We start from the raw sequence: 144,179 nt of genomic DNA on the forward strand, positions 1-144,179 counted from the left end.
TTAATGTTTCCTCACTTGTAATCTGACTGTAGCCTGGTGAAAGGGCAATAAGCAGCCTTGAAATCTTGCATATGTACTTTTTCTGGTTAGCCAATAAAGTTATCATCTCTATAAAGCCTTTGTCTCTTTTATACATAAATATCTACTATTACTCAGACTGTACAGACTTTAGAGCTAAACACATACAGCACAGCAGCGACTGCTCCCATCAGCTCTGTGAGGACTGAGAATCAGATGTACACCCTGTAGAAGGAAAATGTTCAGGAAGGATAGAAGTCATATAATGGCAAGAGATAGGGTTATTCCTCATGTTCATGCACGGCAGCTTCTTCTGAAAAGTTAGGTATGCTTCACCTGCTATCTCAGACGGATCTGCTGTGGGTACTGTGAAAACGTGATTTTCATACGAAATCCTTTTATCTTTTAGTCCAATTGGCCACAAAAATCTGCATCCTATTTATTATTCATGTGTTGTTTTTTTGGTTTCCAAACAAACAGATGAGGTTAGAAGGAAATCGAAGGGGCTTTTATTAAACGTAACCCTTCCTGTCTTAAAGGGGTTGTCCAGGACTGAACAACTGATGATCTATGCTCAGGCTAGGCCATCAATAGTTGATGATGGGGGTCCATTACTTGGGACCCTTGGCTATCAGCTGTGAACTGGACATGTGCCAAACAACTGAGGATAGGTTATCAATAGCTCAGTCCTGGACAATCCTTTTAATGTATAGGGGCCTAGAGCCCAGAAGTATTTTCTTCTGCTTTTATGGCATAAAATAAAATTTTAAAGGAATTTGCACGTATCTTGAATTGCGCGCAGGATATATTTAATTTGCCCTTGCTGCATCACTATCTGACTCAGTAAACTATTTAAATCTTCGTGGGAGATTAGGGGAAATTATTATGCCTGTTTCTAGGCCGAAGCATACTAATCCTAAATCCGCAGTCTTAATCATACAAGCTCCATCCTGCTAGCTTGATGTGTCTCATATTGCTCAGATAATACTTTAGGGCTTCTCTTTTAAGTTTATTTCATTTGTATGGGACCATAAGGATTAAAATATGTCAGCTAGGTATTTTATTTGAGGTCCCAAATCTCTAGTGATCATTGTGCCATGATGGGTAAAACTGAGCAACAGTTGAGAACTGTTGTGTATCGCGTCTACTTCATAAACAATAAGACGGGACAAACCCCTTTAAACAAACTTAAACCTTCTATAAGTAGCAATTAGCCCTGCACACTCTACCTTGTAGAGGTAGCAGTCTCACCAGGCCCTAGTGCTGGAGGGGGCCAAAGACCTACTTCTACATGAGAAACCACCAGTATAATAAATGTCACATGGTAGATGGGGAGGCAGTACAGAATTTGCATTGGGTTTCATGAGCTTAAAGGGGTTTTCCAGGACGCTTTATATTTTCTCTATTCGTGTGCTTGGTCATCAGTAGGTGATCAATGTGAAACCGCCACTTGGATCCCCACCAATCAGTTGATCCCCAGGGCCACTGTCACGGCAGGCAGCAGAACGTGCAAACCATAGATTGCTTTTGCAGGCCCTGCTCCTGTTGAATTTAATGGGAGTTGTGCTGTACTACCAACGTGGACCACTGCGCCATGGTCAGCGCTTTCTGCTTCCTGTGCTGACTGCACTGACAATGGCCCCGGGGAATCAGCAGGTCCCCGCTGATTTTCTATTGATGACCTGTCAGTCATCAATAAAAAAAATTTAAAGACCCTGAAATACCCCTTTAAACTTATGCCTCAGTGTGTCTGTGTTATGGACCAGTAGGCATAAAATACCACTTTATGGTGCTCTATATTCTCCGGTAACAGCAGTACATCCACAGAATACAGTGGTACTTGGAACTATTTTTTTCCTGTTGCATTCTGTATATTAAGACAGAGAGATACACTGCTACAATACGGCCTAATAGCAGGACATGGATGTTTAGTAACTTTCTCATTAAAAAGCATCTAATACCAACAATACAAACTGCTATTATAAACTGTGATATTCTGGTGCAATGCAAGCATACACTGAATTCTCTGTTGCTGGATTGCTCGCATAATATTGCAGCCTGCATTCTGTTGATGAGTCTGCAGGACAATTAGGAAAGGTTTATTAGAATGTATTATGGAATTTTTGTGATATTTTCATGATGGCTTCCCTACAGAACTGCATGTAGTTTGCATTTGTGGGTTATATGTCACCATGTTTTTAATACAATAACACTTTTACAAGAAATGTACGGTAAGTTTTGGAAAAATAAAAATAGATTTTTAAAAATAAATTGTTTTTTTATGTATATGTATTGGTGAAACTCTTGTGACATTAACTTAAAAAGTGGTGAAAACCCACAAGTACAAACTTATCCTTTATGGAAACAAGCCATTTTTGATGACTTGCACCTTTTTGCTCACTTTTATGTTTTGTTTGTTTTTAACACTGAATCCTTATGGTGGTAAAATAGTCCCCGTATCCTCAGCCAAGGCTTCATACTGTTAGATCTGTCACCATGAGGAATTGTTACGTTACTAACCCACTATTGTAGTTGTTTTCTTCTCTGTTTGGATGATGTTATAGCGTTGTTTGGGTTGCTATTAGGATCAATGGGTCCAACAAACATTGTTTGTAGACTGGTACAACTGTCAGCACATGCGTTGCTAGAAAGGTTATCCACTAACCAGCTAAAATACAATAGGAGCTGATCTGCTGTAAATAGACGGCACTTCTATTTCTGCTTTTTTTTCCATATGAACAGGAAGGATCTTCGCAGAAGAAGAATGAATACATTTGCTTTCAGGATGTCTGTGAATGCACCATTAAATAGTTATTACACCATGAAAGGATTATACTATTAGAAGTGTGAAGACTATCCGCTGACACCAGCGCGCCCCTCCTCCCCTTGTGTCACTGGATTATATGGTTGGGGGGTTGGGTGGCGGTTAAGCTGCTTTCAAGAAACCCCTCTTGAAGTAGTGCAGTGCAGATACGAGTGCTGCTATTCTATTTGGCCTGGCTCCAAAAAGAATCCTGTAGGTTATGAGAAAAAGGTGTTTTCACACGGAACAATTAGCATTCAAAAAGTCGTTTGAATTTGAATGATCGCTCAGTGTAAACACGGCCAAAGACTGAAAGATAATTTGTTTGCTTAACGCTCTTCACTCATTGTATGCAAGCATAAAGATTGGAGATAAGCGAGCATGCTCGGATAAGTCAGTTACTCAAGCGAGCCTCGCTCTTCTTGAGTAACTGCATTCTTGTCCGAGCATGCTCCGGGGGGGGGGGGGGGGGGGGGGGCGGGGAATGTGGAGGGGGGTAGCAAGGGAGAGAGTGAAAGAGATCTCTCTCTCACCCCCCCCATCCCTGCTCACCCCGCCCTCCCCCCCCGAGCACGCTCGGACAAGAATGCAGTTACTCAAGAAGAGCTAGGCTCGCTCCAGTAACTGACTCATCCGAGCGTGCTCGCTCATCTCTAATAAAGATCATTGTTACTAATAGTTCGGTTTAAATACCGATCGTTCAGTTCTTATCATTCTCTGCTGCACTTAATGATCCGTTTAAAAAAAATAAATGAAACTGAACAAGTAAACTGTGTCATCGTTTGCTCATTAGCTTGGGCGAATGATTTTCACTAAGTGTAAAAGTACCCAAAGACATGACTCATGCAGGTTGCTGTTATCTTCTCATACATGCACAACACTGCAAGGAACCAGAGAAGAGTAGTTGTAATGACTAATGCCTCGGCCGGCTGCTCCCTAAACACACCAACCAGTTCTTCCACTAATTTTTAAGTGCAGGTCTCTGTTCTGTCCATGTTTTGCCCTATATTACATATATACATCTGTTAAAGTATCCAGATGTAGCCTGTGCAGTATATGCAGTAGCCAAAGGCTTCTGTACCACATATTTGCATAAATACATATATATATATATATATATATATACTAGCTGATATACCCAGCTTCGCCTGAGTTAATTTGATGCAGATGTTGACCTGTTGTTCGCACGGAAAATTTTAAGAAGTCATGGTTACTTTAGAGGAACCGAGGAATAAAATATGTATACACATAGAGGAGCGTTAGATTCTCCTCAGACTGCATGTACTGATGTCCCTCTGCAAAATGCAAAATGTGCCACCCCTCCCACTCTCCTCACTTGGGACCTAAAGAATACTTAAAGGGGTTGTCCCGCGCCGAAACGGGTTTTTTTTTTTTTCAACCCCCCCCCCCCCCCGTTCGGCGCGAGACAACCCCGATGCAGGGACCTAAAGAAAGCTTACCGGAGCGCTTACCTTAATCCCCGCGCTCCGGTGACTTCAATACTTACCGGTGAAGATGGCCGCCGGGATCCTCTGTCTCCGTGGACCGCAGCTCTTCTGTGCGGTCCATTGCCGATTCCAGCCTCCTGATTGGCTGGAATCGGCACGTGACGGGGCGGAGCTACACGGAGCCCCATAGAGAACAGGAGAAGACCTGGACTGCGCAAGCGCGGCTAATTTGGCCATCGGAGGGCGAAAATTAGTCGGCTCCATGGGAATGAGGACGCTAGCAACGGAGCAGGTAAGTAAAAAACTTTTTATAACTTCTGTATGGCTCATAATTAATGCACAATGTATATTACAAAGTGCATTATTATGGCCATACAGAAGTGTATAGACCCACTTGCTGCCGCGGGACAACCCCTTTAAGCCAAATTTCACGCTTGTACGACACTGGGAAGTTACATTACATAGGGCTGTACTTACTTTTCAATTAGCATTGAATAGTCGAGTTGTGACCTCTTTACGTTTCCTGTTTAGGGTCTAAAGAAAGGTTGTGGCAAATTTCATGTTTGTATGACACGGAAGTTAGAGAATGACATTAGGTACATTACATAGGGGTGCCAATATTTTTACAATTAGCATTGAATAATCGAGATGTGACCCCATTATTTTTCCAATTTAGGCCTAAAGAATGGTCATGGAAAATTTCATGTTTGTACGACAGCAGGAAGTTAGAGAATTAGTGGCGAGTCAGTCAGTGAGGGTTTTCAGCTTATATATATACAGTATATATATATATATATAGATGCAGGAAGCCAGCTACTTTTAGATTTCCACTTGTGAGTTTTAGTACCATGGGAGTAATACAAACTGACCAGGACAGTGAAGGTGTTACTTTTCGGTTGATGCTATATGTTCATATAAAATATGCAGTATTTACTCCATAGGTGTATATCTGTATTGTCGAATTTTAGGTTTACCTTTTTACACACTTAGACTACATTCACACAAGTGCGAATCTCAGGCCAGCTCTGTGCGTTGTGAGACACACAAAACTCACAGAAATATGAACTCCATTTTTTAATGGAGTCATATACATAAGCAATGCTGCAAGGTAAAAAAATTGCTGCATGTCCTGTTTTCCTGTTTCCCTTGGAACGCATCACCCATTGTTTTCAATAGGCCAGTCAAACACATTGCATGCCGTGTGCTGTAAATGCGAGTGCAATGTTTCCCATTTAAATCACTGAGAAACACTTGCCAATCCTCTGACGTGCTTGAAACAAGCGCCAGAAGATCGCAATTTCACAGAAGTGATGTAAGGCATTTTTGCATGAAGAACTGCATGAATATGCAAATTTAAATAATTTACTGACCTTGAATATCGTGCACACTAGCCATTAATGTGAGTTACTGTCGACTCACATCGGACAGTACACAGGCACTAGTGGGTGTGCTCTCCGATTTACACGGACACAGCACATTGACATCCAATAGTATATGCCGTATTTCTCATCCATGATACGGACAGGAATAGGATATGCAAAGAGTTTTTTCACAACATCAAATGCTGCCCCAAATAGTGCGGATTTCGACTTTTTCGGATGAAGAAATGCTGCGGAATTTGCTGCAGAAATTTCCACTGTGGACACTGTGCAGCATTTCCGCCACATGTTAATATACCCTAGGCCTGTAGTAGTGTCCCCACAGTGGCCCAACAGTAAGTGTCCCCCACAGTGGCCCCAGTAGTAATAGTGACCCCTATAATAGCTCCAGTAGTAATAGTCTCCCCTATATTAGCCCCAGTAGTAATAGTGACCCCTATATTAGCCTCAGTAGTAATACTATTACTACTGGGGTGATGTAGGGGTTATTATTACTAATAGTGTCCCATATATCAACCCCAGTAGTAGCAGTGAAACCCACAATAGCCCCAGTAGTAATCGAGCCCCAGACCGATATACTTACCTCCTGCTTGTCTTCACAGTGCCGCTGCTCCTTCGCTCAGTGCTGCTGCAGGATGCACACACTGATGGACATATATGCGCCTAGATACCTCCTCCCCTCTCATCTCCTCCTGCGAAACCAACGAGGAGAGTTTACGGGAGCATGATCCCGGGTGCACACACTACCGTCAGTGTATGCATCTGGCCGCAGCAGCAGCGGTGAGTGACTACCAGCCGGGAAGCTGCAGCACCCTAGCTGGTAATCACCTTCATGGTGACCCCGTGTCCCGAAAGCAGAACAAATGGCTGTCTCGCTTGGGACCCTGGGGAAAGCGGGACACAGGGTCCCAAAGCAGGACTGTCCCACTTAAATCGGGACGTCTGGTCACCTTAATAATGGTGAAAGGCATAACCCCTACCCAAGCAAAATATCTAGTTCTGTTCTCCAAAACTCAAAAATACAGCTCACCCTGAAGGCTGTAATGTGAAGAATGTATATCATTAGCATCTGGGGCTTTTAATTGATTATCCTGATGTCTGTATACTATGAAGGCTGAGTGTTCTGTCTGAAACACCGAACAAGTTTTACTGTTCACAAAGTGACTTTTTGATCACTTGTGAGATTGATAAAATTGTAAATAAATATGAGTTACGACAACATTGAATCATATTTAACTACCATTTAGCGCTGCTACATGTATGCTCTGGTATCTAAGTTGCTTTTGCAGCCCTTTTGATACAAGATTTGCCTGGGAAAATGCGGACCTCCTGGTTTAAAAAATATTTGGTGTAGGGTTTAGAGATAAACGTAGGAGCAGAGTCTAAGGCAGAGATCCCCAACCTTCTGTACCTTGCAGGTCACATTTAAATTTTATTGATGGTTGAGTGCCATGAAAAAATGTAAGACAGATTAAAGGGGTTTTCCACATCTAAACTAATGATCTATTCAGAATGGGTCATTAGAAGTTGATCGGCGAGGGCCTGAGAGAACGAACTGTGATTCCGTTTAACATATCAGCTTAATACACTGACAAAGTGGCCCAGCGAATAGCTGATAAGTTGGGGTCCTGGGTGGTGGACCCAATTAACTATTGATGACGTTTCACCAATAATTGAGATGTCGAAAACCCTTTACATGTGGAGAAAGATTTATGAGCAGACAGACTAAGGAACTATCTGTCACATTATGCTGTGATCAGAGGCATAACTTGAAGCTGCTGGGCCCCAATGCAAAACCTGTAACGGGGCCCCCAACTATAATGCTTTATTCATAGTACTGGGCTCCCTATATGGAGAAGAGGGACCTTATGGGCCCCCTAAGGCTCCTGGGCCCAGGTGCAACCGCATCCCCTGCATCTTCTATAGTTACGCCCCTGGCTGTGATGGCTGATTCCTTGTACAAGTTCAAGAGAGGCCTAGACGTCTTTTTTGGAAAACATATTACAAACTATGGATACTAGGTGTCTAGAAATGGGAAGTTGATCAAGGGATTTATCCCGATTTGCCAGATTTGGAATTGAGAAAAAAAGAATTCTTCTCCTAATTCGAGGCAATTGGCATCCTCATAGTGGTTTTTGCCTTTCTGTGAATCAAATGATAGGATTACTGATTGACTTGATGGACCTGTCTCCTCTATCAACCTTATCAACTATGTAACATAAGGGCACAGTTACGCAGTCTAATGATCGGGCAAGATTAGTCCTAGGAATTTTCTTTTGCCGATCATCATTTCACATGAAGGTGCCACCAATTACCTAATGAATGCTCGTTTGACAGGTGATCACATCTTTTATGTGGCACAAAAAAATTATCAACGGCGTCACATCTTCCCATTGCAAACAGCCGGAAGGGAGGAGAGAGGAGGTGAGCCGGGGAGGGAGAGGGAAGGGGGAGACAGCGTAGCATCACATGGTAGCGTATATCTGCCAGCCGTGAAAACGCCAGCCGATATACCCTTGTGTGAGTAAGGGCTCCTGCACACTTGCATTTTTCTTGCACGTTTTTTTCACGCGATATGGCTGTGCTTTTTTCACGCGATTGTCAATGGGACTTTCTAATGTTAAAAACGCATCGCACAAAAATTGCAAAGCCCAAACTTGTGATGTGTTTTTAACTTTAGAAAGTCCCATTGACTATCGTGTGAAAAAATGCAGCGATATCGCGTGGAACAAACACACAAGAAAAATGCATGTGTGCAGGAGCCCTAAGCCCTTAGTCCTAAAGTAAGGGGTCTAACAGATTCCCTTATACAGGGAACTGCAGGGAATCCCCAGGCCGCTACAATCAGAGTAGTCTCCATCACCAACAGCTAACGTAAGGTAGATTCCAATGCACAATACCAGAGCAGCAAACAGGAATGTAGTCAGGCAGGCCGAGGTCAGAACAGACGGAATTCACTCACAGTAGTTACTGTAGTGCTCTAAGGCTGGAACAAAGTAAAAAGCGTAATGAAGATATATGCCTTAAGGGACTCAATGTACTGTAAATAACATTTAGCTGCAGTGTTTTTGACCAAAAATTACATTATCAAAAGTACAGGTTGTACCAAGATTGCAAGTTATGTCCCCATCCTACTCACTGCGGGGTTATTGCACCCTCCTCAGTGAAGAGGAGACTGAATGGAGCGCTGCTCACGCAAGCACATCAACGCTCCATTCACTTTCAATGGGGCTGCAGAGTACCCGTGTGCCCCCCGCTCAGGTATTTCCGTCAGCCCCACTAAAATGAATGGAGCGTTGACCGCGCATGCTCAGCCAATAGGCCCTTCAGGCTGACGTCACTGCAGGGCAGAAGCATTCCCCGCAGTGACAGGCTGAAGGGACACTCTAGTCCTGTTCTGGAGATTAGTGGGGGTCTCAGCAGTGAGATTCCCACAAATAAGCAAGTTATCCCTTATCCCATGGATAGGGAATAACTTGCAATCTTGGTACAACGCCTTTAACTATTTATCACCTGTCATTGGGAAAGATGATAAAGTCTTATCAGTGAGAGCCTTAGGGTCCATTTACACGGGACGAATGTTGGGCAAACTATGCCCGACACTCGTCTCTGTGTGTCTGCGCTCCCGTGCTGTCACACGGGTGCTACTGGTGCTGGCTCACTCACGGAGCGGCCAACGGGGTGCGGGGCAGTGCAGGAGATTTCTCTCCTCTCGCTCCGCCGCCCCTCTCCATTCACATAACACAGCGGCCGTTCACTACTAAAGAAGGAGCATGGGAGCGAGGAAACACAGGGACGAGTGTTGGGCATCAGAGTTCTTTTGAGTGATAATCGTTGTGTGCATTTACAGCCCAAGGTGATCGCTCAAACGGCAGTTTGATTGACAGTTTTGAGCAATTACTTTGCACTCTGAGCGGGGTATACAGAAGACAGCTGGAGCGCTGTCTTCTGTATACTCCTGCTATGTTCACGGAGTGCACAGCTATTATTCAGCTGAGAGCTCCAAGAGGGGAATGAAGAAGACAAGTGGGGCCGCTTGTCTTGTGCATCCAGCTGTTCTCTGCTTGGAGCACTCAGCTGGTATACAGCTGAGCACTCCGAGTGGTGTATACAGAAGACAAGCGGGGTCGCTTTTCTTCTGCATCCAGCTGTTCTCTGCTCGGAGCTCTCAGCTGCTATAAAGCTGAGCGCATCGAGCAGGGTATGCAGAAGACAAGCGGAGCTGCTTGCCTTCTGCATCTAGCTGCTCTCTGCTCAGAGCACTCAGCTGCTATACAGCTGAGCGCTCTGAGCGGGGTATGCTGAAGACAAACAGGGCCGCTTGTCTTCTGCATCCAGCTGGATCGCTGTGTTCTTCATACCCCAGCTATGTTCACAGAGCGGGATACAGCTAAAACAATAGTATCAGCTGTATCCCGCTGTGAATTCCTGATAACTGATGGCTGATCTTTCAGTATGCTGAAAGACAACGATGAGCGACTGTCGCTTAACGAAAACTGGACGATATTAGTGCAGTTACCCACAACGATTCTCGCTCAAAAGATGGCTTTGAGCGTGAATCTTTGTGTTTAAACCAGCCCTAAGTGTGAAAATACCCGAAGACTGGATTCACACGAACGTATATCGGCTTGGTTTTCCTCATCTGCAAGGGCGGAGGATGGAAGAGCCAGGAGCAGGAACTGAGCTCCTGCCCCCTCTCTGCCTCCTCTCCGCCCCTCTGCACTATTTGCAATGGGGAGAGGTAGGACGGGGGCACGGCTAATTCTCGCCACTTAGCCCCGCCCCCGTTCCAGCTCCTTTCATTGCAAATAGTGCAGAGGGGTGGAGAGGAGGCAGAAAGGGGGCGGGAGCTCAGTTCCTGCTCCTGGCTCTTCCATCCCCCCCCCTGCAGATGAGGACGACGTATATCGGCTCGGCGTGAAAACCGAGCCGATCTACGTTCGTGTGAATCCAGCCTTAGGCTGCTGTCTCACCGGGGCGAGTGCAATAAGGGCCTGATATCACACTTGTCAGCATGCATTTTACCTGCAGATTCAAGGCGTTCTTCATGCAAAAACACCTCGCATCACTTCAGTGAAATTCCAATTTCTTCACGTGCCTCGAGGATCTGCACGTCTTTCCAATTGATTTCAATGGGAGACAACACGTTGCAGCGGCATGCACATCGCAGGCATACAATCTGTCTGACTGCCCCACTGAAAACAATGGGCGGTGCGTTCCGAGGGCCGTGAAAGAATAGGACATGCCTCGATTCTTTTTTTTTTTTTACCTCGTAGCATTGCTCAAGTCTAGGACTTCATTCAGAAGAATGGCGTTCATGTTCACACGAGTTTTGTGGGTCTCACAACGTATAAAACTCACACGTGATTCACGCTTGTGTGAACGCAGCCTTAAACTAGTAAATGGCTGCAGCCTGCGGTTTTGTCGTAAGTCTTTGGCAGTAAAGCAAGAGCAGCGTCTAAGCCACAGAGCCAAAAAACTCCTTTCATGTCTGTGCGCTGCTACCACCATTTCTGCTCAGCCCTGCTGAAGTGCCCGGATAAGAATTGCACTGTTTATGGGGGGGAATTGGGACTTTTTAGACATTTTTTAGCCCAAACCCCTTGTTATGAATAGGATAAACTGTTGTGTTGCGACACTGAATGTGAGGTACTAGAGCTGAGGCCCGCGGACTGTACAGCGTGCGGCTGCACTGAGTGATTCATGAGGGCTGTGGGCACCAACAAGAGCCGCGCCCACCCCGCAGGAATCTCCTCACAGCGTCAGCCGCCCTCAGCTGTAGCTAGAACAAGCCGCGCCTCTGTGTGCTCTCCGCGTGATCTCGGAGGCTCACCGGCAGCTAGCCAATCACAGAGCAGCGATGCTCAGGGCGCCGGCCTTGCCAGCCAATCACAGACAAGTGTCCACGCGCTCAGCGCCTGATAGCTTGTGAGCGTCGTTCGCCATCTGGAGCGTCTTTCCCGCCTGACGTCACCGGCCTCTCATAATAGTCGCTGCTGACGGCCGGGCTGGAGGAAGGAGCGGGAAGGATTTGTTTCCGCTGTCAGAGCCTCCTTGTGTGCCTCGTGTTCTCTGCTCTTGTTCACACCGTGGGAAGCATTCCAATGTGGAATCTCATTTCTGCCTGTTTCCACATCAAGCAGCGGCATTTAGTTTCTTGATACGGAAACGCGTGGAAACAAGATGTTCTGCGCTGATATTCCGCCTGCAGATGTCGCCCACTGGCAGGTCACATTCCGCACGCAGATCCACATGTCTCCAAGGTGAATTCGGCCAACTTTTAATTGGCGCTTACACGGGCGGACGCGTCCTGCGTTTTGTTCAGGCACATAAAATACGCACTGCTCAGCACGCAGGCATTGTCAAGCGTATTTGCTGCGTACGTTAAATGCCCATTGCCTCTATTGGTACGTATGACACGCCAAAATAGGACATGCAGTGTTTTTAGTTGGGCGCATGATAAAAACGCAGGTGTGAGTGGCTCAATAGAAACAAATGGGCTCAATGCACTGTGTATTATGGGCGTGAGAACTGCGCACATAATACGCGGGTGATACGCCCGTGTGAGTGAGCCCTTGACATGTTACAAAATAGGGGAAGGGAAGTTACATGCAGAAGTGAATGGGCTTAGAAACAGGATTTAAATTGTATCTGGGAAAGTAAACAAAAAGGTGACAAAATAGCGCGGTTTTAACTATTTAAATCCGTTCGTGCTAAAAACCCAAGGCTTTTGCGCCCTGCAGAAACTCTGTGTCAATATGTACGATGGTGCAAAAGTTGTTCACATGACTGCAGTGTCCTTTCACTGTAGCATGCATGTCATCTGATGCAACGCAGGGCTTATTTGTATGTTATTGGGTTTTTAGTCACGTATAACTGCACATTTATGGCACATTTTACGCACGCTATCCTGCATCGGCTTCATGGTCTCTTTTTTTTTCAATTTCCTTGTCTCCTAGCAACAGGCATAATGTGTGTCAAATGCAACAATAGGTGCTTATGGTGGGTGCTCAATTAGCTGATCGCCTGGGGTTCCGAACGGCGGACCACAGCCAATCCAATGTTGATGACCTATTCCGAGGATAGGTCATCATCAGTATTTTGCCTCAAAAACCCTTTTAAGTTCCGTGGCAGCGGGTCTGAGATCCGCAGCACCTGATTCTCTACGCTCTGAAGCACTACTGCAAGTATGCATTGGCGCAAATGGCATCATAATCTTTACTGGAAAATGTTGGCTCCCCAATAAGAAACTCAAATCCAAACAATCAGGAAAATTCCTGCTAATTTTGTTTTTACTTAAGGGCTCATGTCCACGGGCAAAATAAGAATTAAAATCCGCAGCGGATTTTAACTCTTCTTCTGCCCGCGGATCCGCATCCCATAGGGATGCATTGACCACCCGCGGGGTAGATAAATACCCGCGGATCGTCAATAAAAGAGATTTTAAAAAAAATGGAGCATGAAAAAATCCGGACCATGCTCCATTTTCATGCGGGTCTCCCGCGGGGACGGCTCCCGCGGGCTTCTATTGAAGCCTATGGAAGCTGTCCGGATCTGCGGGAGACCAAAAATAGGAATTTAAAAGAATTACTCACCCGGAGTGGGCGCTGAAGGTCTTCTCTTCCTCACGGCCGCATCTCCCTTGCTTCGGCTCGGCGGATGTGCCCGGCGCATGCGCGCGGCACGTCGGCGACGTGCCGGCGACGTGCCGCCGGCGTCAGGAATTCATCCGCCGGCCGAAAATGAAGATCCGGCCGTGAGGAACAGCTGATCTTCTCCGCCCGCTACGGATAGGTAAATTCTTTTAAATTCTTATTTTCGGCGCTCATGTCCGCGGGGCAGGAGGGACCCGCTGCAGATTCTCCATGTAGAATCTGCAGCGGATCTGATTTTCCCCGTGGACATGAGGCCTAAGGCCTCTTTCACACGGGCAACAGCGGTATCGCATCGGTCTTCTATGTGGTATCACTGCGTTTTCTCGTGGTGATATCGCAATTTTGTGCCAATAAAAAGTCGCGCAGCTTTGTGGCGCTCTTTTGCTGGTCTTTTTTTAGGGGTTGTGGGGGGGTAGGAGGGCTTGAAATATAGGCCATACCCCTAAAATAAACCCTAGCTGCATGAAAAAAAAACCACGTCTCCTCTGTATCTCTGACACTTGTTTGAAGTCCTCTGGTAGAGCTTGCTGGTCAGGAGTTTAACAAACCCAGACTCCAGGAAGCATTGCCTCTGATTGTTTCTTGTGCGCCATGGCTTAGCCAATCATAGCCAGCGCTCGATAAATCAATCACAGCCATTCAAATGTTACTTTTTTAGTTTCTTTAAAACCCCCATCTCCAAGATTTTCCCAGAGCTGCACCAGTGCTCTGGAATGCGCTACCCCAGACAATCAGATTAATTCCTAATGCCCACAGTTTTAGGCGTGCACTAAAACACATCTTCTTAGGGAAGTATATCAAATTTCTGATTATAACAGTTCTCCAATTACTTTAAAAAATAGTAAAAACGATAAAAATAATAACTTCAAAAACAAAGTGATCAAAAAACGTTCCGGCTCTTGGAATGCGACGACACAAAAGCAAATCTTTTTGAAGAAGTGTTTTTTGTGTACAAAAATAGAAAAGCATAAAAAAACTGCATAAACTCGGTGGCTCTGGAATCGTGCCGACCCTGACAATAATATTATCACATGATTTATTTTGCACACTGAACAGCGCAAAGATGAAATCCAAAAAATATGGCAGAATTTGAGTTTTTTCCATTTCCCCTAAAAAAAAAAATTGTAAAAGTTCTACAATACATTATATGAGCCCAAAATGATTCCATTAGAAAATACAACTTGTGCTACAAAAGTTCTGGCTCCTGGAATGTGACATTGAAAAAAACTGAAAAATTAGTGGGTCATTAACCCCTTAATGACGCGGGCATTTTTCTTTTTCCATTTTCGTTTTTTCCTCCCCCCTTTAAAAAAATCATAACTCCTTTATTTATCCATCCACGTCGCTGTATGAGGGCTTGTTTTTTGCGGGACGAGTTGTATTTTTCAATGGTGCTATTTAAAGTACCATATAATGTACTGAAAAACTTTTAAAAAATTCTAAGTGGAGTAAAATGAAAAAAAAAACGACATTTTGCCATCTTTTAGTGCGTCTTGCTTCTACGGCGCACAAATGGCAACAAAAACGACATGATAACTTTATTCTATGGGTCGGTACGATTACTACGATGCCAAACTTGTATAGGTTTTTTTTTACTATACTCCTCTTTTTTTTTTTTAAAGACATAAAAATTTTTTCAATTATTTTCTGCGGTCATTTTGTGCGCGCAATAACTTTTTTATTTTTCCGTCGACGTAGTTGAGCAAGCTTTCATTTTTTGCGGGATGTCCTGTAGTTTCTGATAATACCGTTTTGGAATACATACGACTTTTTGATCGCTTTTTATTGCGTTTTTTCTGGGAGACAGGGTAACTAAAAAAATGCATTTCTGGCGTTCTTCATTTCTTTTTTCGAACGATGTTCACCGTGCGGGAAAAATTATGTGGTACTTTGATAGTTCGGACTTTTACGGACGCGGTGATACCAAATACATATTTTTAATTTATTATTTAGATTTTTTAATAATAGATATGGCAAAAGGGGGGTGATTTAAACTTTTACAACTTTTTTTTTTTTTCAATTAAAAAAAAACTTTATTGATTTTTTTTTTTACTTTACTTTGAGGTCCCCCTGGGGGACTTTAAGATGCGATGCTTTGATCGCTCCTGCAGTATGAGGTAATGCTATAGCATTACGTCATATTGCTTTTTGACAGGCAGCCTATGAAGCCACCCCACGGGGACGGCTTGATAGGCAGTCTGCTAAGGCAGCCCTGGGGCCTTTCATTAGGCCCCCGGCTGCCATGACACATGCACGGCTCTCCCGATCTCACCGCGGGGGGGCCGTGCGGGACCCCCGAACATCGTTCGGGGGATTTAAATGCCGCTGTCAGAATTGACAGCGGCATTTAAATGGTTAATAGCCGCGATCGGCCGCTCGCGGCTATTGCCCGCGGATGTCAGCTGTTATAAACAGCTGATGCCCGCACTGTATGAAGAGAGGTTGCATCGCAACCTCTCTTCATACATACCCCGACGCTCCATGACGTACCAGGTACGTCATTGGTCGTTAAGGGGTTAAAGGGGTTGTCCCGCGAAACAAAGTTGGGGTATACACTTCTGTATGGCCATATTAATGCACTTTGTAATGTACATTGTGCATTAATTATGAGCCATACAGAAGTTATTCACTTACCTGCTCCGTTGCTAGCGTCCTCGTCTCCATGGTGCCGTCTAATTTTCAGCGTCTAATCGCCCGATTAGACGCGCTTGCGCAGTCCGGTCTTCTCCGTTTTGAATGGGGCTGCTCGTGCTGGAGAGCTGCCCTCGTAGCTCCGCCCCGTCACGTGTGCCGATTCCAGCCAATCAGGAGGCTGGAATCGGCAATGGACCGCACAGAAGACCTGCGGTCCACCGAGGGTGAAGATCCCGGCGGCCATCTTCACAAGGTAAGTAAGAAGTCACCGGAGCGCGGGGATTCGGGTAAGTACTGTGCGGTTTTTTTTTTAAGCCCCTGCATCGGGTTTGTCTCGCGCCGAACGGGGGGGCTATTGAAAAAAAAACAAACCCCGTTTCGGCGCGGGACAACCCCTTTAACTCCTTCCCTCTCCATGACGTATAGGTATGTCATGGAGCAGCAGGATATGTATGCAGAGAGGTTGCGGGGCAACCTCTCTTCATACAGTGCGGGCGTCAGCTGTTTGTTACAGCTGACACCCGCGGGCAATAGCAGCTATCGGCCGATCGCGGCTATTAACCATTTAAATGCCGCTGTCAATTCTGACAGCGTCATTTAAATCCCCAGGGGTCCTGCACAGCCCCCTTGTGGTGAGATCGTGGGAGCCGTGCAGGTGTCAAAATAAAAATATGTATTTGGTATCGCTGAGTCCGTAAAAGTCCGATCTATCAAAGTAGCGCATTATTTTTCCCTCACAGTGAACGTCGTCTGAAAAAAAAATAAAGAACACCAAAAATGCATTTTTTTTAGTTACCCTGTCTCCCAGAAAAAACACAATAAAAAGTGATCAAAAAGTCGTATGTATTCCAGATTGGTACTATCAGAAACTACGGGACATCCCGCAAAAAATGAGCCCTCGCTCAACTACGTCAACGGAAAAATAAAAAAGTTATTGCGCACACAAAATGACCGCAGAAAATAATTGAAAAAAATTAAATGTCTTTGAAAAAAAAAATAGTGCAGTAAAAAAAACTATACAAGTTTGGTATCGTAGTAATCGTACTGACCCATAGAATAAAGTTATCATGTTGATTTGTAGCTGTTTTTGCGCCGTAGAAACAAGACGCACTGAAAAATGGCGAAATGTCGTTTTGGTTTTTTTTCATTTTACTCCACTTAGAATTTTTTTTTAAGTTTTTCATTACATTACATGGTACTTGAAATAGCACCATTGAAAACTACAACTCATCCCGCAAAAAACAAGCCCTGATACAGCGACGTCGATTGATAAATAAAGGAGTTACGATTTTTTTGAAGGGGGGGAGGAAAAGACGAAAATGGAAAAAGAAAAAGGGGCCGCGTCATTAAGGGGTTAACCCCTTGAGCACATGGCCTATTTTGGGCTTATTCCCACAAGCGTATATCGGCCTGCGGTTTTTTGGCCGGCCAATATACGCTTCCATCTGAGCAGTCCCCCACCTACTCTCTGCCTCTCTCCTCCGGCTGCTTTCAATGGAAGTGGGTGGGACGGGGCGGAGCTATGCTTCTACCCTTCCCCGGCCCTTGTCTGCAGCGAGCAATGGGAGTGGGCTCTGCCCCCTATAATTGCAAACATCAGAGTGGAGAAGAGGGAGGCAGAGAGCCGGCGAGGGGGAGGGAAGGTGGGACTGCTAAGATGGAAGCGTATATTGGCCAGCCGTGAAAACACCGGACGATATACGCTCGTGTGAATAAGCCCTAAGAATGTGGAGTTTGTTGGGGACTTTCATTTCCACTTTTCAAGAACCATAACTTTTTTATGTTCCCGTCGACACGGCCGTATAAGGCCTTGTTTTTTGCGTGGCGAACTTATTGGTACCATTTTTGCGGTCAATCAAAGAGCATAAATGACACAATGCATTTTTTCTGCGGGTTGGTACGATTATGATACCAAAAACATAATTTTTTTAGGTTTTTCTATCTTTTGTTTTGGAAATTATAATAATTTTTGCATTGTTGCATTTAAAGCCGCATAACTTTATTTTTCCACGAGTGGAGCTCTGTGAGAGCATGTTTTTTGTGTCATGAGCTGTCGTTTTTATTTTTACTATTTTTGGGTGCATATGGCTTTTTTGATGGTTTTTATTGCGCTTTTTTGGAGGTAAAATGAATAAAATAAACATTTTTAGTCTGTTTTTTTTTCGGTTTCTGCTGCGCAAGAAAATTAGTGTGTTTAAATTATAGTACAGGTCGTTACGGACACGATGATACCACACATGGGGTTTTTCTTACATTGGTTTCATATAAATAGGGGAATGCCGAGCATGGACACTACATAAGGGCGCCTTCACACTGGCCAGAAAATCATGTAAGATATGTGTGTTGCCTGATGCACAAACCTTGCACATATATGAACCTCATTCCGTTGAATGGGTTCATTCACACTTGCAGTCTCCCTGCATGGCACTGGGTTGTGATGCGATGCAGGAAACACATCGCAGCGTGTCAATTCTTTATGCGATATCGCCCAGTGTTTTCAATGGCGTCCGTGGCAGCAGAAATCAATGGGATACATGGCAATCTCCTGCCGCTGCTGTGGCGAGGATTAAGGGAGCCCCGCCGTGATGCGAGACAGTTTCCATGTGAAAACACCTTGCATCCAGGGGTTTTCAGGACTGCCAGGGTGACATCGGGGCGTGAATGACGGAGCCCTAAGGCCTCATGTCCACGGGGAAAATCAGGCCCGCTATGGATTCTCCATGGAGGATCCGTAGCGGGTCCCTCCTGCCCCGCGGACATGAGGCATTAAAATAAGAATTACTCACCTGCTCCGCACGCTCCGGATCTTCCCTTCTTCGCGGGCTGATCTTCTTTCTTCGGCCCGGCGGATGTGCTCAGCACGCCGGCTGCGTGCAGCGCGCATGCGCCGGGCACATCCGCCGGGCCGAAGAAAGAAGATCCGGCCGCAAAGAAGGGAAGACCTGTACCGTCCGGAGCAGGTGAGTTAAATTCTGGTACAGGTCTCCCACGGATCCGGACAGCTTCCATAGAAGCCTGCGGGAGCCGTCCCCGCGGGAGACCTAAATGGAGCATGTCCAGATTTTTTCCTGCACGCGGGACCCGTGCCTGCAGGGAAAAAATGACATCCGCAGGTATTTAACTACCTGCGGGTGTCTAATGCATCCCTATGGGGTGCAGATCCGCGTGCGGGAAAAACGCTCCGGATTTTAATTCATAATGTGCCCGTGGACATGAGGCCTAAGGGCCCTCACCCCTGTTCTTGGTTTACTGTCTTATTTCATCCATGTCCCCTCTGATGTGTGAAGCGCTGCGGCATATGTTGGTGCTCTGTACATATTCTTCTCCTTACACTGCAGATACAAGCTGGCAGCAGTGCTCTGCATGTGATCACAGTGCTTCTGAGTACATCGCCCCTCTATCTCCCACTGACGTCGGTTTCCGGTTCCTCACTTACTGTAAATGAAGCCTCCTCGCAGACCACGCCCACTCGCTTCAGGAATGCACTGCGGAGGAATACTGCGCGATACAACAATCGAGCGGAGTGATATGACATTTAGCACTGCGCCTGTATATAGACAGAGAAGGCGGCTCGCGCCACGTCAGTGTGCAGGTGTAATGAGAGAGACAACGTAGTGCAGCCCGGACCGGTTCTTCATTCTACGTCTCATTTGCCCGACTAGGTGTAGTGTGTGAAGAGCCCGAGACTGTTATACTGTGCCGGCAGAACAACGCGAGCAGCCATGGCTGTATAGCGCAGCAGCGGCCAGTGGCACCCCCTCCCCAGGCCAGTGCAAGGCGGCAGCACCCAGCGGCGCTGGCAGCACCAGGCAGCAGCACCAACATGGCGTAAGTACAACGGGGCTGGGTGAGGGCGGCTCGGGTTATGTGTGGTGCTGTGGATGGCGCTAATGAACCCCTCCCGTTGGGGTGCCGCTTCAACCCCGGGCTGGAGGGACCAGTTCGCCGGGTCTCTGGACGTACGTTGTGGTTCTCGGGAGTCTCCCGTTACGGCGGGCAGATGGCGGCTCGTCAGTAAGAGTCCCGCCGGCTGTTAGTCCCTGCTTTGGGGCCGACCCTGACAGACGGGTAGTGTAGAACATGTCTGGGACGGCGGGGAGACGAACGGCGGCGGGAGCTGCTCTGTGACGGAGGCTAAAATGGCTGCGGGGCCAGATGGCAGAGCCGTGAAATGGCGGCTGCTGCGCGGGAGTGGCGGGAAGGCACCATATATGGGCAGGAGGAAGTCACAGACGTCAGCGGAGTACCGGGGAGGGGGGTCTACACTGGACGGAGCGAAGCATAAAGGGGGGGTCTATACTGGACGGAACGAAGCACTATGGGGGGGGGGTCTACACTGGACGGAGCGAAGCATAAAGAAGGGGGGGGTCTACACTGGACGGAACGAAGCACTATGGGGGGGGGTCTACACTGGACGGAGCGAAGCATAAAGAAGGGGGGGGGTCTACACTGGACGGAACGAAGCACTATGGGGGGGTCTATACTGGACGGAACGAAGCACTATGGGGGGGGGTCTATACTGGACGTAACGAAGCACTATGGGGGGGGTCTATACTGGACGGAACGAAGCACTATGGGGGGGGGGTCTATACTGGACGGAACGAAGCACTATGGGGGGGGGTCTATACTGGACGGAACGAAGCACTATGGGGGGGGGGGGTCTATACTGGACGGAACGAAGCACTATGGGGGGGGGGTCTATACTGGACGGAACGAAGCACTATGGGGGGGGGGTCTATACTGGACGGAACGAAGCACTATGGGGGGGGGGTCTATACTGGACGGAACGAAGCACTATGGGGGGGGGTCTATACTGGACGGAACAAAGCACTATGGGGGGGGGTCTATACTGGACGGAACGAAGCACTATGGGGGGGGGGGTCTATACTGGACGGAACGAAGCACTATGGGGGGGGGGTCTATACTGGACGGAACGAAGCACTATGGGGGGGGGTCTATACTGGACGGAACAAAGCACTATGGGGGGGGGGGTCTATACCGGACGGAACGAAGCACTATGGGGGGGGGGTCTATACCGGACGGAACGAAGCACTATGGGGGGGGGGGGGGGTCTATACCGGACGGAACGAAGCACTATGGGGGGGGGGGGTCTATACCGGACGGAACGAAGCACTATGGGGGGGGGTCTATACCGGACGGAACGAAGCACTATGGGGGGGGGGGGGGTCTATACCGGACGGAACGAAGCACTATGGGGGGGGGGGGGGTCTATACTGGACGGAACGAAGCACTATGGGGGGGGGGTCTATACCGGACGGAACGAAGCACTATGGGGGGGGGGGGTCTATACCGGACGGAACGAAGCACTATGGGGGGGGGGGGGTCTATACCGGACGGAACGAAGCACTATGGGGGGGGGGGTCTATACCGGACGGAACGAAGCACTATGGGGGGGGGTCTATACCGGACGGAACGAAGCACTATCACGGGGGGGGGGGGGGGGCTGCGTTGGACGGAGCGGCGCACTATCACGGGGGGGGGGGGGGGCTGCGTTGGACGGAGCGGTGCACTATTGGGGGGGCTGCGTTGGATGGAGCAGAGTACTGGGGAGCAGGAAGAGGACTGAGCAAAGTACTGGGAGGGGGGTGATGCATCTGTAGAAGACAGACTTGAGTCCTGGGGGGGCTGGAGAGGACAGGGGGTCTCTAGAGGACAGCTAAGTATGGGTGGGGGTGTGCTGTAGAGGACGGAGCAAAGTATGTGAGGGCTGCGAGGGGTTTGTAGAGGATGAAGGCATGATGGGCTGCTCAAGATGGCGGTGTTATGTGGATGTTTCTTCTCCGCAGGCTCCCCAAGGCATCACACAGCAGCCTTGCTGTATACCAGACAAAAAGCTCTCTATCCACTTTCTACCTGAAAGCTCTAATACCTGAGGAAGATGAGCCTGTTGAGCGAAGAGAAGCTGTTGGGGGGCTTTTTGTCCCCCTTCAACCAGTCGTTTTTGGCGGCTGAGGAGAGTTTGGGTCTCTTGGATGACTGCATTGAGGTGTCCGGGTACCTCCCATCGCATGGGTTGTTCAGTGAGAAGGCTAAGAATGGTGTCTCCGATCTGCCGTTGGAGGAATCTCTTGGCAGTATCCATGGTAAGGACAAAAGCAACACATTTCATCGTTGTGGGGGGGACTAAGGCCTCACACTTCATTGTTGTATGGGGGCATGGAGGCCTCACACACTTCATTGTGGAGGTTGGGGGGGCGGAGGCCTCACACACTTCATTTTGGGGGGGCGGAGGCCTCACACACTTCATTTTGGGGGGGCGGAGGCCTCACACACTTCATTTTGGGGGGGGCGGAGGCCTCACTTCATTTTTGTAGGGGTTGGACGGAGGCCTCACACAATCACTCTTACACTTCATTGTTGTAGGGGGGAGGCACACACTTCATAGTTGAAGTAGGCTGGTAAGGTCACGCAGGAACACATGAATGGGAGTTCTCTCTGATCATGTAGGGGGTCTCTGCTGCCCATGAGCAGATCACATGTCTGATCTTGAATTAGCGTAAATTCTCTGAAGGTCCTTTTCCTGTCCTCTTGCACCTCTGTAGATGTTTAATCTGATAATGTTTACACGGTGGCGCTCATTCCCACGAAGGTTATTTCACTGCATAACACACGGTGAATGGAGAAAGCACCTTGATTTTTTTTTTATTGATCCATTCATATTAGTGTATATACATGGCGTGTAATATGTACATAAAAAGGATGGTAACCTGTTCTACCTCACTGTCGTATGCACCTACAACCCTATTCTCTATGGGTTGTGTATTCAACACTGTCCATAAACAATACATGGAACACAGCGGGGGTGATATTAGGACTGCGTTTAAAATGCCGCTTGTAGTTGGTGAGGCTTCCTATTGTAAAGGTTTCATACTCTTCTGCTTCTTTCAAACATGACTTTCCAACAGGGCTTTTATGGGAAGCTTAACTTTCAGGATGACCATTGAAACTGTTATCTGTAGACTGAGAATGTCTTCTGTTTCCAGGGGATGCCTTCTCTGGCATGGATTGGATGGTGGAAAAAATGGACCTGAAGGAGTTTGATTTTGACTTACTGCTTGGGATGGAAGATCTAGAAGCCACCGTCTCCCCAGATGAGCTCATGGCCACGTTGGATGACTCGTGTGATCTCCTAGAGGACCCACCTCTCCCCGTGGTGTTTGGTCAGTATGTGCCATCACCAGACAAAATCTCTCTTGCAAAACCTTCACTGGAGGCAGATCAGGTGGCCCCTACGAGTCCCGATTCAATACCTTCCCAAGTGTCCAGCCCAGACCATTCCTTCATCTTAGATGTAGGCAGTGAGGTAGATGTTGCTGAGGAGGATAAGAAGCCCTCGGTCACATACACCTTCGAAGCTGTGAAGTCTGAGAAGGAATATTCCTCAGATAACGACAGTGGCATCTATATGAGCCCATCCTATCTGGCATCTCCCCCACACAGTCCCACCACATCTACCGGTGAATACCCTAGTAGTGTTCAGTCCTCTCCTGCATCCCCCGCATCTCCCATTTCTGAGAGACCCAAACCCTATGATCTTCCCTCTAAGGAAAGAGAAGTCTTGGTAAAGGTAAAAGCTGTAGGTCAACCCAAAGTAGACAAGAAGAAGAAGAAAATGGAGCAGAACAAAACAGCAGCCACTCGCTACCGGCAGAAGAAGAGAGCAGAGCAGGATGCGATATCTGCAGAGTGCAGAGAACTGGAATCCAAAAACGATGCCCTAAATGAGAAAGCAGATTCTATAGCAAAAGAGATCCAGTATTTGAAAGACCTGATGGAAGAAGTCCGCAAGGCCAAAAGCAAACGAGCAAAGAGCTAATTAGAAGAAAGTTGGGAGCGTTGTGTATGTTGTACATATAGGTGATGTGGTCTAACATTGTGCATGAATGTCTACTTAATAAATTATTTTTTAGTTACCTGTAGTGATGTGTCGGCTGTACTTGTATCAACTTGGGAGCCCTCGACAAACACCTGTCTGCAATCTAAATCACTCCTAGAGCTATATTGCTATAAACCCCTCCCTGTCTCCCCCTGCCCAACAGCATTACGGCCTTGGAGTATATGCCCGGGCTAGGACCATCTGAACAGACGCGCAAACGTTAGATTTGGGCGCCTGTTCACGCGTTTTTACGTAAACCCCGACGCCCGTGTGGATCCAGCCTTACTTCAAATTCTTGTGGAAAACCCTTCCAGAATAGCGGTAGACTGTGTTTACCCCACATACTTTGGGCACATAGTGTAGTTGATAAAACGGACACCCAGATAATTAGCCAGTCCAATAAAGGCTGAAGCTGGACTAATAGTTGGTGTCTGTAACAAGATTACTCATCAGAGGTATCCAGTACCAAATTTCAGTTGTAATGAGTGTTTTTAAAGGCACGCAGATCCATTTGTGGGTTTCTTGTGGCTTTTTCAGGTTTTGTTCTCTGTTGATTTCTGATGAAAGAAAAACCATTGCATATAAAACCGCATGTATAAAGCAATATTGTGCCTGCATGCAGGATGAAATGCAGTTAATTCAACTTGGGGTGGCCCCAGCATCCACAGCTAATCTGCTGCATATGGGAAAATACCCGACGTGTATATTCATATGTAGCAGATTCGGTGTTTTTATAGATGGATCAGCAGAATTCATTCTTTTAATTCAAAGGAAGGTGCAGATTTTGACACAGGTTCTGGGCGTGGAAGCAGACCTAACCTCGCTATGTGCGAGTACCGAAGGGAATGTTCACACGGTGGATTCCGCTGGGGATTGTTCTATGAATCTGCCTGGAGAAATGCAGCTAGAAATAAACCACATACAGTAATCACTAATTATCATGGCCTGTATAATTACCTTCATACTGTCACTCAACGAAACCTACTATGCCAAGACCAACATTACCAATAGTAACACTATATAAGGGCCAAGTATTACCACCACATAGTGATTAATACCAACATACTATCACTGAGTAGACTCCCCACCCCCTCCTCCCTATACAGTGATCATATAGCAGTACATACTAAATCTCCGCAGGCACTTTGCAGACTGTATAATTGATTACCGTACCATTTATATTCAGTGATCGCAGGTGATGTCTTTTGAATAGAGTTCATTTTCCCTTTTTCTTCATCCAGACCATTATGATGACTTCTCCCAGTCATATCTTGTCTGCAGCATTTGACACACAAGCATCTTTAAAGGGGTTCTATCGTTGAAGGAAAAAAATAAATAACATCTATACTTACCCATGTCTCCCAATGCAGTCTACTTACCTCCTCTCCTTGCTGATCTGTCTCCAGGGTAAAGTGATCATATGATTGCTGAGGCCAGGTTCCAGCTGCAGCGATCACATAAGCATATCACGTGATCTACCAGGAACTCTGCAGGTGAGCACTACAGACTGCAGAGGCCAGGAGTGGGAGGAGCAGCACAGACAGTATAACTTTTTTTTTTTTACACATTTCACTAATGGCAGAGCGTCAATAGGGGTAAACTGAAGCCTCGGCCTGTGGTGGCCGCCCCTGTCATCACTATTCTAATCTGCCATTGCATGTGAGTAGACCCTAAGAGAATGGTTTTGAACATTTGGTGCAGATTAAGAGTCCTTTACATTGCTCACATTTAGCAATGTAATGAGTGCTATTTGATGAAATCTGTGCTCATTTAAGACTTACACAAAGCGATCTGTGCAAGGCTGACAAACGATCATGTTCGTTCTCAATACAATATTACACGGGAGATCATAAATCATAAAATTTTTAGCTACAAAAAAAAAAAAAATGCGATCAGTCAATCGGGGAGTACAACTTCACATGATCTAATCATGAGTCAAGCAAATTTTTCAATGAATGTTATTGCCCTATCAGGCCACGCTGGCCCTAAACTGGAGGTACTGATTTGTTTATCTGAAAGCTGTCTCTTTTGATCCCTCCATGCACATGCATGCACAATGTGATGAAGCGTGCAAGTGCTCTGAATAGGTAGCTGGGAGTAAGACTATGCTACACCTGCAGAGGCGGCTTGTGTCCCCTGAAAATAACAGGAACCGGCATGTTGAAGTCTAATATGGCAACCCTTGTTTCTAGCGGCAGAGGGACATCGGTGGGTTCAGCCAACAATTGTGTATGGCCAGCTCTAGAGCTTGTCATCTGCCTGAAGGAATCAATGTGTTCAGAAAATCCAATTATGTGTACTGAAAAAGCCAGATTAGTCTTAAAATGTCACCTACCTTGTGTGGATAGACGATTCAGAAGTGGAGCGCTCGTGCTTACGTCAGGCCCATTTCACAGATTTGCTGACAAACAAAGCCTCATGACATCTAAACCGATCATCGTTGTAGCAGGCGATTGTCTCCAAATCCTAAGACTGTTCAGTTAAATGCCCCTTTTTCATATAATCACTGGTTGTTAAATGTGATATATTAATGACCTGGTATATTATGCAGTAAAATGGCAATATTTACAGATGACACAAAACCATGTTAAGTAATTAACAAGAGGACAAAATGTGGTTACAAATGGCTCTGCATAGGGCGGGGGTTTGGGCAGAAAAATGGTAAATGAGGTTTAAAGGCTCATTCACACGGACATATTTGCGCACGCATAAACTGCACAATACACAGAATAGAACTCCTTCATATCAATAGGTTAATTCTCATTTTCTGTATTTTGTGTGCATAAAGAAACAATATGCTCTATGTTGGGCACAGGTAAGCAGCAAATGGCTCCATAGACTTCTATGGGGGTGGGGTGAGCAAATGTGCATGCAATATGTATTGGGATGTGCAAAATACAGCACAATTCCTTGAGAACAAGAACCTCTGGACCTCATGAGACTTAATAGCCTTTTAAAGAATGATTGTGAACATGGGAGCGCAAAGCATACAGTAAACTACATTGCACTTAGGCACGCACAATTGTGTGTGAAGGAGCCCTAACACTGATAAATGTAAGGCTCTGCACATGGGCAGAGGACATACAAGTCACCATTACACACTAAATGGGAAACTACTGAGTAACACTGACATGGAGAAGAAGGACTTGGGGGTTTTAGTTAGCTGTAAACTTAACTGGAGCAACCAGTGTCAGGCAGCTGCTGCCAAGGCAAATAAGATCATGGGGGACATCAGAAAATGTCTTGGGGCACATGACGAGAACATTGTTCTTCCTCTTTACAAATCACTGGTCAGACCACACATGGAATATCGTGTACAGTTTTGGGCATCAGTACTCAAAAAGGACATATCAGTGCTTCAGTGGGTACAAAGTCAGGTAGCTAAAGTAATAAATGGACTGGGCGGACTACAATACCCAGGAAGACTTTCAAAATTGAGGTGGTTTACTTTAGAAAAAAGATGGCTTAGGGGCACTCTAATAACTATGTATAGCTATATCAGGGGACAATACAGAGGTCTCTCCTATCATCTATTTATACCCAGGACTGTAACAAGGGGGTGCATCTGGGTGAAGAAGAGGTGAGCAAGCTATCTTTTTGATTTTTTTTGTATTGAGTTCACAATACCCCTCTGTACGCAGTGGCCGGGAGTGCAGAAACGAAAATCTAACATAGTACAGTGATCCCTCAAGTTACAATGGCCTCAGGATACAATATATTCAACATACAATGGTTGTTCCTGGGATATTATAACTTGAAATCAGATTCAACATATCTATAGCATGTGTGATTGGCTGGAAAATCCAGCCAATCATCATGACCATTTCACTGGCGGAACATCAGTATTACTAAAATACATGCACTGATTAGCTGTGTAGTAGCCCCTTTACAGTACAGTACAGTGTGGTACTACACATGCTATGCTGCTCTTTACCTGTGCCAGGTGAGCTGTGCCTACCAGGTGAGGGCAGCTCTATTTCCCCCAGTCGTCTCCACGACAGCACCAATTGAGATTGCCTCCTCCTGATAGGACAGGAACACACTGAGAGGTTAAAAGCTCCCCCCCCTTCCCCACTTTCCTCAGTGTCTTCCTGTCCTGCCAGGAGGCAAGATCTCTGAGAGGGGCTGGTGGAGAAGCCAGCCGGAAGCCTACTCACGGGCGGATCGGAGGGCAGTGGGTCAGCCTGTCCTCCCTTCCCAGCCAGACGACTCCCGGGACGCCACATGGGGTGGTAACCCCCGGGCCAGGTTCCTCCCGCGGCGGCCCATGGGGGGTACAAAGTGGGAGCCTCAGTCCCCCTCGTCCTCCCTGCAGAAGTTAGAGCGCGGTGCTCCAGGAAGCCCTTCGACGGCGGGGCGCCGCGTCACGTGTCCAGCGCGATGACGTCATTGCGTCTGCATCAGGAGGGGGCGGGGCTTAGCGCAGGAGCGCGAAAATTTAAAAAAATAGGAACCTGAGAGAAGCCAGAACAAACCACTACAGGTCGCAGGGTGGCTGCAGCACCGGTATAGTAATGAGTGCTCCAGCCCCAGAGACAGCTGAAACCTCAGCCTCAGCGGCCGTAAGTAGCCAGTGCGGCAAAAAATGCAAAATCCAATGTATTGTATATGGAAAAATTGCATATTTACCCGCAAAAAATACAATGCAAACATCCAGTGTATTGTGTATGGAAAAATTGCATATTTACGCGCAAAAATGCTTTATTTGTCAGGGGGTTAAAAAAAGACATCCCCCCCAGAACAAAACTCAGAAAATGCGTGGAATGCGGGATAAAACTGCCAGCTACGTACCAGAGGCCTCTATGCAAGGCATGCGTAGCTAGGCTAGTTAAAGAGGAATCGGGAGGACATTAGAAAGCTGGTGAAAGAAGAGGTAGATCAGCCCTAACGTCACAGCTGGCGCCACCAGCGAAACGCCATAAAAGGGCGTATGTTCCTGACGAGCCTTCCGACTCCGAGAGTTCTATCGGGTCGGAGCAAGAGGAACAGGCGGCCGAGGAGTCCTCAGATTAGGAGGACTACAAAAAATATTCCATCAGGACGATTTAATGGAATTGATCAAGTCGGTCAGGGCTACACTAAAAATGGAAGAGCCCAGAGAACCACGTACCCTACAAGATGAGATATTTGGGGGACTAGGGGAGAGGCGCAAGCATACCTTCCCGGTCCACAAGAATATCACCAAAATAATCCAGAAAGAGTGGAGGAAATCAGACGCAAGCTCCTCCACTAGAGGGGTAAAAAGAAGGTACCCATTTGAGGAGGAAGTTTGCGCAAGCTGGGAGGAGGTACCTAAGGTAGACGTCCCAGTGGCCAAAGTAGCCAGGAAAACGACCCTGCCCTTTGAGGACGCCGCACAGTTAAAAGATCCCATGGATCGCAAAGCTGAGGGCCTTCTAAAGAAATCAGGGCAGCGGCAAACATACTTAGGCCAGGGATCGCAGCCACTTGTGTGGCGCGAACCCTGGGGGTATGGCTAGAACAGCTACAGCTACACCTAACCAATAAGATGCCGAGGGAACAGATCCTAAATTCCCTTCCGACCCTGCGTATGGCAACAAATTTCCTAGCGGACGCCGCGGCCGAAACTGTCAAACTCTCAGCGACAGCTACAGCCCGGTCTAACTCAGCCAGAAGAGAGTTATGGCTGAAATTGTGGTCAGGCGACCTAGCCTCAAAAAATAAGCTATGCGCCCTCCTGTTCTACGGCCAGTTTTTGTTCGGACCGGACCTTGACAAGATTCTAGAGAAGGCGGCCGACAAAAAGAAGGGATTCCTGGAGTCCGCCTCCTCAACGATAAAGTTGATTCCCAAAGGAGCCTACATGGCATCCATCGATTTAAAGGATGCTTCTTTCCACGTACCGATCCACGAGGGGTCCCGGAAATACCTAAGGTTCGCAGTGGATATGGGCAAAGGAATAGAGCACCACCAATTCAGATGCCTGCCCTTCGGGATCTCCTCAGCACCCAGAATCTTCACCAAAATTATGGCAGAGGTAGCCGCCTACCTGAGGAAGAAGTCGGTCCTAATAATACCCTACCTGGACGATATTTTAATAATAGAGTCCAGAGAACTCCTAACGGAACACCTGGGGATAGTGCTAGAACTTCTCCAATCCTTAGGATGGATCATAAACTGGGAAAAATCCAGCCTAGATCCCGACAAACAGAAAACGTTTCGGAGTATAACGCTCGACTCAGAAAGAATCGCAATGCTCCTGCCTACCCGAGGAGAAAATACAAAAAATCCGACGGCTAGTCAAAACCTTTTTACGGAGACGATTATGCACAGTTTGGGAAGCCATGTCTCTCCTGGGAAGCTTGACGTCAGGCATTCCAGGAGTGGCATGGGCCCAGGCTCACACCAGAGCCCTGCAAGCCTCAGTCCTATCCACGTGGGACAAAAGGCAGTCCTCTCTAGGGACAAGAATGTACATCCCAAGCATGGTGAAAACATCCTTGCGTTGGTGGACATCCCCAGAGAATCTGCGGAGAGGGGTTCATTGGCTACCAAACCCAGCCACTCACATCACAACGGATGCAAGCGCCTGGGGATGGGGAGCGGATGTGGGGAACCAGTTCTTTCAGGGCCCATGGCCTCAAAGGACAAAAGAACAGTCCTCAAATTACAGGGAACTACAAGCCGTATGGCAGGTCCTACAGCAGTTAGGGAACTCGCTACGGGACCAGCATATAAAGATACTGTCAGACAATATCACCGCGGTCGCCCATATATGACACCAAGGGGGCACAAGATCTCCCGCTCTGCAAAACATCGCACAGAAAAGTTTCCACTGGGCAGAGGGCCGGATCCTCTCGATCACGGCAACCCATTTGAAGGGGACGCTAAACCAAAAAGCGGGCTTTCTCAGCAGGAGGCAAATAGACCCAGGAGAATGGTCTCTCTCCCTGAAAGCATTCAGAATCCTGATCAACCAGTGGGGGACCCCACAATTGCACCTGTTCGCAACCAGGGAAAATGCCAAAGTAAGCAACTTCTTTTCCCTCCGGCCAGGAGATCGTCCGACAGCAGTAGACGCCCTAGGCCAAGACTGGGGAGAGGGGCTGGTGTACGCCTTTCCTCCTATACCATTGATCTCCAGAGTCTTACAACATTTCAGAACCCAGGTATGCACACTAATCCTGGTGACCCCCTTCTGGCCCAAAAGAAGCTGGGTCGGTCTCGTAGCAACATTGAGCGTCCAGGACCCAGTCATCTTCCCTACCTGGACAGATCTTCTATCGCAGTGGCCACTGAGCCATCCGAGCCTAGACAAGCTCCACTTAACAGCATGGCTCTTGAGGAATCCTCACTAAAAGAGAAGGGATTCTCAGAGAGAGTAGTAGAAACGTTAATGTCCAGCAGAAAAAAGACTACCCACCTTATCTACCAGAAAGTTTGGAGAAAGGTTTCCCTCATGGAGACAGGGAAGGGATCGCGGGGATTCTATCCCGGACATCCCTCTAATCTTAGAGTTCTTGCAGGAGGGCCTAGAGATGGGCCTCTCTCCAAGCACCCTGAAGGTCCAGGTCGCAGCCCTTAGCACCATATGTGACACAAAGTTCGCAGACAACAGATGTGTCAACAGGTTCCTAGCAGCAGCAACTAGATTACGGCCTAGACCCATAAATCTTTTTCCAGACTGGAACCTTAATTGGGCCCTAAGGGCCATGATAGCGGTACCATTCGAGCCGATCGAAGCACTACCCATAAAAATGCTTACTATCAAGACTATTTTCTTAGTAGCCATCACCTCCGCAAGACGGGTTAGTGAGCTTCAGGCCTTGTCCATTCGCCACCCGTTCCTGAAAACCTCGGACACCAAATTAGTATTTAAAACGGACCCGGCCTTTATGCCAAAAGTAGTATCACATTTTCATAGGTCCCAAGACATAATAATCCCCTCATTTTTTTAGTAAACCTAAAAACGAGGAAGAAAAAACCCTAAGCTGCCTGGACGTTAGGAGAGCAGTCCTAGGCTACATAGAGGCGACAAGCCACTGGAGGCGGGACAACAACCTGTTCGTCCAGTTCAGTGGCCCAAATAAAGGGAGCAAAGCAGCAAAAAGCTCCATAGCCAGGTGGATCCGCCTAGCCATCATAGAATCCTATAAGGCCCTCGGGAAGGAAATCCCCTTAGCTCTTAAAGCCCATTCTACAAGGGCAGTAGCATCCTCATGGGCCGAACATAGCCCAGCTTCAGTCGAGCAGATATGCAAAGCCGCAGTCTGGAAGAAACCCCACACGTTTGTTAAACACTATAGGGTAAAAGTGCAGCAGGACGAGGACATGGCCTTCGGCCGCAAAGTCCTCTCGGCAGCAATCCCACCCTAGGGAAACTTTAGTTGGTACGTCTCAATTGGTGCTGTCGTGGAGACGACTGGGGGAAAAAATGGATTATACCTACCTGATAATCAGGTTTCAAGTAGTCTCCACGACAGCACCCGTACCTTCCCCCCCTAAATTGATAGAAAAGAAACTATAGAATATAATATTTAAAAAAAAACAAAAAAACAAAAACATATATATAATATAATTTTATTAAAAAAAAAAAAAAAACCCGGTTAAGGGAAAAAATTTAAGTTGAGTTCCTACCCCCGGCAATTCGTTAGAATCCACTGAGGAAAGTGGAGAAGGGGGGGGGAGCTTTTAACCTCTCAGTGTGTTCCTGTCCTATCAGGAGGAGGCAATCTCAATTGGTGCTGTCGTGGAGACTACTGGAAACCTGATTATCAGGTAGGTATAATCCATTTTTTTATTTCTCTGGTTTATTTTGCGTTGTACTAGACACTAAGGAAGCTTTTGTCCTTAGGAGGGCTTATTCAGACGACCGTATATCGTCTGGGTTTTCATGCCCGGCCGATATACGGTGTCCCTCTCTGCAGGGGGAGGAGGCTGGAAGAGCCAGGAGCAGTGCTCTGAGCTCCTGCCTCCTCTCCTCCCCCCTGCACTATTTTCAATGAGGAGAGGCAGTTCAGGGGCGGTGCTAATTCTCAAAACTTAGCTGCGCCCCATCCCACCTTTCATTGCAAATAGTGCAGAGGGGCGGAGAGGAGGCAGAGAGGTGGCGGGAGTTTAGAGCACTGCTCCTGGCTCTTCCAGCCTCCTCCCCCTGCAGAGAGAGACGCCGTATATCGGCCGGCGTGAATACCCAGCCCATATACGGTCGTCTGAATGCATGCTTAGAGAAAGTGATTTCCAGCAGCTCCTTCAGGCTGTTCTATATAAGGACTTGCTTTATCTGTATTAGGCCGCCTGCAGACGAGCGGGTCGGATCCGGCGGTGAGAATTCTCGCCGCGGGACCCGACCCGAGCGCCTGCAGAGATGAGCGCATACTCACCCGCGCCCGGCGGCCCCGGCTCTTTCATGTGCCGGCTGCCGGCGCATGCGCAGACCGGAGCCGGCGGCCGGGTGAGTGACGTTTCTGTGCGAGGCTCTGCGAGCCCCGCACAAAAATAGAACATGCCGCGGTTTGTTTGCCGCGCGAGATCTCGCGCGGCCAAACCGCGGCCGTCTGCATAGGAGTGCGTATTGTAATGCACTCCTATGCAGGCTTTCAGTGGCGGAAATCCCACCGCGGGATTTCCGCCCGTGTGCAGGCGGCCTTAGTTATCTGCTATATTTTCTTTAATCTTCATTTTGTATTACTTTTGGTTGACATGGTGGAGGGTTCTGAGCCACTTTCAACATAAAATATTTTCAATGTACTGTACAGTTGTTCCAGAACCAATCAATTTTGTATGTTGCAGGATCACTGAATATGTATTTTTTTAATCAAGGCTTTGCAGATTACTTTTAGTGGTTTGAAACTAGGAGGGAACACCTTGAATCAGTTGACTAGGTAGAGTAGTTCCCAATGTAGCCTGCAGCATCTTATAAACTATTCTGGCTTAAAATAGGATGTCATGAGACACATAATACGAGCAGTGAAGGAAATACTTCTGAATAAATAAAGTATCAATTTGGTAAAAGTGTACAATAATTAACCTCTATATAACATATATTGTGTTGCCAAAGGCTGCACAACAGTATGCCTGTCTACCTTAATACCTAAACGTGTAGAGCCAGCTAATATAGATGATATATTTCACATTGCAAACACAGACGCTATTATTTGGAGAGTTAATCATCTGAATGGTCCTTCTAAATGCATGTGTCAGGAGTTTACTTTGGAAGGATCGTTGGGATAGAATCCAACCAAGTACAAACCTTTAGCTTTTCTTTATTAGCCTTTTTTCTGATTGCAACACAAACACCCCTGGGTTTATTCCCAAACTATCCAGCTGAACTTGTTTTGTGACATGTCACGCTGTATTACTGATAATACTTCCAACACACTGCTGTAACTGGTTAATGTGGCAGAACCCATGACTCCAGAGACCTTATCAGCTGGGAGAACAGATGCTACTTTCATTTGCTTCATAAAAGGCTACTACAGATGTATTGTTTGCATATCTAGGTCATGCAGACCTGATTAGTCAAAGGGTAATCATTTTGTGATGCTACAGATAAAGTTGTCCACTTGAGAATATTGATGGCCTATCCTCAGGATAGGTCATCAGTAATAGATCGTCAGGAGTGCCTGGCCCTAGATGTAAGGGTGTAGTGTCCCAGAATATCATCCTGGTCCCCTCCATAAATGTTACACGTTTGTCTTATGTAGATGCACTGTGCAAAGCCGTTTACCAAAGTTACTTCAAGTAAAGTTTATACCGGGCCCTAACCGTTCCTGGGGACCTGAGGTACTGTACACCCGTGTCAGTGATTATTTTCCGCCATGTGATATATCGGTGTGTAGGGACGGTGGTGTCACCCGTGACAATTACTACCTCCATCATCCTGCTTATTGGCATTTCTTATCCTAGGGTGTCGACGGAGGCCCGCAATTCCACTCTGGCCTTGGCTACGTGTCATCCCCCTGGGAAAAGGAGCCTAGTAATTGCCGCCGTGACAAGCAGTCACTTAACTCTCACAAGTGTCAGGGGTGTCTGTATGGGACATTGCAAGGGTAGAATCCTAAACCCTAAGGCTGCATCCGTACAGGTTACAAAATCTCACTACAAAATCACCGCTAAAATGTGAAGCCCATGGTTTCCAATGGGTTCTTTCACACGAGTGATGTTTCGTAGTGTGATTTTGTAGCCCATGCAGATGCAGCCTAACTAAAGCCCTATTTACACGCAAAGATGATCGCTCAAAATTTGTTCAAAAGAATGACCGTTTTGGGCGATCATTTTGCATAAAGTACGAGTAGGTACTAATGCCCATTAATACTTTATCAGCTTCATTTGCGTGCAAATGAACGTCTGGGAGCTGTTGCTGAACTCAGCAGAAGGTCTGAGCTTTGCAATTAGCTCTTTTATTCAACACTGTAATCTCTACCGTGGAGATAACAGCCCGCGGTCTGTTTTCAGTCACGGGGTGCACAGAGAATACGTTATCTCCTGATTGACAAGAGTTTAGGGCTATGCTGAAAATGCAGCGTTAAACGCAGTAAAGAAATGCCTGTGTGAGAGTGGCCTTAGGGTTTACCTTGGCTGAGGTAGTGGAAACGAGAGGATTAAAGCCTGAATGACACCCATTTGCGGTCAATGGGGAACAGTGTTTCTCCCCAAACATCTGGCCTCCTTGGTGCAATACCACCAACTGCGCCAAAACAAATTGCAGGAGCTTCTCAGAAATGCTTCGGTCAAGACCCTTTCCTAAGCAGAACTACAACACTTCCACACGGTGCCTTGCAATTTCTGTCTCCTATTCTTCAGTCCCTCTCCAAGTTAAAGCGATAGTTTCATACAAATCATCAGCAAGTGTGAAACATGCAAATGACCCAACATATGTAGAAGGCAAGGGTGTACTCCATTACATGGGCACCTACCGAGAAGCTGTTCTTCGGGACTCTGCACTGATCTTATTTCTGCAGGAAGCAGACAGCTCCGCTCCCACTTCAATTGCTTAGCTTGTTATTGCAGGCCAAGTTCCCATTTATTTTAGTGGCAACTTGGCCTGCACGATCAAGCCGGGTCACTGCAGTGGAAATGAAGCTGTCTGCTTCCAGCAGAAATCAGTTCAGTGCACCAGTGTAGCAGCCCAAAGAACAGCTGATCAGCGGGTGTCCCAGGCGACGGACTCCGGACGATCTACTATTGATGACTAGTGTGAACTTGTGCAGAATTTTTTTGGGCGCCCCCTTCCCATCATAAGAAGAAAACAGCAAGATAGCAGCAAACTCACACTAAAACAGCTCAGTGAATAAATACAGCCCCAGAACCAAGCTCAATGCATAGATACAAATACCAGAAATAAGAGGTCGACAAATAATTTAACTCGACCCCCGTTCAGTCCCTAGGTAAATTTGTCAGTGACCAGAGGATTGCTTTAACTGCTTGTTATTATGGGGGTGCGGGCTGTACATATGGGGCTTACATTAAAAAAAGGAACATTATATGGTGCACAAAATAGGGCAGATTTACTAATACTGTCTAACAGTGCAAACTTAGACCCAACAGTCTTAAAATTCACAAGACTTATGACAGTGTCTCAAGCTAGATGATGAATTTGGCATATCTTTGTACTGTTTAACTTTATTCCACATATTAGTTGGCTCAGTTTACACCAAAAATTACAGCAAAACTAGCAGCATTTTTCATGCATAATATCACATTTAGTCTATGCACGCTTTTCAGGAAGCCACTTCACATAAAAAGCGTACAAAGGTGCCTAAAAACACATGATAAATGTGACACAAACCCTGTAAGACAGTTTTCTAGTGCAATTTGTGCCAGAAAATTGGTGAATTTTCAATAATAAATCTGCCCCAATATATTGCATATTAAGTTACATTAAAAAGTACGTAGAGCTAAGTCATATGGCCTGTGGCTTTTCTATAGGGGTCTCAGTTGCGACCTGGTCCCTGTATATAACAATATGCAGCATGCCTAAGGGGCTGCAAACACATTTTCATGTAGTCCAGGAAATGAGTCATGTTTGGAAAGCTTATGCCAAGGGGCTAGATCATGGATGCAAATTTGTTATAGTCACAGGATGGTATCACGTCTGCCTTGTGACATGGTGCTGTATTATGCTTGAGAAATCATTGTTCATCACCACATTGTTCTTGGGCGGTTGGGAGAAGGTTTAGATCCCATTCTTTATTCATAGCAGTGTCCTTAGGGTGTAAGTGAGCCCATTCCCTGAATGAAAAGCGACCCAACACATGAGTGGTCTCAGGATGCTTTACTGTTGGAATGCCACAGGACTCATAGTAGCGCTCACCTTATCTTTTATGGAAAACATAGGCGTAGCATCAGGGGTTGCTGGGGTCACCGTGGCGACCCGGCCCCTGTGCTCAGGGGGCCCCGAGGCCGCCCTTCGCCATACCCATATGCACATTCAGTGCATTAATGGCTGGCAGTTCTGTCTGCAGCAAGATTCCCATCACGCTGCAGGTGGACCGGCCAGCCTGAGTGGAAGCCCGGAAGAGCAGGGTGGAGGAGGAGGGAGGAAGTCACATGGGCCGGCAGGGCACTGTGATCATGTGATCAGGAAAACAAGCAAATGTATAGGCAGCAGCACTCACCGACAGATCCTACTCAGGAGGGTTTTTTTCCTTTTTTTACTCAATGCAGAAAGCACATAGGCGCAGGCTTCTCCAAAGGACTGGACCAACGTCCTTAATAAATCCAGAGATGCAGTATATAAGAGAGCAGCACCAGGCGATGTTATATTGTAAAAATCACGTGATAAATCCAGCAAAATCAATGTGTCTTCAGTAGAAAGAATCTTTATTCCCAAAACGACCAGATTACAGCAACGTTTCGACTCGCAAAGGTAGAGTCTTTCTCAAGCTGGTGCTGCTCTCTTATATACTGCATCTCTGTGATCATGTGCTGCCCCCCTGCTTACTGCTGAACGGAAGCTGGAGTATCTGCCTCTCCTGCTGCTGTGACATGGAGAAGTCGTCCAGCCCCGGGGTAGGTGTATATATGTGTATCTGTCTCCTCTAGCTCTTATCTATCTATGTCATAGCTATCTATCCATCTCTCTCCTATATCATAGCTAGCTATCTCCTATGTCATAGCTATCTCTCTCTCCTATGTCATAGCTATCTATCTCCTATGTCATAGCTATCTCTCTCTCTCTCCTATGTCATAGCTATCCATCTATCTCTCTCCTATGTCATAGCTATCTATCTATCTCTCTCCTATGTCATAGCTATCTCTCTATCTATCTTTGGTATAAGTTATACATCTCCCTGGATTTACTGTATATAATTTCACACTTTACACGCAATTAAAAAAACTAATCTAAACCACATGCAGTTTTTAATAGTGTCTGTAGCTCCTTAATAACGTACACGGTCTTTAAATACTGCATGCAGGTTTTTTATGTGTTTTACTTAAAGGGGTGGTCTCGCGAAACCAAGTGGGGTTATACACTTCCGTATGGCCATATTAATGCACTTTGTAATGTACATTGTGCATTAAATATGAGCCATACAGAAGTTATTCCACTTACCTGCTCCGTTGCTAGCGTCCTCGTCTCCATGGTTCCGTCTAAATTCGCTGGCAGCTTGCTTTTTTAGACGCGCTTGCGCAGTCCGGTCTTCTCCATTCAGCACGAGCCGCTTCAGTGTGCTCCCCGCTACAGCTCTTCTGCGCATGCGCAGACGAGCTGTCACTGCTCGGGAGCGCGCTGAAGCGGCCATTCTGCACCATCCTCTGTTAGAGGAAGGTGCAGAAACTGGAGCTGCCCAGCGGAGAAGACCAGCCCAGCCCAGCAGCCCCGAGAAGCCTCCCAGGTAAGTGATGGGTCGGGGGGGGGCTGCCGCTGCGCCGGGCTGCGCCGGGGGGGGGGCTGCCGCTGCGCCGGGCTGCGCCGGGGGGGGGGCTGCCGCTGCGCCGGGGGGGGGCTGCCGCTGCGCCGGGGGGGGGCTGCCGCTGCGCCGGGGGGGGGCTGCCGCTGCGCCGGGGGGGGGCTGCCGCTGCGCCGGGGGGGGGCTGCCGCTAGGCCGGGGGGGGGGGCTGCCGCTAGGCCGGGGGGGGGGCTGCCGCTAGGCCGGGGGGGGGCTGTCGCTAGGCCGGGGGGGCTGTCGCTAGGCCGGGGGGGCTGTCGCTGCGATGGGGGGGGGGGGCTGTCGCTAGGCCGGGGGAGCTAGCGCTAGGCCGGGGGGGCTGTCGCTGCGATGGGGGGGGCTGTCGCTAGGCCGGGGGAGCTAGCGCTAGGCCGGGGGGGCTGTCGCTGCGATGGGGGGGGCTGTCGCTGCGATGGGGGGGGCTGTCGCTAGGCCGGGGGGGCTGTCGCTAGGCCGGGGGGGCTAGCGCTAGGCCGGGGGGGCTGTCGCTGCGCCGGGGGAGCTAGCGCTAGGCCGGGGGGGCTGTCGCTGCGCCGGGGGAGCTAGCGCTAGGCCGGGGGGGCTGTCGCTGCGATGGGGGGGGCTGTCGCTAGGCCGGGGGGGCTGTCGCTGCGCCGGGGGAACTAGCGCTGGGGAGCCGGGGGCTAGCGCCGGTTACCTGCTGTCTGGTCGGCGGCTGCGGGGCGTCTGGTCGGCGGCTGCGATGCGTCCGGTTGCCATGGAGACACAGCTGGCGGCGTCTCGGGAGCGCGCACGTCGGGCTGCAGCGAGCGACTGGGAAAGAGCCGGCGGCCATCTTGAGGAAACTTTTATAACTTGCTGAAACGCTGGAACGGTAAGTACGAACCAGCTAGAAATGTCATTTACAGGGGGGCTTAGTAATGTGTGTTTAATGGGGGGGGACTGGGCAAAAAAAAAATTAACTGCTTCCTCGAGACATCTCCTTTAATAAAGTACAACAAAAGCATGACCCCCCGTAAGGCCGCTCTCACACACGTGTTCAGGAAACGCAGCTTGTAATCATGGCATTCTTACCAGAATTTCTAGCAGCGTTTTTGAACACAGGTTACAGCGTTTGACAGCACTTTTTAATGCACCCCATCATTGTGATGGGTTATGAGGTGTGTTAAAAACCACGAAAACGCAAAAATAAAACAGATAGCTCTCGAAAATCACAGCGTTAGGGAGACCGCTTTCCAGTGCAGGTTTGAGTAAGCTCGTTAAAATCAATGGGAGTGCTGTACCGCGGTTAGTACGGCGCTCGGGACACCACGCTAATAGCGGTAAAAAGCGGTGTGTGAGAGAGTGGCCTGCGGGGCTACAAACAAATCTTCATGTGCAAGAAATGTGTCATGCTTGGAAAGATCACGCCAAGGTGCTAGATCATATTTGCAGCACGATCTAGGTATGGGTACGGGGGACTGTGGGGTGGAGGCCCGGGATGAACTTTTGCACCCGGGCCCCTGAGCCCTTAGGTACGCCCCTGATGGAAGATCATTCTTGCAGTTGTCCTAAAAACCCTGAAGGGGACAACAACTTTACCCCTGTCCTCTGCAGTCCAATCCCTGTATAGTATTGGTGATGCCCCATTTTTGGGTACAAAGAAAACATAAAAATATCAGAAGTAGAAAAAAAAAAACATGTATATTTCTGTTTTCAACACCAAAAGTTCAAAGAGGCAATCAGGGATTTCACCACCTTGAACAGGAAGTAAGCTTGGAGTTAGGAAAGATCGGAAAACTACTGGGCTGGAAATATGTATGAAAATAGCACATGCAAAGTAGGTAACTTCTAGTCTCTGCCCGTCTGCGGTCGGTGTGGGTAGTGGAGGAGGGATGCTGAGAAGTTTACTGGAAATACCGCATGATTACAAACCACCCACAGCTGTGGCGTAACAGTGTACCAGGAACTAGCGTCTCCTTTATGTTATAGTCACAAGCAATTGCACATATTCCTCTTACTAGTATCCTGCTAATAGAGAGAATTTCACAACACAACATCAGGACAGGCCATTTATAAAACACCGAAATACGCAGCTTGTAATACTAAGGCTCAAGTCCACGGCCAAAATTGAATTGTGGAATTCACGCAGATAATCCTCAGTTCAATATGTCCAGAGACAGTTATTGGGCATCCGCAGGTGATTAAATACCCGCGGATGTCATTTTATCCCGGTATGTGGATTGCACACAAAATTTTTAAATCGCAGCATGCTCCATTTTCTGCACGGACAGCTTCCATTGACACTGTGGCTGGGCCACAGATCTGCGGGAAAGCAGGAAATAATAAACGTGTTGTGCATGCCGCCGGCGCACCTGGTCGCATCCGCCACACAGAAGAAAGACGATCAGGCCGTGACAGAGGAGACCCGCGACGTGTCTGGACAGGTGAGAAAATTTCTTTTTTGACCTCATGGCTGCTGGATTCTGCACTGGGAATCTATGCATGCCTATGGACATGAGGCCTAAGGAACCTTGGACATTAATGGGGACTAGTCTTTAACCCCTTAGTGATTTCACATCCTGGGTGCCTGGGGCTTTATTCTACAGAGCCATGAATACACATCGGTCCTGTACAATAGAGCTGCGGGGTCAGGGAGTGTGACAGTTCCCTGCTATCGGCTACAGGAGGAAGTTCACAGCTAGGAGTTGGCACTGGGGGCCGCGGTGTGGGATCCCCGATCACAAAACTGCCGTTATTTAACAGTGATAGCATGAAAGTCAAAAAATAATTTTTAAAGTTACATTTTCATCTGCCCTCACAGATCCATGAGGCGAGATGAAAGTACTTATCTAAGGCCTACGGCAATGTCCATTGACAATATCTTTATCCACGGACCTTTCCTTGGCTTCTGCGAATGCGCCGAATGGCAAAATATCGAGCGCATGTACAGATCCCAGGCAGGGTCCGGGAAATTTTAAACCTCCTTGCTTCCAGCTACCAAAAGGTAGCCGAAAGCCTGGAGCGATCACTGGATTCCCCGGTGAGCAGTTCCCGATCACGTGATTGCTACCTTTTTATACCATGTGATAACTGCAATCTACCTTATTCAGACCGCTACCTGTAATGCCTCCATGATTTACAAGAAGCCCCGGGTACGCTCACCTTCCTGCAGTTCCAGGAGCAGCTTGTTAGGCGCCTTCTGTGTGAGACCGCCGCACCTCAGCAAGCTTACAAGTCTGAGGCGGTGCGAAGCCTCCATGCCGCTAAGGTCAAGAAATACCACCTAAAAAAAAAAAAAGGGTCAGGTTTGCAGCAAGCATGGGAGGAGAAGGGATACCTGGATTTATTGCCCCCAGCAAGCATGGGAGAAGGGATACCTGGATTTATTGCCCCCAGCAAGCATGGGAGGAGAAGGGATACCTGGATTTATTGCCCCATGTACCCATCCCAACCAGGCCTCCATAATTACCCGTCTTCAGCCATACCACACAGTTTACATTATTACTTTTATCTAAGATTTAGGGAATGCTGAAAGGAGGATTCTTTTTAGGGAGTCAATTTTTTCCGCCCAAGTGAGAAAGGGGGCCTGCAATTTATTCAGTTTTACCCCGAAAGCCAATGGGTGTTCCCTCTATTATAGGCCTTGCCCTATATATAGTAAGTGGATTAGGGCCACAGCGGGTAGCTTTGTGAACACAGGACAAACGGGAATCCATTTTGGGGTGCAAATCCTCATTTTTCTATTAATGCAATTTAGAGAAAAATAAAAGTTAACTTCTGAAAAAAAAAAACTGTAGGGTCAAAATAGTGACTACATTAAGGGTGCAGTCAGACGAGCGATTTTTTAAGTGCATGTATAGGCACGGTAAGAAAGGTAAAAATAAAAAAAATAAAATTCACATACTGTGTAGATAAAATTGCGTGACCGAATGCATTTGCACTCATATGTCCTATCTTTTGCATGTGCAATTTTTTTTTTTTAGTGCATCTGAAAATTGGACGTGAGCGCTTTGGAAAGCGCATTGGAAAGCATTGGTTCTATTAGAGCAGATATTGTCTATACATGGGCTTTAAAGAAAATTTTGCACGCCTGACCTCACCGTGAAGGGTATATTTTTTTTTTAAATGGGGTCATTTGTGGGGCATCTATCATTTTGACACCCATGAGCCCTTGCAATCTTGGCTTGGTGTAGGAGAACAAAATGTACCTCAATTTAAATTAATGTTTCATTTAACGTCTCCTAAATGGCTAAAAAAAAATCTAAAGTGTTTAAAAAGTGTGCTTACAGAATAAAATAAACAGATGGAAATATATATCTAATCAAAAATTTGTACAGTATGTTTGCACATATTTGACATTTTGCAGTAGAAATTGTGAACATTTTGGAAGGAATTGTCAAACTTGACGCTTTTAATAAATATACACAAATTCTAATAGGTCTATTTTTACCACCTAAATGAAGTACAACATGTGGTGAAAAAACAACGTCAGAATCACTTGGATATGTAAAGCCTTTACGGAGTTATTCCATGTTAAAGTGGCACATGAGATTTTCAAAATTTAGCCTAGTCAGTAAGGCGCAAACAGGCTTGGTCACTAAGGAGTTAAAGAGCATCAGTCGTATAGCCAGACCGAGCTGCAGGATCCAGTACGATGGTTACACGTTACGTTGACTCACAGGGGAAGAATAGAAAGGGAAAAAAAAAAAGAAATTCTCTTCCTGGCCCCGTGGGCATTCGGGTAATTTCCCTGGATCACTTTAATAGTATTCTTCTTGTTATAGAAGGTATTCTCTGGGGTTCAAGGTCTTCCCTACAGGCCAAATTAATATAATAAAGTACAGGCAATGACACTGTTTAATCCACCAAAGGATTTTGGAAGCCTACAGGTATTGCATCTGTGGTAGACATTCACAGCCGTCCCTGGGTGGACAATTTTCTCCCTACATATTGGGAATTAATAAAATCAGTTAATTTCATCAGGAAGAGCTATTCCAAGAGGGAACAATTACACCAATATGAAACAGTTTTGGTAGAAGGTTAGATGTCCCTGGATTTGCACCAGATCTCATTTAGTATAGGGCACTAATGTCGTAATCTTCTACCGTAAAACCTCTAGTATCGTTGGTAATCCGTCTGAAAGCAATCGGCTAAACTTGAAACCAATGAAACTCGAGGTAATTATTTCCATAGGAATCAATGTAAATACAATTAATTTGTCCTAAACATTCCAAAAACACCAAACCACATTATTGTGCAGTGTTTAGTGTTGCTTTTTCATTGCAGTGCTAAACAATGTACAACGCTCCCATTCATTTTAATGGGGCTGTTCACACAAGCTGTTTTCGGCTCTGCGTTGCCCATTGAAATAAATGGGCAGCGGTTTCAACTTGGAACTGCGTTTTTGGCAGTGCTAAACACCCTAGCTACACTGCCTGAGAAAAAAATAAATAAAAAAAAATCTGACCTGTTTCCCCGAAAATAAGACGCGTCTTATATAAATTTTTGCTCCCAAATATGCGCTACGTCTTATTTTCAGGGGGTGTCTTATTTTTCAATGAAGAAGAATTCACATTTATTGTTTAACAAAAAAAATGAACATTTATTACCGTATATACTGCACAGTACCGTAGTTGTCACCACAAACCAATATAGCTAGACAAACTGTGAAAACAAAGCAAAAATTACTCAATGACAGTCATGTCATCATTTTCTGGCACATCATAATAAACATCTGAACCCGGAATCTCCTGCTGAATTTCTTGACACTCCATTTCTTGTAAAATCTTCGGGCCAAAGCAGGAAGGTTTTTGCCCCAAGAATCTTCCACGATTCATTTCTTGTACTCAGCGGAATAGCTCTTTCTTTTTGCGCTCATGTCTAGGGGGAAAAATATACGGTAGCAACATTTTTTATTTCTTGTACTTTAGACTCTTCAGCAAAAAAGCAGACACCCCCTATTGAATCAAAATGACACACAAAAAATAAGAGCTGTAAAGTACCTGGCTCCCACACACTGTCTGGAGACTGTAATGCTCACCCCTTAAGGCTGGAAATACACTCTGTGAGAACCCAGCCTTAAGAATCACACATATGGTTGCCTGACTCACACACACAGCCATAAAAAAAAAGTAACGTACCTGCAGACAGAAGTTCCTGTACCACTTGTAAGCAGGGATGGTATTGCAGCTTCCGGCCACAAGGGGGAGCTCATCACAGCAGACGTGTGCAGCAGCAAGAGAACGACAGTATGGGGTTTTGCAGCCAGCAAGGGGAGCTTACAACAGCACACTCGTACAGCACAGGAGGAGGTAGGAGACAACGGGGATGGCAGCAGGGGACAGGCCTCTTGACTTGCCTGCACACTTTAGTATGCCTTATTATCGGGGTGTGCCTTATATTAGCGATTTCTGCAAATTTCTTAATGTGTCTTATTTTCGGGGAAACACGGTATATACTCACCTTGCAAGTGCCGTCGGTGTCCTGGGGGCCGCTCTCTGGAATTTTGTGCAGGCTGCAGAGCATCTAGCTAGTGACAGGAGATTAAAAACCCCGCCTCCAGCAAGAGATTGCTCCGATTGGCTGAGCGGGCTGTCACTCAGTCAATCACAGCCATTCATACATGAATCACTGTGACGTCAGCAGCGAGGTCACGTGGGCCGGCAGCGAAAGGAGAGGTATGACTGTATATATAAAATTACTACTAATCTCGTTCGATACTAATATATGCTATCATTTAAAAGCAGGACATCGGTTGAGCTGTTAAACTCCTCCGTGAAAGCCTTTTACATAGGCAGATCGAAGCAGAATGTTCACCCAATCATCTGTCACATGAAGGTGCTTCCAATCGGCAAATGCACATTTGTTGGGTGATCGCGTCTTGTAGGCGGCAGCAAAAATCTTCCGATATCCGCAAAAACCGTATGTGCTCCAACAGTCACTCAGGTAGGTACATGGCGCCACAGAAATGGAACTGAATTGATTTGCAAAAATGTTGATTCCTGCCAAGTACTTTCACCCTGCAATACTGCACCTTCCCGCACAGATGTTAATACTAGTAATATTTTCAAACGTTAGCTGTTCAGCAATTGCCAAGAATCTCATACATATAAGAGCGCAATATAGTTTAGTTATAATAAAAGAAATGGAAGAAAAAAAAATGCTCTGGGGGCACCAGGTTGAAAATTTAATCCAGGGTTAACGCAGACCTACCATGGACTTTATGTTGTCAGAAAAGCTATCTTTTCTCCTTAGGGAGAGCACCTAGACTGAGTGAGGAGATTCAAATGGCCATGCACACTCCTCTGGGTACTATGCAAATAAGGGAGATGGAATAATACCTCCACAGTGTCACCTATTAGACGGCAGCATTCCTTCAAGTCAAAGCTAGACTCTTTATACAAGCCGTGTAACAATGACTAGGAATTAAAAGCAAAGCCAGACTCCATGCACAGACTTTATGTTGTTGGCACAGTATAGTGACAGATGCCAATTTCAGTGCTCTGCCACTTATAGGGTAATGGGCAGGGTTTTTAAGAACTTACAGCTAGTTTCTGCAGCTCCCAGCAAGAGGGGCGGACAGTTTATTTATAAGGCTGTAGTAGCCAATACACCCTGACAGACTTCTTACTATTACACTGCATACTGAGAAAACTGCCATTAAGGACGCATGAGCAAGGCTACTAGCATGGACAGCACCCAGCCATATTATAGCATATGAGGCTACACCCAGAGCATGTGGTAAAAAAAAAAAAAACTCAAGGCACCTCCCATTCCATAGCTAAAAACCAGGACATGCCAAGGCATGTGAACGAGCGGGATCAGTGTATATCAGACAGTATATGGACTAGTGTCTGGGTGCTGCCTGATGTGAGGTTGTCCCGAGTCCACAAGCTCCAGTTATGGCCACGTACACCAAGCCTTAGGCTAACTTCACATGAGTGAGCGCGATATGGGGCCATGAATCACAGCCCGATATCCCGCATGTCATCATGTGACTTCCCCATGGAAGCGAGGCGGTTATATATCAAAATACCCTCGCATCACTTCACGGATGTAGCGATCCCCAGCAACGGCTGTCAGCCGCAATGGAGGAGCACAGACTTTCTCCCATTGTTTTTACTGGTAGACCTCACATCGCGTGCACCTAACACGCGGCACAATGCTGCCGCCGGGCCAACTGGAAACAGGTCTGCGATATGTGAGCACCCCCAAGATAAAACATGCCATGATTTGTTTTCAACATTGTGGTGCCATGTAGGAAAACATCACTAGTATCTGACCCCATTCAAAAGAATAGGGGGTCATATTTGTGCATCTCACCCCACAAAAATCTCTTGTGATTTTCCCGTCCATGTGAAGGCAGCCTTAGACTAAACCAAGACTCGCTTGTGGAAACAACTCAATTTGATGTAGGTAGGCGTAGACGTAATGCTATTAGGCCATTGGTATATGTGGCTTTCACTGTATCCTTTTGCTTGGTTGCTTGAGATATTGGGTGGAAGGGGGAAGGTTTTGCTCCATACATCTTGTTAATGGAAAAAATGACAAAAAAAAATTTCTAATGAAAAACCTACTTGATTAAAAAGCAAGAAGACTAAAGAAACTAACACTCATATTTTCTAAAAATGGTGTGTGAAAACTCACAAATAGCTGCAGCTGGGCAAGAGCTGAAAGATAATCCAGCTCTGTGTACCGCCAGTAGCAGATGTCAACCAGGCAGTACACGGGGTGTTGAGCAACTCCTGCATGCAAAAAATGCACTTAAACCACACGTCAAATGTGGTTTTGGATGCAGCTTCAGTGCAAAACACACCTGCCCATGGAAATGTCAATTTAGAACACCCCGTTGTTGTATATGTAACATTTAGCTGGTTCTCCCTTACTTGTATAGAGCTCCGCTCCACACCAGTGGTAACAAACAGCAACGCATATTGTGCAGAGTGGAAGCATGAAGTGTGCGGTATGAAAAAAAACAAAACACTTAAAGAAATATTTCTTTAGTACAAGGCAATCCAATTCCAATCTTCCTGCACATTATAACATGCATCAGGCAGCCGCCATCGTGGGGGGCTACATTTAACTGTATGATTTATAGTTTTTAACATTGTTTCCATAGTAATATACATTTTCACCAGTTTATACTATTAAATATATAGTTCTATAAACTTACAGAGAAATGCAGTCCATTGTGTGAAGACAGAGTCCACAACAGAGCTTTCTGAGCAGAGTCCATTTAGCAACATAAATCTAAAACAGCAGACTTGAAACCAAGGAATGTATCTCTGTCCAGTGCGCCCGATGCCATCGCTGTTAGCTCGTTCCAAAATACTCCTTCTGAAACTTTTTGAAGTCCTGATCTGTAAATAAAGATACTTCTTGCACCTTCTTTTCCTTCTTCACACGCTGGTCTCTTGCTTTCCGTCCACAGTGCTGACTCAGAATCTGGAAGAAGTAGAATACATGTTGAGTGCTGCAGAACGTTACATGGAGGCCTCGTGTCAGAGGTAGAGATGGTAAAAAAGCATTATTACATTTTATATTGTAAGGAGAGTCCGGTAAAGTTTAAATGCCTTTTCCAAGATGTAACACTGAGGGGTTCATAAAATGGGATAGAGTGGGAGGGGTCCTCAGTACAACCCTTCAATGGAGCTGAGCTGCAGTACCAGAAACCACTGCACGAATAAATATGGTAATATGTCTCAAAATGCAGCTCCCAATAGATGACTAAATGTTATATAACCTATATATTCAATTTGACAGACCATATATGTAACATGTGTTACAATTGAATATTCTGATTACTAAAGGTTATATTTATATATTCAGTACAGGACTATAATTATACTTTTCTTCTTGCCCCTTTCTCTTTTGCACACAAACACACACGTGTTTGAACTCTATAGATTTATGCTTGATAAAGCAGCAATATCAGCTCCGAAACACGTTGCACTTTTACCTGTCACTGCCGCTTTAGCTTTTCAGTCAATAAAACATTTGATTAAAATACGGAGGATTGTGGACTTTCCTTATCATCACCCCTTATTTAAAAGCGCTCATTGATTCCACAAGGATTTTTTCTGCAAATGTATTTCTTTTTAATCACTTACTACTTGGTGTTCCTGGCACCTGAGCGCAGGAGATTTTTCTTGTATTAGGCTGCTTGTCCACGGGCGTAGTGATATTCCATGGCAGATCTCCGCCACGGGAGCAGGTGAGAGCTGAGCACTCTCCACGCTGAGCCTATCTGACAGATAGGCTCACCGCGGTGAATCACAGCTCGCTATGATTCTCTGCTCATGGACAGGGGGGGCTGCGCTTTCCATAGCAACACTATGGAAAGCGTTCACTGCGGAAAGATTATCGCTGCGGATAACGCAGTGAATAGCCCGTGGACAGGCAGCCTTCGTCTGTCTTTATCCTCTCCTGGGGTTTTCTGACCCCCTAGAGTTCTCCTCAGATATTCTTCAAATAGGGTGTGTTTCATCACTAGCACGACTTTTATATGTATAATATGGACACGACGACAAACCTTTACAGGTTGTGCCGTTAAACATTTGGCTGCAATCAACACTTCCATTCCCAGAGGCGCTGTCCTGACTATTTGTTGGTCCTTCGCTATGAAACAGAGCTGGGAATTTATAAAACAGTCACACTGCACATGTTTGTGTGCGTGAAATACATGGTCATATGCAGTACACTTGCTGCCCATACGTAGTCTCTGCCGGCTCTCACTTCTTCCCACCACCAATCTGTACATCTACATCCTAAGCTGCCAATGCCCCATTCAGCTGGGGTATATAGCTACAGTCCTAAACATAGTTATAGATTGCACTGTATAGCACTCTCATTGGGCAGACCAAGTGACATAAATCAGTTCCCAGTCACAAAACAAACCAGACAAAGTAAGCTCATGTTTAGTGCTGGGAACCAAACCATAACAAGCTTCTTGCCCAATTTCACATCATTACCATGGAAACCCATGAAGTCGAATTCATGTAAGCACAATGTAGAGGAGAGTAGCATGCTGGGAGAAAATCATGTGTCCTCCGAACACTTCTCTGCATTCAGATGGCTGGTATATATCAATGTTCAGCAGGCTAGCAGCTACTCATTATCTGCCATCGGCATAGAGGAATGCTGGGAGGAAATGGATCTGGTCATGCCAGCGTATCCCAGCCTCAGAGCAATAACGGTGAACAAAATTAAATACACTTAAATAAAATACATTTAAAAAGTTATGTATGAAAACACCCCTAAAGTAAAACGCAAAAAGTAAAAGAATTGAAATCCATTCCCTATCCCGGCCGTACCATGAGCAGGATCTTTACCACAATTAGGATGGTTTCACATCTGCGTGGGAACCGAAGATTCTGTTGCAGATCCGACCAAAGGTTCCGCAGATGTAGCACTTTTTCTTTTGTTCCAAAACCGGGCAACTGAGAGGAAAGTGGACGGACCCCATTATAATCAATGCGGTCTGTCCGATGCCATTCGGTTCCATACAGAGACGGAAAAGTTTGTCCGTGTGGAGAACCCTTTCCAGCTCCCCAACACAAGTGTGAAACCACTTTTAACCCCTTCCCACTCCATGACGTATAGGTACGTCATGAAGCGGCAGGGTATGTATGAAGAGAGGTTGCGGGGCGACCTCTCTTCATACAGTGCAGGCGTCAGCTGTTTATTACAGCTGACACCTGCGGGCAATAGTAGCTATCGGCCGTTCGCAGCATTTAAATGGTTAACAGCCGCGAACGGCCGATAGCTACTATTGCCCGCAGGTGTCAGCTGTAATAAAATCCCCCCCGCGGTGAGATCAGGGGAGCCGTGTAGGTGTCATGGCAGCCGGGGGCCTTCTGAAAGGCCCCAGGGCTGCCTTACCAGATTGCCTATCAAGCCATCCCTGTGGGGTGGCTTGATAGACTGCCTGTTAAATGGCAATATGACATCATGCTAGCATGACGTCATACTGCAGGAGCGATCAAAGCATCGCTGGTTGTAGTTCCCCAGGGGCACTTTAAAGTAAAGTTAAAAAAAAAAAAAAAATAAAAGTTTAAATCACCCCCCTTTTGCCATATCCATTATTAAAAAAATCTAAATCATAAAATAAAAATTTATTTTGTATCACCGCATCCGTAAAAGTCCGATCTATCTAGGTAGCGCATTATTTTTCCTGCACGGTGAACATCGTCCGAAAAAAAATAAAATAAAGAACGCCAGAAATGCACTTTTTTAGTTACCCCGTCTCCCATAAAAAAATGCAATAAAAAGCAATCAAAAAGTTGTATGTATTCCAAATTGGTACTATCAGAAACTACAGGACATCCCGCAAAAAAGGAGTCCTCGCTCAACCACGTCGACAGAATAAAAGTTACTGCACGCATAAGATGCAGCAGAAAATAATTAAAAAAAATTTAATGTCTTGGAAAAAAAAAAAAAAAAAAAAAAAGGACAGTAAAAAAAAAAAAAAAAAAAAAAAAAAAAACCTATACAGGTTTAGTATCATAGCAATCGTAATGACCCATAGAATAAAGTTATCATGTCGCTTTTGCTGTCGTTTGTGCGCCGTAGAAATAAGACGCACTGAAAGATGGCGAAATGTCGGGTTTTTTTTCATTTTACTCCACTTAGAATTTTTTAAAACTTTTTCAGTTCATTATATGGTACTTTAAATAGAACCACTAAAAAATACAACTCGTCCCGCAAAACACAAGCCTTCATACAGCGACGTCGATGGATAAATAAAGGAGTTACGATTTTTTTGAAGGGGAGAGAAAATGGAAAAAGAAAAAGGGGCCGCGTCATTAAGGGGTTAAAGCCCCACATTTGGCAAAATATGAAAAAAAATATTTTGCTAAAAAGTTTAAAACAGAACAGTTAGAGCTCATTTACATGACCGTGTGCATAAAACACTGTTTTACCGGCCTGTGGAGCCAGCAATTGCTGCGTATGGCAATGTATCTCACACATACTATCACACGCAGTCGCGTCTAATATGAGGTGAAAACTTGGTTGTGCGAATGAGCCCTAAGTGTTTCTGGCAAATTATTAATAAGTGTCCATAATGTCAGACATTCTACACATGATTTTCTACAGTTCACTCACTTTGCTGCAGGAGACTTTATTGGTAACGGCTTGTGACCCGAGCATGTACGTGAGGTTCTCTGCCAGATGATCCTCCGCAGTGCGCTTCTTATACTCCTCTGCAATGAGAGAATCAATTATACATCGGGCTGATACGTGTTACACATCTTCTGGCACGTTTAAGGTAGGGTACAGTCACACACTGCAGAAGAATCTGGACCCCCATCCGCATACAAGGTTTGGTGTGGATTTTCACGGTGGCATTCACTCATTGCATTGTAATGCACGCATCCAGCGGTGAAAATCCGCAGCATGACTGTATTTCGCTGTGGACTGTTCTCACTGTAAGTGAATGGGATTTGTACACTGTACTGTACATGGCCGTGTAAATTCACCCTTAATGGGGTTGTCTCGCGAAAGCAAGTGGGGTTAAGTACTTCTGTATGGCCATATTAATGCTTCGTTGCTGGCGTCCCCGTCTCCATGGCTCCGTCTAATTTCGGTGTCTTCTTGCTTTTTTAGACGCGCTTGCGCAGATGGGTCTTCTCCCTTCGGCTCGGCAGCATCGGCGTTTTGGCTCCGCCCCTTGAACGCGTCATCGCATAGCTCCGCCGCCCGTCACATGTGCCAATTCCAGCCAATCAGGAGGCTGAAATTGGCACATGTGATGGGGGCGGAGCTACGCGATGACACGTTCAAGGGGCGGAGCCAAAACGCCGATGTTGCCGAGCCGAAGGGAGAAGACCCATCTGCGCAAGCGCGTCTAAAAAAGCAAGAAGACACCGAAATTAGACGGAGCCATGGCGACGCTAGCAACGGAGCAGGTAAGTGAATAACTTCTGTATGGCTCATATTTAATGCACGATGTATTACAAAGTGCATTAATATGGCCATACAGAAGTACTTAACCCCACTTGCTTTCGCGAGACAACCCCTTTAAGGCCAGTTTCACATGGCCAAGAACGTCGCACGAGATGCGACTTAGGAGGCTCACAAATCTCACGCAAATATGAATTCCAGTCTTTTGAATGGCGTCATATACATGAGCGATGTTTTCCCTCACCGCTGTATGTCCTTTTTTTGCGTTCTTCGGAACGCATCGCCCATTGTTTTCAATGGGACAGTAAAGGACATCTCACAGCGTGCGAGGTGCACATGAGTCCAGTGTGAAGTTTCCTATTGAAAACAATGGAAAACACTTGCCGATCCTCTAATGCGACTGAAAGCCGCTCCGGAGGTTCACTACTTCATAAAAGTAATGCGAGGCGGTTTTGCCAGAAAAAAGCCTTAGTGAAATAACAGCCCCAGATCTGACACCGGTATGCTGGAGGAGAGATATACGGCTAGTGAGGTGTCCCACAGCAATAACAGGGGGTTCAGGGTTTTCTGAAACCTGACCTATAGCCATCAGCTGACTTGAGAATATGAAGAGTTGTCAAGGTGAAACAACTCCTTTAAGGTAAAGGCTTCCTCCTCCTTACCCTCGGTTCTGGCAATAAAAAGCAAACTAGACCTCCGATGCTTGTGGAGCAGCCCTAGATCTTACTTCTTTGTCTAGATGTTCCACTATAGAGAACTACAGGAGTTTCTCTTCTTAAGCATTAGACACAAGTCTGAAGTCAAAGTTTAAAACTTACAAGTCCTTCAAGAGTTTATCGTAAACTTGTCCCCCAAGACATCTTGATGGAATGCTCATCTACCTAGTAAAAGGTCCTTAGCAAAAGAAGATCAGCAGCTCAAGAAAGAACTGCGCAAAGAAGGCCTGGCAGGAGTTGCAGGGTTAGTTCTAAATAGAGAACCCCTGTTTATAAGCTCTATTAGGGGACAGGATTTTCCTCACTTGGGACCCATCTATGAACCAGAACCATTTTGCCGACGTCATGTGTGAGAGTTGCCTTACTGGAGGGCAATACGTTTATTATAGACTATTGGTGGCCTGTCTCACCATTCAATGGCAGTAATCTCAGATGCTATCTGTGCACATTTAAATGTTTTTTGCCCCTCCGAGATAAAAATAAATAAAGAGCAGGCAAGTAGTAAAAATACTACAAGGAGCTTTAACCCCTGGTTCCAGACCCCCTGCTGCTCCATCTTCCGTTCTCCCTCCCGCCGGTTGTAGATGGTGACATTCTATATACAGGCTGACCACTGCAGCCAATCACAGACCTCAGCGGTGTTTAGTGGTTGTAACGTCACCGTCTGCAGAGAGGACAGAAGGTGCAGTGCTGGAGTGGTGGGTCTGGAGTTGACGAGTATGTATTATTTTTCAACATCGCCTGCTCTTAAAATAAAATAACGTGAAAACTCTTTTAAGGCCGGTCTCACACAAGCAGTTTTCAATCATGGATTCCGCGATTGGCGTCCATGTGGACTTACCATGGTAAAACGCGAGCATTGAAAAGGCATGCATTTTCAAATTTTCCTTCACACTAGGATACAAATTGCATACTCGCCGAGCAGAAGAAAAATAAAAATTGCAGCATGCTCTTTTTTGCTGTGGACGGTCTACGTTGGTGTCAATGGAGGCATGCAACCCACAGCCTATATGCAATTATTATTGCATATTGGCTGCGGTTACCAGTGTCATCGCTATGCAATGGCGCGGGAAATACAAAGACAAAAAAGCACTGCACATGACAAATGGTGAACCAGTCATCCACAGTACAATTTGGGGAGGTACACAGGGTCACCATCTGGACTCGCACCCGGAATCTGCTGCAGACCTCCCGCATGCAGAATCTGACCCGCTGGTGTGAGCCCAGCCTTACTTTAGTGCTTCCGTAAAGTCTCTAGTTCCACCTCTTCTACCCACCCTGCTCTGTCTGGTTGTATACATATTTGTGATGCAGCACACAATCGCTCGTCGGTGCGTGTTTCAAGGTGGAGCAAAGTTCAAAAACAATGGGAAACCCATAATTAGGATCCACAACGATTTTTCCTATGATAAGACGAAAGACCGAACGCTACATCACATGCCACTCCAGGATTCTCACCCACTGCCGATTTGATCACGCGGTTTTTGGCTGACGCCCTCTGGTTTTGGGGCTGTCCTTGCCGCTTCAGTCTCTTCAGCTGTTTCTTCATGCCTGTCTTGTGACTACTTAAGGCTGCCTGCTGATTGTTTCCTGCTGCTCTTCTCTTTAAGCCTGACAAGTTATCATCTGTGTAAAGAAGAAAATAATGTAAGGAGACATTAGTGGAAGGAGTGTGGAGCAGCCTGCAGGTTCTGGCAGCAAGAAAGCCAGATTTACGCAGATGTATTTGTGTGCGCATAGAGAATAGAGCCCATTGATTTCAATGAGTCCGTTCACATGCGCAGACTTTGCAGCAGGTATTTAGGAAAAAAAAAAAAAAGATAAAACATGCTTTATATTACTGCATATTTGCACAAAAAAAGGACCCCATAAAAGTCAAAGGGAGGGGGATAGGAAATGAACACGGAACATGCAAGGAGATGCGCGATACGCTGTGTAATTGTACAGGAACAAACAACTGGAATTCATTAGATGAATTCGCCACTTCAATCAGTGTGTTTGTGCCCCACGTGCAGAACACCGCGCCCCGCGGGCAGAAAATGTAAAGCAAATACACTGACGCACATCCAAAAAAAAGACTCCAAGTGCAAAGCAAAAAAAGTTGTGGTAAGGCACAATCTCCACGACTAGTATACCTTTTTTACTCCGTGCTCTGTATAGAGCAGTGCAGGACATGTGGAGGCCCAGAGCCCTGCGGGTGCGTTAGTGCAGCTCCCAGCATATACACTGACCGGAGTTAAAGGGAATCTCCCACCAGGTTTATGCTGCGCTATCACAGGGCGCTGTAAAGTGGTGGCAGACGCCCGGATTATACCGCTGGGTCACTTACTAATTTTCATAAAACAACTTTACCTTGTGTTGCATGAGCCGATCATCGCTAGGACTGTTTATGAGTAGCTGCTTCTCCCCACTACTGATTGACTGCTTTCTCTGAATGCATGGTATAGGGAGAAAGCAGTCAGTCAATCAGCAGCGGGTGATACAGGCCAACAGCTAACAAAGACTAATCCCACAGTGATCAGCGCACAGCGATTTTATAAGAACTAGTAGAAGAACTGCAGTAAGTGACGCGGCGCCATCGTCATCAGGTGTCACTAGGCAGCGCTCAGAGCAGCGTAACCCTGCTGACAGATTAAATAAAAAAGGATCACAAGAAGAACCGATCTAAAAATACCCAGATTTTACCGCGTATGATGTGCGTACAGCCCTATTGTTCTCTATGGGCACTTAATAAACACAGTACATGCGGAATTACATGGTGTATTTTGTGTGGTGTTTATACGCAATATCACGGAAAACTGAAAAAATAAAACAGTGAAGCCTGTGCATGAGATAAGTTGTCATACAATCCAAAAACAGGGTGAAACGCCAGCCCAGCGCTGCATTACACACGCTGGTGTGTGTGAGCCTGTCTTTAGGCTCAGCAGCTGTTGAGCACTACAATGCTCAGTATGCTCTGGCATCCTGCATAGAACAAGGCATGCTGGGAGATGTAGTTTCACACGAGGTGGAGAGTGACGGATGCTGTATACGAGACATATAACGGTGCACCGCCCTCCATATAACGCATGCTTACCGATGGAGTCAGAGGCCAGCAGCTCCAGACCTTTCCTGAGTAACGATGCAGACATCTCTTCTCCTCCGCAGGTCACACGTGTGATCGCCCGGAGCCCGCCGCAGCCAATAACAGACGACTTCCAGCATCACGTGACGCTTATCCGTACGCAAGGCTTTATCATAGAGTCTCAGAACTTGTACTAGAGCGGCCCAGTTGTATGTACTTCCGGCGCGCACCGGATGCATATATCTGTATTCCACAACACTTCTGCTCGATTCACATCCTGATTGGTTGTTTGGGGTGGCTGATTCACAGTGATTGGTTGTTTGGGGTGGCTGGTTCACAGTGATTGGTTGTTTGGGTTGGCTCGAGCAGAAGTGTTGTGGAATATAAATATATGCGCACGGATGGAGGAGGATACCATAGAGTGCTGGAGAGGTTGTAGTGTCTGCCAGTCAGCTCAGTCGGGAATGTATATTATATGTAGTCAGATGTGTCAGTCAGTGAAGTAATAGTCAGAATAATCACTCAGCATGGCAAACACCAGCAGGATGATGGCGAGAATTTGCTCGCTGGCCGTCATTTTGCTTTAGCTCACTTTAAAAATAATTGTTGTTTATTAGAGATGAGCGAACACGTTCGGCCCCGCCCCTTTTTCGCCCGAACACCGAACTTTGCGAACACTTCAGTGTTCGGGCGAAAAAGTTCGGGGGCCGCCGTGGCAGCGCGGGGGGGTGCGGCGGGGAGTGGGGGGGAGAGGGAGAGAGAGAGGGCTCCCCCCTGTTCCCCGCTACTGCCGCCCGCGCCGCCGCGCATCTCCCCGCCCCCCGGCGGCACCCGGACCTTTACGCGCGAACACTGCAGTGTTCGGCAAAGCCGGTGTCCGGGTGCGGATGTGTCCGTAACGGACATGTTCGCTCATCTCTATTGTTTATCAAAAGTGGTTTAGTGTGAGGCCGACTTCATATAGGGGTGTTTGTGCGCGCAGTACACCGAGAATACAACCCGCTGAGTTCAACAGGTTCGTTCACATGCGGGTATCTTACCTGCGCATTTCAGTCACACGCTAAAAAAATGCAGCACACGCTTTTTTCCTGCGCAGCCAAAGCCCCCAGAAGTCAATGAGGATGCACATGGAATACGCACAAGATGTGTGAAACGCTGCGTTATTGCGTAAGAAAAAGAACACCTGGAGCTCGTTAGACGAATCGGCCATTTCCATCGTTTTGTCTTTGCCACGCTAATGAACGTGTCTTCCTGGGTGCAAAAAGTACAGTAAAATACGCCAATGAGCAAACAAGCATTCACTCTGCAGCCACGCAGCACTCGGGCGCACAGATACACATACAGGCCTGTGAAGGGAGCCTGAAGTCAGGATTCGATTTCCATGCGAGTGTGACATCAGTCCGACTTTCGTATTTTCGTGGGTGCGATCTTTATGGGAGCATCACACGTGCAGCGCAGCATATGCAATATTCTCACGCGTGAAAAACACGCTTGAAAATTGCTCATTCTGTCCCGTTGGAGCTAAGAGAACCGCACTTACATGTATATGTGAGCGCAATTTTTTTTTAACCCACATATGGATGAAATCAGGACGTGCTGCAGGTTTTCCTTCGCAACACTTCTTGCAGCGCTGCGAGAGTAAAATCGCACATGTAAATGCCCCCATTAAAAGCAATGAGCTCTTTTTTCGTGCAATTTCTGTGCCTCTCGCAACACAGAAGTCGTGCAGGAAAACGCGTCCGTGTGAATGCGCCTTCATTCGTATTTAAATGACTTATGAGCAAAATCGCCGCAAAAAAGTAATGAAAAATAAGCCCTCTGTAAAAACTTTCCAGCAGTCGCCGTTCGTACGCTTCAGCGACTTTTTGAGTGACCATCTGAACAATAGCTGCTTAGTGTAAACGTGCCCTAAGAAAACTTTGCAACCCTTGTGGACGCCGTGTATCCGCACTACATTTTCACCCTTTCAGTTGATAAGGTGAATTTGTACCAAAATGCGCACCAAATGGTAGGAATTTTTGACATGGATTTTGCTATGGACTTTTCCATTATGGAAGACCTGCAGCATCACGGCCGAAAAACGCGCGAGTGAAGAATAGCCGCGATCAAGTTCTGAGTGTTCTCTCATCCATTCACATGGGCGGCTGTGGCGTATTAGTTTAGATATAGCTGCCTTGCAGAAATCCTCGGAATGACTGCTAATGGTTGAATAGAGCCAGCTGTCTTCGTTTCCCAGCTTTGGATGCAGCTTTTGCGAGCTGCCAGCGTATCTCAGCAAAAGATAGGGCAAGGCCTATCTGTACTGGCTGCGTATAAAATCGGTCGTTGTTTTCAGTTGCCGATGACCTATTATTCCCGGGGCAACGCTCATCTGAATGAATACATTGGAATCCCATGCTTCAGATGGTCGCAATTTTTTATTGTAATTAAATTAGCCACGTAAAAACGCTCGTGTGAATAAGGCCTTAGATACAGTGCCTCAACTTTAGTATGCCTCTAAGTAATAATTACCATACAATGTATTCAAATACCAGATCTACGCAGTGATAGTGATTACAGTGCAGTTACCTCCAGTGATCACAGGTGATGTCCCTGGAGTTGTCCGTGTTTTGTTTTCTTCTCTCTGGGCCCAGATATGCCATTGAGATTTTTTCCAACCATGACTCGTCTCTGCACAATCTATCCTGTTCTCAAAACCCCTAATGAGTTTCTCATTGCCACCCTATAGTAATAATGTGTCCGATGTGACCCCACTTAGTAATAGTCACCCTTTCTATGGCGCCTAATTAAAATCTCAGTGCCCCCATATAATAATAATGTGCACCCTGTGACACCACTTAATAATAGTCACCCCCTCTGTGACCTCACGTATTAATAGTGACCCCCTGTGTGCCCCCACTTGGTAATAGGACCCTCTCTGTGCCTCACTTAGTTATAGGACCCCTGGGTGCGTCCACTTGCTAATTGGACCCACTTTGTGTCCACAATTAGTAATAGCTCCTCTGCTGTGGCCCCAATTAGTGCTTAGGGTCCTCTGTGCCATCTGCAGTATAGGCCCCGTCTGTGGCTGACGGTAGGGAGTCGGCACCATTAGCTGGAAGAGTGAAAGGGTAAATCCATGAATGCGCTCACACAGACGTCTGCCACTGCCCAGACCCACAGCTGGGGGTCTTTACTCCTTCCACCGGCTCCAATACTCAGAGTACACTGCACACCGGAGATATGGGAGGTGGATAGAGTTTTCAGAGCATGTTTTATAAAAGGGGTGATTTTAATGGGTGTGGGGCAGCCGACACAGCTGCCCCTATTATAATCCGTCATTGACCAGGTCCCATAATGATAGCCAACATCCCTGCATTAGCAGCATTGAGCTAATTGCATATGTAGGTATACAGCTCATATCAATGATAACATAAATACATGTATAATTATACGAGGGGCTGCTAATAAGTCTTTGGCTTTGTGTTCTTTTTTTGTTTCTATGGTAACGAATGTTACATCACATGAAAGCCTTGTGTGCCTAATATATGTTTTCAAAATTTTGTGTTTGTAGCTTAAGGCAACAGTGATCTAGGCATATGGGAAAACAAAAGGTCATTATCCATGAATATTTGAACATAAAGCTATCTGCAAAGTGAGTCCCCAAATGTTTGACAACAGATCAGAAAAGCATGTGAGTGAAAACTTCCATTTGTCAGCGTTTCTGGACTAATAAGAACTTCCTGGATCGACTGGTCACTATGGATGAGACCTGGATTCATTTGTATGACCCTGAAACCAAGGAGCAGTCAAAAGAGTGGAGGCACAGTGGCTCTCCTCGCTCAAAGAAGTTCAGGGTGCAAAAATCAGCCACTAAGGTGATGGCATCTGTGTTCTGGGATAAGGAGGGTATGCTGTTAGTGGACTACCTTCAAAATGGTTCCACCATCCATGCAAGGTATTGCATTGAACTTTTGGACCAATTGAAGGCAGCTCTGAAGGCCAAATGGCGCGGCAAGCTGTCCAAAGGAATCTTGTTCCTGCAAGACAACACCTCCGCTCACACTGCACAAGCGACCACGGCAAAACTGGTGGAGCTAGGCTTCCAGCTGGTTGGCCACCCACCTTATTCACCAGATCTAGCTCCCTCCAACTATCATCTGTTTCCAAACCTGAAGAAACACCTCAAGGGTACCAAATTTCACACCATTTCTGATGCCATGGCTGCTACGGATGACTGGTTTGAGGCACAAACGAAATCCTTCTTTTTGCAAGGCTTACAGAACTTGGAATACTGATGTAAGAAGTGTGTTGACATCAGTGGAGAGTATGTGGAATAAATGTAAAGTTTCATCTTCCCATCTCGTTTCTTTCTGGGTAAAGCCAAAGACTCATCAGCAGCCCCTCGTATATACAATGACAAATAGGATGCCATCTTTGCCACATGTCACTTTGTAAACCTTTTAACCTGCCCCAGTAAACTATAGGTGGTTTTATTGTACAGTGGAAGCGTCTAAGACATATGTCAGACTCAAATGCGCAGGTCACGCGCAGCCATATGCGGTCTCTGCCGGCAGAGCGTATGTTTACAGAATAAGCCCTTATGCTCAGCTACATCAATCTTCCTACTCCTAGCGTATGCAGTACATGCTGCACGGGATGCCCTGGCATGACAATCGGGATCGCTATGTCCAGACCTTGGCTTCACCAGTGCTGAGGCCGGGAACAGGCAATAGTGATTGCGCTACCCAAAAGTCAGCCTGGGACCAGTGTGGTGTGTACTGCAGAAGACAGGGCGTAAGGAGCAATGTAGGTGAGTATGCAGGGTTGTTATTTTATTGTATATAATAGTTATTGCTGCTAAATGGGGCCAGGAGGGGCATTCTTTATGACTTAAGGGGGCATTCTTCAAGGGTGCAATGAGGGGCATTCTTTATTGCTTAAGGGGGCTATGAGGAGCAATATTTATTACTATAAAGGGCATTACTACTTAGTGGGGCCATAAAGGGCATTATTTATCAATTCTTTATTACTTACTGGGGCCATAAGTTGCATTTTAACAAATACATAGCGACATTACTACTAGAGATGAGCAAGCGTACTTGCTAAGGCAAACTACCCGAGCGAGTAGTGCCTTAGTCAAGTACCTGCCCGCTCGTCTCTAAAGATTCGGGTGCCGGCGGGGGAGAGCAGGGAGGAACGGAGAGGAGATCTCTCTCTCTCTCACTCTTCCCCCCACCCCACCCCCGCTCCTCCCTGCTCACTCCCGCAACTCACCGCTCACCTGCGCCAGCAGCTGAATCTTTTGAGACAAGCGGGCAGGTACTCGAATAAGGCATTACTCGCTCAAGTAGTTTGCCTTAGCAAATATGCTCGCTCATCTCTAATTACTACCAAAAGGGGGCCGGGCCATGGAGGGCATATTTTATTACTCAACGCGGCCATGAAGGGATATTATTAAAGGGGCGATAAGGGGCATTATTGCTTAAGAGGACCATGAAGGGCATTATAATTTTATGCTGGCCATGAGGAATATCATTACTGTGGCTGGGAAATTGAGGAGTCAAAGATGCCTGTGTGTCAAATTCTGCAGATACAAGTTGTGACTAAGAGACGTCAAGATGATGGTCTGGGCCAGATGAAGAAGAAAAGAGAAAAAGAACAACTCCAGTCCGAGGGGATGTCACCTGTGATGACTGGATATAAAGGTACTGTAATCACCTAAACGGTCTGCGGTGCACCTGTGTAGAGATGGTATCTTCTGCTATAAGGTTACTGTATGGGTGGGGAGTAATATTGGTCTTTGTATTGTTTTAATTTTTTTCTAATAACAGTATAGTGGTTTTATCTCTCATTATTGGTAATGTTGGTCTTGTTTTGTTAAGTGAGGCTGGTCTCATACGACCAGATTTGAATTGCGGATCCCACGATCGCTGCCCACGTGGACGATCTGTAGTAATACACCGACCTTGAAAGACAATTTATTTCCGCGATCACTCACAGGTCTTCCGCTGCGGATACCTAGAAGCAGAATCTGTTCATGTGAGCCCTGCCTGACAGTATGCAGGTGATTATACGGGCAGGATGATTGTAGTGATACTTTGTGTAGGTTTTCTGCTTTTAAAAAATAAAACAAAACATACTTTTGATTATTTGAACTGTGTAATTGTTTTAAATAAAGTGTATGAACATGTATTCCGTGATATGTTTAGTCCCACTAGGGACGTCACAGTGTGAACATTTGAACGCTGTTAGAATTCTTTGGTGTAGTCAGTAAGGCAAATAATTATTCCCTGCGGTGTCGCTATTATTCTGGGGGCTGCTGTGGGGTGTCATTATTATCACTGGGGGCCACTGTGGGGTGTCGCTACTACACTGGGGGCTGCTTTGGGGTATGACTATTACACTGGGGGCCGCTGTGGGCTGTCGCTATTACTCAGGGGGCCGCTGTGGGGTGTCGCTATTACTCAGGGGGCCACTGTGGGGTGTCGCTATTAGTCTGGGGGCTGCTGTGGGCTGTCACTATTATTACTAGGGGCCCCTGTGGGTTATCACTATTACTTTGGGGGCCGCTGTAGGGTGTCGCTACTACACTGGGAACCACTGTGGGTTGTCGCTACTACGCTGGGGGCCGCTGTGGGGTGTCGCTATCGTACTGGGGGCCGCTGTGGGATGTCGCTATCGTACTGAGGGCCGCTGTGGGATGTCGCTATCGTACTGGGGGCCGCTGTGGGATGTCGCTATCGTACTGGGGGCCGCTGTGGGATGTCGCTATCGTACTGGAGGCCGCTGTGGGATGTCGCTATTGTACTAGGGGCCGCTGTGGGGGGTCGCTATCGTACTGGGGGCCGCTGTGGGGTGTCGCTATCGTACTGGGGGCCGCTGTGGGATGTCGCTATCATACTGGGGGCCGCTGTGGAATGTCGCTATCGTACTGGGGGCCGCTGTGAGGTGTCACTATCGTACTGGAGGCCGCTGAGGAATGTCGCTATCGTACTGGGGGCCGCTGTGGGATGTCGCTATCGTACTGGGGGCCGCTGTGGGATGTCGCTATCGTACTGGGGGCCGCTGAGGACTGTCGCTATCGTACTGGGGGCCGCTGTGGGTTGTCACTATCGTACTGCGGGCTGCTGTGAGATGTCGCTATCGTACTGGGGGCCGCTGTGGGATGTGGCTATCATACTGGGGGCCGCTGTGGGATGTCGCTATCGTACTGGGGGCCGCTGAGGACTGTCGCTATCGTACTGGGGGCCGCTGTGGGATGTCGCTATCGTACTGGGGACCGCTGTGGAGTGTCGCTATCGTACTTGGGGCCGCTGTGGGGTGTCGCTATCGTACTGGGGGCCGCTGTGGGATGTTGCTATCGTACTGGGGGCTGCTGTGGGATGTCGCTATCGTACTGGAGGGCGCTGTGGGATGTCGCTATCGTACTGGGGGCCGCTGTGGAATGTCGCTATCGTACTGGGGGCCGCTGTGGGATGTCGCTATCGTACTGGGGGCCGCTGTGGGGTGTCGCTATCGTACTGGGGGCCGCTGTGGGATGTCGCTATCGTACTGGAGGCCGCTGTGGAATGTCGCTATCGTACTGGGGGCCGCTGTGGGATGTCGCTATCGTACTGGGGGCCGCTGTGGGGCGTTGCTATCGTACTGGAGGCCGCTGTGGGATGTCGCTATCGTACTGGGGGCCACTGTGGGATGTCGCTATCGTACTAGGGGCCGCTGTGGGATGTTGCTATCGTACTAGGGGCCGCTGTGGGATGTCGCTATCGTACTGCGGGCCGCTGTGGGATGTCGCTATCGTACTGGGGACCGCTGTGGGATGTTGCTATCGTACTGGGGGCCGCTGTGGGATGTCGCTATCGTACTGGGGGCCGCTGTGGGATGTCGTTATCGTACTGGGGGCCGCTGTGGGATGTCGCTATCGTACTGGGGGCCGCTGTGGGATGTCGCTATCGTACTGGGGGCTGCTGTGAGATGTCGCTATCGTACTGGGGGCCGCTGGGGGGTTACTATTACGACTGGGGTATGTTTACAAGTGGCAGAAATGGGCAGGAACGCTTCAAAATAGACAGCGTGCAGATTTTGACAGCTTTTTAGATGTGGAAATACTGCAGCATTTTCCACAGATTTTTTTGCGCTGAGGACATTCTGCAGTATCTCCGCATCCAAAAAGCAGTCAAAATCTGCACGCTGTCTATTTTAAAGCGGCCCTGTCCTTTTTAGAACGACTGGGGTAAAATCATACGTCGTGATAAGCCCCGCCCCCTGACGTGTTGTGTTTTGGGTTGCAGTTTGGCCACTTGGTCTCTAAAAGGTTCGCCATCACTGTAGGTGATTATGTGGGTGCGGGGCCCTTGACATAAATGCCCATCATAAACGCTTAAAGGGGTTGTCCCGCGAAGACAAGTGGGTCTATACACTTCTGTATGGCCATATTAATGCACTTTGTAATGTACATTGTGCATTAATTATGAGCCATACAGAAGTTATTCACTTACCTGTTCCATTGCTAGCGTCCCCGTCTCCATGGTGCCGTCTAATTTTCAGCGTCTAATCGCCCGATTAGACGCGCTTGCGCAGTCCGGTCTTCTTCTTTTCTGAATGGGGCCGCTCGTGCCGGAGAGCGGCTCCTCGTAGCTCCGCCCCGTCACGTGCCGATTCCAGCCAATCAGGAGGCTGGAATCGGCAATGGACCGCACAGAAGACCTGCGGTCCACCGAGGGTGAAGATCCCGGCGGCCATCTTCACAAGGTAAGTAAGAAGTCACCGGAGCGCGGGGATTCAGGTAAGCACTATCCGTTTTGTTTTTTTTTAACCCCTGCATCGGGTTTGTCTCGCGCCGAACGGGGGGGCTATTGAAAAAAAAAAAACCCGTTTCGGCGCGGGACAACCCCTTTAAGACAAGCTAGTCCATAAAGTTCATTTATGTCCTACAGAATTAATGATTTAAAAATTAAGTGGCACTTTAATGTCCACTTCCAGTTCTGTATTCGCCCCACTTGCAGAAGGTTTGGGCCACTTTGTAATTATTTTTCCAAGGCCACTTTGGGTTCCCAATCTTCCCCTGCTGGTGAGGCCTAGCCACCCCAGTCCAAGAATGGTTAGTGCATCTCCATGATGTCAACTTGTCCTAACAGGACAAATCATGTATTGTAGTTTGGGAACCTATTGTATCAGAGATCTGTCTTGTAATTGGCGGTGTCTTTTACTGAGGCCTGGCTTTCACAGGCGGATTCCACATGTAGGAGGTCCGCCGCGGATCCCAGCTGTGAGTCCAGCCAGCGACCCTGTGTACCTTTTTTTGGTATATTGCGAATGACCACAGTGGATGACTCACCATTGGTCATGCACAGTATAGGTTGGTTGTTTTTTTGAATGTTAATATTTCCAGCGCAGTCACATGATGCGGGTACCCACGACCTATACGCAATGGGCTGAAATCATAAAAGTGATAAGGAACTACAAGGCTGTTGAAATTTTGTAAAATAGTGATTAAGTTTTATTCACATAAAACCAAGAAAATCAGTTGTGCAACAAAAAGTTGGCTAAAATCCCACAAAGAATGCGAAATTGCAGGAAGTGATTAATGCAATAATTGTTACTAAAGGTAGTACAGCCAGTTAATAAAGAGATATTGCATCTCCTCTTCAGTATTATTGTATCTTGACGCCACCGGAAGCTAGGACCCCACACTGCCATGGCAACCGAATGGCACCCTGCAATCTCATTGGGAGGAGGTGTTCGGGACCCCACAAAACTGATTTGTGCACGGTGCACCCGGCCAGCACACACGGTCGTGTGAGCCCGGCCTAATAAGCATAAAAGGACATAACAGTTTTATTGCTGTAGATAAGAATGCTTTTGCTGGTCACATATATTAGCAAACATAACTGATAATTGACTGTTTGTTCATCAATGATTCCTAAGATATACTGAAAGTCTCGCACACCTTCAGTGTATGACAAGTGTGACAACTTGCGGGTAGTTAGCTCAGCAGATCACCATCTTTCCTCCACCAGATGGGTGGCACACCAGAAAATCATATCCTAGCCAGAAGTTTATGTAAAAAGGGGGTAAATCATCCCTTTTTATTGCAGAAGAACAGCAACAATAACACATTCTTCACACTGTTGTTAGTCATCAGTGTACACGATACTTAGACATCCCTGAGTGTCTGGCCATGAAATAACATAGGAGAGTTAACATGATGTCCATCAAATTATGCCCAACCAGGGTGCCAGTTTAGGGCGCGTCCTTCCCTGTCAAACTTATGGTTCTCAGCCTGGGTCCCAGTATCACACTTCCAGTCTGTACCTCACCACCATGGACCAACAACTGTGGCAAACAGAGCTCTCAGGGACCCAGAGTCCAGCAACTCAGAGGTTTTTCTGCATTGCAGACACACCCACATTTTTGCCTGCTGACTAACAGGTGAAACTAAACCTTTCTCTGCCAAATATTTCCTTATAAACTGCCCTCACGCCCAATGGTCACCACCTATGGTACTGCAGTCCTACACCAAGAAAGAAAAGGTCATTTCTTAATCAGATTATCAATATCAGTTGATAGATGGAAAGTTCTCTTTTTTCTTATCCCACTTGTCTACAAACAAACAAGTAGGGTGCTATGCATATGATAGAAGGGGTAGGGGGGAGCAGGAGAGGAGGGTGGGGGCATGAAGCTCATTCATGACCAGTTCTCCTTTCCATATTTCTTAGCAAAAGCTTTTTGTCTAAGGGTACTTTTGCACAAGCAGACAGTCGCTCAAGTCAAATAATCACTCAAAACAGCGATTGCAGGTTATCGTCGCTCCATTAGACCTGACAGGTTTCAGCTCATCTAAAAACTACACTTTTTTAAACGGGCAGTTGTTCATCTATGAATGACTACCTGTTTATTCTAAATGGAGGCTGGTGGGTGGCAGAGATCTGGCACGATCCGCCTCCATTCAGTAAGTGATCATCGCTCCTACGATAATCATTGGGACAACTGTTGGCTGCTGAAGCGCCCAACCGCCGTCCCAAGTCAAAGTACCCGAACCCGACAAAGTGTCCAGCATTGCTATTTCTTCTGGGCTTTTGAGGTGTTTGACTCCATAGGACCCATACAATGTGAGGAAATTGACTTACTCCAGAGTGATAGGCGTGTCACCAATTTTCTTTTACTTTTGTTCTGTGTGTGTAGACTTTTGATTATGCATTATAGTTTGGTTATACAGGATACAATTGTTGCTGTGGTACACAGCTAAGGCCCATTTAGATGGGGCAAGTGTCTGGCAAATAATGCCCAACACTCGTCCTCGCACATAGTAGCTCCTATACACGTGCATGGGAGCTAGTATCACTGGCTCACAGCTGGGGGGCTGGAGGAGACTTCTCTCTTCACGCTGCCACGCCCCTCTCCATTGAGTTAACATAGTGGCCGTTCAGTACTGCAGCATAAACGATGGATGGTGAGCTGATCGCTCAGTGTAAATAGCAGCCGTTCAGTACTGAACAGCCGCTGTGTTATGTCAATGGAGAGTGGCAGGGAAGCACGAGGAGAGAAATCTCCTCCAGCTTCCCCGCTGTGAGCCAGCAATACTAACTTCCTTGCAGAAGCACAAGAGCAAGTGTGTGCGGGGACGAGTGTCGAGCATCGCTTGGATGAGAACACAATCTAAGAAGACATTTAAGTAATAATACCTGCTTATATGCCCTTTATATGAATGTGGATGAGCGAGACTTGCTTGCAGTGTCAGATCCCACTCCGCTGGGCTTAAGTAAGAGAGAATTTTACCTGTGTAGCAATTTGCCTGGATAGGTAAAAAAACATATGGCCACAGCTTGCAGCTCTAAAAAACAAGAGCAGTGTTTTGGGATGATATTTCCAATAAATGACTTTAAATTAGAATTGAGAATGCTTTTAATGGTCAACCCAATATATAGGAAGGCTATGCAATATACATAAATACCGGTAATACTGGTCTCCTTGTTCACAATAAGGGTCATGAGGAACAGGCTAAAACAATGAGAGCAAATTTTGAAATATTATAGATATTACTCATTGTATAATCATGAGCAATAAACCCAGTGTATGAAGCATGTTTGGGTGTCTGGTCTGGTTGGTACATTCATTGTTCTTCATGGTATTTGTCATGATCAACTATGAGAGTCAGGAGAGGTATCATCACTGCTTAAGGAGAGTACCTAAAAGGTGTTTGAGGAGACTTATAAGGCCATCCATGCGCTCCTGGGAAATATGCAAATAGGGAAGATGGAACAATACCTCTGCAGCGCCACCTATTGGAAGGCAGCATTCCTGCAAGTCAATGTCAGTCTCTTTATACAAGTCTTTTTATAACAATGACTGGGAATTGGTGGCGCTGCAGAGGTATTGTTCGATATTCCTTATTTGCATATATTTCCCAGAGGAGTACCATGGCCTTATAAGTCTTCTCACTCACCTCTTAGGTGTTTCCTCACACACCTTCTGGTGCTATCCTTAAGGAGAGATTATCCATCCAATCCATCTTGACCCACATGATAGGCACCTAACTAGCCAAGCCAGAAACCTGCTGCACACTGATGAGGGGCAAAAACCCAGAAACAGCTGCTGGTGTATGGATTCTGGCTTCTGGTTTTCAATTTAAAGTCATTGTTATAAAAGCTTGTATAAAAGAGTCTTACAATGATTTGCAGAAATGCTGCCTTCCATGCTTCTAGAGGGGTAAGCTTAAGTTTGGATGCATCCCTGTCATGACAGGTATGTTCAGAATATTGTACACTTCTTATAAATACCGCCCTTTACAATTATTATACTTACGGTAGGCTTGAAAAAGGTGTCACTAGAACACTGAAATGCGTTGCCCTTATTTCTCTGTACCTTATGTTTGTGCTGAATCAACATTAACCTGAATTTGGCTCTGTATCTCAACCAGCTGGACGCCACCTTCAGGATGGGGTATATGTTGGGAGCATATCCCCATCTTTTCAAGTAAGTGGAACTACGCCATTACACTTTTTCCCTCTTATGAGTGCAGAAGTTGATTTTCTTACACATTGTTTCCTCCTTCCCTACCAAACCCCATCTGGAGTTTTGGACCTCTCTGCGGCTCTCCAGCCCTCCTTCTAGATGTCCCACCTGGCATAACAGGTTATACAACATGCCCACAGGGACTACGGGTGTGACAGCTGGACCCCCTCTTTTAGGTGCAGTAGTCCACACCAGGTAAGCCCTTATTTTTCTCTCAAGTATCCATTTTTGCATTCTTTTTTTCTTGAAGCGCTGTCCTGCTTACCAATTTTTGCCTTCCAATAGGTGGCGCTGCAGAGGCATTGTTCCATCTTCCTTATTTGCATCTCTGAGAGGTAACAGTCTATAAAAAGTGTGCAGCCGAATTCGAAGAGACAGATTGCTCATATCTATGTTCTCCAGTATAATTCTCATCTCTCTCTTCTGAGAGCTGCAGACTAATGAGTTAACAAAATATACTGTACATTCAAAAGAGCATCCATCAGCACATTAAGTTAACAAGCCCCTGTGACGTTTTCACTTGTGTGTGCTGACCAATAACAAGTTCTTTGCAAGTATTTCAGAAAGAGCTGTGAAATTCTGACTCAACTCTCTGAGACCCAACGGGCACGTAGCAGTTCAGTGACCAGACAAAACAAAGTCCTGTGGTCTTCATCTGGCATCACAAGTTACATCATAACCTACAACATGTATATGTTTCATATTAGCAAACTAAAAACCTTATATCTACATTGAAACTGTATATTTCATCTCCCCAGGGCCTTTTTCTGCACCTCACGCATCCGCTTGGTTACATACTCCCTATAGTTACGAGTCAACAATGTATACAGAAGTGGATTCACACAACTATTGGCATAGGTTAAGCAGGTAACTCCAAAGTTCAGGTAAATCTGAGTAGATGGTGCCATTCCTAAAAGCTCAGATTGATATAATTTTGCCAGTTGCCATGTCCAAAAAGGAACAAAACAGGCCCAAAATACAATGATAATTGTAAATATGCGGAACATAACACACTGATTTAGTTTCCCACTTGACCGTCGAAGTTCTTGTCCAGACATCCAGTATGCCCTTGCAAGGCAGCTATAGAGATATAATAGGATTAGACCAGGGCCCAGAATGCTCGTGAAGAATAGGACTGTCAGGTAGTGTTGGAAGGACTCAGGTGTCCATGTAGGAAAGCAGATTTTCTTGTCCAACCCATACTGGCTGTCCTCTAATCGCATCATGCACATCATGGGCAAGGTAAGCAGTAAAGATATAAGCCAAATAACCAAGCTTGTTAACTTTCGATAGCACTGGGAAATGCGAGCCTTTAGAGGTTGCACTATCACCTGGTATCTCTCTAGACTCATTGCAGTGAGGGTGTAGATACTGGCATGCATAGTGAATAAGTCCATGCTTAGAAGAAGTCTGCAACCAATATCCCCAAAGTACCAATCTCTCGCCAGGTATGTGCTCACTACAAAAGGAATGGTTGATAGGTACAGAAGATCTGCCAAAGCAAGGTTCACCACATGGACACACATGGAGCCTACTGGTTTGTGTGATAGCACAGTAATCACCAATACATATAGGTTTCCAGCCATCCCTAAGAGAAACATGACTGTAAGAACCACACTCAACACGGATGTAACCAGGATTTCCTCAGCAGAGCCTGGAGATTCCATAGACACGTTGGCTTCTTCCTTTATATCCATTTTCTTGCCGCTGGCTACAACAAGTCAATCAGGATAGGATCTTGTCTCAAGAGTCTTTTGTATTCTTCATGAACAATGCAAAGTAGAGATTTGGTCCACAAGAAATTATCTCCACTCAGTGGGTTGGTATGGATTAATTCTAGCTTTCTTCTTATTGAGTTAAAACCTAGCAAAATGAGATTTACCAGAACGTATTCTCAGATGTTATTCCTGTAACTGTTCGTTTCTGATCACGACCTTCGCATACTTCATATTCTTCAGCTTGGACATAAAATCAAAGTTTCCTTCACACAGAGGTGCAGAGAATGTGCAGCAGTGTGACTTATGTGGTCTCATTGCTTTGCTGCTCTCCTCCCCTTCAGGATGTAATAGGTCTGTGGGCACCATCTACGCAGAAAAGCTGATCCATGTCCACCTTATTTCTAGACTAAAATGGATATTGCAGAAATTTTAACCCTTTAGGAACCATAGCAAAAATATGGTGCAGGAATAAAACCTCTGCTCTTGCAATCAAGCAGCAGCAGGTCGGTTCCTCAGCGGTTAGTCACAGCAAAGAACCCGGAGGAGAAGGGAGAAGCGTTTTTTAATCACTTCTGCTTTCTCCTTTCCCAGGTACATAGCACTCAATGAGTGCCATGTACTAAGAAGTAAAAGTGGAAGTATTACTTCCACTATGCAACCCAGGTGATCACGGGACTACAGGCTCCACCTGTTACAGCAGAGCTGCAGGGTCCTAGCAGATCCTGATTAGCTCTGCCAGTGACTATATTGTCATTACAGGGGGATGTTTTCCCCTGTAACTGGAGCTCTTATGGATGCGGCTCCAATGGATGCCCCAGCTCCAGTAGAAAAGTGTGAAATAAAAAAAGACAATGTGAATGACCCCCCGAGGTCTTATATGATGTCATGGGGGACATCGATGGTAAAGAAAATAATTACAAAAATAAGTTTAAACAAATTACAGAATAATAAAAAAATATATACATTAAAAAAGAAAATGGCCCACCGCCGACACCAACCAAAACTGGCGCTGTATGCGCCCTGCAATCCAAAACTATACATAGAAAATATCAAAACATCCGAAACAAAATGAACCCATTCTCATATTTTATTTTAGCGTAAATGTACTAATTAAAACAAAAACAACTATATGTGTTAAAAAAATCTTTTTTTTAGCTTTTTACCTGCAATAAAACAAACAAACAAAAAAAAACCCGGAAAAAAAAGGCAGTCAGTGAAAAAAAAAAGATATAAAAAATTGCGTGAGTAAGATCCCTAAACAGCGTCTGGTCCTTTACGTACAAAACAACTGTACACAATTTTGAATGCAATAGAGTTATAGACTGCGAGACGACATTTGTTACACTTTCTTGACATGGTTTAATGCACAGTGCAAAAACTTGTCTGACACAAAGTTAAAAGAGGATTTAATAAAGAAGAGACTTATGTTCAACAACATGCTGAAACACCACATGGATAAGGTCCAATGTCCACGGGAGGATTTGATTTGCGGAATCTGCGTGTAGCACCAAGATCGACAATTCAAGCTGCCCATAGGGAAGCATTGGGCGACCGCACGTCATTTAACACCTGCGGATTTGTTTCTATTTGATTTGCAGATGCCATGCGGAGATAATAAATCGCAGCATGCTCCTTTTTACTGCGGATCACACGCGGACGTGCTCCATTCATCTCTATGGGAGCTTAGGATCTGAAGTGCATCTGCAATTACATCTGCGGATTTGAAGGTTACAATCAATTAGGGAGGTGGGGAAAAGGCTGGGAGATGGGGTTGTGGATTTTTCTGCGCGTATGATCCGCAGTCTCCCGCAAGCAATAAAAAAAAATCAATTCAATGATGACTCGCAGTGCATCCACTGCGAAAACCTGCATTAAAAATCTGCTCATGCCGTGGTCATGAGGCCTAAAGCAGTCCAGTGTCTGAGTGGATGGAATCTGGTCATTGAGCACTTCAAAGAATCTAAGAATTCCTTCTTCAGGCAGTGATGGGTTAGGAACGGTGTTTAAATTGAGCTTCAACTAGAAGAAAAGAAGACAAACATTGGAACGAAGTCACTTAAAGACCAATAAACATAATTACATGGAAGGAAATATATAGGTACAACATATACAATGACAAGTAACAATGAAATCTATAGATGATGATGAAGCTCTGGGGCTCATTTACTTTAGACCATCTATGTATACACTATGCCCAGCAAAGAGTGACAAATGTATTAAGAGGCGCAAGCATCTTTTCTCCCCTTCTCTAGTTTAACCCTTTCCAATGCAGTGTTGGACCTCATCCAAGAGAGATTAGCCTGCACAGCTCCCATGTCAGACGAGGTCCGACACATATTTCTAACACTATGCAGAAGAGAGCTGCGATGTGTGTGTGTGAGATGTAATACGATGTTGATATGCGGTGCCCGAGCGGAGGCCAGCCATTGCGGGTGAGACCACGGGGTACTCAAGGTGGTAAACTAAACTAACTTATCAAGGATGTGTAGTAGTGCAGGAGTATTTTTTAAACTTTTATCTGGATTTTTTATGACTGAGGTTGTGTGCCCTGGGCGTCTCCGTTGTCGCTCTCCCTGGTCCTCCTGCTGTAACCTGGCGGGAAGCATGGCTTGTGATCATCTTTAAAGGCATACTTGGACCAGCGGCGTGGAGGCCTGTCATTTAGATGGGTCTTCCACACCAGGTGAGTCCTCTTCTACTACACTAGTTTATTGTCTATAAAACCTCTTTCACACGGCAACAGCGATATGATCGCTGCAAAAAAAAATTAAAAATCGCTGCATTTTCGCAGCCTTTTACACGCGATTTTGTAGCATCAGTGATGCTTTTTGTGAAAAAATCTTGCATCGCTTCAGAGCTACCCATGCTTCACATACACGCGATTTGTAGTGCTGTCGTATTGCTACAAAATTGCGTGATTTTGTTGCCCGTGTGAAAACATATCGATTGCTCTTTGGAGTGCAGACGCCATTATTTACTCCTCTAGTTGATAAATAAACATGTTGCTTTTACTTTAGCTTATTTATTAGGGCTCTGTTATTGGGTGCTGAACTGCCATCAGCAAGTTCTGGACCTCATAAACAAGCGGATTTGTTGTGGATTTTCTATGTAGATTCAGCAATGAAAGTCCACAACAAGTAAAAATAATACATGTGAATGGGGTTTCAAAACCCCATTCACATGTAGAAGAAAAATGGGTACAAATTACAGGCATGCTATATATTTTCAGATCCACAGTATATTTGCTGCAGATGGTGGCAGTGGATTTTGCCCTTAGCAATGCTAATTGCTAATGGAATTAGCTAGTGGAATTTGCTACAATTTTGCAACAAAACCCACAGCCTGAAGGACTAATGTCCATGGGTGTTTTTTCACCATGTATCACGCGTGCATTGCACGCACGCGTGGTATGCGGTGAATTGAGGCAAAGAAAGTCAATGGACTTTGATTCTTCCATGCACAAAGGCGTGTAGACACTGCGTATCCTTATGCAAGAGAGATAAATCACAGCAAGCTTTATTTCTCCGCGTATGACACAAAGCCCTTCTGTGGGCTCCGTATGACACACTGCCCCTACGAAGGCATTGTGAGAAGGCAATGTTTCTATACGCATCCCACTCTGAACAAAGCGGGGAATTTGAAAAGAAATTAAATTTTAAAAATTAGGAAAAAAAAAAAAATCACACTGCGCGTGTCCGTTTTGTCCGATTCCTGATCATGCGCAGTGTATACTCAGTCCATACACAGAGACCCGCGGTGTTTTACGCATATACGAGTGGAAATAAGCCCAAATTCCCAGGGCCCTCTAAGTCTCTGTTAAGTTTATCTCTGTCCTCCATCTGGTGTCAAGTGGTGGCAATCTATTTTTTTTTACTGTCTTAAGGTGGCCATGTACATTAGATAAAGATCGTCCGAACCTGTCAATATCATGGCCACCAGCTATTCATCTAATACGTAAGACAGCCTTCCAACTGAGGATAAAGATCAGGCAGTTGGATTTCAAATCCAATACTTTTGTTTCATATTGAATTGTTTTGTTCTCCTGATAAAATCTGCTGTCAGAAAAGTCTGACACTGCCAAGAAACTTGCGCGAGTTTTGTGCGTTGCGAAACGCACATATCTCACGCAAATATGAACCCCATTCTTTTGAATGCAGTCATAGACATGAATCATGTCATGCTTTATCTTTTTGCGCTCCTTGGAACACTTCCGATCCTCTATCATGCGTGAAACTTGCGTAAGAGGATTGGAACTTCACAGATGCGATTTTGCCTGGTAAAATGCAGATGGCCGAGCACAATCTCGGTTTGAGTTTCGCCCGTGTGTAGGTAGCTTAAGGCAGACTTTTGAGTGTTGCCATAAAGCATGCTCTATGGCCAACAAAGTGCTAAATCAACACACAGTACAGGCATCTTACCACCAGCTTGAAAGATGTGCGATATCTAACAAATCAGCATAATAGGCAAAATAAAAGGGAATTTATCATGAGGTCAGGACTAGAGTTGAGCGAACATGCTCATCCGAGCTTGGTGCTCGTTCGAGTATTAGCATACTCGATGGTGCTCGTTACTCGAGCGAGTACCACGCCGTGTTTGACCACTCCCCGCTGTGACGTGCTAGCGTGCGCACGCCCACAGCAGTATGTGGCTTGCTGGCTGGCTGGCTAGCGAGAGAGGAAGAAAAAAAAAACTCAGCGGGTCCAGTACAAAAATGCTCGAGTCTCCCATTGACTTCAATGGGGTTCGTTACTCGAATAGAGCTCTCAAATATTATGAAAAGCTAGACTCGAATAACGAGCACCCGAGCATTTTGGTACTCGATCATCTCTAATCAGGACCGTTTAACTTAAGCTCCGTGTCAGAGGTTCTATTTGCAGCCTCCATCACAGATCCACACAGGAATTCAAGACAAAGTAGAGCAGCATGTTGCGTTATTTCATCTGGGAAAATGCTGGACAGCATAACGGAAGCCTGATTGATCCCATTATTGTCAATGAGCCCGTTAGGTGATCAATCAAATGGTATCTGTCGTCTTGCTTATTACCGCTGTCAAATCTGATGGAATTGGCAACACAGTTTTCATATTGAGCATCCAATACAAATATAAATGTATACAGTAATTAATTCTGCAGAAACATCTGGGCTCCTGACAACTGCTGCCTGCAACCTCAGCAGTAACTCGTATCCCACAGATTGTCAGGGAACACATTAGTAAAACTTTGAGGGTTGTGTTTGCCAAAATGATACTTAAAGCAGGTACAGTAGGCCCCCTGTCCACGGGCGTTGCAAAGTCCCGCAGCAGATCTCCGCCGCGGGAGGAGCTGCCACCGAATCTCCGCCGGTCAGCCGTATCTGAGAGATAGGCTGGCCGCGGAGAATCGGGGCAATTCGGAGCAATGCTATGGAAGGCGTTGGCCGGCGTGATTCGCTGGCGGTTTACAGCCGTGAATACACGTCCATGGACAGGGGGGCTAAATTAGACAGCAGGTAAAGTAAGAGTACGGAAGTCAATCCTAACTATCATATTTATAATAGTCCATAAAACTAATCCTGAAATACATTTGTGACTTTTTTTTTCATTAGCTAAAGCCATTTTTGCCTATTCACAGTTTTGATGAAAAGAAGAGGACTATCACACAGATGGCTATGTTTACAGCCTTATTTCATGTTCTGCACAAGTTAAACTTACACACAAATGCCTACATAGAGGAGATTAAAGAAGATGAGACATGTTACCTGCATATTCTCGCACAGTCATGGGTATACTGATAACCTTCTTGAACACACTGAGCCAACTTTCCCATTCGTGTTCACTCTCGCAGGTAAACAGGTAAGTACGTTCAGGAGTACTAATAGATATGCCATAATTCCACACATTACTGTATGAGTTAGGGACAAGCTCAGTCGTTACTTGATAGCCATTCTCAATACTTCCCAAAAACACTTCACCTTTAGCAAAAGCATCCTAAAAGAATGAGAAATTGCAGATCCTGGAGTCACAACGTAAATGGGGTTTGTAGCAGTTCTCTAGTATCATGCACTTAAGATGTAGAGCAGTAGAGAGTTTCAAATGTCCAAATATATTTTTTAAGGGAATCTCATATTTTAATTAAATATTTAAACAGAATAGAGGGAATATCAAAATTCTCCACGATATACAGGATACGCATTCAGAGAGGAATACATGTCACATGTAGCAGAAAACATCTCAAGACAATATTAACCCTTTCCAATCCAGTGTCAGACCTCGTCCGACCTTGAGATTTCCCTGCATAGCTCCATTGTCGGACGAGGTCTCGAAACATGTTTCTAACACTATGCAGAAAAGAGCTGCGATGTCAGAGTTCTCTTCTGTATCAGTAAATTACACTATGCAGAAAAGAGCTGTGATGTCAGAGTCTAGGATGCCTAGGAGCCAGACTCAAATCCATTATGTCTAAATGGAGAAGACGGACATACTGGTGACTCTCCATATTTCACTAGTTTGTAAGAAATTCAACGAGTATCTTCATATGTTCCAGAAATTCCACAGTAGAAATCTGCTGTGGATTTTGGTGCGTATCTGTGTCAAATCCACATATATTGGTGTTCAGCACTTTTCTCAGGTTTCTACCATTATACCAAAAAAAAATCCAAATGTCTCTGAAAGGTATATTCCCCTCCAGTAGGTAGAGGTATGGTGACAATACAGTATAAGGTAGCAATGTGTATTTCTGGGCTTCTACACAGAATATGCCATCTACATCTCTGTATTTGATAAATTACCAGGGGATCTTTGAAGTACATTAATCTCCGGTGATCTAGCGTGAACCATCTCTTCTTAAATGTATCGGTAGGCTAGAAAAAATATACACAAATTATACAATGTATTATTTTGCTCTTCTAAAATATAAATCATACTAATATTTGTGTACTACATGAGGGCCCGGTTCACATCACATTTTTTCTTGCCTCCGTTTAATATATACAGAGGGGGGGGGGGGGGGGGGACAAAAATATGGAAATGCATGGGATTTTAATCATTAGCACTGAGCTGCCCTTTTGACCCCTGCTTGGCTGAAAGCTTTCCCGCCATATTTGTGTTTACTTCACCTCTTGCCCTGCTCTGGGTGGTTTTGTGAGCCAGCTGGTAACAGCAGCTGGGTGGCTCCAACCCCTGACCAATGGAACCTAGATGCTCAGGCAGGTGTTCACTTCTGCCCGGCCTCATCTGTGTCACATTACCTGCACTTAAAATCGATCTCTACGTGTCTTATTGAAATGTAATTTATGGATTATGGATTTCATACAGGGTTTCCATATTTTTGTCCACCCCCCTATATGTTAAACACAGGCTTTGATAGGAACCTAACAGTAGTATCCAGCACCTGTATTATATAATTGTGTCTGTTCAACATATACATCATGAGTTTTTAATAGCTTTTCATGATGTATCCATTAAACGGATGTAACTATAGCCTATGAGTGATGGATACTATTGCTAGGCATCCATTTAATACATGCATTAAGAATAGGCAATAATGGCATCCATTTAACAGATATATCATAAAAAGCTCATGATTTATACATTTAACGGATGCCTGTGATAAATGCCATACGTGACATATGTCACCCATAGGCTATCATGTGAATAGGTCGTGGTTTTTACAGATGAAATACTAGTTTTAATATATTTCACGTCTAAAAACTACCACTATGCCAAAGATAGTTAGTTAGCCAAAATGTGGTCACAACGATTAAATACGGTACTCCTGGCATCATGGCTCCTATCACTGAGCAGTGATGCCAAAAGTAGGGCACATCACTGCTGTGGCCACTGATTGGTGGCGTAGCGACATAATACCCGTATGTAAACGATGGCAGGAGGGACGGCTGGAGCAGGAGCGATGAAAGAGGAGAGGCGAGTACTTTTTTTGTACACATGGCAGCTGTTTTTTTGAAGGGTGGATAACCCATTTACGTGGGAAATTCCTTTTATATTTGACTATAAACAATTTCCCTTCATTCTTCTGCATTATTTGACCTACCTTTGGTCCAGTCTTCTCCATATATCCTTCCTTCAGGAAATTTTGAGGCAAACGACTTAAAATCTACATAATGACAAATATATATATATTTAGAAATTTCTCGTTATCAGTTGTATCAGCTCATTTCAAAATAGTTTTCTTGGCTACTATACAAGGTTTCTCAGGTATATAAGATTTGATATTATACAGGGTTATGACAGATGATCTTCCTGATATAAAAAACCCATAACTTCCATTTAATAACACTCTGATACATAAATCTGATTCCCTGGAAACAGAAACTCAAAAACTTTCAAATAGCAAAACTGTCTAACAGTAAGACGTCTTTGTTGTCCAAAGTAACCAATCACAGCGCAGCTTTCATTTATCAAGCTGCTAGGGTAAAATGAAAGCTGCGCTGTGATTGGTTGCTATGGGAAACAAGGACGGTCTCACCGCTAAATAGTTTTGCTAAATGAGAAGCTTTCTTCTAACATAGTTGCCACTAGTGGGATATGAGACAAAATGGCTGCCAATGAAAACAGGAAAGCGTTTTGCGTTCTTGATTTTCACGTCTACCAGTCTGTTATTAGTGTGTAACATCATTTTCAGGCACAGTTCGGTGTGCAATTTGTAAGCGGTTCTCCAATGTTAAAGAAACAGGTTGCATCTGTAAGCAAAAATCATCCAGCCGTCCACAAGTAAACGTGGAAAGAGTGGAGCGAGTGTTACACGAAGTCTTCAGAAATCTACCATCAGAGCGAGCAGAGAATCGGACGTCCTGCAGCCGACCGTGTGGAAGGTTCTGTGCAAACGCCTGCGATGTTATTCCTACCGATTGCAATTGTTTCCGACCCCGAAACCAACACGGCGGGAGTATGCAAACTAATGGAAAGCAATGGTTTCATGGCAACTTTAGTGTTTGGTGATGAAGCCGCCTTCCACCTTTTGGGCACAAATAACAAAAGTAGTGTCTGGGGGAGGGGAAACCCACCTGTCTACGTAGAACATATGAGCGACTGTGTTTTGCGTTCCAATGTGTAGATAAGCGTCCGGCCCCTACTTTGTCCATGATGAAACAATCCCGGGGATTTCGTACCTGGACGCTACAGATATGGCTTCTGCCACAACTGGAACAGGAAATCCCAGGTTTCATCTCCTAACAGGACGGCCCCTCACCCACCGTTTCCACAATGATGTCAGTGAACTCAATAGGCGACAACCAAACAGATGGATTGGCCATGCAGGTGGTGAGGATAGTGAACTTCTTCCTTGGCCTCCATGTTTCTCGGTCCTTCCGCCTTGCGATTTTTTCCTCTGGGAGAGTGTTGGGGTCTACATGTCATCCTTAGCACCCACCATGCATGATCTGCGGCATCCCAGAAGCCATTGCATTAGTCCGTCGTGATCTGCTAAAACATGTATGGCAGGAAACTGAGTACAGGCTCCGTGTGTGTCCAGTGACAAAGGGGGTCACATTGATCTTCTCTGATGGGGAAGCCATTTTTGATGTTGAGTGTCATTAAACATGAGTTAGAAGGGTTTCAGATTGGGAAGATCATTTGTAGTAACCTTACACTCTGAAAAGGACAGGCTGATTTGGGGAATCCAGTATCGTTAAATTTTCTTATCATTTTTCTTTTGTGGCACATTTTCAGTATATATGCCTGGAAAATAACCAGCCATATGTATCTAGCATATCCATAGACCTAAATAGCCACATGCATGCTACAAGACTGGTATAACTTGGGAGTCAGTCGCAGACATATACAACTATACAGATGGTTGAATACAGTTTATATACCAGGGGGGTATATATTTAGCGGTCTAGTTGCCAAGCAGGGTGGACATCCATCCTAGTTCCTTCCTAACCATAATAAGAGCACATATAATTATGGAATGAGAAGTTCAACCATTGCTTAATCAGTTTCCCTTGAATAGACATTTCAGCAATGGCTGTGGTGAGGTCACTATTAAATCCCTTTCACACAGGCCGATGATCAGACAGGAACGCTTGTTTGCCCAATCATTGGTCTGTCTGAATATCCTGTAATCACACGATGAACGAGCAAACGTTCATTTGCCGCTGATTTGATCCTTCATGCAAGCATAAAAATGCTTGCTCGCATCGGCACATCTCGCCATGTAAACCGGGGGGGGGGGGGGGGGGGGGTGTGCTGCTGCCGAATGCAATCAGTATGGGGACAAATGATCATGGTAAGGATTGTTCATCCCAAACTTGTGATCATCTGGCTGTGTACATACCACTTAATGAGTGATGATCAGCATGCTATATATTGATCAGCACTCAATACAAGGCTCAAGGCTCAAGAATAGGACCATATAGAAGGGTCCTACAGGGATATTCACACATGGCAGAGTTGTTGCAGACAATTCTGTCAATAGAAATTAGATTTCTTCATCTGAATGGGGTCATATTTCAGATGAGCACATGGATTTCTGCAAGCCACATTCAGATATATGGGGCAGTTGAATACATTTTTGCAATGAATTTGCCACGTGTGAACACATCCTAACCCTGGTCTTGATGCGTTGTCTCAGTCCACCCTAAGGGCTCCCACCCACTAGCGTTTTTTTACTGCAGGGGTCTTTGGGCTATGGGAGTTGTAAAGCTAAAATCGCGATTGCGCAAAATCGCGATTTCGCGGTAAATCGCGATTTTAGCTTTACAAGTCCCATAGACCCCCTGTAGAAAAAAAAAGGGCGAATTTCGCAGTGAAAAAAAACGCTAGTGGGTGGGAGCCCTAAAAGAAATCTGTTCTTCATTTTAGCATAGTAGGAGGACTCACAGAAATCATTTTTCTGGCTCTTGTAGGCAAGTACCCATTCAGAACTGAAAGACACAGCCCAAAATTATAGAGCCCCTAGTACTATTTTGCATACAGCTATTTTAGATTAATCCCCAAGGTAATTCATACCATGGAGGCAACTGACATGGGGCCCACGAGAAAGTGGGGGCTTAGCTCCGGCTAGCACTGTCTCTATTACCTATGGGCTGTGTAAAATATTGCAGAGCTCAAAAGTCCCACAGTTGCAGTTAAGTTGGCAAACAATTGAGACAGACATCTAGAGGATATTGCTGCTCATCTCTCCCACAAAGGTGAGAAATGTAGCATGGAAGGGGGCAACAAGTGCCAGGATGACTGGTGTGGTGGCATAAACCAGAATCAGCAAAAGCCCTCCTATGCCCCTGGTTAGTTCTACAATAACTTGTTCAATATATTAAAATTATGGATCTATGCAGCAAAGTTCAGGATGCAACCAGATAGTGTAATTAGTTATTTATGCTTGCTGGGGTGATAGGAAGTATAAATCCCTAAGGCCTTATGCCCACGGCGGTGACAGACGCCAGCAGAATATCGCAGTGGATTCCGTCACGCACGCCCCAAAAAGACCCCATACTCCCCTCTCTAAATCCGCTCACAAGTGCTGTCTGCCGAGCCGGCACACATGCGCAGTACAGCGCGTAACGCATTGGCAGTGGGCGATGACACGGCCGTCAGTGACGCATAATCACACGATTCCTTCGCTGTGCTCACAGCGGAGTATTGTGTGACAACCAGCTGTGACTACAATGAAAGCCAGCCACCCGTTTTCCTGCGGCAATTAGAACATGCCATGGTTACTTTCATGTTGCGGAATTCCACGGTAGAATTTCGCAGAACGAACATTAAGCTATTAGGTTCAATGGAACCTAATAGCTGCGGAATAATGCAGCGGATTTACGCCGCGTTTCTCGCAGCAGAAATCCGGCCATGGGCATTAGCCCTAAAAGACTCTGAAGTAAAGCAACACATTTTTCCAAACCTTAACCTGATAAGGACGAAGCGCTGTAATTTTATGGCACTTAGTCCTGGGCTTTAATTCCGGCTGATGGTAAAAATACAGCACGGGTTTAAAGCTCCTGCAATCTCGCAGGAGCTCAGGTCAAGTCCTCAGCTGTTAGTGACAGTTAAGGACCTGGAGGAGAAGGCAGAAGTGTTTTTTAACTACTTCTCGCTTGCAGACCACATATTGCTCAATGAATGCTATTTAGTGAATAGAGAAACTAGAAGTGCCACTTCCGCTATTTGAATCTGGCGATCACTTTGCCGCCGGGTGCCTCCTGCCACGGCAGAGCTGTGTGGTCCTAGCAGAACCAGCTACACTACATGAAAAAAAAAAAAAAAAACTCACCTAGTAGTTGCCGTTCAGGTCCCTCCCGCTGGACTGCGTTGCTCCTGCAGGCTTCCATGCAGTCCTCAATGCTGACAGAGCATCTCTTGTTGGTGACAGGGCTTAAATACTCTGCCTCCAGCAAACAGTTGCTCCGATTGGTTCAGGAGCGACGCCTGAGCCAATCAGAGTCGGCGCTCGATAAACCAATCATAGCCATTCATTGAATGGCTGTGATTGGTTCATCGAGCGTTGGCTTTGATTGGGTGAGGCAGTGCTAAAGACCAGCTAAAGATGCTCCATCGGGAATGAGGACTACACGAAAGCCTGACAAAGTGCTGCAGTCCAGCGGGAGGGACCCGAATGGCAACTGCTAGGTTAGTATAAGACACCCCCCTGAAATTAAGACCCTGTGCCTCTTTTGGGGCAAAAATTATTATATGACAGGGTCTTATTTTGGGGGAAACACGGTATATATTGTAGAAGTGTAGTACACAGAAGGGCCTGTAGGGGGCTGCAGACAGACCTTCTAGTACTAAATAGAGAGGGTTAATACCTATGGATGTGGCAGGAAGGGAGATAAAAGGATCAGTACCTGCCACACTCAAGGAGTAATGCAGTCTGCCTGCCAGAGTGAGAGGCTGTAGGAGCAGCCATCTGGACTGTGAGCCTGAGGTCCAGCGCCAACCAGTCTGGGCCCGTCACCTGTCTAATAGTGGAAGATGCCCTCTAGACACCCTGGGTGGGGTTAGTGACAGTGACCCTGTGGGTGGTGAAATCCTGAACTTGTATGCTGTACAAAGTTGTGTGCTGTGAAACAAATACTGGCAGGCGCTATATTTAAAAGAATTCCAAGTCTTCTGAGACGTTTTCTGCACGTGGGGTGCCTATGTCCGGATCGAGAGGTCGGTGATCCACAGGCAAGTTACCCCACTTTCCACAATATGTAAATATGGATATTTCAATCTTCTACTCCTCTCTGATATCTTGCTGCTGGTTACCTCTTTGTCATTTGCTGTGGGAAATGCAACTTTCATGTAGTGAAATTGTGCAGCTCGAATGGCATTAAACCAACTGACGATTTCCTACAAGAAAAAAAAAAAAGTTGTTTAGACTCAAAGTTTCTGCACTTCTTCAGTATCAAACATGAAATTAAATGTGTATCACATTGTACATAATCTTAAGTGTGTAAATGAAGGCTCACGCTGTATGCAGAAGACAATCAGGACCACTATCTTCTGCATACAGCTGTTGTCCTCTCTGAGCGTTCAGCTGGTATACAGCTGAGCGCTCCGAGCGGGGTATGCAGAACACAGCTAAAGCGCTGTCTTCTGCATACTCCCGCTGTGTTCATGGAGCGCTCAGCTGGTATACAGCTGAGCGCTCCAAGCTGGGTATGCAGAACACAGCTGGAGCGCTGCATACTCCTGCTGTATTCACAGAGCACTCAGTTGGTATACAGAACACAGCTAAAGCGCTGTCTTCTGCATACTCCCGCTTTGTTCACGGAGCGCTCAGCTGGTATACAGCTGAGCGCTCCGAGCTTGGTATGCAGAACACAGATGGAGTGCTGTCTTCTGCATACTCCTGCTGTGTTCACAGAGTGCTCAGTTGGTATACAGAACACAGCTGGAGCAATGTCTTCCTCATACTCCTGCTGTGTTCACAGAGCGCTCAGCTGGTATACAGCTGACCGCTCTGACTGGGGTATGCAGAACATAGCTGGAACGCTGTCTTTGCATACTCCTTCTGTGTTCACGGAGTGCACAGCTGTTATACAGCTGAGCGCTCCGAACGGGGTATGCAGAACACAGCTGGACCACTTGTCTTCTGTATACTTCTGCTGTGGTCTCCGAGTGGGATACCAACTGAAACAAATGCGCGGCACTCATAAGACTCATTGTTGCTGCTCATCGTTGTTTTTCAGCAAGCTGAAAGACAACGATGAACGAATCGTTAACGAAAACTGCACAATGTTCGTGCATTTAGATCCAGCGATTCTCACTCAAAAGACGGCTTTGAGCGAATTTTGAGCGAGAATCGTTGGGTCTAAATGGGCCTGTAGTCCAAACTGGTTTGAGCTAAAAATGATAAGTGTCTCCTGAAAATAGTCTGCAGGGAAACCTGGTAGCAAGTGTTTAATTCCCCTGCAGTCCCACCACAGGGTAAATGAGGAATTACATAGTGGCAATTGAAATGTAATATGGCCATGTAATGTGTGGAAATGCAGAGTTATTGGTGGACGCGTTCCACTCCGGATTATTGGTGGACATTCAAGACTAGGGATCTGCCTCTACTAGCAATTCTCCAAACCAGTCAACCTCATTAAAGTTGACCTCTGTGCAAAACATGGCACTCTATTCTGTAGGACTAGTCAATGAAACAGAAAGCTGTAATATTAATGACTGCAGAAACTTGTGATTTGACTACTACCTGTTTGGAATGGGGGAAGGGGGGACTTCTTGAGGGATCAGCTAAGAATCAGTGCTTCTCAGGGGTGTCTCATTCGAACAGATTTTAATTGTGGAATCTGCGATAGCCGTTCGCACGGATTTTCCGCGTCAAAATGCAGGCATTGAAAGGCATGTATTTTCAATTTTTCCTTCACACTCGCAGATACGAATTACGTATTCCATTAGCGGAAGAAAAATCGCAGAATGCCCTATCTTGCCACAGACTCTGCTTGGCCATCAGACCCATAGCCCATATGCAAGTAACACTGTGCTTGGGCTGCGGGTACCCGCGTCATCACTAAGTGACGGCACGGGAAATACAAAAAGAAAAAACAAAAAACCTGTATTGTGCATGACCGCCTGCAAGCCTCCGCGGTCATCCGCAATACAGGTTAGTGCCGTACACAGGGTCACCGGCCTGGCTCACAGCAGGAATCTGCTGCGGACCTCCCACGTTCGGAATCCTATCCGGTCATTTGAGCCTGGCCCTAGTTTTATTAAGAACACTCATAAGAGCCTTACTGAGACATGTTAGTGCATTTCTTTCTATAGTATATTTATTTATGCAGATCAACAGAGTTCTAATCCGCAAGAGATATTGTAATATTTCAGGTCCTAAACCTGCAGAATTGTAACTGTACAGAAGTTCAGTTACAATTCTTAATGTATTACAAAACGTAGTGTATTTACAAGGTCAATGAACATTTATGTAGATGTTTGCGTTCAAAAATGAGTATACTCTAAGTTCCTCTAAATTTATATAATAAAAGGAAAAACAAAACACATATATGGGATTCTTGTATTTACACTGCCCCCTACTGGGACCACTACTATACAAGCAACAGTTCTGCTTTACTTCACCTGCCCATCATTGTGGTAGACAAATACATTTCTTGCTCTGTTGTCTTTGACATATGTGATCTGTAAACCATTGCTGTGTTTCATCTTCTCTGGCTGAAAGGTGGCATTAATACTATCAATTTTAATTACAGCCTTGGGTTCTTTTGCCTGAAATAGGATGGTAGGAGTTGAAAAGTAATAGGATGATCTAATGCACATTTACAGAAATTATAAGATTAGACACAAAGTAACCGCTGCCACTGCATACTATAATAAACTACTGGAGAAAGACTGAAGAAGAGACCTACAAGAGCAGAAACACACTGTTTCACATCTGCGTTGGAGCCTCTGGCATGAGGTTCTGTCACAGATCTGGCTGAAAATATTGGAAGAAAGAGCACTACATACAGTACTTTTTTCTTCTGCCCCAAAACTGGGCAGAAAGCAAGCAGACCCCATGGGGTCAATGTGGTCCACCTGGCAATATTCAGTTCTGTCAAGAGACTGATCCATTCAGCTGCAGTTATTCCCTTTTCCTACTACCCAAACTGAGCTGAAAAATGGAATCCCCAGCAAAGGTGTTAAAGCACCTTTAGGCTAAATGCACACTGCATCTGTGCTCCCGGCGTATACGCTAAGGTTTCCATAGGCCTCCCATTCACCTGACCTACTAATGACCGGTAAGTATTGGCATACCATTTTCCAAATCTATAAGAAAAATCACAGCAGACTACGCTTTCCTGTATAGAGGGCTACCGCAGTCATGTGCTATATGTTTTTTTTTTTGTTTTTTTTTTACAATGGATCCCTATAGGTGACAGATACCACTGTATGGCATCCGTCACAAACCTCCATCGGATGTATATGTGCTCAGCTTAAATGACTGATGGTAGGATCGGGTGCAATATATTCAAGCTTAGCTACACTTTCTAGTAATGCCACAGAGTGAAAGTTGAGTAATGCCTCATTATACAGTCATTACTCTTAATTTACGTAAGACTAAACAACCCTTTCGGCTTGTTGTTACTGATGTGCGCTACCAATCAGAACACTTAAAATCGTTGTCTCATCACAGTTAACTCCTTTCAAAATGCGGCACCCAGTACAAACAGCAGATCGCCCACCGCTGGCACCTGGCTGATCTTGCCAGGAGAAGCTGCAACCACCCAGGTGCTATGTAGTAATACAAGCCAGCCCATCACATGAATGATCATCCTGTAATACAAGAATGGCAAAATGTCACCAAAAACAGGATTCTAGGTTCCTGCTCATAGAAGGAAATCCCAACCAGTGGAGAGGGAATAACTAGTTATTAGTATTATTTATTGTACCAGCGTTTATGGTGGCCCAATGTGCCTTTTATAATATAGTAAATGACCTCATCACATGTAACTCACTGAAGGACCTGTGATGATGGTTGGAGTTGGTTAAAATATTGAAGGACCTGTGATGACGTCACCCTTATGTGATCAGGGGCAGAGCTCAGAGTTCTGGTGATTCAGCTGCTTACTGAGGTGAAATCGTGGCTGGGATGAAGGACCTGTGATGATGTCACCGTCATATGCTCAGGGGAGGAGCATGTAACTCACTCATAGACAACTGGACGTTAGTACTTTGATTTGCTGATCGGTGGGGTTGATCTCAAGAACAGGGGTTCCTTTTCCCTCATCCTCCTCACTATGTGTTAGTGAAATCCCCACAGTTAGGAGGAGACTGAATGGAGCACTGGTCACGGAAGCAGACTAGTGTTCCATTCATGCTCAATTGGAATGCCAAGTTCCAGAGCGGCAATCCATCTGATCAGCAAGTTATACTTGATATTCTGCTACAACCCCTTTAGAGCACGTCGCCTCCACTGACTTATATGTGTGAGATATAGGTCCATAATAGGACATTTATCTAATCCCCTTCCCAATGATACTTACATCAGGCTTTATGAAATATTTCAAAGTGCCATCCATCTCTGTCAGGACAAACTTCCTTGCCAAATACTGTCCATTATCTCTTCCTCTCTTGAATAAGATTCCTTCCTTCACCCCTGAAATGACAGTTGTTACTTCTAACATCTAGTGGGATGTATACACCGTGTGCCACAGACAGAAGTGATTCCATTAATTATTATTATTCCACTTTTTATTTTACCAAGGATTATGTTCGGTCAACCTAGACAAATATATTTTTCAAAGCACTCTTTATCCATTGGAAAATGTTTACGTTTTAAAGGGCCACTCTGGCGAAAACACATTTTTCCATCCTTGCTCCCCTCACTTGATTGTGTCACACTCTGGAGGTCTCTTCTATGTATTCCTGTTACTTCCATGAAGTGCAACCCCTGTCTGATGCTTATCAGCACAGCATTAGCTAATGTTATACCATTCTGCTTGCAGGGGCAGTTTAATTATAATAATTATCATTACCTTCTGTATTCACCTATATAGGCTACACACCATAAGTATACAGTCAGGAGGATGAGCTGTGATCTCCTCTACTATAACTGTATGACGGGAGCTATGTGATCATCATCAGTTACTGTGATAGGAGTGTCTGTGCAGGCAGCTGTAGTGGTAGATCTGTGTAACAGCAACAGACTGACTGAGAATTGGACTAGAATATTAATCCATATCTCCAAGCAGATCTGAGCTGGTCAGTATTGAAATCACATGACCATCTGAGGGAAAAGACAGAAAGAAATAACTAACCAAAGTAACATTAGTTCACTTATATATACTGGTGGCATAGCAAGATCATGAATGCATTTTAAAAATCCCCAGAGTGGCCCTGATGAAACGCAAAAGATTCTGAAAGCTATGCAACAGAAGAGTTCCTGCTCTACGAATAGTGAACTATGGGGAAAAAAGTTTTCTTGTGTATGTTATAATATAAATAAATGCTGATAATAAGATGCTGTGTTATAAACCTGCCTCCTTACCACCAGGAAGGCCATCAGAACCTTCTTTTTTCATAAACTGTTGGCGTTCATACTTAGCCCGGATCCACTGTTCTCGCAAGACACTGTAAACAACAGAGATTGAGAAGAACATTTAAATAGTTAACTATGCAAAAGAATGTAATATAACAGGGGCCGCATTATTGTTGCCTTCAAAGGGCCATTTATTATTGGAATATTATAATTTAAAGGATATATTAAAAATGAAGGGGAGAACAGACAGATGAGAGTCCAGAAAAAATGGGGCACAAGTCTCCCAACACAAACACTTGACTCTAACTGCCAAGTAGTCAGAGAAAAGGAAAAATTATGGGAGTTGGCAGAACCTGGTGAAAGTTTCCAAAAAAATTCCTTAGTCAGCAGTTTAATATAATTTCCTCTCCAATCCGGCAGCAGGCTCACAGGATATGGACAGGCAGGTAGGAACAGACTATCCTCTGCAGTATGGTAGAGAGGACTAGGCGGGATGTACAAGCTGTCTGAGGGTCTCAGCCCCGGCAAGCAGCGCTGTACTGCAGAATAGGCTCAGTGGGTATGCACACCAAAGGCTCTGAAGGCTGTAGTAAGAACTACAGCACTCAGTTTGCATGCTCCAAATGTCAAAGTGTAGCCACAGCTGCAATCCTGGTACCCAGTGGCAAGCCGCAAAAAAGTCCACAGTGACCCAGAGAGTTTTCCTGGCACAACTCAGGACTCTCTGATCCAGAAGAGGCTCTTCTGCTTACAGATCTTGCGGGCCATATAAAATAACGGGGCAGGACGCATCCAGCCCGCAGGTCTTGATTTTGACATATGCACTATAATATGGAAATCATGAGTTATTAAAGTTCTTATCTTTTCACTGCTTGGGATCTCTGAAGCAAACAAGGAATGTAAACACAACAAGCGCACTAAAAGGGAGTGTTGTACAAAAAAAAAAAAAAAGTAGCTCAGAAAAATATTAGTGCTATTAATAGGCCAGTTATAACCCCTTAATGGCCCATCAGCAGGGCAGGCCATCAATAGTAGATTGGTGGGTTCTTGAGTGGCAAACACCTAACAATCAGTTGTATGCTGAGTCATACAATGAGCTTATTTCTACAGGAAGCACAAAGCTCTGTTCCCACTGCAGTGGCTAGTCTTGGTATTGAAGACCAAGTTCCCATTCAGTTCAATGCAAGCTGGGCCTGCAGTATCCAGTATGGCCACTGCAGTGGGAACAGAGCTTTTCTGCATCCTGAGCACAAGCACATAGATCCAGGGAACATCTGATTGGTGGGAGTCCCTGGAAATGGACAACCATTGTTCTATTATTGATTACCTATCCTGCTATATAAACTATATAGTTTATAACTGGACAACCCCTTTAGGTGCTAACAATGCTATTCACCCCTTGAAAACAGTATCACTATATAGGTATAGAAAATAAGAGTGCTATACAATGTATACCTAACTATTACTAGCAAAGTGCTCAACAACAGTGTCAGACAGTGCAATAAAACACCACATTACTACTATGCAGTGGCCAAACATTGGCATATACTTCATGTGTATTTCATACCACCAAAGTACCCAAATAACAGAGGCATGCAGACTAAATCAATAGCCCAAAGATGACGAAGGTCCTTTTTATCATATAGATGTAAACCTATATGATTTTTCCCAAATCTGCAGGTATAAAATGCCATTAATACCTACTTGAGATAGTTAAGCATACACCAATCTTTACAGCTGTGGAAAGCAGCACAGAAGGGGAATAGGTGAGGGGAAATGATTTGTATAAATTATATATTAGTATTATCTAGGAGGATACATAGGTTATATCATCCTATACAAAGGCCCATTTACACACACAGATATCTTTCAAAAGATTGAAAGATCAGAGATCGTTTTGCATAAAGTACTAATAGGCACTAATTGCTATTAGTACTTTATTAGCTTCATTTGCATGCAAATGAGCTTCTAGCAGCTGTTGCGGAACTCAGCAGGAGGTCCGAGCTCTGTAATTAGCTCCACTGTTCAGCCACAGGCTCCCCGTGGAGAATTCAGCACCATGGACAGCAGACACAACCTGCTGTCGGGCTTATCAGCTGTTCTGCTGAAGGATGTTTTTTTTTGTAAGCAGAACTAAAAACTTAAAGTCCTTCGCCAGAAAACTGAAAGATGGGCCCATTTAGACACAACAATTATCGCTCAAAAGCGATAATCGTTGTGTCTAAGTGCGCCTTTACTTTAAAAAAATTAAAAATTTTAATTAAAACATTAAAATTAAAAAAACCACAATAGTGTTTGTAACTGCAGCTACCACTAACAACCAAGATAAATACTGAAGCATAATCAATAAGCTTTCTTTCCAAAGGGTTGTGCTAAGTTATAAACTTATTCCCTATCCGCAAGACAGGGAATAACTTTATGTCCATTGGGGTTGGTCCACTGGGACCTCCACTGATCCCAAGAATGGGTTCCAGAAAGTCCCCGCAGGCACAACTGCCACTCCACTAATTTCAATGAGAACAATGGAAACTACACAGCACAAGCGCTTGGCAAGCTCGGGCGCTCCCATTGAAATTAATGGAGCAGCAGTGCTTCATTCATGCAAGGACCTTCAGCACCCACATTCTCGGGATTAATAGGGTAACAGCAGTTGAACTCCTACTAATCAAAAAGTTATCCCCTCTAACTTGGCAAAAGCCCTTTAAAAGCCATAGTCAGAGAGAATTATCAAAATCAGTAAAAAGAAGAGTAGAGTGGTTGCAATTTTCATTTTAAGGACTTTTCCAAGAGTTAAAAAATTCTCTGGGTAGGAAATGGGTCAGAATAAGGGGGAAGAAAACTATTCTGACCGCTGCTCAGAGGTCCTTCCAGAGTAAAAAAACCCGATCCCCGCTGCTCCTGTTCCAGAAGAGGCTGCAGCAGTCACATGCCATTCATTGTACAAGTGACCGTGTAGCCAATTATTGGCTTCAGCAATGGCAGGTGATCACTGAAGCCAGTGATTGGCTGAGCAGTCATCTGTATGATGAACATCACGTAACCGCTGCAGCTTCTTCTGGTAACAGAGCAGCAGCAACTAGGGCTTCTACTCTGGTGTGATGGAGGCTTCTGAGCAGCGAGTATGCCTTATTTTCTATACTAACCCATTCCTTGCCAAAAGAAATAATTCTTTAACTCTCAGAAAAACGGATAGCTGGAAGCTGATTGGATGCTATGAAGAACTGCGCTACTTTGCTTTGTACAATTTGTTCACATCATAGCAAATGGTCTCAAACTAACAGCAAGGAGAAGATGAACATCCCATCAATGAATTGTTCATACATTCATCTCATTAGGAGGATTAAAGCTGGATATCAACATATACATAATGTAGAACTGAAGCAAATTAGTCTGCAATCATCATTTAACAGTATGGCCAATAATGTGGCAGTAATAGTCCATGAAGATCATAATGCTCTTTCTTATCGACACCATTGAAGACTTTTCAATCAATTTCGTATGTAACTTGGACAAAGTAAATAAATAAATAAAAAACTACACACCAATTACACTCACATTCAACATAACCATGTCCATTGTAAGCTGGCATCTTCAGGCACAACACTATAGGTTTAAGGGTTTTTTTCTAGGACTTTACTATTGATGACCTGAGCTGTGCCTGCAATTATCAACCCAGGTCACTGCAAGGCGTATGGAGCTGTCAGTTGCTGTCTCTGTCCCTACTGACAGCTGGTGCAATATCAGCTCCTCACTGGGGGTCCCACTGATCAACTATTGATGACCTGTCCTGAGGATAGGTCACGAATAGTAAAATTCCAGAAAACCCCATTAACATAAGTAAAAGAAAAGATGGAAAAAGTCCCTGATAGGTGTACTTACTGGCAGTCCGCATATGTGGGTCTGTAGTAATAGACGGGAACATGAGCTTCATATTTAGCTTTAGCTGCATTATTGCCATGGCTGTCAAGAAACTAAAGGTTCAAGTGAGAAAGTTAGTAAAACTAAGAGTTAAAATTCTAGAAGGAAATATCACTATATAACTTTGCTTATAAGAGGGCAGTGTGATCTTCAGATCTAGCAGAGCAGAATGCAAATCTACATTGAAGGCTTAATTTGGAGCCTCTGGTGTAGAACGGGCACAAAATCCTGCACTATTCTATCCAGAAAAATACTAGCTGACATGCTGGAAGCCCAGTTGACCCCATTATAGTCCGTAGATTCTAATGAAGAGACCTTAGTATCTCTCCATGGCGCCGCTCCACCGTACATCGCTTCCCTCCTGTCCATACATCACCCATCCTGCATGCTCCGCTCTGCTAACACACTCAGAGTAAACACCCCTCTAATACGAAGCTCATATGCTCGCCTACAGGACTTCTCTAGAGCAGCACCAATCCTTTGGAACGCTCTACCTTAAGGCATCCAGACAATTCCTGATGCACGAAACTTCAGACGCGCCTTTAAAACGCACCTCTTAAGGGAGGCATACCAAATCTGCTGGCCAAGTCCCCCTGCTCCCCAATATGCCTCCTGCCTTTTACTATGGCTTTCCACTTTTGCCTATCATGTACCCTTCCTGCCCCATACCTCCTGTACTATCCCCACCCCTTTTGTGTCCTAAAAACCGTATATTACATGTTATCATCGCATTACTGTGTTCCCCCTTGCTCCACCGCCTGCCCCTGTACCTTCTATATCACCCCCACCCCCTTTGTTTCCAAATAATTGAATACCACATGTAACTTTTGTATTTTCTGTAATCTTCATATTGTTTGTGTTCCCCATGTGCCTCGATAGCACTGCGGAATAAGTTGGGCTATACAAATAAAGATTATTGTTATTAGTCTGTAAAGCTTGCTGCTTAACATTTTTTTTATTTTTGGTAGCCCTTAAGGTCTCCTGCAGACGGTCGGATTTGCACTGCGAAATCCAGAGCGGGATTACGCCACCGGATTCTGCTGCTGCAAATGCAGCTCATAGCATGCTATAAGAATTCGCGATTTCCTGCCCACGAGTGGAAATCTATTGCAATTGTCCGCTTGCGGGGGAGAAATCAAAGCATGCGGCAATTTTGTGCGGGCTATGCATGGCCGGCTTCCATTGAAGTCAATGGAAGCAGTCCCTCCTGTGGCCATGCTGCAATCATCATTATGGCAATGACGTGGCGTCCTCTGTACTGCGCATGTGTGCCGGCCTGCACATTCACAGCAGAGGAGAAGACCAGTGGAAAGGTACATGGGAATCACCGGCCGGACAACGGTTCGAACTCCACTGCGGGAATTCCGCAAGCGGGGTCTGATCTGCTCATGTGCAGGAGGCCTAAAATGTATTATATTTGTGAGAATATGATTTTGTTTCTCTTAGTAAAACTTACATATGACTAACTGCAACACTTTTCTATATGTGCCTATTGTCTAAGTAACAACTCCATAAGCACCTGTGGATTTCCGCAGCAGAAGACCTGCGATTCTTTGCGGAAAACAATTGTGGAAGATCGTGGATTCATGCGTTTTTCCACGTGGATGTACGTGTATGCATAGCGTATTGTCTGCGCAGAAAAAAGATTTCTTTCCCCTCCAGCTAGCATTCCAGCTTTTCTACCTATCTCGCTATCGTGTTGCGAGTGTTTCCGCTGCTTATACACAATGTTAATTGCATATGGGCTACGCATAGCTCGCATCCATAGACATCTATTGAGGCAGCGAAATCTGCGCTAAAATGGAGCAACGGCAGTTCTCAGCAGGACACCAGCTGAAAGCTCTGAGAACAATGCAGCTGTTTGCATATACAAAACAGCTGCTTTGTCTCTGGAGCTATCGCGACTGTATCCTGCTCTGCCTGCATTAACTCTTAAGTAGCTAATTAGCTACTTAGAGTTAGTTATGCAACGATGATTGCTCAAAACTGCACTCAAACTGTCATTTGAGCGATTATCTTTCAGTGTAAATGGGCCTTAAAAAAAGAGAACGCAGCATATTCTATTTTACCGTGTATTAAAGGGGTTGTCCCGCGAAAGCAAGTGGGGTTATACACTTCTGTATGGCCATATTAATGCACTTTGTAATGTACATTGTGCATTAATTATGAGCCATACAGAAGTTATTCACTTACCTGTTCCGTTGCTGGCGTCCTCGTCTCCATGGTGCCGTCTAATTTCAGCGTCTAATCGCCCGATTAGACGCGCTTGCGCAGTCCGGTCTTCTCCCTTCCGAATGGGGTCGCTCGTGCCGGAGAGCTGCTCCTTGTAGCTCCGCCCCGTCACGTGTGCCGATTCCAGCCAATCAGGAGGCTGGAATCGGCAATGGAGCGCACAGAGCCCACGGTGCACCATGGGAGAAGACCCGCGGTGCATCGTGGGTGAAGATCCCGGCGGCCATCTTACTAAGGTAAGTAAGAAGTCGCGGGAGCACGGGGATTCGGGTAAGTACTGGACTTTTTTTTTTTTACCCCTGCATTGGGTTTGTCTCGCGCCGAACGGGGGGGGGGGCTATTGAAAAAAAAAAACCCGTTTCGGCGCGGGACAACCCCTTTAAGTCTGAACAGTCCTATTGTTTTCTAGCGGTGCGTTAAGAACGCAGTACATACACAATTACATCGCCGGCTGCCCGATACCTCTCGTTAGGCGCCTACAAAGATGCCCAGTCAGCCATCTCCTATTAAGGCAATTAATGCCAGAATAGTTAGCAGGGAGTTCCATTTAGAAATTTGGGTGAACTTATGCATTAAAACTAGAGTCGAGCGAGCATTGCCTTTAGCGAGTACCTGCCCGCTCGATACTGAAGGTTCGGGCGCCGGCGCGGGGGAGCGGTGAGTAGCGGCTGTCAGCAGGAGGGAGCGGGGGGGGGGGGGGGGAGAGAGGGAGAGAGAGATCTCCCCTCCGTTCCTCCCCGCTCTCCCCTGCAGCTCCCTGCCCGCCGCCGGCACCCGAACCTTCAGTCTCGAACGGGCAGGTACTCGCTAAAGGCAATGCTCGCTCGAGCAATTGCCTTTAGCGAGTATACTCACTCATCTCTAATCAAAACCTATTCACTGCAAGAAATGGAATACCTGGCATGATATCGGGGAAGCTGATTGACTGATAGCGCGCTGGCTTCACATTTACATACATAGGGAAACTTTACCTCCTTGTGCACTGGACCCCCAAACAGACACTTTACAATATATTGTTAGCACTGTGTTTGGGCTATGGGGCAACATATGTAGAATACTAAAAGGACTATATGTGTGCCTGCTATAGCGGTCCTGCTTATAATTAACCCCGTCCTTTCCACTGCTACATCTCATTTAAGGGAATCATCAGGAGTGTTTTATATTCTATCCAGCACACCTTCATTTCCTAATTCTGGGTCACACTGGTTCAGTGGGCCGTATCTGTGGACATAGAGGGGTCAATATTATGCACCAGTTTCCCCGTTTTGTGATATCATATATAGGGCCAATGAAGTATTAAAGAGGTGCATTTTGGAATGTATCTGAAAGTGTAGATATTTAGTAATCATCACATACTATCTTAACTCCTTTTTGTGAATATTATCAATCTGTGAGACCGCAAAGAGGCTCTTAGATAATTTTTAAAAAGGGAATAACCTTCCCGATCTGCTGATCTTACTGAATTAACAACTAGGGGGTGTCTCCACCTGCAGTACAAACACTAATAAGGTATATTGACACACTGCGTTTGGAACAATAGTACAATCAAAGAGAACAGGTTTCTTCTCTTTTTCGGGGTGGGGGAATTTTCTGGCTATCAATAAATCCCCCCCCCCCCTCATTTTTGAAAAATATATGTCTCAGTCTGTCCATTAATAGGTTTTTAAGAATTTTCAATAAAGTTAGTAGTTTTAATTACATTTCTTCTTTAGTGATTAGTTCTATAAATTTAACTGAAGGAATATACTGTCTCGGTGACTCTTAAGTAGCTAATTAGCTACTTAAAGTTAGTTATGCAAAGATGATTGCTCAAAACTGTCACTCAAACTGTCGTTTGAGCGATTGTCTTTCAGTGTAAATGGGCCTTAAAAAAAGAACGCAGCATATTCTATTTTACCACGTATTGATGACGTGTTGTCAGAAAGTCCTCCAGGGGGTGGGGCGGCAAAGACACACTGGATCAGCAGGTAAATAAAACTTGCTCAGTTTTATTATAAAGTAAAGTCCAAACAAAGCCAAAGCAAAATAGAGAAGTCCTTCTCAAAATAACAGGGGCACCACGCAGGGTGCTCAGGTCCACACAGTGAGGCCTTAGTCAGACGGGCGTTTTTTCGCCCGATTTGCGCATGCGCATGCGTCCGGCGATTTTTTAAAACCATTGCTTTGCAATGGTATCGGACACATGAGCGCTTTTTATGCGCTCGTCCGATAAATTATAGAACAGAAATCGCAGATCGCACCTATCTGCGATCTGCGATTCCTGTTCTCTTCTCTATATGCGCTCAATGGGGCCGGCGGCAGCTGAGACAATCAGGGGCAGGCCTGACTCACACCCCCTTCACACCCACTGCAGGCCGGCCGCGCTGAACTCCCGCTGCCGGGACAAGGTGAGTATATATATTTTTTTTATTTTAACACATTTCTGGATGAATTGCAGGTAAGGGCTTATATATTTAAGCCCTTCCCGACAATTCATCCCACACTCGCCCGCAGCGCATTGCTTTCAATGGAGCCGGCTGTATTGCCGGCTCCATTGAATGCAATGCGCTGGACAGCTCCGGCCCGTTTCTAATGAAACGCGGCTAGGAGCAGATTTTTGGGCCCCGGTCACGCGATTTGCGGATGCGCATCCGTCATGCGATCCGCAAATCGTGCGAAAAAACGCCCGTCTGACTAAGGCCTGAGGTGTTGCTCCCTCCTCAGCTTGACAGACACTGACTCCCTGGAGCTGCAGTCTTTTATGCTCCAGTAAGGGGGTTAGTGCCTATAGCTGAGTTGAGAGCCAGGGTGAAGCTATGGACTGGATCTCCACCATGTCCACACTGAGAGCCTGGGAGGGAGATATACTCCATCCACAACCTCACCCATTACCTGCTTACAGTGTGAACAGCCCTATTGTTTTCTATGGGTGCGTTAAGAACGCAGTACATACAGAATTACATCGCGTATTACGGCATTTTTTCCGCTTGCAGCTAGGAAACATAAGAAGAAGCATTAAAAAAACAAACAAACAGGGAGCCAGTGTAGGACAGTGTGCTTAAAATAAGTTGTTCATGCGCAGCCATATGCGTGCAAAAACACAAAAATGCAGTTCCCTACGTCGGTAAAAAGCTGTGATTTTTATGCCGCATGTATTTAGTTCTCTTTATTGTTACTTATCTCCTAAACTATTGCCCTCTAAAATATGCTGCATAATGCCGCTAATCTCTTTTATCAACAAGCTTTACTCACTACAAATATGTCTCAAGCCGCTTATTTTACTTCAAACTTTTGACCTTCGGTTCTAACTTTTGTTATACATCAGGCATGCATAAAAGTTTTTAATACTTTACAAAGTATATTTCAAAAACAGTCAAAAGTCTGTTTCTTTCAGATGATAAAGTTAATCAAAATATATAAAAAGTTATTATATTCATATTTGCCATAGTGGGGTGTAATAGTGAATATGTCTACGTTAAGAGGGGGATATATCCAGTAATCCAATTCAGCCACTTCATTCTCCGTAATATGATTATCTCAGCCTGAGATTTCCTTTTTCACTTCAATGGGATAAGCAGAAGCTTTTACCTAGTTTTATTTTTGTAGGTTGTAAATGTACTTTATATCATAATGTAATGTGATAAATGGGCTTTATTATCTTTAGGTCCCCAGTGATGAGAGGAAAACAATATATTGAATATCATGGTTTATAATAAAGTATAAGGAAATGATTTGTACATGGTATGAAAGAAGAAAGGGTTCCATTACCTGAATCTGGTCTTCTTCCCATTTGGCCATAGTCAAAGACTTCACTTTACTGATTTCAGGGAGATTCCGGTGAATGCCACAACAGGTCACACACACAAAGACCCCCAGAGTATAGGAGGCCCATTGAGGGTCTTAAATAAAAAATACAAGATGGTCAGTGAAGGCTGTGTTTCTGGATGTTGCATGGATACAAAAGTGGGCATATTAGTCCTCCTCCACAATTACAACAGAAATAAAGAGCTTATACTGCCATAAAAAACATGTCTGGCCTTGGCTGGATTTATATGGTATTATCATTATTATATCAGTACTGCGCCAGTGTCATGTCCGTTAAGCCCTATGTTGGTCCACTGGGTTTCCTCCACGTTTTCATTCATATTATTTTGTAGAAACATAATAACCCAAGAGGCCGACGTCATACTGAATGCATGAAATATCTAGATTCACAATGTAGTGTGTTTTTTTCCCCTGCTTCTTTAACCCCTTAGTGGCCAAACCAGTTTATGCCTTAACGACCAACTTTATTTTTCAATATTTTCATCATCCCAATACAGCAGCCATTACTTTTTAAGTTTTCCATCAACTTAACCGTACGAGGGCTGGGTTTTTTGCAGGACAAGTTGTATTTTCTAGTGGCATCATTTAATATACATATAATGTATATTTTTTTTTTTGTACGGGGATTGGGGAAAAGATTTGTTTTTGTGTTGCTGCATTCCAAGAGCCATAACATTTTTATTTTTCCTTCGACAGAGCTATATAGGGGCTTGTTTTTTGCAGGATGAACTCTAGTCTACATATATATACTATGGATGCTGCAGCTAAAGTAGAAAACTACAAAGTAAGAAGACAAAAAAGAAAGTGTGAATATATCCAGATGGGACATAGATGTAAAAAAAGTAAAAACTGAATAAAATACAAATATATTGGGGAAAAAAACAACAAGCAACTGCCCATGCCTACCATACACAATGAATATAAAATATGGCCATAAAAATATGCATGTGTGAATAAGGCCGTAGAGCTCCATTATTAGAAGACCTGTTAAAAGGTCAGACATTGATTTATTGAAGAATAAAACATGGCAGAGTACGACGTTTTGGCTGACACAGCGGCTTGACAAAGGCCGCTATGTCAGCCGAAACGTCGTACTCTGCCATGTTTTATTCTCTGATGTTCCATTAAAAACAAGGATTTTATTCACAAGATGACAGCGTAAAGACTTTTTCCCGCTGTGCTGCTTTCTGATTCATTTTGGATTACCATCTTTGGTCCACTGAAGTCTGGATCGTTTGTGAAGCAGCACAAAATTACACTCTGCTCACCCACAGAGGTGGTATTCCTTTTGGTTTGCTGCTGTCTCCTTCCCTTATCTCATTGATTTGTTGAAATGCTACCTTCTAATAGGTGGTGTTGTAGAGGCATTCTTCCATCTCCGTATCTGCATAATCAAATTTGAGCATGCATGACCTAAAGCCCCATTTAGACACAACAATTATCGCTCAAAATTCGCTCAAAAGCCATCTTTTGAGCAATAATCGTTGTGTGTAACTGCACTGACATCCTGCAGTTTTCGTTAAGCCATCACTCATCGTTGTCTTTCAGAGCCTTATCAGGGATTCATAGCGGGATATAGCTGATACTATTGTTTTAGCTGTATCCCGCAGCCTGATGACAGGTGAGGTATGAAGAACAGAGCGGTCCAGCTCTGTTTTCCATACCCTGCTCGGATTTCTCGGTTGTATAACAGCCAGGCGCTCCGAGCAGAGAACAGCTGGATGCAGAAGACAAGCGGGGAGGCCACGCTCCTCCACTCGGAGCGCTCGACTGTATAACAGCTGGGCACTCCGAGCCGGGAACAGCTGAATGCATAAGACAAGCGGGGACACCCTGCTTGTCTTTTGCATCCTCCACTCGGAGCGCAAGGTGATCGCTCAACGTTTGAGGGATCATCTTGCGCTGTAAATGACACAACGATTATTGTTTGAGAGATAATCGTTGTGTCTAAATGGGCCATTATAGGTTTCTTCACACCTACTAGGAACTCTTATTAAGGAGGACAATGAACAGCTGCAAATGGACCTAGATAAACTGGGGGCTTGGGAAGAAAAATGGCAAATGAAGTTCAATATAAATACATTGATAACTACACTAAATGGGGTACTGCTGGGGAAAATTGAGATGGAAAAAGACCTGGGGTTATTAGTTGACTGTAGACTTAACTAGAGCAGTCAATGCCAGTCAGCTGCTGCAAAGGCAAATAAAGTTTTGGGGTGCATTAAAAGAGGTGAAGAGGCGAGGGACTAGAACATTATTCTTCTACTATATAAGGCACTTGTCAGGTCTCACATAGAATACTGTGTACAGTTCTGGACATCGGTGCTCAGGAAGGATGTTGCAGTACTTGAAGGGGTTCAAAGAAGGACAACTAAATTAATAAACAGAATGGGAGGACTGGAATATCCAGAGAGGCTATCAAAATTGGGATTATTTATCCTGGAAAAAAGACTGTTAAGGGGCGACCAAATAACTATGTATAAATACATTAGGGGACAATACAAGGATCTCTCCCATGATCTGTTCTTATCCAGGACTGTGACGGTAACAAGAGGACATTCTCTACGTCTAGAAGAAAGCCGTTTTCATCACCAACATAGAAGGGGGTTCTTTACTGTAAGAGCAGTGAGACTGTGGAACTCTCTGCCTGAGGATGTGGTGATGGCAACATCAATAGAGGAGTTTAAGAGGGGACTAGATGCGTTTCTAGAGTGCTAGGATATTACAGGATATAAGCATTAAATAGTTAGAAGGGTTGTTGATTCGGGTATCTTCCGACAGCCAGTCTTGGAGTCAGGTAGAAACTCCAAATGTTGAAACATTAAATGTTGATCCAGGGATTATTCTGAATGCCATTATGGAGTCGGGAAGGAATTTTCCCCCCCAAAATGGAATAAATTGGCTTCTGCCTCATTGGCTTTTTCTTACCTTCCTCTGGATCAACAAGGAGTGGGGGTGTGGGTGGACATTTGTCTTTTTTCAGCATGTTACTATGTAAAATATACCCTTCCTGACCCACATCATAGGCATCTCAAGCAACCCACTGTACACTGATGAGGGGCAAAAACTTTGAAACACTCTGTCTGCACATGGTTATCTTTTCCTTCTGGAGAAGACGTTGGCTTATATTCCTAGTCATTGTAAGATGGTCTCTTAAAAAGTCAGGCATTGACTTGTAGGTATGCTACTTTCTAACAGGTGGCGCTACAGGGGCAATGTATGATTTTCATATTTGTATATACAAATTTCCCAGAGTGTATGTATGAATGGTCTCATAAGTCTCCTCACACCTTCTAGGGGGCTCTCCCTATGGAGGAACTATACCTTCCATGACCCACATCATAGGCCTCTCATTTAGCCAAACTAGCAACCTACTGTGTGCTTATGAGGGGCAAAGATCCTAAAACACTCTGTCTGCACATGGTCATCTTTTCTTTCTGGAGAAGACTTTGGCTTATATTCCCAGTCATTGTTACAAGGCTTGCTAAACAAATGTCAGACTTGAATGACATTGACTTGTAGATATGCTACTTTCTAATAGGCTGCAGATGCATTATACCACCTCCCTATTTGCATATACAAATTTCCCAGAGGAGCATGTATGGTTGGCTCATAATGGCTCATTCACAAATCTGTAAAACTGCTCCAGGCTGTACATTTGGACATATATTAAAACCTCCCTCCACAAAAAAAAAAAATCATGAAAATAGTTCTACAGCGCTCAGACAAAGCTGAATAACAGAAATTGAGACACAAAAAACTGGTGGCTCTGTGCATTGCTCCAGAAGCAATCAAATTACTAGAACAATAAGGTTCAACTTCTCCTTTATTTGGTGATATAGACAACTAGCATTAAAATACAATTTTCAGGACGAGAACTCTTGATCAGTTCAGCTGGATTGCATACAGTAAGGGGCCTGATAAAGGTGAGGTCCCAACTATAGGGAAGAGTAGGAGACTGTCGGTGGAGGGTCAGGAATGAAGACGTTTTCACAAATTTCACAGATTTGTGAAACCTTCTCCAGTCCTGTCCCCTGCACTCTCCACCAATATCCCGGTACTCTTTGATGGCAGTTGAGACCTCAAATTCATCAGGTCCATGAATGTATGTGATCCAGCTGAACTGATGAAGGGGTCTCACACCGAAACGTGTATTTCCGTCTCACCAGTTTTTTGTCTCTTCGTTCACCCACTTGGGTGACGCAGTATCTGTTCGGTAGCACCTCCAGAATAACTTGTACAATTCAAATCCATACAGCCCTTGCCTTTTCTTTAGGCCACGCCCACCACATGGGTTTTGCTCCACCCATTTTTCTATTCTGCATCTGCATTACGGAAATGTAAGCATTTACAATACTGGGGTAATGTAGCAGGATGTTGAGCAATATTGCAGCAGCTTCCTATTAGCTCTAATCATGTACAATAAGGAAATCACTGATTCAGGCTACTACTGAACGTTTAGCTGGGTTGGGCAAGGACAATAATTTACTGCTCCTTCCCCTTTGGCTACAGTTCTCATGGCTAAGACCGAGCACCTATGTGGAATTTTAATGTTATTCCCTAATGATGCAAAAAGTCAGAATAGGTTATTAAGAGGCTATACGGACTACAGTCCATAAGAGACGGGTATTTATTAGCCTTTTGTTGTCCCCATTGTTTGCACTTCATGGCTAAAACCTGCGCTAAGCTAACAAAGCTGCAAGACATTGCGAAAGTACAAAACACAGACAATACAGACGTGCACTGAGAATTAACTTGGAATTTATTCTGCATTTTTCCCTCCCATTATTTCCTTGTGTGCTTTTTTTACTGTGTTCAGCCCACCTGCCTCTTCTCTCCATTTCTCTCACCTGGCTCTCCGCAGTCAGCACATTTTGTATTTCCTTCCTTTCTTGACAAAATTCTGACCGACTTCTTGTTCCAATCCTGTTCCCCAGACATTCTAATATAAGGTATCGTTCAGATTACACGGACACTCTGTGACATGGAGACTTTTCTGGGCTGGATCTGTCAGCTATGCACTGTCCAGGTGCCCAAGTAGACTTGCAACCAAGTCTAGCTGTGTCCAGGTGCCAGCATCTACAGCCCCGCAAACAAGCCTATGTCCTCACAGGGCGAGGCGACTACGGTAGTACTCTGTACAAGATCCAACCTCTTATACAGACTGTTGCAAAGGGGGAGGGATTTTTTTAATTAGTAAACCTGTTTTTCAACATTTCAGTCTCACAAGATACTCAAAGGAGGCCACACAGTATCCGCCAGGACTTGCACATAGACACTGCTCTCACAGCTACAAAGTGAAACATTTCTCTAAACTTTTAGCGCAGTAATAACGCAGGCAAAAGAAAGCCGATGACGTCACCACTTTCAGTTTCCCTCCTGGTAGCATAGAAAGTGGTGTTCAAAAACGCAGTAAAACATTGTACATAGCATTCGTCAGAGCTAAAAATGCTCCCCATTGATTTCAATGGGCAACACATATAGTGAAGGAAATAAGTATTTGATCCCTTGCTGATTTTGTAAGTTTGCCCACTGTCAATGAAATGAACAGTCTATAATTTTTAGGGTAGGTTAATTTTAACAGTGAGAGATGGAATATCCCCCCCAAAAAAATCCAGAAAATCACATTGTCTAAATTATATATATTTATTTGCATTTTGCACAGAGAAATAGGTATTTGATCCCTTACCGACTATTAAGAGTTCAGGCTCCTCCAGACCAGTTAGACGCTCCTAATCAACTCGTTACCTGCATTAAAGACAGCTGTATAAGAGACTCCTGTCCACAGACTCAATTAATCCACCAGACTCTAACCTCTACAACATGGGCAAGACCAAAGAGCTTTCTGAGAATGTCAGGCACAAGATCATAGACCTGCACAGGGCTAGAATGGGCTACAAAACCATAAGTAAGACGCTGGGTGAGAAGGAGACAACTGTTGGTGCAGTAGAAGAAAATGGAAGACACACAAAATGACTGTCAATTGGCATCGATTTGGAGCTCCATGCAAAATCTCACCTCATGGGGTATCCTTCATCAGGAGGAAGCTGAGAGATCAGCTTAAAACTACACGGGGGGAACTGGTTAATGATCTCAAGGCAGCTGGAACCACAGTCACAAAGAAAACCATTGGTAACACTTTACGCTGTAATGGATTAAAATCCTGCAGTGCCCACAAGGTTCCCCTGCTCAAGAAGGCACATGTGCAGGCCCCTCTGAAGTTTGGATGATTCTGAGAGTGACTGGGAGAAGGTGCTGTGGTCAGATGAGACACAAATTGAGCTCTTTGGCATTAACTTAACTCGCCGTGTTTGGAGGAAGAAAAATGCTGCCTATGACCCAAAGAACACCATCCCCACTGTCAAGCATGGAGCTGGAAACATTATGTTTTTGGGGTGTTTCTCTGCTAAGGGCACGGGACTACTTCACCGCATCAATGGGAGAATGGATGGAGCCATGTACCGTAAAATCCTGAGTGACAACCTCCTTCCCTCCACCAGGACATTATAAATGGGTCGTGCCTGGGTCTTCTAGCACAACAATAACCCAAAACATACAGCCAAGAGCACATTAAGGTTATGGAGTGGCCTACCCAGTCTCCAGACCTTAATCCCATAGAAAACTTATGGAGGGAGCTGAAGATCAAAGTTGCCAAGCAACAGTCTTGAAATCTTAATGATTTAGAGATGATCTGCAAAGAGGAGTGGACCAAAATTCCTTCTGACATGTGCGCAAACCTCATCATCAACTACAAAAAATGTCTGACTGCTGTGCTTGGCAACAAGGGTTTGGCCACCAAGTATTAAGTCTTGTGTGCCAAAGGGATCAAATACTTATTTCTCTGTGCAAAATGCAAATAAATATATATAATTTAGACAATGTGATTTTCTGGATTTTTTGGAGATATTCTATCTTTCACTATTAAAATTAACCTACCCTAAAAATTATAGACTGTTCATGTCTTTGAGAGTGGGCAAATTTACAAAATCAGCAACGGATCAAATACTTATTTCCTTCACTGTAGCATTTACAAAACGCTTGAATGGCCGAAAATAGAAGAGGCAGCGCTCTAAAAATATGTTGATAGAAAAACTGCATTTGAACTCTAGTCTGAGGAGTCTCATTGAAATCAATGGAGGCGTTTTACAATGTTTAGCGTAACCTAAGGCTGGCTTCATGCGACCGGATTCCTATAGCAGAATCCGCAATGGGCATCTGCACGGATAATCAACAGCAAATCACACGCATTGAATGGTATGTACTTTCGGTATATCGCTCACACTGGCGAATACAAATTGTGTATTCCACTAGCGGAGAAAAAAAAATCGCAGCATGCTCTATTTTTCTGCGGACGGTCTCCATTGAAGTCAATGGCGGCTATCCGATCCACAGTCCATATGCAATTAACATTGTGCATAGACTGCAGGTACCCTTCACTAAACAATGATGTGGGAAATACAAATATTGAAAAGAAAATCTGTACTGCACATGAACAATGGCGATCCACTGTGGTCATCTATATATATAAAATTGAATGTATGTCTGCGTGTCTGTCTGTCTGTCTGTTTGTCCTTTATGCGCTACTACACCATTCATCCGATCGCCATGAAACTTTGGGAAGTTGTTGAGTACACTCCTGGGAAGATTATAGGCATAGTAAAACTATCCTACGATAAATGGCGCACATGCGAGCGTCGTCGACAGTTGCACCCCCCCTCCACGTAGATCGTTTGACTACTGCCACTAATTCTCTTACTTCCCGATGTCGTAGAAACATGAAATTTGGCAGGAGCATTGATTATGTCATAAATAGGAAAAGATAATGGGTCCCAACTCGATTATTCGATTCTAAGCGCAAAAGAATTAGCATCCAAATTTTACGTACGGAATCTAATTTTCTCACTTCCCAATGTCATAGAAACTTGAAATTTGGCACAAGCATTGATTATGTCATAAATAGGTAAAGTTAATGGGTCCCAACTCGATTATTCAATTCTAAGCGCCAAAGAATTAGCGTCCAAATTTTACGTACGGAATCTAATTTTCTCGCTTCCCAATGTCATAGAAACTTGAAATTTGGCATGAGCATTGATTATGTCATAAATAGGAAAAGCTAATGGGTCCCAACTCGATTATTCAATTCTAAGCGCCAAAGAATTAGCGTCCAAATTTTACGTACGGAATATAATTTTCTCACTTCCCAATGTCATAGAAACTTGAAATTTGGCACAAGCGTTGATTATCTCATAAATAGGAAAAGTTAATGGGTCGCAAGTCAATTATTCGATTCTAAGCGCAAAATAATTAGCGTCCAAATTTTACATACGGAATCTAATTCTCTCACTTCCTGATGTCATCTATTTATATAAAAAGGAATGTATGTCTGTCTGTCCTTTTTGCGTTACTACACCATTCATCTAATCGCCATGAAACTTTGGGAAGTTGTTGAGTACACTCCTGGGAAGATTACTGGCATAGTACAACTATCCTGCGAGCATCGTCGACAGTTATGCCCCCCAGACAAAGATCGTTTGATTTCCATCTCAAGCACAAAAGCAAAAGGCATTACGAGCAAGCGTGTTCAACTACAAAATGATGCATCCGCCGAACATTTCGCAAGACAATGGCTGGATATTGAGAATGCTGAGGTAAAATGAAAGCTGTGCTGTGATTGGTTGCAATTTCTTATACTGCTGAGGTAAAATGAAATCTGTGCTCTGATTGGTTGCTATTTCTTATACTGCTGAGGTAACATGAAAGCTGTGCTGTGATTGGTTGCTATATATTATCCTGCTGAGGTAACATGAAAGCTGTGCTGTGATTGGTTGTTATATATTATACTGCTGAGGTAACATGAAAGCTGCGCTGTGATTGGTTGTTATATATTATACCACTGAGGTAACTTGAAAGCTGCACTGTGATTGGTTTTTATCTAGATATATAAAAACGAATGTATGTATGTATGTATGTATGTATGTATGTCTTCGCGGCAACGCGCGACGGGTACGCTAGTCCTTATATATAAAGCTAAAAGCCCTCACTGACTCACTGACTCACTTACTGACTGACTCGCCAAAAGTTCCCCAACTTCCCAATGTCGTAGAAACATGAAATTTGGCGCAAGCATAGATTTTCTCCAAAATAGGAAAATAAAATTGGGTCCCAACTCGATTATTCAATTCTAGCGCAAAAGAATTGGCGTCGAAATTTAACGTACATAATCTAAATCTCTCACTTCCCAATGTCATAGAAACGGGAAATTTGGCACGAGCATTGATTATGTCATACATAGGAAAAGTTAATAGGTCCCAACTCGATTGTTCAATTCTATGTGCAAAAGAATTGGCGTCAAAATTTTACGTACATAATCTAAATCTCTCACTTCCCAATGTCATAGAAACGTGAAATTTGGCACGAGCATTGATTATGTCATAAAAAGGAAAAGCTAATGGGTCCCAACTCGATTATTCAATTCTATGCGCAAAAGAATTAGCATCCAAATTTTACGTGCGGAATGTAATTTTCTCACTTTCCGGTGTCAGAGAAACGTGAAATTTGGCATGAGCATTGATTATGTCATTAATAGGAAAAGCGAATGGGTCCCAACTCGATTATTCAATTCTAGCGCAAAAGAATTGGCGTCAAAATTTTACGTGCGGAATGTAATTTTCTCACTTTCCGGTGTCATAGAAACAGGAAATTTGGCACGAGCATTGATTATGTCATAAATAGGAAAAGCTAATGGGTCCCAACTCGATTATTCAATTCTATGCGCAAAAGAATTAGCGTCCAAATTTTACGTACGGAATCTAATTTTCTCACTTTCTGGTGTCATAGAAACAGGAAATTTGGCACGAGCATTGATTATGTCATAAATAGGAAAAGTTAATAGGTCCCAACTCCATTATTCAATTCTAGCGCAAAAGAATTGGCGTCGAAATTTTACGTGCGGAATGTAATTTCTTCACTTTCCAGTGTCATAGAAACAGGAAATTTGGCACAAGCATTGATTATGTCATAAATAGTAAAAGCTAATGGGTCCCAACTCCATTATTAAATTCTATGCGCAAAAGAATTAGCGTCCAAATTTTACGTACGGAATCTAATTTTCTCACTTTCCGGTGTCATAGAAACGGGAAATTTGGCACGAGCATTGATTATGTCATAAATAGGAAAAGCTAATGGGTCCCAACTCGATTATTCGATTCTCTGCGCAAAAGAATTAGCGTCCAAATTTTACGTGCGGAATGTAATTTTTTCACTTTCCGGTGTCATAGAAACGGGATATTTGGCACGAGCATTGATTATGTCATAAATAGGAAAAGCTAATGGGTCCCAACTCCATTATTCAATTCTATGCGCAAAAGAATTAGCGTCCAAATTTTACGTACGGAATCTAATTTTCTCACTTTCCGGTGTCATAGAAACAGGAAATTTGGCACGAGCATTGATTATGTCATAAATAGGGAAAGCTAATGGGTCCCAACTCGATTATTCAATTCTATGCGCAAAAGAATTCTCGTCCAAATTTTACATACATAATCCAAATCTCTCACTTCCCAATGTCATAGAAACATGAAATTTGGCACAAGCATTGATTGTGTCATAAATATGAAAAGTTAATAGGTCCCAACTCGATTATTCAATTCTAAGCGCAAAAGAATTAGTGTCCAAATTTTATGTACGTAATCTAATTCTCTCACTTCCTGATGTCATTTTATATGAAGGAAACGTCGCATGGTTACCTCCACGTGGTGTTTCCTGGGTAACGCAGAGAACTATGCAAAATGGTGAACATATGTTTTTCCTCAGTATCTCTAAAGTAAGCACGACTTCATAAGATTTTCCGTGTGAACACCAGATAAACACCAGTACTAAATTAACTCGGGCAAAGCCGGGTATATCAGCTAGTATGTAATACAGAAACCACAGGTATGCCGGGTCGCCCGACGGCTTTACAGATGGATTCCACTACAGGATCCAACCCGGTCATGTGAAGCCAGTTTAAAGCTGTGTTGCTGTGCTGCAGTAGCCGCATGCATTCAAAGCCTGCGCATCCGTGGCAAACAATGACTACACAATCTTGCCGGTAATGCCAGCAGTAAAGGTGCATTTACACTCAAAGATGATCGCTCAAAAAATGGCTTTTGAGCAATCATTTTGCATAAACTACTACTTGATACTAATGCCTATTAGTACCAATTAGTAGCGTGTGAGCCGCCGGGAGCTGTATTCAGAGAACAGACCACCCTATGTTCACTGAATACATTCCCTTTGTTCTGCTGGTGGGGCTGACAGCTGAGACAATGTTATCAGCACTCCCCGGGCAGAACACAGCGTGCGGTCTGTCTTATCAGCTGTTCTGCTGAATGATGGATTTCATGCTGAACTGAAAATCATTGTTCGGCAGAAAAGTGAAAGATAGGCACGTTTACATGCATTGATTATCGCTCAAAAGATGGCTAAATCGGCCTAAAGGCTTATCTGGATAGCAGCGATGCAGCCAACAACCTGCTGGTTTATGCAGGTCCGTGCAGCTTGTTCATGAATTAAGTGTTCACTAGCTATAAGTTGTTAATGGCTGCATGGTTTGTCTAATACACCAGATTCTTGAGGCGGCAGGTAGTGAAAAATCCTTTGAATGACTGCAAAAGACCTGGGGGCAGCAGGTAGGGACGTTGCCATTTGCATAGTTAGGCACATACTAAACCACAGGTGTCAAACACAAGGCCCGCCGCCTCATTTTCTTTGGCCCGCCGGCTGTGCAGTAAGTTCCCTCACCTCTGTGCTGCTGTCAGTAGGCGATCTTCTATCGGCTTGTACTGTCTAGTGCAGACAGTAATTGAGTAGTGCCGATAGCAGACTGACAATGGCCGCGGAGGAGGGAAGAAGACTGCAGAGAACATGAGAGCGACGCTGAGGAGGAGCAGCTACAGGGTGAGAGCCTGGTCAGCACTGACCTACCCTCGCCGGGCCTTCCTCTGTTCATGGCTGCAGGCCTGGGAGACATCAGGGGCCCAAGAAGGACTAAGGGCAGCCAGTACACCTGCCAGTAGGACCACATTGGATGCAGGTAAGTATAAAAATGTGTATAAAAATGCAGAAGTGCCCTTGTGTGCGTGTGTGTGTATATATATATATATATATATATATATATATATATATATATATATTGTGAGACGGTGACCGGCAAGGTGCTGGAGGGCAGGTATGTGTCACCTAGGATGCTCTCCTATGCTGCCTTGGGGAGCGCTTGGGCAGATGCGTGCCACCGAGCAGCCTGAGCTCAGTGGAGGAAGCCGGCAGTATAGTGTTAGTAGCATTAAGCCACTAACACATTGTAGTATGTAAGAGGCTCCAAGCCACATAATCCGGGCCGGCTTTTCCTGGAGTGACCAAAGTGAAGGGTGGGATGGTCACTCCCACGTACCAGGTGGGGCTGGTACCAGGCCTTATAAAGCCTGGGCCTACAGGGCCAGGAGGAGAGCTGAGACCTTTGCAGGTCTGAGAGTCCTGGCTGGCTGTGTGCAGGAGCCATTTGTTTACCAGTACGTAGACAGGGACGCTACATGTATAGTAAGTGCTCAGACGAGCAGGATTTACTTTATGCTTGCCGGATGTAAAGGCCTGTATTTTGCTTTGTTTGCTTGGAAATAAACCCAGGCAAAGCCTGGACTAAAGACTTTATCCTATGTGTCACTGTCTCTGACTGCTTATGCCCAGGTTGCTACCGATCCTAAACGCTAGTCCCTCACATATGCTGTTTGGATGCGGGCAGCGGTCTTAAAGAGACATACACCAATTAATGGACATTTTGCTGCAGCAGCTGGAGAACCGTTGCTAAGGGCAACCGCCCAAGAGAGATTGACTGGAGAGTGCTGTAACCCCCATGTCCTGGGTGAAAGCTGCAATGGCATAGCCATCAGATACTGCCAAGATGGAGGAACTGATAAAGCAGCTGGTACAAATGAACGTGCAGCAACAGCAAGCGTTGGCCCAGCAGCAACAAGTGGCGGCGACCCAGCAAAAGATCCATGAGGAGGCCATGAGAGCTCAGGCCGAGACTAATGCTCTCCTGGCGCAAAGTGTGCAGAGGTCGTCTGGTTCGCTCCCCACCACCCGTACCGCGGTACAGACGGCCTTACAAAAGATGACGGCCACCGATGACATCGAGGCCTATCTCGCGGTCTTTGAGAGAGTGGCCGAGAGTGAGAAGTTACCGGCGCCTCAGTGGGCTGAGGTAGTAGCGCCTTTCCTGACGGGAGAACCCCAAAAGGCCTACTTTGACGTTGGTGAGCAGGATGCCAAGGATTATAATAAGCTCAAAGGTGAGATCCTGGCACGTTTGGGCGTGGACACCCATGTGCGGGCCCGACGCGTACACGCCTGGACTTTCACAGACGACCTACCAGCTCGCTCCCAGATGTACGACCTGTTCACCTGGTGAGAAAGTGGCTGCAGCCCCAGGAGTCGTCCCCGGCAGAGATCATACAGAAAGTGGTTCTGGATAAGTTTATACGCTCGTTGCCCCCCGCAATCCAGCGCTGGGTGGGACAAGGAGGTCCCCAGGACGTGGACCAACTCGTGAGCCTCGTCGAGAGGGATAAAGCCACGGAGGACTTACTGCAAGCCGTGCATCCTGGACGTTCCAACCCCGGGAACAGCAAGTCGGCTGGAGCCCCTGGTAAGACTGTTCCATATGTAAGGGGTGTCAAAAGTGTCCCAAGGGGAGGCGGCTCAGAGGGGGATCGTTTGGGGCAGAGGAGGAGCCCCAAATGGACATTCGAGTCCTGGGTAGAACCCCAAGGAGACCGGGCCCCCATACGATGTTGGCGCTGTCATGAGCCCGGGCATCTTGCTGCCAACTGTCCACTTACCGTGGAACCAATGGACTGTGACTCTGCCCGGCGGAGGTCGATGTTCGCACGGCCAGTGTGTTCTGCAGAGACTGCGTCAGAGACTGATCGACCATTATGTCACCTAAAGGTGAATGACTTTGCGGTGACAGCTCTGCTGGACTCAGGGAGCTTGGTTACGCTGGTGCACTCCAGCCTGGTTGATCCCACAACCTTCACCAGCCGTCGCATGGGGGTTGTTTGTGTGCATGAGGACACCAAGGAGTATCCTATTGCCCTTGTACGACTTGATACTCCGTGTGGACTTGCCACCCATGAGGTGGGCGTCATAAAATCCTTAATGCACACCGTGATCCTCGGGAGAGACTTTCCCCTATTTTGGGACTTGTGGCGACACCGAGGGTCGTCTGCAAATAAGGTTCATGATAATGCAAATGTGTATGATGTGTGTCCAGAACCGTTTGACCCTGAGGGTACGGTTCCAGCAGTAGGGGTGACCCAAGAGAATGGGGATAACTTTCCCTTAACAGTATTGGCGGGTGAGACGGAGGTACAGGATGAAGTAGTTGCTATGCCTGACTTAGAGGTCTCACGTGCCAATTTCGGAACTGAGCAGCTCCGAGACCCCACCTTAGTAAAAGCTAGGGAAAATGTTAAAGTGATAAATGGGGAGCCTCAATTCCCAGGGGCTGATACTGTGTTTCCACACCTTGCAGTCAACCAAGAATTGTTGTATCAGGTTGACAAGGTCCGTGGGGAGGTTGTGGAACAGATGGTGGTACCTCAGGCCTATCGTAGGATGGTCTTAGACCTGGCGCACAAGCATGTGCTGGGAGGTCATCTCGGGAGCGAAAAGATTAAGGAACGCATCCTTCAGCGTTTTTTCTGGCCGGGGGTACATGGTGATGTAAAACGTTACTGTGAGTCGTGCCCGGAGTGTCAGATAACAGCTCCTATGCCCCATTACCGGAGCCCCTTAGTGCCCTTGCCCATCATAGAGGTGCCGTTTGAGCGGATCGCTATGGACCTAGTTGGGCCCTTGGTAAAGTCTGCCCGGGGTCACCAACATATATTAGTGGTTGTAGACTATGCCACCCGTTACCCCGAAGCCGTTCCTTTACGCAATACGTCATCCAAGGGTATTGCAAAGGAACTACTTCACAAGTTCTCCCGCACGGGCATACCAAAAGAGATCCTGACGCACCAAGGAACCCCCTTTATGTCAAAGGTCATGAAGGAATTGTGTAAGCTGCTGAATATTAAGCACTTACGGACGTCAGTGTACCACCCACAGACGGATGGTCTGGTTGAGAGATTTAATAAGACCCTAAAAAGCATGCTAAAAAAGGTAGTCAATAAGGATGGGAAGGACTGGGACTGTCTGCTGCCATATTTAATGTTCTCAATCCGTGAAGTCCCACAATCCTCCACTGGGTTCTCTCCCTTTGAATTAGTGTATGGTAGACATCCCCGAGGGCTCCTTGATGTAGCTAAGGAGACCTGGGAGCACGAGTCCACCCCCTACAGGAGTGTTATTGAACACATCTCCCTCATGCAAGATCGAATTGCGGCGGTCATGCCCATTGTTAGAGAACATTTACAGCAGGCTCAAGAAGCCCAAAGCCGAGTATATAACCGGTCCGCCAAGGTGAGAACCTTCAACCCTGGGGATCGGGTACTAGTGTTGGTGCCCACCCTAGAAAGTAAATTCCTAGCAAAATGGCAAGGGCCCTATGAAATAATTGAGAAAGTCGGAGAGGTAAATTATAAGGTATACCAGCCAGGTAGGCGGAAACCAGAACAGTTGTACCATGTAAACCTAATTAAGCCATGGAAGGACAGAGAAGCCCTGACTGCAGTGAGCACCCCCCATGGTGCGGTCCCAGAGGTGTGTGTATCAGGGTCCCTGTCCAAATCCCAACAACAAGAGTCGAGGGAATTTATACAACGTAATTCAGATGTGTTCTCTGATATACCAGGGCGTACTGGTGTCATAAAACACGACATTATAACTGAACCAGGGGTAAAGGTTCAAACCGTACAGGGTTCCAGAAGCCCGCAGACGAGCCATCTCAGAGGAGGTCAAGAAAATGCTAGACCTCGGAGTAATTGAGGAGTCGAAAAGCGAATGGTTCAGCCCTATCGTGCTGATACCAAAACCTGATGGCTCTCTGCGCTTCTGTAACGACTTCCGGAAGCTAAATGACGTGTCAAAATTCGACGCATACCCAATGCCGAGAGTGGACGAGTTAATTGAGAGACTGGGTCATGCCAGGTACTTTTCCACTCTCGACCTTACTAAAGGCTACTGGCAGGTTCCCCTTACGGACAGCGCAAAAGAAAAGACTGCGTTTGCTACACCAGAAGGGTTGTTTCAGTACATCTGCCTACCCTTCGGTTTGCATGGAGCCCAGCAACCTTCCAAAGATTGATGGATATCATACTCAAACCCCATCGTCAATATGCGTCAGCATATTTAGATGATATCATCATCTTTAGCGAAGACTGGGACAGCCATCTACCCAAGGTACAGGCAGTACTGAACTCCCTTAGAAAAGCAGGGCTCACAGCAAACCCAAAGAAGTGCGCCCTGGGTCTTGAAGAAGCACGATACCTGGGATATATAATAGGTAGGGGTATTATAAAACCCCAGGTCAATAAAGTTGAAGCCGTTCAGAACTGGCCACAACCCACAACTAAAAAGCAGGTGAGAGCCTTTTTAGGCATTGTAGGGTACTATAGGCGGTTCGTACAAAACTTTGCTAGCATAGCAGCGCCCCTAACAGACTTGACCAAGAACAGTAAGTCAGTCATGGTCAAGTGGAACCCTGACGCAGAAAAGGCGTTCCAAGAATTAAAACGGGCCCTCTGTAGACGTCCAGTGTTAGTCACACCCAATTTTAAAAGGGAATTTATTGTCCAAACAGACGCGTCCGATGTGGGACTGGGAGCAGTTCTGTCCCAAGAAGTAGAGGGAGAGGAACATCCCGTAATTTATCTGAGCAGGAAGCTCACGCCACCGGAAAAAAATTACAGTATCGTTGAGCGGGAGTGCCTAGCCATCAAGTGGGCTCTGGAATCCCTAAAATACTACCTGCTAGGTCGGCACTTCAGGCTGATCACAGACCACTCCCCCTTAACCTGGATGTCACAGGCAAAAGAAAGAAATGCCAGAGTCACTAGATGGTTCCTGACCCTTCAAAATTTTAGCTTTTCGGTAGAGCACAGGGCCGGAAAGCTACAGGGCAATGCCTTATCAAGGACGCATTGCATGACGGCGAAAGGTGTCCGACCCCACAGGCTCGAACAGAGGGGGAGGGTATGTGAGACGGTGACCGGCAAGGTGCTGGCGGGCAGGTATGTGTCGCCTAGGATGCCCTCCTATGCTGCCTTGGGGAGCGCTTGGGCAGATGCGTGCCACCGAGCAGCCTGGGCTCGGTGGAGGAAGACGGCAGTATAGTGTTAGTAGCATTAAGCCACTAACACGTTGTAGTATGTAAGTGGCTCCGAGCCACATAATCCGGGCCGGCTTTTCCTGGAGTGACCAAAGTGAAGGGTGGGATGGTCATTCCCACGTACCAGGTGGGGCTGGTACCAGGCCTTATAAAGCCTGGGCCTACAGGGCCAGGAGGAGAGCTGAGACCTTTGCAGGACTGAGAGTCCTGGCTGGCTGTGTGCAGGAGCCATTTGTTTACCAGTACGTAGACAGGGACGCTACATGTATAGTAAGTGCTCAGACGAGCAGGATTTACTTTATGCTTGCCGGATGTAAAGGCCTGTATTTTGCTTTGTTTGCTTGGAAATAAACCCAGGCAAAGCCTGGACTAAAGACTTTATCCTATGTGTCACTGTCTCTGACTGCTTATGCCCAGGTTGCTACCGATCCTAAACGCTAGTCCCTCACATATGCTGTTTGGATGCGGGCAGCGGTCTTAAAGAGACATACACCAATTAATGGACATTTTGCTGCAGCAGCTGGAGAACCGTTGCTAAGGGCAACCGCCCAAGAGAGATTGACTGGAGAGTGCTGTAACCCCCATGTCCTGGGTGAAAGCTGCAATGGCATAGCCATCAGATACTGCCAAGATGGAGGAACTGATAAAGCAGCTGGTACAAATGAACGTGCAGCAACAGCAAGCGTTGGCCCAGCAGCAACAAGTGGCGGCGACCCAGCAAAAGATCCATGAGGAGGCCATGAGAGCTCAGGCCGAGACTAATGCTCTCCTGGCGCAAAGTGTGCAGAGGTCGTCTGGTTCGCTCCCCACCACCCGTACCGCGGTACAGACGGCCTTACAAAAGATGACGGCCACCGATGACATCGAGGCCTATCTCGCGGTCTTTGAGAGAGTGGCCGAGAGTGAGAAGTTACCGGCGCCTCAGTGGGCTGAGGTAGTAGCGCCTTTCCTGACGGGAGTATGTAAGTGGCTCCAAGCCACATAATCCGGGCCGGATTTTCCTGGAGTGACCAAAGTGAAGGGTGGGATGGTCATTCCCACGTACCAGGTGGGGCTGGTACCAGGCCTTATAAAGCCTGGGCCTACAGGGCCAGGAGGAGAGCTGAGACCTTTGCAGGTCTGAGAGTCCTGGCTGGCTGTGTGCAGGAGCCATTTGTTTACCAGTACGTAGACAGGGACGCTACATCTATAGTAAGTGCTCAGACGAGCAGGATTTACTTTATGTTTGCCGGATGTAAAGGCCTGTATTTTGCTTTGTTTGCTTGGAAATAAACCCAGGCAAAGCCTGGACTAAAGACTTTATCCTATGTGTCACTGTCTCTGACTGCTTATGCCCAGGTTGCTACTGATCCTAAACGCTAGTCCCTCACAATATATATAATCTGCGTGTGCGTCTGTGCGTATATGTGTGCGTAATAGTGTGCATCTGTGCGCATGTGTGCGTGATAGTGTGTGTCTGTGTTATATGTGTGCGTGATAGTGTGCGTCTTTGCACATGTGTGCGTGATAGTGTGCGTCTGTGCACATGTGTACGTCTGTGCGCATGTGTGCGTGATAGTGTGCGTCTGTGTTATGTGTGCGCAATGGTGTGCATGTGTGCGCGTGATAGTGTGCGTCTGTGTGTGTGTGATAGTGTGCGTCTGTGTTATATGTGTGCGTGATAGTGTGCGTCTGTGTTATATGCGTGCGTGATAGTGTGCATCTGTGTGTATATGTGTGCGCGTCATAGTTTACGTATGTGTGCGTGATAGTTTACGTATGTGTGTGTAATAGTGTGCGTCTGTGCGCGATAGTGTGCGTCTGTGCGCATGTGTGTGTGATAGTGTGGGTCTATGTTATATGTGTGCGTGATAGTGTGCGTCTGTTTTATGTGTGCGTCTGTGCGCATGTGTGCGTGATAGTGTGCGTCTGTGTTATTAGTGTGCCTCTGTGTTATATGTGTGCGAATAGTGTGCGTCTGTGCGCATGTGTGCGTAATAGTGTGCGTCTGTGCGCATGTGTGCGTGATTGTGTGCGTCTGTGCGCATGTGTGCGTCTGTGTTATATGTGTGCGTAATAGTGTGTGTCTGTGTTATATGTGTGCGTGATAGTGTGCGTCTGTGCACGTGTGCGTGATAGTGTGCGTCTGTGCACATGTGTGCATGATAGTGTACGTCTGTGTTATGTGTGCGTAATAGTGTGCATTTGTGCGTGATAGTGTGCGTCTGTGTTATATGTGTGCGTGATAGTGTGCGTCTGTGTTATATGCATGCGTGATAGTGTGCATCTGTGTGTATATGTGTGCGCGTGATAGTTTACGTATGTGTGCGTGATAGTTTATGTATGTGTGCGTAATAGTGTGCATCTGTGCGCATGTGTGCGTAACAGTGTGCGTCTGTGCGCATGTGTACGTGATAATGTGCGTCTGTGCGCATGTGTGCGTGATAGTGTGGGTCTGTGTTATATGTGTGCGTGATAGTGTGCGTCTGTTTTATGTGTGGGTCTGTGCACATGTGTGTGTGATAGTGTGCGTCTGTGTGCGTGATAGTGTGCGTCTGTGTTATATGTGTGCGAATAGTGTGCGTCTGTGTTATATGTGTGCGTCTGTGCACATGTGTGCGTGATAGTGTGCGTCTGTGCGCGTGATAGTGTACATCTTTGTTATATGTGTGCGTAATAGTGTGCGTCTGTGCGCATGTGTGTGATAGTGTGCGTCTGTGTTATGTGTGTGTAATAGTGTGCGTCTGTGCGCATGTGTGCGTGATAGTGTGCGTCTGTGTTATATGTGTGCGTGATAGTGTGCGTCTGTATTATATGTGTGCATGATAGTGTGCGTCTGTGTGTATATGTGTGTGCGTGATAGTGTGCGTCTGTGCACATTTGTGCGTAATAGTGTGCGCATGTGTGCGTGATAGTGTGCGTCTGTGCGTGATAGTGTGGGTCTGTGTTATATGTGTGCGTAATTGTGTGCATGTGTTATATGTGTGCGCAATAGGGTGCGTCTGTTATATGTGTGCATCTGTGCGCATGTGTGCGTGATAGTGTGCGTCTGTGTTATTAGTGTGCGTCTGTGTTATATGTGTGCGTAATAGTGTGCGTCTGTGTTATATGTGTGCGTGATAGTGTGCGTCTGTGTTATATGTGTGCGTGATATTGTGCGTCTGTGTTATATAATAGTGTGTGCCACTGGCCACTATGGGGGACCTTATTACCAATCGGGCCACTGTGGGGTTCAGTTTTACTATACAGTCTTACAATTAGAATCGGCCCTTTGAAGGCAACCATAAGCCTGATGTGGCCCTCGGTGAAAATGAGTTTGACACCCCTGTACTAAACGCTGGAGGTCTTCATGCCCGAACTCCAAGAAGTCCACCTCTACTGACCCAAAAGAAACGTTGGTCGAATATATTCAAAACCATCTATACATGCCACAGACATTTTGGGATTCTGTTCTGTGAAGCGATGAATCAAAACTGGAACTTTTCAGCCTCATCAGCAGGATGTCTGAAGAAGGAAGAATGAAGCGAATGCTGAAAAGAACCCTCTGCCCACAGTGAAGCATGGCGGTGGCTTGGACATACTCTGGAGCTGCTTTGCTTCCTCCGGCACTGAAAACCCTGCATCATGTAGAGGGCAAGATGGATTCAACTAAGTATCAAGCAATCCTAGGAGAAAATATGGGAATAGTCTGGATAGGAGAGGTTTCAATTTCTTTCCATGTTAAGCCCTTTTCACTTTTTGTATTTTGCCGAAAACACCTTTAGGCCTCATGTCCACGGGGAAAATCAGATCCGCTGCAGATTCTACATGGAGAATCTGCAGCGGGTCTCTCCTGCCCCGCGGACATGAGCGCTGAAAACAGCAATTTAAATGAATTTAGCCATCCGTAGCGGGCGGGGAAAGCCTTCTCTTCCTCACGGCCGGATCTTCTTTTTCGGCCAGCGGATGAATTCGTCACACCGGCGGCACGTCGCCGGCACGTCGCCGACGTGCCGCGCGCATGCGCCGGGCACATCCGCCGAGCCGAAGCAAGAAAGATCCGGCCGTGAGGAAGAGAAGACCTTCCCGGCCCGCGCCAGATGAGTAAATTCTTTTAAATTCCTATTTTAGGTCTCCCGCGGATCCGGACGGCTTCCATAGGCTTCAATAGAAGCCCGCGGGAGCCGTCCCCGCGGGAGACCCGCACGAAAATGGAGCATGGTCCAGATTTTTTCATGCTCCATTTTTAAAAAAATCACTTTTATTGACCATCCGCGGGTATTTATCTACCCCGCGGGTGGTCAATGCATCCCTATGGGATGCGGATCCGCGGGCAGAAGAGTTAAAATCTGCTGCGGATTTTAATTCTTATTTTGCCCGTGGACATGAGGCCTTAGAGCTTATTCACACGAACGAGAAACTTGTGATCAAAGCTCGCACGAATATGAAATCCATTATTTTGAATGGATTTATTTAGATGAGCAGTTCTTTTTTTGCAGCGAGTAAAAGAAATCACAGCATTTGCTATTTTTGGGAGCTTTCCTGCCTGTTGTTTCCTGTGGTGTAGCGTCCGAGGAGCGGGCCCCAGCCTTGGAGACAGCGGGGTAGAGTTTGGGTCTACCACCTGCCACCCGGAGGGTAATCAGGGACACATCCAAGGAGCCGAGTGCAGGCTATTAAATGTGGTAACCCAGTAGTGATTGGTACTGTAGTACCTTGTCACCACTGGGAGCTACAGGTTTGACAGAGCTTGCATGAAGGAACGCCCCTGTCACGCCCCTAGCTATCGATTAGCTGAATTGTTGAAGGTCCACCCTCCAGGGCAGGCAAAAAGTCTGATTGCCTTGCCTGTGCCCACTGGCCTGTCGGCTCTAAAGTGCCGTGCACACAGAGATCGGCGACCCACCACCGGCAACACTGTCGTCCTCCCCCCTGCTCACGGCGCTGCGGCCAACACTGCCCTGCCCCCGTGCTGTAGCAGTGCTCAGCGCAGTGGATGAGGCCCTTCCAACGCTCTCTACACTTTCAGGGGATGCGGCTGCTGACATCTACTCCGCTCCCCTGCCTCCTCTTCCTTCAGCAGCTGTCACCTGCCCTACAGCCCCATGGTAAATCCTCTCCCCCTTCCACCAGCACACACGGAGATGATTTCTGTACTGCTACTTGCTGGTAAAACCTGCAACCCCGGAGGCCCCGCCCCTTCTTGTACGTCATACAACTCCATTGTAGACACGCCTGTTGTTTTCCATCACCATGGTGATCGCTGTGGAAGTTTCCGCGCTGTAAAACGCGTCATCAAAGCGAGCCCGGAAACGGATGGGGGTGCGCATGCGCTTTAACGTTGCCTGTCTGTGCTGCCTTGCGCACGTGAGTCGCCGAGCTGGAATGTAATTAGGGTGACCACGGGAAGGGTGCGGGGGCTCGGGAGCCGCTTGTTAGCCGGTGGCTTCCCATCTTCCCGCAGGCCGCACTCGCTGATATCTCTTGTCGTACTGACGGAGATTAGATAAAACAAGGGTGACGTTGCCGTTTCCCATAGCAACCAATTAAGATCGGTTTTCTTTTTGCACAGCAGACCCCCACTGACAAAGTTGTCCCGACCTTGTGGATAAGGGAGAACGTTGGAGGGTAGGGGCCCATTTAAGCCTTAAATCAGGTTTGTCACAAAAACCTGCGCTAAATGCGCTGACCGCCCGTAGCTCGTGCATGAGAATGCTGTTTCCTCATTCCTGTTCATGTGCCACAGAACGCCAGCAGGGCTCATCCTCATGCCTTATGGTGGTTGTTCATCCTGATTTTCTGTTTGCCCTCTGCCCCTGCAGTCGGTCTGACGAGGACGTCGCTGCGATAGTCGGGCGATGGGGAGGAAGAAGCAGAAGAAGGCTGCTCTGGCCAGGAGAGAGCTTGTGTTCGATGAGGAGAAGAGAAGGTAAGCGGTGGATTACCGCGCACAACAAGTGTACAGCGTTATCCAAAGCTCTTCCTTACAGATTACCAAAATGCCTGCCCCACTCTGGTTTGTGATTCTCCCATTTTCATGCACAGACTGACGGATCTAGTTATTGACAGCGACACGTTGTGTAGGTCAGAGATGCGTGTTGAGAGAAACGTGCTAATATGTTTAATATATCCGACCGCCGAGCTACGGAAGGAAACTCAGATTTGGAAGTAAGCGTCACAGTTTTAAGGAAAGTCTGACAAATTCGTTCCATTTCTTCAGGCCCTAAGGCCTCATGTCCACGGGCGGAAATGAAATGCGGAATCCGTGCAGACAATCTGCAGGTCAAGCCGCCCCTAGGGAGACATGGGCACCCGCAGCTGGATTTAAGCATGCAGATTTGATTTGCGGACCTTGTGGTCTAGAAGACAAATCGCAGCACGCTCCATTTTGCTGCGGGTCCCACAGGAGATTGAAAAATACAAAGCAAAAAAACCCCTCCACTGCGCATAAGTGACGGCGCATCCACCCACCTCCACAGTGGAGAAGATAGAAGACCTGCACAGCTACGCAGAGGATACAGAGGGGTACATAATGCCCTCTTGCCATTGGCAGGGTGAGATTCCAAGGTGGGCTCCCATCCACGGAATCCGACATTTTTTTTTTTCTTCAGCTACCAAAATTACCAAAATTTTTTAGTTTCTTTATTGTTTTTACCCCTTAAAAAAAAATTCTTAATTTATAGTTTATTTTTAAAATTAGCATATTAACACGAGAATAAAGTATGGGAATTGGTTCCTTATTTTGTTTTGGACATTTCGATATATAATCTGTACAGTTTTGGATTAGGCCTTCCTCACATGTGCGTTGCCGAAAGCACCACAATTTAAATCGCGGTGCTTTGCCTCATTTCACTTTCGGCTCAAAAATAAGACCAACTCCGCTCGAAAATCAAGCGGCTGTGTGTGTCTCCATTAAAAAGCAGCGTGTGTGAGGGAGGCCTTACGGGCCGCACATGGCAGGTGTTTTTTGTTGACATTGGTAGTTTTTTTTATATATACACCTATTTTATCTTAGGGCTATTTCAGACGACCGTATATCGGCCGGGTTTTCACGCCCAGCCGATATACAGCGTTTCTCTGCAGGGGGAGGAGACTGGAAGAGCCGGGAGCAGTGCTCTGAGCTCCCGCCCCCTCTCCGCCCCTCTGCACTATTTTCAATGAGGAGAGGCGGGACGGGGGCAGAGCTAATTCATGGAACTTGGCCCCACCCCTGTTCCGCCTCCTCTCATTGCAAATAGTGCAGAGGGGCGGAGAGGGGGCGGGAGCTCAGAGCACTGCTGCCGACTCTTCAAGCCTCCTCCCCTGCAGAGAGAGACGCCGTATATCGGCCGGCGTGAATACGCAGCTGATATATGGTCGTCTGAAATAGCCCTCTTGCTGTAATTTTTCTTTACTTTTTTTGTACATTTTTTTTTTTTTTACTGTCTATGTTCCTTATGATGTCATATAAGAACTTTGGGGGGCATTCACATGGTGTTTTTTTTTCTTTTCTTTTCAATTTCATACTTTTTCACTGTAGCTGGGACGTCCATAGGAGCCCCAGTTACAGGGGAAAACATCCCTCTCTAGTGACAATAGTCACTAACAGCGCTGATAAGCGTCTACTAGGACCTTGCAGCTCTGCTATAACGGGGCACCTGGTGGTCATGTGATTGCAGGGTCGCATAGTGGAAATAATACTTCCACTTTCTCTCTTCAGTACATAGCACACATTGCAATGTTCATGCTGCGGAATTCTACTGCGGATTTCTGCAGCGTGAAAGAAATCACGGTATGTTTTATTTCTTATGGAAAAAAGCGCTGCCGGCTTCAGTTGTAGTTAGTGTTAGCCATCCGTAGCCGCTATACTTCCGCTGTGAGCACAGTGGAAGTATCGCAAGAATACGAGTCACCACCGGCGCATCATGCACTGCGTATGCACGCCTGCTTGCTGGACAGTACACTCACGGCGGATCCAGAGAGTATGGGGTCTTTGTGGGGCGCCGTGTCAGACTCTGCTGCAATATTCCGCTGGCGGAGTCCGACACAGCCATGGGCATGAGACCTAAGACTGTTGTAGGTAGTTGTGCCTTTTGTTGTTAAAGCTTGTGTGCTTCCCTCAGGTGACCTTCATAGATTTCCTCTGTCTGTTTCAGGGAGTATTTGACTGGATTTCACAAACGCAAACTGCAAAGAAGAAAAGCTGCCGTGGAGGAGATCAAACGCAAAATTAAAGAGGAGCAGAAGAAGATGAGAGAAGAGGTAGGAAAAAAAAGTGTAGTGCGATGTTAGAGAAGAGAAAACAAGTAAACCTGTAGATATGATACCTTTTAATGGCTAACTTGGTTTATCTTACTGAGAACAATCACAAGAGGTAGGAAGGACACCATGTTTCAGTTAACGTTCATTATGAAGATCTCACTAGAGTTTCCTGGTAACTGATTTGGGGACCCGCAGTAGAGCTTTCACAGTACGGATGGCAGAATGCTCTCGGCCCGCGTACAGAGGACTTCGCCACTCCTCACATGTCTACTTTAGTAAATGCGAGAAAAGATACTACAGGATTGTTCTGAAGAATGCAAGTATTTACTAAAACAGAAATGTCAGAAATGTGCACTCCTTATCCCTTTCCTGCACTCTGTGATACATTTACTGGCAGGTGACAGTTCCCACACAGCACAGTAAATGTATGGGGACAGAAGCTGAGCCTGCGCCATTAGCAGCAGGTGTTAGCTGTAATGACTCCGATCCCTGCCATTTAACCTCTTAATTGCTACGGTCAATAGAGATCAAGTAGTGTCATTGGGTTGTCATAGGCAGCTTATCAATAATACTGACAGGCACAATAAATCGTGCAGGGTACTGTGTAAGTAATAAAATGATCGTATATTAATCTTCGTTGTGACAAGAATTGCTTAAGATATTTTGAGAACAAAAACAGCAACTCCTCTTTTTGGAAGTTAAAAAAAAAAAAAAAATGTTTTTTTGTGGGTGGGGAAAAGTAAAAAAAAATACAAAATTGGTATCTCCATCAATTGGAGAACTGACACAGAGCCGTGTGTGCGCGCTGACTTCATAGAGACACAGCGCAGGAACGGAGCACCCAGTGAGTATAAAACAACTTCCCTCACCTTTGAGCCCATTGATGTAGTTTATGGGACTTAAAGGTGATGGCATGTTCGCTGCGTAGATGCATGGTCAGATTTGACAGCGGCATCTAAATAGTTAACTGCCATGATCAGAGCTGACTCTAATCACAGGCATTGCTGGTGGCTGCCAGAAACTGTTGATAGCCACTGTGTGTGGAACAGATTTGGCTCCCAAGCCCACCCCATGCACTTTTCACGACGGCATGATGTATATTTGTTAAGCGGTCAGGAAGGGGTCAAGTGTTCCTCATCTTGTCAGCAAGGAATGTTGAAACCTATAAATAAAGGCAAGAAGTGCATCCTTTAATGTAGAGATGTCCGTTCTGTTCCAGGCGGTCACCAGATTTTATTTTTCCCCTTTATAGAGACATAAAGAATACATGAAGATGCTGAAGGAGAGAGAAGAGGCTTTAGGTAAGGACAAGACTCAGAGGTATTGCTGACATCTGTAGTTGGTGAGATGTGGCTGTCCTCGTAAGCATATAAGGGATCTGATCAACTTTTTTTAAATCAGAGAAAATGTGCAATATTGGATCTTATTTGATTATTGGGTACAGAAAACACAGTGCATCTGATCATAACTTAGGTCCGCTATTATCTTGTGTCCAGGAGTGGCTCAACCTGGTACAGCGCAGTATTAAACATGTAGTACCACACTGTACTGTTAAAGGGCGCTGTCTGCTCTGCACATGTTCACCTTGTGTGCTAAAATGGGGACGGAGCAATTACATAGAATTGAAGGCAGGATTAATTGAGCATGCTGGAGCTACTGGAGGACATATCCAGGAGCAAGCAAAGGTAAAACAGAAGTGGGGATGGGATGTTTAGGAGGTGACAAGTCAGAACTGGTGTACTTTAAAAAAAAATGGGTATATGTACAAAGATTAATAATTTTCGACAAAGAACACACTGGGCCACCAATATGATTTTAGGAATACCCCTTAAACATAAATGGAACGCTACATAGTTATGTCGGTTTCGTTTGTGGTTTATTCCAGCTATGTCCCTGCACTAGATGCATGTACAGTTATCTGTGGACCTATTCGTTTTGTTTGCTTTTTTTTGACATTTTAAACAAAGTGGTTCAAAGAAAATTAAAGGGGAACACAAAGATTTAGGCCGGGCTCACATAAGTGTAAGTTTACCGTGTATTACATGCTGTAATTTGCACCAATGCAAAGCTTACGCTATTTCACTCACATTTGTATGTATGCAATACACGAGCACAAAAAAGAATGCAGCATGTTCTACTATGCTGTGTATTACACATGAGAGCGAATCGTTCTCTATGGTCGCATAATCCATGCCACCCATATGTAATTACATTGTGCAGGAAATTTAAGCTTAACCCCCTCCCCCCATCCCCAGGAATACTGCACATAACAGCATGCATGAGGTACGCTGTCATGCGCCGTACAATATTGCTGCCATACACGGCAATAGGCCGGCTCCACGGTAAAACCCTGCGTGACTCGTGCGGTTGTGTGAGCTCAGCTTTACAGAGAAGGATGCTAAAAGAAAAGCAATTTAACACTTTTGAATGAATTTGTGAAACTGTCTAAAAACAAACATGTTTTTGTTGGCCATAACAATCTGTGTTTCATGTTCTGCTCTTGAAGAATAGAAGTTGTGCTATGATTAGTTACTTTGGGGAACAGTTTTCATAAATGTTCCCCCTCGGTGCATCATTCGTAATGGCTTAAGCTCCTTTAACTATGCAGCAATATTGATTAATATCACTGAATGTAAAAGCTAAGCTTTATCTGTTCGTTACTTCATATGTTTTCACAGAGGAGATGGATGAAGTAGAGCGGCTGGTGACCTCTAAAACGGAGTCTGTTATATTTGATCACCCCAACCACACTGTGACGGTGACAACCATCAGTGAACTGGATCTTTCTGGAGTGGGTCTCCTGCCTCCTGGTATCGTAGAGGTATGATTATATGATGTTCTCGCCGTCCCAGCGCACATTGACCTTAAAGGGAGTTTATTTTTTAAATTCATGTTAGTATTTGTCCCCATATTCATGATTTAGCTTTGGTAGACTTCTGCTAAGTGTAAGTTAATGTCCAACTTTTAAAACCATGACCTTTTTAATTAAAATATTTTGTGCTGCTTAATTACATAAATATAGATTTATACCAATTAATACTCCAATTTCCTGCTCTCCAGATCCGCTGCATGCCCATCCAGTTAGGTGATTAGCTAGTAAGCTTATGGTGAGGAAGGCTAAAAGAAATCAAGGTATTTTAATACCTAAAGGGGTTTTCCAGGGAGAATACTATTGATGATGTAGCCTCAGGATAGGCCATCAATAGTTGATCGGCTGGGGTCCATCGCTTGGGATCCCGACCGATCAGCTCGGGTAGTGCGCCAACAGACAGCGCCACAAATACACAGGGGTTGGAGTGGAAGCAGCAGAAGTCTCTGCTCCAACCTCTATGTAGTGGCCAGAGCTTGTACAGTAACTGCAGGTATGGCTCTCATTGAAATAAACACAAGCCGTGCCTGCAGTTACAAGCACCCGCCACTACATCGGCGACTAGTCGGCGCAGAGACTTGCGTTGCTTCAGCTCGGACCTCTGTCTAATTGCAGGACTGTCAGCGGGCGAACAATCAGCTGATTGGATGGGGTCCTGAGCGATGGACCCCAGCCGATCAACTATTGATGACCTACCCTGAGGATACATCATCAATAGTATTCTCCCCGGAAAACCCCTTTAATCTATCATCACACGATAACATAATGAATCCTCTTTGTGGAGGCGGAGACGTGTAAGTTGTTCCTTTCTGCCTGCAGTAGCTATCTGTATATTCGGAGCTGCTGCCAGTGTATAGCGCAGGTTCAGCCTAGTACAATCCGGCCTGCAGCTGCCACTAGAGGTGGCTCAGGAACTTGCTACATACTTTCCTACTAAGTGCAGCGTGTAGAAAGTTCCCCGTCATGTTGGCAACAAATGGATTTTAATACTTTATTAAAAATTCGACCGTAAGAAAAATAGGTTGTATGATGAACTTTGTACATACTACTCTGCATGGTAAAGTAGTGTCTAAGGCCAAGTAAAGAGATACATCGATCCTGTTCTATCTCGTATCCTTGATCCACAGGCAAAAAAAAACCCAATGAGGTAGAAGCTAATTTTAGGGGAAAATAGATTTCCTCTCAGCTTCAAATTTGGTAATCAGAATAAATCTCTGGATCAATCAGAAAAAGTGGTGTGTTTTTTTTTTTTGTTTTTTTTTTTTGTGTATAAAAAATAGCAAAATCTAGAAAAACTATATAAACTTGATGCTGCCAGAATCATGCCGATCCAGAGAGTAATGTTATCACAGCATTTATTTTTAACACTGAACACAGTACAAAAAAAAATTGAAAAAACAAATGGAGGAATCCCCTCCAATCCAAAAAATGTAATCTGTCAATACATTATATGTACCCAAAATGGTGGCAATAAAAAATACAACTTGTCCCGCAAAAAACAAGCCCTCGTACTGCTACATTGCTGAAAATTTTTTTAAAAGTTATGGCTTCTGGAATGTGACGATATGTTAGACCGGGTTCACCCGGCCATAAGCGTAAAATGCTCTAGGGTTCACGCTACGTTTTACAGCTCTGAATGATCCTGTGTATTGCTGCATATGGCAGCAAAATTGTACTGAAGCCACGGCGCCTATACACTCCACCTATACGCAATTACAATGGGCTCTCATATACCTAGCAAAATCAAACACGCTGAATTCTTTTTTGCGCTCGCGTATTAAGCAATTCCGACACGCTAATGTGACTGGACCTGTGTAAGGCAATGTAATTGATTGCCTGCAGGTTACAGCGTATCACACAAGCATACAGCATCCATGTAAAATACGTGTGAGCCCGGCCTAAAACCGAAAGTAGTTGGTCTTCAAGACGCAAACAGGCTTCATCACTAAGGGATTAAGAGAACATTCAAACATATGAACATGGCCCTAATATGTGTAAAACACATGTAGAGACCACTTCTCTAACTCTGTTCACTTCTCAAGCATACGGTTCATGATTAACTACCTAGAATCATAGTGACGTCAATACTTTGGTCTTGTATGGGTACACAGCTGGTGTGTACATGTATGTGATTGGGAGAGGTCTGACATGTGTATCTTGCATCTTACAGACGACCGAGGAGGGAAAGGATGAAGAGGAACAGTCCAACTCCATGCAGTCTCTACCCAAGAAAGCCGGAGCGCCGCTGCTTTCAAAGAGGTAAATACTTGGCAGGGATGGAGATAATTGCAATTGTGGGACAGGAAAATCTGTTATACTGAAGTACGGCCACAACTAACCAGCTGGTTAAAGATGGCAGGAAACTCTGAGAATATATAACAGTACCCTTTTATGTATACTGGATCTAGTATCTCTGCAGCAGCTGCTGAACCAACACGGGCAGAAATGCTGCCACTATATGCAATAATGAAAAGTGCCGTGCGTCTCCCAAAACGTGTCGTGGACTCTGCGGGTGTCCTAAAAGATGGGGGATGTTGAGAGAAGTGGCACTGATCAGGGTCCCTTTCTATCAACCAACATAATAAATCACCAAACACAAGAACATTACATTCATTCTAAGGAACACTGAGGAAGCGGTCAGAAGCTGTCTGCCCCCTGGACTATAGCAGCTTAGTCACACAGGTGAGAACTACAAACAGGCAAATAAGAACCAATTGGGCTACTCGCACACGCAACTTTTCATAGGGACCAGGGGGCATGGGCGGGCTCTGAAAAAATTGCAGTATGTCCTATTCTGGTCAGGGATGAGAATAACCCATGCAATATTAAAGCGACCTTTCAGGCCTGGAAAAACAAAGATATCCACACTGATTCTCTGACTACACGAAGCACATTGTGCATTAGTATATATCAGTAATCTAAGACACTACATGCTACTCCGACTCGCCAGCACAGCTTATCTGGACACAACTGATCAATGAAAGCAGATCTAATGTCTTCGACTAATGATGTATACCAATGTACGATCTGCAGTGAGAATAAGGAAGATGGAACAATCTCTGCAGCGCCATCTATTGGGAGGCAACATACCTGCAAATCCATGTCGAACTCTTTATACAGGTCTTTATAACAATGAGTCGGTATTGAAAACTAAGCCAGAATCCATACACAGACAGCTGTTTCGGGGTTTTTGCCCCTCATCAGTGTGCAGTAGGATCCTGGCTTTGTTAGTGAGAGTCCTGTGACGTGGGTCAGGAAGGGTGTCCTCTCCTTAGGGAGCGCACCAAGAAGGTGAGTGATGAGACTTATAAGGCCATCCATGCTCCTCTAGGAAATATATGCAAATAAGGAAGATGGAGCAATACCTCTGCAGCGCCACCTATTAGATTAGGGGCAAAAACCCTGAAACAACTGTCTGTGTATGGCTTCTGGCTTGGTTTTCAATCCCCAATCATTGTTGCGAAGACGTGTATAAAGGGTCGGACATTGATTTACAGGAATGCTGCCATCCAATAGGTGGCGCTGCGGAGGTATTGTTCCATCTGGCCCAGAGGGTCACTTTAAGGGGCTGAAAATTGGACCGAGAACAGATGATTGTGCAGACTATATAGATCTCTGGTCTCTCTTTCACTGTATAAAGTGAATAGGGCTCTGCTGTTACCGGGCACAACTGTACGTATGGACAAGTCGCCCACACACACTCGCACACGGCCTATCCTAGGAATAGTAAATCAGTGGCTTAATACCAGAAAACCTGTATCAGTAGGTCTGGATAGAAGTACTTTTAGGCATTAAAAACTGTCATTCCTATTTATTTTCAATTTGATGACTACTTCGGGATATTCATGTTGTCCAACAGATCTCTGTAGTACATAGCTGACGACTGGTGTGTTCATCAGATACCTTTACGGATGCTAAACCCCCATCTTGTGTGTCTTTACAACAATTGCCCAATCTATACTATTACCGGGCGCACTTGTTTTAATCAAATCAAATTCCCAGCAGCTCTTTATTAGTTGTAGAGGTTGTTGGGTTTTTGTCTTCCTATAGCAGAATATGCACTGTTGTAAATAGTTACAGAACTCCTTCTGATGGAGTGAAAGGAAATGGATTTGTATTGGGGATGTGCTGGAGTTTTGATGGTAGTGATACACGCTAATAATGTTGGTATTTCTGTGTAGTCTTATCAAGACGCATTAGTGCCCTCTGTAGGTAGAGAGTAGTAATGGTTTACTGTCAGTCTTTCTATATTGTGGTAACTTTTGGGCATAGCTATACTGGAGAGCGGAGTATTTCCAGAGATACTATTAAAGGGAGGATGGGAACTCTAGTAACTGTTAAGGCTGAGGGCCCGACCGTGACTGAAGAGAGAAACCACCAGTAAAATCTGGATAGTCAAGGTTACTTTTTAGTTTTGAACTTTCTCCAAAGATGCTAGATACATCACTTGCGTTATAGTTTCATGTCCTATTTCGTTGTCAGCGCTCATGCAGACATTTAGACATCACCGCTAGGTTGTTGGCACTCATGCATAGTGTTTAGACAGGCAGATCGCTGCTTGGTCGTGGGCTTCTCGCTCAGCGCTTCACCTTCTATGGGGAACGTTTACACTCAGCGAGGAGTAAGCGATGACTTTCATGCTGGTTGAAAGTGAGCAAATTGCGAACAAATGGCGCGCGATGACCGTGCATTTAGATGTGACGATTATCGCACAAATTAATTTGTTTGAACGAGTTTTTGCATGATCGTCCCATGTTAAATGGCCTTTTACTTTAAATGTTAGCTAGGACTTGGAGGCTCCATTTCAGTTCTATACTTTGTAACCCAATTAAACCTACTTGATCTCCATAGGATCTGCAGTCTCACCAAGTCTCTCCACGCTCGCAGTCAACGTAAACCGAGCAAGCGCCCACAAAAGTTACAGGACAAAAAGCAAACAGCGGCCAAAACAAGTGGACGTACAAGCAAAGCTCAGCGCAGGAAGCAAACTGGAAGTCGGAGTGGAAGGAACAAAGAGTTAAACTAGATCTACAATGTAAAAACTATAGGTTATTCCCAACTCAGCTGGTTATGCACAGGCTAGGGAAGAAGTAACTGAGCGGTGGGGTCCGACCACTAGGACCCCCACCAATCCTGAGACCCCAACCGATCAGTAAGTTTTCCCCTATAACCCTTTAAGGACTTTGCAATATGAAAATGTGCCTTCATTGAGTCAGAACTTCCAGAAGACTTGATGAGAGAGAATTGGTGTCACTGAACATTACAACTAAAACGTTTTGTGGCGTTCATTTGAGAAGCCGCGCCGGAGTACTCGCACTCTTTTATTCACTTTTTTTATGTATGAATGGGAGAATATAATGGTGAAGGCTTTACATGCTGTTCCCTTCTTGTATTTCTCATCCATCATCGTCCTGTTTTTGGTTATTCAGCCTGTTCTCTGTTTTCTAACCAATGATGGGGAAGGGGAGGTGACCTGGTGACTCAAAGGTCCCCTGGCAGATGGCAACAAAATGTGTAGAACGGAAGAGGCCGCTGCAGTGTCACCATGCAGGTAACTGTTCAGGGAGGTGGCGGTTATATCCGTTATTATGGAGTGATGTGTATGCAGGCTCACGTTCCATATCTCTGCATACATAGTACATTTATATACTCTGGGATTGCATCTGCCTCCTGCAGGGAAGATAATATCACTGGTGTGCATGGATAATTAAACAGCTGCCACTGCCAACATGACCCTCATTATAGATGTCCGCTGCGGCTGCTGCCCTTTTAAATGGATGGCACCTTGAGTGCTTTGTGATTACCTCTATGCAAGGGGAATTATTCGTCAATTTCAGCAGTTTTCTAATATGCATTTTTTGTATCTCTGAGTATACACCAATATTACTTGTTACATAAAAATACACTTGTTTCTACAATCATTTTGTTACATTGTTTGTAATGTTTTCTGCTCGGCTGTTTCATCATGTAGCTGTTGAGGATTGTATACTTGAATTTTGACATTTAATAGTGTTTGCATACTCGGACTAAATATCTCATTTAAATGTGCCCTCCAATGATGCACATGTACATCCCCAACCAGCGGCTGTTCTATCATATGCATCTGCCCTCCTCTCGGTAAGCATTTAACCTCGTGAAGACCGGATGTTTTTCAGTTTTGCTACTCTTCAAGATCCGTAACTTTTTTCCATCTTCGATCGCTATAGATGTAGGATGGCTTTATTATAAGACAATTGGAATTTTTTATTTTTTTAATGGTATCGTTTAAAATGGTTGTACCAAGACATAACGTTATCACAGTATTGGGGATTTGTGGGGTCCAACGGATGGGACCACCGCTGAACATGAAAATGGGTTTCTGACATTCATGAATAGAGCAGAGGAAGTGCATGAACGCTGTAGCTCCATCTGTTTCAATGACCCGTGTTGAAACTGGCCAAGAGTTCATACTCTGTCCCTATTCCTGCAGGGATTGTTGGCATCTCAGCTGTGGGACCCCAATGATCATAAAGTCATCCTTTATCATTTGGATAGAAGATATATCACGGTACGACCCCCTTGATGTACTGTAAAATGTATTGCATAAGGCCGCCTGCAGACGAGCGGGTCGGATTCAGCGGCGAGAATTCTCGCCGCGGGACCCGACCCGAGAGCCTGCAGTGACGAGCGCGTACTCACCCGCGCCTGGCGGCCCCTGCTCCTTCATGTGCCGGCTGCCGCGCAGACCGGAGCCGGCGGCCGGCTGAGTGCAGGCCCCGCACAAAAATAGGACATACCGCGGTTTGTTTGCCGCGCGAGATTTCGCGCGGCCAAACCGCGGCCGTCTGCATAGGAGTGCGTATTGTAATGCACTCCTATGCAGGCTTTCAGTGGCGGAAATACCGCAGCGGGATTTCCGCCCGTCTGCAGGCGGCCTAACTTTGTTAGAAATTAAGTGGCTGAAAAAAAAACTCATTTGTACTGTAGTTTTTTGTTTTTTTTTGGGGGGGGGGGGGTGTTTGTTTTCATGGCATGCAGGTTGCGCTGAAAAGGACATGTTCACCTAAGACTAGTCTCACACAACAGATATGAATTGTAGACTCCATAAGCGTATGATCCACGGTCATGCACAGATCCGTCAAATGCATTGATTTACACAGTTCCAATCACTTTAGTGCGTAATCCGCGAGCGGCAAATAAAATGCAGCATGTACTATATTACCGCGTAAATCTGCAACGTTGAGCTCATTGTTCACTATGGTCGTGGATATACCCGCAGCCCATATGTGATTACATTGTGTATGGAATGCAGGTATCCGCATCATCGCTAAGCAATGGTGCGAGAAATGTAACGGTGCGTGGGTCATGTACAGTACAATTTCATGGCCATACACAGGGTCACCGCTGGTATCCGCAGCAGGCTATGTGAGCTCAGCCTAACACTATGCGTCTGTACGATTACAGCCAATACCAATTTCATATAGTTTTATTTATTTTTGCTTTATTAATTGTAAAAATATTTTTAAAAATTACTTTGCCGCCATCTTCTGCCATAACTTTATTTTCCACCGTAGGCGTCCATGTAAGGGGTTGTTTCCCACGGAGTGAGGTGTAGTTTTTATTGATGACATTTTTGGGTACATACAACTTCTTGATTCACTTTTTTGTGGCATTGTATTTTAGCCATGTTCCCCATGCAGTGTAGATAATGTGATATCTTAATAATTCAAACATTTACAGAATTGACGTCGCCGATCATGTGTTTGCTTTGATGTTGGGGAAATGCTGTCGAGTTTCACCCATTCATTGTATCAGGTTAAATCTGCAGTGAACCCCGGGCACAAATTAAATGCAACACATTTTTTAAATGGTAAAGTCAGCAAAGCTGTACAAAGGTTGTTGCAAATGTCAGCCTTAGGGCTCCTTCACACAGGCGAGGGCGCTATCGGGGCGTGAATCCCACCCCCATATCACGCTCCCCAGCCATGTGAAACCTCATAGATGCGAGGCAGTTTCATCTCAAAACAGCCTCGCATCACTGCAGGGCTGAAGGAATGTCCCACCGTGGCAGAGGATTGCGGCACTTTTCCATTGCTTTCAATGGGGCCAATGCCACTGCCTCCAGCCCCATTGAAAGCAACGGGCAACAAGTCAAGAAGACAATATGCTGTGATTTTTTTTTTTTTCTTCTCTCCCTGCATAGCATCGCAATGCATTGCCATGCAAGAAAACATCCCTAATGTGTATAACCTCATTCAAAAAAATGGGCTTCATTTCTGTGCAAGATTTTTGTGTCTTGCATTGCACACATCTCACATGACTTTGATGCCAGTGTGAAGGCCCCGTTAGGGCGGACTCACATGAGCACGTTTGCATGTGCTATGCGCAGAGAATAGAACCCATTGTCATCAGTATACCGTCAGCGTTTGCTCCGTAGTCCCTGGCATTGGCTTTATTTTCTACTAGGCAAAAACAGATCCATGTTTACCTAATAGCAAGTAATATAGATAAAGGCAAATACGGAGACAAAAATAGTGAATGTTATGTTTTTAAAGCACACTTCGGTGATACTAGACTAGCCAGGACCTGGGATTTCACACTGCCAAGCCTGTGGGATTTTGTTGGCCGGGAAGTGCCGAGATCAAGGAAAAACATCAAAAGGGAATCCTGTGGACGTAAACAACTTGGCAATGAAAGGGGTCAAAGGAGGATGTCAACAATCACAATGAAGAACAGGTGATACACAGTCAAGCAAGTTGCAGCTAAATACAATGCTCCTACCATGTTTGAATGCACAACTCCTCATTTCTTAACACACATGAGATATAACTGCAGACGACCAGTTTGAGTGCTGTTGCTGCCTAAGGGAAATAGGCAGGACTCTAGTGGGCAAAAAAGTTCAAAAATTGGATTACTGAGCAGTGAAAAAACATCACTCAGATGAATCCAGATTGCTGTTGCTCTGTGCTGAGTGATGGGTCAGAATTTGATGAAAGCAGCATGAGTCGGTGAACCCTTCCTGTCAGGCATCAACAGTTCAGGCTGCTGAAGGTGAAATAATGGTGTGGGGAATGTTTTATCAGGTCTTCTGATACCGATGGAGTAATACAATGAAGAATTGCTGTACTTCTTAAGGCCGGAGGAGGCCATTCGGTGTATTATGGAGAGCAAATCATGTTCACAGGTCAAAGTAGGCAACTAAAACTGTATGTTAACCCTTTCCAATCCACTGTCTGACGTCTAAAGGCATTCTGATTGAAGGCTGTACATTTCCAATGTCGGAAGACGTCCGGAGGGTATTCTTACTGTATATTACTGGCCGCTCTGTTGTCGGGGGCCTCTTCAGCATGTACCATACCGCAGTACTAGCTCTAGCCAGCAGATGGAGGTATTGTGTAATGGCTGAAAGAGAAAAAACCCTAGGAAAGCTTGAATCCAAAATTGGATTGCAAAGGGTTAATAAATGGATTTATGCAGTGGTTTTAATTAGTAACTGAGTGTACTGTTAGCTATTATTGAAGTTTTTAACATACCTTTTACTGAAATGACTGAGCTTGTAAGTTTTCTAAATACTTTCTCCATCCAATATGTTGCAAAACTAAATCTGAAAACCAAACCATTAATGGTTACAATGCTGCGCCTGGTACACACACGACTGATACTAGCTGTGCTATAATTAAAGAGTACTGAACTTAAAAAATAAAAATGCACAGAATGGGAAATTCTAAGCATTTTTGTAATAGTTTTTTTTTTAAGCCTATTCTTTACATTTTTTCTTTTTTTGGTACAAACCGCCTCTTCAGGTATGCTGCTAGTTGCAGATATTGCTGGGAAATCCATGTTCAACTACGGTAACTGCATAGCAGAACAGGGAGCTGCAGTTGTGCCTGCACTGTTCTCTCTAGTGCAGGCACAGCTGTTCCATGTATTAATGAACATCTGTCTTTATATTTTATTGTTTATCAAACATACTTGGCACTCCACTGCTCTATCCTCTAACATTAGTTAGGAGTTTTAGGAGGTCTATCTCTTCTACTGCTGTCCCCGACACTGTGTAAGGAGAAGCTGTTCTGTGCTGCGGATGGCTTTTCCTTTTCACAACCCATTGTTTCCCAATGCACCTGATAAACTGTCAAGGCTTCAGTGTCTCTAGTGTACAGTACTATATGCAACAACCACATGCACTGAGACACAATGCATAGAGTCTGGCGGGGTACGGGCACGCTGTTAGGAGGAGGAGAAGAAGCCATCTGTAGCACAGAACAGCTTCTTCTTACATAGCATTGGGGGCAGCAGGAGAGGAGAAAGGGACTAAAACCAACAGGGGCGGACCAAGTATGTTTGATGATAAAAATATAAAGCAGCCATTTATTTTTAAAAAAGTTATGTGCAACAGCTGTGCCTGCACTTCAGAAAGCAGTGCAGGCACAGATAAAGAGTCCTGTTCTGCTATACAGTTAGTTGAAGATGGATGTCTCAGCACCATCTTCACCTAGCTGCATAGCTGAACAGGAAGTCTGTACAAAAAATGTATAGAATCGGCTGTTCAAACCTATTGCAAAATTGCTTAGAATTGCCTATTCCTGTGAAAAAAAAATTATAGTGTAGTTTTTAAACCTACATGGAATGTTTAGAATAAAACTGAGAAATGAACAGGCAGCAATTCTGATTTTCTTTATGGAAACAAGTGGCTCTGTATGGTTTGCATATAAATTCAATTCAATAAGTGCTATTTTCACAACCGGAAAGGAAAAGTGGAATAATTGTCCCTGGCAACCAATCAGACCACCTCTCATTCTTAAATGCCCTGTGGAAAATGAGAGCAGGGACCTGATTGGTTGCTACTACACATTTCTTTTGCTCTTCTGAAACACATCCTTCTATATACTGATTTCTCTGTTTCTTTGATGACCGTTGCATATTCTAAATATGCCAATTGTCTTTAAAGGGATATTTGCATCTCATGAAGTGATGGTATAGTGCTAGGATATACCATCACTTTATGATTGGTGGGAGTTCAACTTCTAGGCCTCCACCAATCCTAAAAGTATAGAATTCAGCACTGAGGCTCTTTCATTGGTCTTCCCTTCACAGCAGCACTCTGCTAACCTGATTATACAAGGTACGGCAGCCAAGCCCATCCCCATGTATGATGCAGTTCTCCTGCACAGCATGTGGTTGGGACGCCATTATGCATGGAAAGACTGGGACAGGGCCACAGTACTGAATCCCCTTCATTCTGTAGATCAGATCCCCACCGATCATAAGATAATAGCATGTTCTACCGATATGCTATCACCTAATGAGATGGGAATAATACTTATAACTAATGTCCCCCCTATGCAAACCAGATCTTCTGCAGTCGCTCCCAACGCAAGGACTGGCTGGAAACCACAACTGGGCCCAGGAAAATGGAGAAGGTCCAGCATCTAGTAAAAAAAACTAGCTTTTTTGAAAAATCGAGGCAGACATGGAGGAACAGGGAGCAGGTACCGTCTTACATGTTTCAGGCATGTTGCCCCTAATCACATGCTTTTTGTTTCTTCATGTCGGTCTGGATTTTTCAAGTATTCTTCAAAACAGCAGTATTCCCGAAAACGCACCTCTGTCCTATATCAGTGGATTTTATTTTTTTCCCACACAATGAAGTGCGTGCCCTTGGCAGTAATACCCTCCGAATACAGCGACGGCTCTGTTCTGTACTTTCCTTTCTCTTTGGAAGGCTCTTTGGATAGGAAAGCCTAGCCGGCTGCTAGAAGCACTTCCAGGCGCTGGCAATAGCACTTTGTTACAGAAGAGTACAGGATGTCATCAGGCCACATTACAGGGATGTCCCGGTTAATAATTTATGGTGCAAGTACACTAGTTAACTGGGAAACGCCAAACAGAAGTTTCTTCGTCATGCTTACTGTTTGGCTCAGCCTTATAACACATAACACAATGTATCGCACTCCTCTGACTTCGAATGCTTTACATTTTTTTAATGACGTTCAGATTCTATGTCTGAGGAAGGACTGCTCTTGGAAGCAGAATAAGGTTTCATATACAAGATAGGCTATTGGGGAGTGCAAGTACACGTATTACGTGCGTAAAAGTAACTGACTTAGGGTGCCTACCCACTACAGTTTTTTTTCACTGCGAAATTCGCAGCGTTTTTTTTCCTCCAGGTGTCTATGGGACTTGTAATGTTAAAATCGCGATCATGCAAAATCGTGATTTAGTGGTAAATTGCGATTTTGTGTGATCGCGATTTTAACCTTACAAGTCCCATAGACCCCTGCAGAAAAAAAAACTGTAGTGGGTAGTCATGTGAGTGACGTCTTAGGGCTGCTGCACACAAGCGAGAGGATGACGTGATTGCGCTCTGAATGTGGTGGGATCACGTGCCCTTGCTTTTTTACTGTACATTTTTGCGCTGCCAGGCCTATTCACATTGGCGCGGGTGTTTCTTGGGTTTTCAACCTGCTTAGCAGCCTACTTAGTCAGCGGTGTTAGCAATAAACACCCCAAAGTTAGCAATTTTCTGCATACAGGATATGCATTTGCGCACCCCCACAGACACCTATTGAGCCTCGCGTGTACAAATGTGCACAAGAACAGAGCACAATCACATCATCTTGCACACGGGCATGACGTAATTGCGTTCTGAATGGAGCGCTATCATGTCATCTCGCAAGCAGATCCATTTTCCTTTACCTTCATGTGCTTCCGGGCTTGTTCACAACGGCTTGGGACAACCGTGCCATGCCATGTTTGAATAGGCAGGGCAGCGGCCTTAGACAGGGCAGCCTAATTGTTCCCTTGTGTTATCAATTAACACCGCAAAATCATGCAGTCCCTGCGCAAATTCGGGTGGGATAAGTGCGCACCCCATGGAGCCTCGGGTGCGCAAATGAGCACAAATATGTGCATGCAAAATTGCCCATGTAAAGGAGCGCTTAGTCTGATTTTACAGACCACAGATTACAATCCGTGTATATCTAAGGTGTTGAGCAGTAAGTAATGCAAGCAGAACATCCTAAGAATATAGTGGGTGCAGTGCTATCATGACTTGTTGATGTGGTTGTGTTTAAAGACGTCAACATTGAAAACCATGACAATTTACGTGAAAAAATGTATATGTTTTTTAATGTATTTTTTGTGCAGTTTCAATCGCACCATCTGAATATATCTTACAGTAGAGTGAGACCTGGCACTTGTGCAGTGGGTCTTACCAAGTCGCTGAGAACTATGCGGCAAAAAACTACACATGATTTTACTGTGAATTGCCATGATATCACAGATAGCAAAGGTGATGCGTAATAAAACCACGCTCATTTGCAGTAAAGCTGAGCCCAGTTGTTGTAGTGCTGCTCTCAGCTCTGGGGCAAGAACTGCAGCACAACGGCTACATCGGAATATTCCCTTGGGTCGGAGTAATTCGTGAAGTTTACAATGCAGCCAAACCCAGTGGTTTGTACAGAAGACAGTGGTTTAAGTAAGATAAAGGCAGTGATACTCCTTGCCTTCGGGAGACCTGCTTTTCCTTGACACAAAAGGGGTTCCCACTTAAATGAGCACCCCCTTTAACCCTCTCCAATCCACTGTCTGACCTCTGAAGACATTATGATTTAAGGCTGTACAGCTCCGATGTTGGAAGACATCCGTTGGGGTTCTCTTACTGCATACTGCCAGCCTCTCTGTTGTCGGAGCCTATCCAACGTGTCACCTCATGCAGTACTGGCTTTAGCCAGCAGATAGTGCTGTTGTATAACAGCAGAAAAAGAATAAGCCCACAGGAAAACCAGGATACAAATTGGATTGGAAAGGGTTAAAGTGGATATAACACCATTATTCATGTCCTGTTTAAAAGGGTATTCCCATCTCAGAAAACCCTTTAAGGTCTGCAATACTAGTAATACATTAAAATGCATGAAAAAAATATTGTACCATTTTGTTACTAGTACCAAAAACAGAGGCTCCTCTTGCCCCTATTCACCGTTGACGAAAGGCACATGTATGCATTATATGCTTATTGTCCCACCAAGTGTCCACCATACAGTAGTCGTGGACCTGAGATGCAGCTGCTGTATGGTCAAAAGCTCTGGCTCACTAATGATTTAAAGGGGCACAGGCAACTTCTGCTCATCTACTAGCTTGAGTTAGTGTCATCATTTCTATAATATACTTGAATTAAAATTGTTGTGTTATCACTGTAAATCATGTTTAAACTAGCTGCCAGTAGTGGTCTCCCTTTCAGTTTCTCTGCAATCCACTCTGTGGCATTAGGTACAACGCATCTATATTAACAAGGACACAAGGTTCCTATAGCAACAGGGGTGAAGCTACCCCTTCAGGTGGCTCTCATGCACTCAGAGGCTGCAGGCTGACAGATGTACAGACATTATGATTAAAGCCTCCACAATCTCTGCCACTCCTGCTGTTATAGCGTATGTGTGCACATAACTATTTTGCCCAAATGTCTCTGAATGCCTGATTGTCCTGGAAAAGCGTATTCAAAGTGTGGCTTCCTGCTCATTGGACCAGAGACTGCAATGCAGCTTGGGAAGTAAAGGCAAGAAAGTCAGGACAGTGAACTACTTGCAGAATGCTAGACTTTCTATTCGCCTCTTCCCTGATACCATGTTTCGTGACCAGCCAATTCATAAATTCCACCTCCACAACACGATGGCTGTTGATTGGTTCATTGAACACTACATTGATTGGCTGAGCAGTGGTCGAAGAACGAATCACAGCCATCGCTCCATGAACATGGGATTTATGAATCCTGTAACTAGGAAGTAATGTACAAGTGTCCAAGGACTGCGAGAACCGCCCTCAACCTGTGGAGAGCAGTGGGAGGGACCTGGACCGAACCCGCTAGGTAAGTATAATAAGACATGCACGAAAATAAGACCTAGTGCATCTTTTGGGGCAAAAATTAATATAAGACAGGGTCTTATGTTTGGGGAAACATGGTAGTGGGTTGCAAACAGCAGGACAGCAGAAAAATGGGAAGACTACCTGAAAATCAGAACATACAGATATGAAACAAGGTGCAAACAGCAGCAAATGAGAAGAGAATAAGGAGAGCTTAGAAATGTTGTTGAAAACTCAGCTGTGCTTTTAGTGGTTACTGACCTTCATGGTTAATTGCCGCATGGTCGTAGACAAACCCATGTAGCCCTTAACTATGAAAAGTCAGTAACCACTTAAATCATTAGTGAGCAGAGATGCGCCTATATGAAATACTTTTCATGTATGTAATATATTCCAAAGTGTGATTGTGTAGTGATGATTTGATGAGTATTTCTATAGACCACGCAGTGTGCAGTATATTCTGCCATCATGGAATCTGTAGCATGGGCCAGAGATAAAAGTCACTACAACCAAAGTAGGTATCTGACCCGAATCTATATTGCAGTGCATTTTCGTGCAGCCTTTGCGTATTAATGGCTGGTCTGCGCAGGTGTCTGCCTTGGTCCAGTAAATATAGATTAGCACGGCATTAACAGTCAGATACAGGTTAATAATCCAGCACCACCTCTTTAGCTGGCAATCCTCTCCCCCTTCTTAAGTTCATCTGTCTCTTTTCTGCCCTTTTATTTATTCATTAGTCTGCTTACAGCCACATTATCTGCCTGTCACCAAAACGGTCACATTACTGCTACCTGCTGCTAATCCGAGGGGTCCATCTGTTATTGGAAGCATCAATAAGCGGTATGGCATGGGCTGAAGGGAGGGATGGTGGGAAGAGAGCTATTATTTCTACTGTATTGTTAGAATGATGACCAGGGAAATGCTAAGATATGAGTAGTGGCAGATGGTCACAGCCATAACAAAGTGTCACCGTGAAAAACAGGTGAAAACTTTAAAACGGAAGCACAATTCTGAGAATATACAAAAAGAACTGAGAGAATGAAAAGTATGGGTGAAATATCTGAATAGTCATTGCATTATGGATGTTGAGATCATTGCTGCTAGATTCATTATATCATATACAGGGTATGTGGTCCTGTCTCCTATATGATGCTCTGCTTGTGTAGGAGCCTGCCTAAGTTCTAACTGTGGTCCATTCTGTTTGTAATCAAGATGCAACTGTTATAAACTCACTTCAGTCAATACAGATACATGACAGCTGTGATAAGCGATGCTTACTGTATTAATAGTACATGTAATAACATGTTTAAAGTTATTATTTTCCCATAATTTGTGATCACAAAGTATCCAGTTTATACTAGATCTCAAGGTCATATCATTGTTTCAGCAGTGCAGTCATGGCATCACTTTTGTTTGCACAAGTTTACAAGTAAGGTTGGGTTCACACTTGCATTTTTGCAGTGTACGTTTATGATTTAGTATTTCTTTTACCTGATTTAAGTTGACAATCTGTGTCATTCCAGGAAATTTAATTTTAGGACATTTCACATGGTAGCACCATAGCAAATATTACCTTTTTGAAGGTGCA

The 144,179-nt window shown here is 45.3% G+C and overlaps 5 protein-coding genes across 7 annotated transcripts; 2 read left to right on the top strand and 3 right to left on the bottom strand.

Moving 5' to 3' along the window:
• Positions 1 to 19,506: 19,506 nt before the first annotated feature.
• On the top strand, positions 19,507 to 23,877 carry ATF4 (activating transcription factor 4). Its single transcript, XM_066596397.1, has 3 exons — positions 19,507 to 19,765; positions 21,745 to 22,041; positions 22,942 to 23,877. Exons 2-3 carry the CDS (start codon positions 21,837 to 21,839, stop codon positions 23,772 to 23,774), a joined length of 1,038 nt encoding a protein of 345 aa, XP_066452494.1. The 5' UTR covers positions 19,507 to 19,765; positions 21,745 to 21,836; the 3' UTR covers positions 23,775 to 23,877.
• Positions 23,878 to 47,615: 23,738 nt separating this feature from the next.
• RPS19BP1 (ribosomal protein S19 binding protein 1) lies at positions 47,616 to 56,481 on the bottom strand. Its single transcript, XM_066596398.1, has 4 exons — positions 56,327 to 56,481; positions 54,709 to 54,876; positions 51,737 to 51,834; positions 47,616 to 48,076 (listed from the first exon to the last, which is right to left on the bottom strand). Exons 1-4 carry the CDS (start codon positions 56,379 to 56,381, stop codon positions 47,945 to 47,947), a joined length of 453 nt encoding a protein of 150 aa, XP_066452495.1. The 5' UTR covers positions 56,382 to 56,481; the 3' UTR covers positions 47,616 to 47,944.
• A 9,339-nt stretch (positions 56,482 to 65,820) lies between these two features.
• Positions 65,821 to 71,283, bottom strand: LOC136621141 (urotensin-2 receptor-like). The gene has a single exon (XM_066596401.1). The coding sequence runs from the start codon at positions 71,002 to 71,004 to the stop codon at positions 70,054 to 70,056; it is 951 nt and encodes a 316-aa protein (XP_066452498.1). The 5' UTR covers positions 71,005 to 71,283; the 3' UTR covers positions 65,821 to 70,053.
• A 1,131-nt stretch (positions 71,284 to 72,414) lies between these two features.
• Positions 72,415 to 104,515, bottom strand: LOC136621140 (arf-GAP with dual PH domain-containing protein 1-like). The gene is made up of 11 exons (XM_066596399.1): positions 104,225 to 104,515; positions 99,318 to 99,448; positions 93,300 to 93,391; positions 89,430 to 89,512; positions 88,426 to 88,538; positions 86,522 to 86,668; positions 84,209 to 84,292; positions 79,053 to 79,115; positions 77,791 to 77,862; positions 76,762 to 76,990; positions 72,415 to 73,044 (listed from the first exon to the last, which is right to left on the bottom strand). The coding sequence occupies exons 1-11, from the start codon at positions 104,313 to 104,315 to the stop codon at positions 73,016 to 73,018; spliced, it is 1,134 nt and encodes a 377-aa protein (XP_066452496.1). The 5' UTR covers positions 104,316 to 104,515; the 3' UTR covers positions 72,415 to 73,015.
• A 17,166-nt stretch (positions 104,516 to 121,681) lies between these two features.
• Positions 121,682 to 133,674, top strand: NOL12 (nucleolar protein 12). 3 transcript variants are annotated; one of them, XM_066596404.1, is made up of 7 exons: positions 121,682 to 121,751; positions 122,466 to 122,572; positions 124,779 to 124,884; positions 126,137 to 126,185; positions 127,563 to 127,705; positions 129,924 to 130,012; positions 132,605 to 133,674. In XM_066596404.1, exons 2-7 carry the CDS (start codon positions 122,502 to 122,504, stop codon positions 132,777 to 132,779), a joined length of 633 nt encoding a protein of 210 aa, XP_066452501.1. In that variant the 5' UTR covers positions 121,682 to 121,751; positions 122,466 to 122,501; the 3' UTR covers positions 132,780 to 133,674. The 3 variants fall into 3 exon arrangements, with proteins under 3 accessions (XP_066452501.1, XP_066452499.1, XP_066452500.1); XM_066596402.1 differs by lacking the exon at positions 121,682 to 121,751 and adding an exon at positions 121,950 to 122,010; XM_066596403.1 differs by lacking the exon at positions 121,682 to 121,751 and adding an exon at positions 122,038 to 122,299.
• Positions 133,675 to 144,179: the final 10,505 nt, after the last annotated feature.

Source organism: Eleutherodactylus coqui, chromosome 3 (assembly GCF_035609145.1).
Source record: "Eleutherodactylus coqui strain aEleCoq1 chromosome 3, aEleCoq1.hap1, whole genome shotgun sequence".
Classification (NCBI taxonomy): Eukaryota; Metazoa; Chordata; class Amphibia; order Anura; family Eleutherodactylidae; genus Eleutherodactylus; species Eleutherodactylus coqui.

Coding starts and splice junctions, on each gene's coding strand:
- ATF4 (XM_066596397.1), top strand. CDS start 21,837: ATGAGCCTGTTGAGCGAAGAGAAGCTGTTGGGGGGCTTTTTGTCCCCC. Junction 22,042..22,941: donor ATCTCTTGGCAGTATCCATG/GTAAGGACAAAA, acceptor TTCTGTTTCCAG/GGGATGCCTTCTCTGGCATG.
- RPS19BP1 (XM_066596398.1), bottom strand. CDS start 56,381: ATGTCTGCATCGTTACTCAGGAAAGGTCTGGAGCTGCTGGCCTCTGAC. Junction 54,877..56,326: donor GCTGGCCTCTGACTCCATCG/GTAAGCATGCGT, acceptor TTCTTTACACAG/ATGATAACTTGTCAGGCTTA. Junction 48,077..51,736: donor ATAAAGTCTCCTGCAGCAAA/GTGAGTGAACTG, acceptor TACTTCTTCCAG/ATTCTGAGTCAGCACTGTGG.
- LOC136621140 (XM_066596399.1), bottom strand. CDS start 104,315: ATGTCTGGGGAACAGGATTGGAACAAGAAGTCGGTCAGAATTTTGTCA. Junction 89,513..93,299: donor CCCACATATGCGGACTGCCA/GTAAGTACACCT, acceptor TGTTGTTTACAG/TGTCTTGCGAGAACAGTGGA. Junction 73,045..76,761: donor GACTGTGCGAGAATATGCAG/GTAACATGTCTC, acceptor CTTTTCTTCTAG/TTGAAGCTCAATTTAAACAC.
- LOC136621141 (XM_066596401.1), bottom strand. CDS start 71,004: ATGGATATAAAGGAAGAAGCCAACGTGTCTATGGAATCTCCAGGCTCT.
- NOL12 (XM_066596404.1), top strand. CDS start 122,502: ATGGGGAGGAAGAAGCAGAAGAAGGCTGCTCTGGCCAGGAGAGAGCTT. Junction 127,706..129,923: donor TGCCTCCTGGTATCGTAGAG/GTATGATTATAT, acceptor TGCATCTTACAG/ACGACCGAGGAGGGAAAGGA. Junction 130,013..132,604: donor GCGCCGCTGCTTTCAAAGAG/GTAAATACTTGG, acceptor TGATCTCCATAG/GATCTGCAGTCTCACCAAGT.